This window comes from Mustela putorius, unplaced genomic scaffold, assembly GCF_011764305.1.
Source record: "Mustela putorius furo isolate JIRA1106 unplaced genomic scaffold, ASM1176430v1.1 tig00000695_pilon_pilon_pilon, whole genome shotgun sequence".
Classification (NCBI taxonomy): domain Eukaryota; kingdom Metazoa; phylum Chordata; class Mammalia; order Carnivora; family Mustelidae; genus Mustela; species Mustela putorius.
The window spans coordinates 3,468,478-3,612,656 of NW_025421447.1; the positions used below are offsets into that span (position 1 = coordinate 3,468,478).

General features: G+C 40.4%; 2 protein-coding genes, 1 long non-coding RNA gene and 1 pseudogene across 4 annotated transcripts; 2 read left to right on the forward strand and 2 right to left on the reverse strand.

The window, feature by feature from the left end:
- Positions 1-4,371: 4,371 nt before the first annotated feature.
- Positions 4,372-13,038, reverse strand: PLEKHO1 (pleckstrin homology domain containing O1). The gene is made up of 6 exons (XM_045083138.1): positions 12,882-13,038; positions 12,162-12,308; positions 7,545-7,685; positions 6,761-6,865; positions 6,287-6,388; positions 4,372-5,193 (listed from the first exon to the last, which is right to left on the reverse strand). The coding sequence occupies exons 1-6, from the start codon at positions 12,909-12,911 to the stop codon at positions 4,492-4,494; spliced, it is 1,227 nt and encodes a 408-aa protein (XP_044939073.1). The 5' UTR covers positions 12,912-13,038; the 3' UTR covers positions 4,372-4,491.
- Positions 13,039-13,131: 93 nt separating this feature from the next.
- On the forward strand, positions 13,132-22,514 carry LOC106004117. 2 transcript variants are annotated; one of them, XR_006607610.1, is made up of 3 exons: positions 13,132-13,599; positions 13,707-13,826; positions 16,050-16,483. It is a non-coding gene; the product is annotated as an uncharacterized LOC106004117 (long non-coding RNA). The 2 variants fall into 2 exon arrangements; XR_006607609.1 differs by adding an exon at positions 22,010-22,514 and having other exon boundaries at positions 13,148-13,826; positions 16,050-16,186.
- On the reverse strand, positions 19,401-89,312 carry VPS45 (vacuolar protein sorting 45 homolog). Its single transcript, XM_004776822.3, has 15 exons — positions 89,085-89,312; positions 88,311-88,445; positions 85,127-85,187; positions 81,252-81,331; positions 80,085-80,153; positions 79,826-79,963; positions 78,412-78,522; positions 74,988-75,122; positions 74,428-74,541; positions 73,857-74,024; positions 65,068-65,226; positions 64,568-64,675; positions 63,633-63,754; positions 50,153-50,284; positions 19,401-20,039 (listed from the first exon to the last, which is right to left on the reverse strand). The coding sequence occupies exons 1-15, from the start codon at positions 89,175-89,177 to the stop codon at positions 19,952-19,954; spliced, it is 1,713 nt and encodes a 570-aa protein (XP_004776879.1). The 5' UTR covers positions 89,178-89,312; the 3' UTR covers positions 19,401-19,951.
- Positions 77,441-77,829, forward strand: LOC106004114 (annotated as a pseudogene).
- Positions 89,313-144,179: the final 54,867 nt, after the last annotated feature.

Sequence of the window (144,179 nt, forward strand, 5' to 3'; positions counted from 1 at the left end):
CCCAGCCTGTTCACCGTTATGTTACACTTTTCTGTGTGTCTCTGGAAGAAAGGGCTCTTCGCTCTCATTGTTTTAATATCTGGAAGAAGGAAAAGCAAGGGCGAGGCTGAATCTAGCATTTCTGAAAGAAGGAGGTGATTTCAGAGTTATTCCAAACCAGCAGGAAAGACAGGGGAGACCACTCCAACTTGTCCAAAGCGGGAAGCAAAGAGGAAGAGGGATTAAGAGTTGGAGATGGGGGTGCAGATTCCAGTGCTACCCTCTCTTCTAGGAGTTACTCTTCTCCAAATTGTCCTTGAGAAAAAGAAAACTGGGGGCACCTGTGTGGCTCAGTGGATTAAGCTGCTGCCTTGGGCTCAGGTCACGACCTCAGGGTCCTGGGATAGAGCCCTGCATCCCCTGCATTGGGCTCTGTGCTCAGCAGGGAGCCTACTTCCCCCTCTCTCTCTGCCTGACTCTCTGGCTACTTGTGATCTCTCTCTCTGTCAAATAAATAAAATCTTAAAAAAAAAAAAAAGAAAAAAAGAAAAAGTGATGACTCTACCCTACTGATGACTTCGGAGGAACTGGGAATCTGTATTCTTTCCAACCTTAACGCAGTTTTCCGCACATTTGTTAACTCTCCAAGATCCTATTTTTAAACTGGTTCGGCTTATTTTTGCGTTCTCGCCCAGCCTGCTTCCAAGGCCGGGGTTGGGCTGGGGCTGGGGTGAGGCACTGGCTCTATCTCTCATTTCCTGAGCTGAGCTGGGTTGTACTAATTGACCTCAAGGGTCTCAGCTGTGCTAAGTTGGGTGTTTGTTAGATCTCGTTAGGCTTGTAATTAGTGCAGAAAATCTAGGTCAGAGGCAACTGGTTGGAGTGATGGTCTCAGGGGGGCGTGAATAAAGACGGGGAATAGCAAACAGGTTCCTGGTTCTGTGGGTGGGGTGAGCCAGGGACAGGGACCTGTGAGACGAGTGTCATACCCACAGACAGGCAGACACAGGGTCACGTGCAGAAAGGCGCTTAAACTCTTGGGTGCGTGAGTGTGCTGGCGTGTGTGTGTGTGTGTGTGTGTGTGTGTGTTGTGTTTGCTCCCGCCTTTACCCGGGTTTCTTTCCAACCTCTCCTTATATGGTGTGGCTTCAGAGCAGGCTGGGGATTGGCTGCTGTAGCTGGGAGATTGGGTGCTTGGAAGAAAGGAGGAAGAGAAACGAACGGGCAGGGGCTGGGAGTGAGAAGGGGAGGGGGCTGGAGCCGAGCTTCGAGGGAGGTGGAATAGGGCTGGGTCGGCATGCCTATGAGGTGTAGAAAAGGGAGAGATTCGGCGGGGACTGGTTTTGGGGAGAATAAGGTAGAATATACTGTTGACAGAAGGGCTGGGAGCAGGGGTCAGCGTTCCAGGCTCAGCACCGCATGCTTTCCAAAGGTGGGAGCAGGAGTTTGTGAAACTTGTGGGGTTCTTGCCTTTTCTTCTCACCCTAAACAGCCTACAGCTCTGTGAGACAGCATGCACAGGAACCCATCAGTTCTTCAGGTCAGCACCTGAGACATTATCATCCTGTTCCCCAAACCCCTACTTCACAAGTGAGTGCGGAAGAACAGATCAAGTGGAGGAAAAGGTCCCTGAACTAGGAAATGGCACTGAGTTCTTCACCTGTCTCCACTCCCTACCCTGCTTCAACTCTGTGTCCTGGATTTCCTCATCTCCCCATCCTAGAGCCTCCCAAAAGATTCTCCTTTTTCCAGTTCCTTTGTGTAAGAAAAGAATATAGCACAATTGATGGAAGAGGGCAGGGGAGGAGGGAAAACTACACATCCCGAAGCAGGTCTCCCAGTAACTGTGTGATGAGCAAGTTGGCTCACAGCCCCCTGCTCGATCTACCCGTTTACTCCAGAACCCTGCAACTGGGAGGGAGTGGAGGCAATATAGGAGGTGAAGGATGGGGCTGATAGAATGCGGAGAGAGAGGTCTGGGAGAGGGGAAGCTGGGCTCCCGGTGCTCTTGTCCTCCCTGGTCCTCCCGTCGGCCCAGCTTCAGGGTCCCAATGGGAAGGCTGGCTTGGTGCTCATCTCCCAGCTCTGGAAGACAGGAGAGTTGGGGCTCCCCCTCTCTATCTCCAACCTTAGAACTGTGCCTGGTCCTGTCTCTCCTTGAAGAAGGGGCATGGCTGCTGCCTGGAGGGTGGACTCAGCTGGCTCCCAGACTAGGACAAAGTGGCAGTGATCAACCCCAGGCCCTAGGTCTCCTAGTCCTTGCTGTCCCCAGGCTACCGCGTCGTTTCCCTGAGCACAGCTACCACGGGGGCCCGTGGGCATGTGGCCCATGTGGCCCGTGTTTAGTGCTAGCGGTTACTTACCGGCCAGATGGCCGGCACTTTCCTATGTCCTCTTTGCTTGCTGGTCAAGAACTCTCCATTTTGCAGATGAGAAAACTGACACTCAGACAGCTGGTGCCTTGCCTGGGACCTCATGGCAAAAAAAGCCAGACTCTGAACCCAAATCTGCTTGGTTCCAAAGCTGGGCTCGTTTTGGTCCCCTGTGACTTGGTTCTGGTGCCTGGATCTTAGTCTCTGGGAGGCCTGATCTTTCTTTTCTGCTCCCCTCCCTCACCTGTCATTCTCCTCCCAGCGCCTCCCTGTGTCCTCTACCTCCTCTGGCAGCCACAGGGAATTGACTCATGGGGCTGCACATGTCCTTCTCACTTTGGTCTTTTTCATTATGTGGGAGCAACCAGGAAGAAAAAGAAGAGGGAGGGTGCTGGTAAAATACAATTTATACAAAGATAGGGACTTCTCCAGGGAAATATTTTAACCTTGATTTTCATGATTTGTCGACAGGTGGGTCTCCTGACCGTGTGAGTTTAGGAGAGAGAGGCCTGTCTGGAGGATGGCAAATCTGCAGACCCAGACTTCCTGCAACCTCAGGAGACCCTGGGGATGACATTTAGGTGGCTTTCACTCAAATTGGATACATATTCATTGGGGAAGAGGAATATGTCTAAATTTGTTTAAAGAGCCACAGCTAGATCTAGGGAAAAATCTTCAGGATTGCATGGTGCAAGAATCTCTCTTCCATAGAGACCGTTGAACTTGGGAGACCTCTCTCATCTTGCTTACTTGGGATGTGGAAGCAACATTAGAGCAGAAGAATGGGAATTGAAGGGTCTGCACTTCACCCAGAGGATTTTCCTTTTCTCCCTCCTACTGTGTCTTCCTGAACGTCACATCAGGGCCGTCTCAGTGCCAGTGCCAACAGGCAGTCTGTCCCAAAGTTGTCCCCTACGTCCCCTCTTACCACAAGAGAAGAGCTAGGTCCTGGCTCTTGGAGGCAAGAGAAGATCTAGGGGAGAGGGCCAGGGGCTAGCAAGGGCTGCGTACACTTCCAAGTGGTTTCTAACCCCTTTTGCTGATTCGTGAGCCTGTTCCCTTCTTGTCAAACCCCACTCAGCTCTTGCCTTCACAACTCTTCTCTGGCCCCTGTCACTGTTGTTAACCTGATCTAAGGAACTGCAGAGGGAAGCAGCAAACTAAACAGAATGAGCGTGTGAGCTCTCATGTTGACAAGAATGCAAGGGAGCCTGGCCAGGAGGGTGGTGGCGTGAGTGCAGAGCTGTTTTGCTGAAGTCGGGGCCTGATGAGTGTTGGGAAAGAGGTTTGAGGAAGGAGAGGGAGAGGCTACAGGAAACCCTAGCTTGGCCAAAAGAGGAACCTGGGCACACGTTTGGTTTTCCCCTCAATCCTGCCCAGCTTGCATTGCAAATCAGTTTCGTTCTTAGTGTCCTTCTTCTGTGGGGTCAGTTGCCCCTAGTTCCCCTGCACTGGGCACCCCCTCATGGAAGGACCACACCATTCCAACTGTCCAACACTGGATCTTTGAGTTGGTGTTGGGAAATGACGACACCAGGCAGACAAGATAGCCAAGCTGCTTGGTCTCAGATGATATGAACAAGAAGCTGGTGTGTCTGGTGGGGGGGGTGGGGTCCCACAAATCCTACTCAGGGGCTGGGACAGGTGTCACTTCTGTGTGTGCAGTTGGCAATGGCTTCCACATCCCCAGGGCTAGAGCTGGAGAGCTGAAATTTCACCCTCGGATTGACAACCTGGAATGAGACACAAGAGAAAAAGCCTCCCCTGCCGAACTCAGCTTATACATGTCCTTGGGAGCAGCAGAACGTTCCCTGCTGTGTCTCAGAGGGGTGGTGTGTGTAAATGGCCAGACTATGCCTTTATTCCACCCGCTCCCTCTTCATCCAGGTAAAAGCTTCTTAATACTAATGCAGGGGTCACCTCCTCAAATCTGAGGCAACTGAGGTGTCAGAGAAAACAGCCGTGGGTAAGGAAGGAAACGAGGGTGGCGGGAAGGTTGGGCAGCAGCAAGAGCAACGAGTTTTGTGTGTTTTTTTCCCTTTTTTTGACTGAGGTAAATAAAAAAGTTTTATCCTGCAACACTTGGAGATAAGAGTCTGTGTACCCCACGCCCCCAAGTCCCAGCCGCTGACCCCTTCCTTCACATCAGGCTCTTCCGGTACTGACTGTGCTGAGGGGCGGGTCTGAGGTGGGAGTCGGGGGTCTGCAGGTCCATCTGTCTGTACAGGTCCCTCAGCTCCCTGACTTCCTGTAGCACCCGCTTCGCCTGGCTCCAGTTCGACGATGCCTCTCCCAGCAGCCGCTCTGTCTCCAGCAGCAGCTGCTCCGACTCGGAATCCGGAGACCGAGGGGGGTCCTTGGCCTTTCGCTTCCCGTCGCCCAGTCCCTGAACCTCTGCCAGCAGCTCCTGAGTCTTCTCCAGTTTCCTCGCTACCAGGTCCTGGATCCGGGACAGCTGGCCCGGGTGTGGGGGAAGGAGAGATGGGGGGTCTTCGGGCCGCAACTGGAGAGTGCGGGCTGGGGCAGGGTCCCGCTGGGACAGGATCTCCTCCAGGGAGGCACAGCGGCCTTTCTCTGTGGTGGTCAACTTCTTTGGGGCCTGTGGGGTGTATGTGGCCCCTTTGTCTGGCTTTTCCCAAGATCGGGGAAGGCCGCTGGCTCGGTCCGAGGAAGGCTGGATACGGTCTGAGTCTGCTCTCCGCCGGCCGCCTGCCAGCTGGGCCACGGACTTGTCCAGGTCCACCCGGAAGCTCTCGGCACAAGAGTTTGGCTCCTCAGGGGAGGGGTCTTCCTCCTGGATCAGGTCCAAGGTCAGCATCCCGTCTGAGGTAGAGGTGGAAGCCTAGAGAGAGAGGGAGAAGGGAGGCATGAAGGGGGGGGGGGACAGCCATCAGGAGGCAGTTCAGGAGGGACTGTCTGAAAGACAGAGGCAAACTGGTCCTTTTCCTCCTCAAGGTGCCTTCCCTAAATGAGAAGCACCCCATCCTGATGGAGCCCTTGGACTTTCTTACTGTTTCTTATTCCTTTGATAGTGATCGGAACTTCTCATTTTCCTGTGATTTACAGGAACTTCTGCCCGTTTCCCATATTCTTCGTTTTACTATAAACTTCCCAGAGAGCACCATTTCCCCTCTGTCTTGCGGACTCTACACATCAAACTGGGTTAGACACACAAAGGAGGGTCCGCACACATACACTGTCCTTTTCCATCTGTGTCCTCGAACCGCCTCTGCCCTTTAAAGCTCAGCACCCCCTGCCTTCAAGTCCAACTTGTTCTAGTTCCAGAATACTATAGTAAAAAATAATGCAGGCATTATTCAGCACCTCATGTATACTGATATATGTGTTGTTTTAATCATTCATTCCTCCTAGCAGCTCCTCGGGGTAGGCACAGTGACTGCCCCCCTATCCTGCTGAAGACTGGTGGCTTCAGGGAGTCACACAGAGAGAGTAAATCACAAACCTAGGTTCCCACCTGGTTCTTTCTAGTACCCCCGACTGCCTCTCTCCCTAGAGACTGAGAGCTAGGATAGTGACAGGAAGCAGCACTCTGCAAGTTCCAGGCATTCACGGTGAGCCTCGAGGTGACTACATGACCCAGTGCCGCTCCCTGTCAGGCAGGCTGCCACGGTCTCATAGCTTCTCCTCCATGGTACAGCGTTCACCTCTTCTGTGTTCACTTTCCTTGAGGTAGATCCCATTTTCCACAAAGAACGATCAGTTTATTGAGGGCAAGGGCTTTAGAACTCATAGTAGATGCTAACTAAGTATTTTTGATTTGGAGGAATCAGGCAGGGGGACGGGGTGAAGGGACTCCCCTGGTCTTTGACCTTGGTACCATGGATGCCTCCGGTGGGCTGGACAGTCTTGTCTGAGACGGACCGACACGGAGTCGGCCCTTCAACGAGTTTTTATTTTCTTACAGTCTTACGTACCACGGCCATCAGGTGTCCCCGAGTCGGGGGGCGGCGGGAGTGTTGGATTTTTGCCCTGTCTCGAGTGGGGTGGGCGAGATAGCTGTCCTCCTCAACGGTGACCTGAGGAAATGCATTGTGAGTCATGGGTGCTCTTCAGAGACTGTCCTACCCCTGCAGCCCCTGTGGCCTGAACATGCCTGGACCAGGAAATGAACCCATCCCATTAACTGCTTCTGAGAAAATCCAAGGGCAAGGTCTCTACTGTATGTGTGGGGGCTCCAGGGCTGGCCCCTGGCCTCAAAAAGCACGGAAAGAGGAGTTGGCAGAGAGACTCAGAAGGTGGGAGAATGGGGTTTGCAGAGGGAGCTAAAGAAGTCTAGCCCTGGGGGCTAGCAAGTTAAGAGTGGTCCACCCCAAAAGCAGACCCTTTAAGTGAGTCACGGTCATTGCCTCTGCCCTGGTGTTCCTCCCCTCCAGATGAGGCCCCCTGACCTCATCCAAGATGCGGTTCTTGGCTCGCGTGATGGCTGAGTTGAGGGCACTGATCCAGGATTCTTTCTCTTCTGGACTCACGGCCAGGAAGATCAGGTTGGGAGCCTGTGAGGAGAAGATTCTTGGTTCAGCCAGCGTTTTAGGGTTGGTGCCTCACTATGACAGTGAAGAAATCAGGAAATAGACCCAGTTCCTAGGAGAGAGATTCTGCTTCCGTTGTCATCCCTAACCTAAGGAAACCAGCCTCTATTCCTAAAATAACCCACAGCTTAGAGGTTGTTTTAGAAATGACCAAGAGCTAGGAAGGATAATGGATATTAACATGTCATTAGAGATAATTATAAGACGTTTGATAAATAATAAAGGACAGATCTTTAGTTTAGTAAAGATCCTTTACTAAACTAAAGATCTTTAAATGCTTGAGTAAATAGAAAGTTACAGGAACTTCCGTGAGTCCCCTCAGACAAAGTCAATTCAGAACTTCATCTATCAGGGTACAGGGAAAACTGATTTTCTTCCAAGGGATGTCTGATGTTCATGTGCATGTTGTGTGTGAGAGAGAGACAGAGAGACAAAGAGAGAGAGAGAGATGATTTCTTTGGTTGGACAATTCAAAGGCTGGCTTGCCTGGAGAATGTGAAACGGCCATGATATTCTCGGGTTAAGTAACAAAATCTGGCAGGAGGGCAAGCCCAGGGCCTCTGAGCCGAGAGTGGCGGGAGAGAACCTGAAGGGCTGAGGTGTTCTGCGTTCCCTCAGGGCCCAGGAGGCAGGTGCGACATACCGTATTGCCGGGCTGTTTGGAGTGGGCAAGAGTAAACTTGCTATGGTTTTTCTTGCTCCTGCTCTTGGATTTCCGGAGCTCTTCACACTTCTCGTAGTCGCTCAGATCAAACACCTCTTGAATATTTTTCTCATCTTTTACCTGGGGGAGAGTCAGAGGGGAGGTGTTGAGGATACAACGACCTCATGCCTTTCCTCGGACTGTTCATTTAGACCAGTCCTGGGAAGCAGGATAACCTAATTGGGGGGGCGGGGCAGGGTAGGAGAGCTGTCTGACCCAAGGCCCATACAGGTCCAACAGTGGTCACGGTCCTGGCGGAGCCCTCAAGCCCTGACTCTTCAGGTGGGTTTCCATGCAAACCCCTTAGCTCCACTTTCTTCAGCTAAGCTGTTTCCAGAGCCCCAGGATGTCTCTCTTCACTCTGTCTCCCATTATGTCCTTCAAAAGACATGGCTTACGTAGAGGCTAACAGGTTAATCCTACCATCCTGAAGAAACCAAGACCGGGATGGCTGTTGATCGCTCCAAGGGAGAAGATAAAAGCAGGGTCAGCATCACGGGGTGTCTCGAGGCAAAGGCTACATCTGGTCTCCCCCATCTTATTAAACGTTTACATTGTCGCTTTTTTTTTTTTTTTTAAGATTTTATTATTTTTTAAAGTAATCTCTATACCCAACCTGGGGCTCAAACTCAGAACCCCAAGATCATAAGGCGCACACTCCCCTGACTAAGTCAGCCAGGTTTTCTTCCCTGACCTGACTCCTTCCTCAAATACATACTATTCTAAAGAGTCATCAACCTCCTTCATTTCAGAAGCTTCAGAGCCATAGAAGCAACAGACCCCTGTGTTATTTGTTCACACAAGCCAAAAAATACACCTGCAGTTTGCCCTCCGAGCTACTGAGAAAACTTGCAGGCATCAAGAGCCGTTTAAGTCATCCACCTCTCTCTGGACAAAGATGCACTCAGGTTGTCCCCGGAGGAGGAAATTTCAGACTTGTATTCTGCCCCTTCTTTCCATGGTTCCAGTTTGAGAGCCTAAGCATCTTCCTGCCAGGAAGTTCTCTATGTCTACACGGAGCCCTCCCTGCTTATGGCGCCTCTCTGGCACCCTTCCCACCTTTAGCCAGCATTTGCCCTTTACTCTCTCGCCCAATGTCTTCAACAGAGACCACACTTCTCTCTACATCCTCTGACCCCACCAGCCTCTGCAGAGAACCACAAAGCAAATGCCAACGTCTGTCTGAAATCTCTCTGTCGTTTCTCCTCTCTGCTAAGGTGTTCCCCGAAGTCCTGTGTCTCTGAAGCTGTGGCTTATGGACTATTCTGGCTTGCAAGAGGAGAGGGACTTAGTCACCGTCTCAGACCAGCAGACTGGGATTGGAAAGTGCTTTCACCCTCTGCCTTTTGAGCCTGGGAATGAGCTGTTTTTGATTTCCTGGGATGAGAGATGAAAAGCACCAGTGCTTGTCCCGCTAAGCAAACTGGGGCGCCTGGGTGGCTCACTGGGTTAAGCCTTTGCCTTCGGCTCAGGTCATGATCTCAGGGTCCTGGGATCGAGCCCTGCATAGGGCTCTCTGCTCAGCAGGGAGCCTGCTCCCCCCTCTCTCTCTGCCTGCCTCTCTGCCTACTTGCCATCTCTGTCAAATAAGTAAACTAAATCCTTAAAAAAAAAATAAGACTAAACAAACAGATAAAAGCAGTTTCATACCTCTCCTGGAAGAGACCTACCGCCCCCCACCAGCTGCGTGCAGGCAGAGGAATTTCATCTACTCTCCTAGTTCTCAGCAGCCTTGAAGGCGGGGGGGGGGGGGGGGGGGGGGGGGGGGGGGGGGGGGGGGGGGGGGGGGGGGGGGGGGGGGGGGGGGAGTGATTCTCTCTTCCACTCCCCAGCCAGTCTCTGGTCTTGCCCCTGCCTGTCCTTGGGACTTGGACTTGCCATTGGGGCCAGGGGGCTGACACAGAGGAGGAGGGCTCATCCTATAGCCTCTCTGGGGTCAATGACAGCTATACCTCGGCCTGGCGAGCTTCCTCCACGGCTTTCCCCTTTCCAGGGCTCCCCAGCTTTGGGCTGGTAAATGACCCAGAGGCCCAGGAGGGTTGTGGATGGCAGTGGAGAAGATGTCAACAAGGGGTGCCGGAGAACAATTCCCAGAAACGTGGGGCAGGGAGGGAGGGTGATGCCTCAGACGTGAGATTATCAGCAGCAGCCAGAACTCTTAGAGAGGAAAGTGCTGGGTGTGTGTATGGAGCCACGGGACAGAGTTACTTGTTTTGTTTTCCTTACAGGAAGGGAAGGGAGAAGGGAAGGGAAATATTCTGCCCTGGACACAGCTGACGAGGAACCCCAGGAAGGAGACAGTGACAGAGTTAGGCCCTGATAGGGCAGCAGTAGGAGAAGGGACAAGACAAACAGCAGGACAAGGAGATTACTGCTCCCACCGAAGACGGACAACTCTGAGACCCTTGTCCTTTCCTCTACCAAACTCCCTAAGTCTCATTTACTGATCTTCCAAAGTTAACCCTTCCTTTCCCCTGGGCCCACAGAAAGGGATTTTCCCTTGCCAAAAAAGATACCCTGAACCCAGTTTCCTCTAGCAGGAGATCTCCCCAAGATCTAGTTTCTGTTCCTATACATCAACCCCATGATCATAAGATGCCCTTTGACTGAGGAAAGTGATTCATAACAACCATACAGAAGGATTTCTTTGATGGGGGTGGTAGTGGGAGACCCTGCCTTTATGAGAAGTAACAAATAAGACTGTTGAAATTTCGAGGGGACAGAGTTAGGAATATTCTTGTGTTAACACCTAAATTGCAATCATTACACTTCGCATTTAAAAAGAAATCTTGAATCTTAATAGATTCTGCTCTGGAGCTTGTGGGAAGTGGACAGAATAGAGCCTAGAGTCCTCTGTCTGCTTCACCCTAAGTTCAGGCCCACCGTGGTATGGAAATGGGCTGCCAAGAAGAGGAGTAATGGTAGGTGTGTTCCCACTTCTTCTTCTTCCTCGGCAGGGGGCAATGGGCCCCATGATGGATCAGATGTTCCTGACTCACAGGACACCAAGCCTCGGAGGCTGAGGTCATTCCCTCCTTCCCCCGTCTCTGCACTCCTTCCTCCACAAACAGGGAGCAAGCATGCTCTTTTGCTTCTAGACTCTGTTCTTCAGACAAACACAAACAAGAAAAGAGGTCTTGTTCCTTCTCCCCTTTCACTGTTCTCATGGTTCCCCTTTGACGTGTGGGAAGTTCTCCCTGATTGCTCACCAGAGTTTCCTGCCATTATGAAGTTCGGGGAAGACAGGAGATACACTTTGACACTTGCTCGTTATTATTTTTTAAACTGGAAAGCCAGCAAATTGTGGAAAGACCTTCTATAGGATTTGGGATGGGGTGGAAGTGGCCATTAAAAAGAAATCCTACTATCAAAGCCTTCTCTCACCACCCTCCATCAGCAAGTTCCCAGCCTAGCCTAAACTGTCAGGTCGAAACACCCAGAAGAGGGATCGCTTGGGCCTGGGCACAGCTCGGCTTTCCCCTACTCGGCTAGGTACACGTTGTGTTCAGATGAATACTTTTTCTCTAGGAGTGCGCATGTGTCTGTTTCAATACCATAAAAGGACTTATTTACCTAAATATAGTCTACTGCAGAAAGCAGAAGAGGTTAGAAATCAGGGTGGACTTCCCAGTAAGGCCCAGGGCCGGGTGGAGTGGGTTGGGTGGGACACAGGATTGGGGGAGGAAGGGCCACCCAACCAGGGGAGCACAGCACAGTCTCCTAGTCTAATGCAGGCAGTCTCAGAAGTAGGGATGGGAATGACTTCCAACTCCTGGAGGGCAATGTCAGTTTCTCAGGTGTTACTGATCTCAAGAAATAGAGATAAAAGGGACAAGAGTGTGGATTCAGTGATCTGGGCTCAGGTTCTGAATGTGGACTATGGTTTTCATTTTAACTACCCAGGGACAGACAGGGGTTCCTGACTCCATTTGTCTGCTTTCTGATACAAATGGGAGGAACTTAGGAAGAGCATGGAGAATGAGTTTCCTGATGCTTTTTTTTTTTTTTTTAATGGAGTGGGAAGCACACTGGTTAGGAATGTTGGCTTCAACAGAAATAACTACCCCTCACAGATACTCTGCCTGAGGTCATATGAGACTGACCCAGGATTGAGCACGTGTTCTCTGTGACTGGGGCAGCTGCCCTTGTGATGTGACCTGCATATGCCTTTTCAGCAGACAGGGCAAAGGAAAAAAAAAAAACAATCCCACCTTCAGCTAGCTGCTAGGAAAGGGTAGGGGGCAGCAGGGGACACTTAGAACTTTTGGGACACCTTGGGAGGGAGGTTATCGTCCTTGTCCGAAAGGTGTTTGCAAAGCAAAATCATTAAGTTAAGATGCACGCTCAACTTTCAAATTCTTACTCAGGGCTTCTGGAGAAGGGGTAACCTTTTTATGCAGATCTGTCAGGGGTAGAGACCAACCGAACTGCTGAACTTGTTTCTGGAACAAAATAGGGGGCGACGCAAGGAGGAGACAGAGGTAGGGGAGTCCCCTGTCGGGGGACAAAACGGGGGAATATGAGGAAACGGGGACAGAGGAGGCAAAGGGCACCTACCTCCTTGTCAGAGACGTACAGCTGGTCCCCCTTCAGCACCACATAACGGTTTTTCCAGATCTCCCTGAAAATCCCTTTCCCGCAGAATTTCCGGACCCAGCCGACCTTCTCAGGCGGTGCGGACGGATGGTTGCCATCCTGAAGCCCCTGGCCCAGGGCAAGAGCAGAACCTTCCGGTTAGGTGGCTGTCGCCTTCTCCCCGTCTCACTCTGGCCCTCACGACACCCCTCGCTCCCCTGTCCCCGGCTTTCCCGTGACCGTCCCCCCAAGCCCCCTGAGGCTGGACTCAGGGCGCCCCGCGTTCGCTCCCCACTTCTCGGAAGGTTTTCACTCTGGGCAACTCTCCCTCCCCCCCAACACGCCCCGCCGCCCTCCCGCTTCCCCCACATAAACAACTCCAAGTGCGAGAGGAGGGGGCGCCGGGGCCCGGCCTGGGCGGAGGGTGGCCTCCGGCTGGCCGCCAGGTCCCCCGCCCCCTCCCGCAGCCTCGGTCCCCGCGGCGCCGGGAAGAACGGCATTTTATTTTATTTCTCATTGTCTCGGGGCCGCAGCCGCGCGTACGCAGGCAGCGGCCGGGCCCAGGGAAGGGGGTGCGGGGGGCGGGCGCAAAGTGAGCCAAGTCCAAGCCCCCGACCCAAGTCCGCACACAAAAGCCCCCCGGCGCGGCGCCGGAGCCGCGGGGCCGGGGTCCTGGGAGCGGCGGTCGGCGGGCGCACTCACCCTCTTGGCGGAATTGTTCTTCTTCATCATTCCGGGTGGGCGCGGGCGCCGGGGGAAGGGGCCGGCTGGCGGAGCTGCCCCCCGCCGCCGCCGCCGCCGCCGCTCCTCCCTCCCTCTCCCGGACTCTCCCCTTCTTTGTAGCTCCGGTTACACTAAAGGCCGGCCTCCCTCGCACTCGCACACACGCACGCCCGCTCCCCGCCCCTCGGCGCCCTCCATCCCGGCGCCCACGCGGCCCGGGCCCCCGCGCGCCCCCGCCGCCAGCTCCCCGGCCCGCGCCCCGCGGTTCCATCCGCGGGCCCGCTGACGTTGCGAGTTCAGAATAAAGGGCGAATCGCGGAGCCGGAGATGGTGCGCTCCCCCACCCCCCTCCTTTGTTTCTGACTCGCCCAGGGTGAAGAAGACAGACCTAAACCCAGCCGAAGAGAGCGGCTCCCGGGGCGGGGATGGGGGGTGGGGAGGGCGCGGGACCCACGCTCGCACCTGCGGCCGGAGCCCGGGGTGGAGCCCGAGACAGCTACCCGCCTGACCTGCCCGGACGGCCCGCGGAGGCGGCGGGAACGGATAATGGAGAGAGATCTAGCAAAACCGAGAGAACCTAGATCGTGAAGGTCTCCCTCCCAAACAAAAACAAGAGCGGGAGGTGGGAGGGCGCTCGACTGAGGGAGAACTGGCATCTGGAATTCACACTCCCTGGGTGGTGGAGATAGTGGCCTGGGTAGGTCAGGTGTTGGGGAAAAGTTTTCTGTGCCCCGAGGAGGGGGGTATGGATGGGTAGGGGCGCGCGGGGGGAGTGGAGTTCGTATTAATCCACATTGCTACCAGTTTGCAAAGCCTCAGGCCTTCTTTGAGCCTCCTAAGTACGAAGTGGACATACGTGTGATCTCCATTGCATATGGAGAAGAGTGAGACTCGGGATGGCCCAGGGATACGCAGACACACACGGTAAGTACTGGCGGGAGTACATTTCTCCGTCTCCAAAGCCATTGTCTAGAGTACCATGTGGCTTTAAATATAAGCTCCAGGTGAGGCTAAAACTTCCTCGCTATCTCTTCCTGCTGCCCTCACCTGGAAGCACCCCATCCTAGTCCAGTGGAGGAAAGGGCTCTGTGCCCAGAGGATGCCCTGACTGGAGAGACCTCTGCTGATGCCTCCTACACCAGATCTGCCTCGGAGCTGACAGACCAACATCTTAGCTTCATTTTTTTCCAGTACATATTTAAGGGCAGGTGGGGAGTCAGGAAACCCAGGTTTGGGTACCAGTTTCATCTTCACTACTTTGTGGCCTTTGGTCAAGTCACTGAATATTTTTTTTAATTTAAATTTTAAATTTTATTTATTTGAGAGAGAGAGAGGAGCAGAGGAGAGGGACAAGCAGACTACACACTGGCAGGGCCCCATGCGGGGCGCCATCATGCACCCCGAGATCATGACCCGAGCCGAAACCCAGAGTCGGGCATTTAACCCACTGAGCCACCCAGGCACCCCAAGTCACTGAATTTCATCAGGACTCTCTTCCTCAACATATTAAATGGTGAGGGATGAACTGCCAATTCTATCAACAAGGAAAGTTAGTGGAATATAGGAGATGACCTGTGGAAGTCCTATGAAAATCTGCAAGTATTGCCCTCTAGGGCTAATTATTGAATGATAATAAGCTAACAGAAACATTGCCTGGCATATGGTAGACATGCAATAACCACAAAATGAATACAAATCCCTGGCACACAAGAGCAGGGAAAATGAAGAACTTTTTCTTCTGGAGGCGTCTCAAGATAAAAGAAAATATTGACCAATTTTGTGGTTTCAGGAATGGGGCGGTCTTGCCTTTTTCTGGCATCTGTCAAATGAAGGAGGGGCTTTTCTCTTTCCCGGCACCCCCTTTCCTCCTAATCCCAATGATATTCCTCTTAACCTCTTTTCATTTACCAGAGTAATTAATTCCTCTATTTTAGACTGATACAGACATTTAGCCTTTCAAAATGCTCTTATATATCATTTCTTTAAATCTTTAGTGCCACCTTGTGAGGTATACAGAATAAATATTATTCCCACTTGGAAAATGAGGAATTGGCATGGCAGATCAATCCACTTGCCCAAGTTTATGCAGCAAGTTACTAGCTAAATGGATTAGAATCCAGGTGTTCTGACTCCAGTCCACTGTTTAGGCTTTGTATACACACACACACACACACACACACACACTCTCCTCTCCCCTTTCACCATCTCTGTTTCTCGCTCCCTGTTGAAAAAGTGCTTTAAAGGGAATCAGAAAATCCAGGGTATCTTCATAAATGAGGAAGCAAAATGTCCCAGTGTACTGGGGAGGAAAAAGTAGGAGGCATGCTCTTTTGAGGGCTTGCTGGCCAGGCGGATGAGAGCGGTTTGGATTTATAAGTTAAATAGATTCTGGCTTATGGGAGACAAGTGATTCATGATTTGCCCCATCTTCCTCCTTTCTCCTCCTTTGAAAAGTCAACGAATATTTGAGTGTCTGCTGTATGCAAGGTACTGGGGTCCTTGTGCTAGAGTTTTGTGGAACATTAGGCAGAGGGACTGGTAAAATATCAGAACCCTCCCAAGTAATTTTCAGATCAGAACAGATGCATGGGGGTGGAGAACCTTTCCTGCCTATTTGCTCCTGATGATGTTACATAAATCTCTGGATTTTTCTCTCACTAACCTGTACTGCTTCTCTGTCTCCTCTTACTGTCCTGCCCCTACCTCCCTTCGCTTTGCCTCCCGTGGTCCTGTTACTCATACCCTCTCCCTGGGCCACACTCATCCCAGGCCTGTTCTTCAGCTGACTTCTCTCTCATCAGGTGAACCTCGTGGCACCTGAATTGGGATCTTTGACTTGGGGCTGTTTCCAAGGATCAATTCTTTTTTTTTTTTTTTTAAAGATTTTATTTATTTATTTGACAGAGAGAGATCACAAGTAGGCAGAGAGGCAGGCAGAGAGAGAGAGGAGGAAGCAGGCTCCCCGCTGAGCAGAGAGCCTGATGTGGGACTCGATCCCAGGACCCTGAGATCATGACCTGAGCTGAAGGCAGCGGCTTAACCCACTGAGCCACCCAGGCGCCCCTCCAAGGATCAATTCTTAAGTGAGAAATCTCAGAGTGAGAATTTACCGGTGCTTTTTTTTTTTTTTTTAACACATTGTCACAGCACTGTCTCCTCAGTGAGCTGGATACCCTGATACACACAAGCCACAAAGACGACTCAAGCCTATTTCTGTCTTTTGGTGGAGCGAAGATACCAGGAGGATTCGTGATGGGGTGACCTCCCTAATGGTATCATCGTGGGTAAGACGCAAGTCCAGCAACTTTATTCTTCACTTGACTGTTTTATAAGCCACTCCCCGTAAGGGAGGAAGAAAGGAGCTATCAGCGATAGGACTGTTGAGTTGCTGCTTGCAAGTTTACTGGGCAAAAACTTGCTGTCCAAAGGGTTAGCTAAAAACAGTGCCTTGGCTTTGTAGAGTAAATGGGACATTTGACGAGGGCCTTTCAATCTACGGAAGAGAGTCATTAGAAGCACATGAGACGTCAAGGAAAATGCTATTTTTAAAGGGTAAAAATAAAGCGCCACTAGTAATGTAATCGGCTCTGTAAATCTTGAAAACGAAGTCTTTGGGGCATCTGGGTGACTCAGTTGGCTAAGCACTGGACTCTTGACTGTGGCTCAGGTGATGATCTCAGGGTCAAGGAATCGTGCCCTGAGTTGGGCTCTGTGCACTGGGTATGGAGTCTGCTTGGGATGCTCTCCCCAACCCCCACAACTCACATGTGAGCATGCCAGGTTGTCTCTAAAAAGAATATTTTAAAAATATTTTAAAAATGTATGTAAGGGGTGCCTAGGTAGCTCAGTCGTTAGGTGTCTGCCTTTGGCTCAGGTCATGATCCTAGGGTCCTGGATTCAAGTCCTGTATTGGGCTCCCTGCTCAGCGGGAAGCGGGCTTCTCCCTCTCCCACTCTCCCTGCTTGTCCTCTCTCTCCTGCTGTGTCTCTGTCAAATAAATAAATAAAATATTTTAAAAAATGTATGTAAGTCTTTGATCCTTAATAAAGAAATGCCAACTTAAAAAAAGGGGGGGTATTTATTTATTTGACAGAGAGAGAGCACAAGTAGGGGATCAGCAGGCAGAGGGAGAGGGAGAATCAGGTTCTCCACCAAGCAGGGGGCCCAACGTGGGGCTTGATCCCAGGACCGTGGGATCATGACCTGAGCTAAAGGCAGCTGCTTAACTGACTGAGTCACCCATGTGTCCCAGAAATGCCACCTTCTGGCATCAGACATCCTGAGGGTAAGGCTCACTTTTTACACTTCTTGGTATCCTTAGTTGGGTAGGCACAATGGAAGCAGGCAAATAATAGGAGGAATGGTTTAAGAAAACTCTCTGTTCTTTTTTTTTTTTTTTTTTTTGGTTAAGATTTATTTGAGAGAGTGTGAGTGAGAGAGGGCGTGTGTGGGGGCAGGGGCAGATTGAGAGGCAGAGAACCTTAAGCAGACTCCCCGCCTGGGGAGCACAAGGCGGGGCTTGATGCCTTGACCCTGAGATCATGACCTGAGCTGAAATCAAGAGTTGGTTGCTTAGGGGCCCCTGGGTGGCTCAGTGGGTTAAGGCCTCTCCCTTCTGCTCAGGTCATGATCCCAGGGTCCTGGGATCGAGCCCCGAATTGGGCTCTCTGCTCAGCAGGGAGCCTGCTTCCTCCTTTCTCTCTGCCTGCCTCTCTGCCTACTTGTGATCTCTGTCAAATAAATAAATAAAATCTAAAAAAAAAAAAAAGAGTTGGTTGCTTAACTGACTGAGCGACCTGGGCACCCCAGAAGTCTGTTTTTTTTTTTTTTTTTTTTAAAGATCATGACCTGCGCTGAAGACAGAGGCTTTAACCCACTGAGCCACCCAGGCACCCCGAGAAGTCCATTCTTTTTCTCTCTCTTTTTTTTTAAGATTTTATTTATTTGTCAGAGAGAGAGGATAAGCAGAGAGAGCAGCAGGCAGAGCAGGCAGAGGGAGGAGCAGGCTCCTCGCTGAGCAAGGAGCCTAATGTGGGACTCATCCCAGGACCCCGGGATCATGACCTGAGCCCACGGCAGCCACCTAACCAACTGAGCCACCCAGGTGTCCTCCCAGAGAAGTGTCTGTTCTTGTTCTTCTTATTCCAAAGAGTTATCTTGCCAAGAGGAAGGGAGGCACACATAATCCTGCTTGGAAGGAAGTTTCTGTTTATTTGAAAAAACTATGTAACTCATAAAATGCTGCAATTAAAATAATAACCCCAAATGAAGGCAGTTTCATTTTAATATAAAAAAGGGAAAAAATTTTTTTAAAGGTACCTAAAGTGACCCACAAAGGAAAAAAAAAAGCAAAGGAATTTAGATCTTAGCTCTTAGCTATAATATGACAAAGTCTTAGGGCTTAACATGAGTGTGAGTTAAACCATGGAGAAAAGGGAGAGGGAATGGGGAAAAGGGAGATGGCTAGAAAGGCCTTTATTTTTTCCCTTATTTCTTGAGCTGCTGATTAGTGCAGTGGGAGAGTTGACGGGAATCTGATCTTTCTGTATACTGATTTTGTAGCCCCAGGCTGGAGACAGGAATCAATCTTATTGTCTATTATTAGTGTTTGCAATGTTCTTAGTGCTTTATATATATTATCTAATCCTTATAGTCCTATGAGGAAGGTACTTTATTACCCTCATTTTTAAAAAGATTTATTTATTTATTTGACAGACAGAGATCACAAGCAGGCAGAGAGGCAGGCAGAGAGAAAGGAGGAAGCAGGCTCCCTGCTGAGGGGAGAGCCCGATGCAGGGCTTGATCCCAGGACGCTGGGACCATGACCCAAGCTGAAGGCAGAGGCCTTAACCCACTTAGCCACCCAGGCATCCCTATTACTCTCATTTTTTAAAAAGATTTTTTGAGAGAGAGAGAGAGAGTGGACAAGCAGGGAGAGGCAAAGGGAGAGGGAGAGAGAGAAACAGACTCCCCAGTGAGCACGGAGCCCAACATGGGGTTCAGTTTCAAGACCCTGAGATCATGACCTGTGCTGAAATCAAGAGTCGGGTGCTTAACTGACAGCCCCTTCCAGGTCTATTACCCTTATCTTACAGATGAGGACACTGAGCCACAGGGAGACTAAACAGCATTCTCAAAGCCTGACAACTTTGACAGATTTGAACTCAGGCTGTCTGTGGCTACCGAATATTTTATGTTCAACATCAAAAGAAAGTAACAAAATATATACAGGGCTTACAGAAGACCAGTGAGGGATTGTGCTATGCTGTTTTTGCTATGATTTGAGGATGCCATAACTTCCTGGCATTAGTGACATCCCCACAACCACTGCTTTCAAGAGAATTGAAATTGACACCAGAATCTATCATTTGCTTTGACATACTTTAAATATCCTTTGGATGGAAGCAGTGCCTTCTCTATCTCTGGTGTAAAGCCAACGCATCCCTCATCTCATGAATTCCCATAAATAGATATTAACCCCAAAGAAATAAAAACTTGTATCTTTCCACAAAATGGATTTTTATTGTAGTCATACATGGTTTCTCAGTGCCACAGAAAACTGCAATGTAGGAACAATTTTTGGATGGTTCTTTACAGAAACATGATGAGTTTTCAAAAAAATGAAGTGTGTAGGAATGTGGTTAATGAAAAGTAAAAGGGGTCAAGAGAAGACAGGATGCATAGCGTGAACATCAAATGATTATTTTTTAAACCCCTCTGAGCTCTGATAACCCATTTCTCAAGTAAGATCCCAACAAAATTCATCAGAAACTGAAGTGATTGTGCTGTCAAATACAAGGAATACCTTTGTTTATCTGATAAGAAAACCACAAGAAAAGTGGGCTGGGGCACAGACTTATTCTCAGCTCATCACTGGGAGTCTTGGTGTCTGTGTCAACTGTCCACGAATTAGCAGACTACTTGGAGTTGGGTTAGAACGACAAGCACAAAACCCAAGGCTCTTCTTCAACACCTGTGGTCAGCGGGGAAAACCTGCGGCGACGCCAGGGGGGGAGTCACGCCATTCTCTTCACCTCGCTGTCACCATCTTATCTTCTGCTTGCTGACCTCGATGTCACTTGAGAGCTCTCCCTGCTTCGGCTGTGCAGTCCAGAAGCCAGAACTTCCTCTAGGAAACTGAGCAGAAGATTGGAGGTTACTCAGAGAAGGAAAAAAAGCATCTCCAAAAATAGATTATCTCGCGCATGACATAGAGGTGAATGAAGGATATCACAATTAGTATTCAAGAGGTACTGGTCTGATCTGTGCGTGCAGAAGCATCAGTTGAACACTCAAACTTGTGGACTAGAAGGAATGCCCCTCAGTGCTCTTCCCCAAGATTCTCCCTGTTTTTTAGCACTAAACCTGTAAGATCTGTTAAGACTGAGATTTCCAGTTTGAAATTTCTAGTTAGGACCCCAATTTTTGAAAAATCTAAATCTATCCATCTATCTATCTATTTTAGAGAGAGAGAGAGAGAGCACAAGTGGGGAGAAGAATAGAAGGGAAGAAGAGGGAGGGGGAAAAATCTCAAGCAGACTCCACGCTAAACACAGAGCCTGATGCAGGGCTGAATCTCACAACCCTGAGACCATGGCCTGAGCTGAAATCGAAAGTCGGATGCTTTGGACGCCTGGGTGGCTCAGTCGTTAATCGTCTGCTTTCGGCTCAGGTCATGATCCCAGGGTCTTGGGATCAAGTCCCGCATCAGGCTCACTGCTCCGTGGGAAGCCTGCTTCTCCCTCTCCCACTCCCCCTGCTTGTATTCCCTCTTTCATTGTCTCTGTCAAATAAATAAAATCTTGAAGAAAAAAATAAAAGTCATACGCTTCACCAACTGAGCCCCCCAGGCACCCAGGACCCAGAATTTTTAAGGGCAAGGTTGCCGTATTAACTGAGAACCGTGTTACATCAACACCTCTTGTTTGACTCTTAAAATGGCCTCAGAACGTGGACTGTGCCTCTAGTCTCCTCCTCAGCTGGGGGACTCTGCAAAGTGGCACCAGAGTTGATTTTCTAAAACACAGATGGTATCCTATTGTGTACTTTCACCTCGTCAGCTTGAAAACCTTAATTTTGCTTATGGAATACTGTACAGATTAAAATTCAAGGCCCTTCATAATGTATCCTCATAATTAACTAAGACTTGTATTCATTTTGTTCCTGATAACTGTATTAAGCCACATGTGTATGTGTATATGTATGTGTGAACAAGATGCTATTATCCTCATTTGAAAGATGATGGAACCAAGCTATAGGGGTGAAGGGACTTGCCAAGCTCAATGTAGCCAGGAAGTGGCTCAGCTGGGCTTCAAGCTCAGGCTCTGGAACCTGTACCCCGGGTACCACGCACACTGCTGCTCGCTTGTCTGGCTCCACTTCCCACCAGGCCACCCAGCAGCGCCCAGCCACTTGCTCTCCCCCAAACACCTCCTGAGCTTTCCCCGCTGTATGTTGTGCTCTTAAGTCCTGTGTCTGAAACGACAGATGGCCCTTTTCTGTCTGACGAAATCCTTTTTATCTTTTAAGGCGAGGACTGAAAGTTCCCAGACTCCGTCAGGCTGGTCGGATCCCTCTCATCCCTGCAACTCTCTTTGTTGTCCCAGTATTTTAGCTCTGTGTTCTTGCTCCTCAGGTCCTCTCCCTGTTCCTGTCTACTGCACTAGACTTTGAGCTGCTTATGGTGGGTCTAGGGCTTCAGCTTGGATCTCCAGGGCTTAGCACATAGGCTGATATCTAGTAGGGCCCCAATAGTGGCATCCTAAATAAATGAACTCATTAAAATAGCTACCATTAAGCATCCAACTCTTGGTTTCAGCTCAGGTTGTGACCTCGTGGTCGTGGGACTGAGCCGAGTTGGGCTCTGTGCTCAGCTTGGAGTCTGCTTCAGATTCTCTCTCCCTCCTGCTCACTCACTCTCTCTCTCTCTCTCTCAAATAAATAAATAAAATCTTAAATAGCTACGTGTTGGCCAGAGAGCCTTCGCTTTGATACTGGAGTCTGGGGGCAGTGTAGTAAGTGTCACTCTGGGGAGACAGGTCTGTAGCAGAGGGCTGGAGGGATGACCAGGTAGGTACCTAATCATTACCATTGTTTCCCACTTTTAGATCTGGCAGATTCTGGACTTGGAGGACTTAAATTCCAAACTCCTTTGCAAAAGAAAAAAAAGATGATAAAGTAGAGGGAAAGGAGTAGAAGTGAAATTTATTTATTTCACTAATGAAATCCAGGTACTTCTGTGTGGCCTGGTTTTTGGCCAGTTGGACTGGAGACACTTCAAGGGCAGAAAACAAGTATCAGGGAATGAGGGAGCATTGCTTTCTTGAGAGAGAACACAAGAAGTCTCTGACTGGTGACTTACAGTAAGAACGGAACAAATGGGCTGGGAAGCCCTATGGGAATTTACCAGGTGATTTCTGCTTCACTTCAGACTCTGCAACCATTGCAAAGAAAAGAAGTAACTTCACTGAAATTATACTTCAAGATCCTCCTCTGTGTATCAACAAGACCCCACATTCTTGACGGCAAAGAGAAAATACTATTTATATTTGCCAAGTCTAATTTTGTTTCCGAGGGCCATTGTGACTTTTTAAAAAGTATCTATTTGAGGACTTTGATGAGTCACTGCAGAATGCTTTAAAAATTATGGGCGAGGAACATATTGGTATCTATACCCCAAATTTAGACTATGTTTAAAAACATAACAACAGAAGAATGATTTTTGTTTTTTAGCTTTTTGGGGGGGGGCACATTGAGATTTATTTATTTAATTTAAATTCAATTAGCCAACATATAGTACATCACTAGTTTTTGATGCAGTGCTCACTGATTCATTAATTGCATGTAACACCCAGTGCTCATCACATCGCATGCCCCTTCACGCCCATTATTCAGTTATCCATTCCCCCCTTCCTCCTTGCCTTCCACAACCCTCAGTTTGTTTCCCAGAGTCTAGAGTCTCTCACAGTTTGTCTCCCTCTCTGATTTCTTCCCACTCAGTTTTCCCTCCCTTCCCTGATTCCTACCTTTAAAGGACTCTTTGAGATAGATGCACAATCACAACTCAATGTGAGACAGCATATAAACGAAGATGGTACCAGGCGCTAACAGAGGGGGTTAAGCTTCTGCTTGTCTTGGTTGTGGTGTCATTGTTTCCAACTTTATGGAGAGAAGCAAGGTGGGCAGAAAAAAGCCCTGATTTTATTTTATTTTATTTATTTAGAGGTGGGGAGAAGCAGAAGGATGGGGAGAGAATCTTAAGTAGGTGCCCACCCTGGAGCCTGAGGTGGGACTCGATCTCACAACCCTGAGATCACGACCAGAGCCAAAATCAAGAGTCTGTCACTTCACCAACTGAGCCACCCAGGTGCCCCCAAAGCCCTGATTTTAAAAAGTCAACATTAAGGGGCATCTGGGTGGCTCAGTAGGTGAAGCGACTGACTTATGATTTTGGCTCAGGTGATGCTCTCATGGGTCACAAGACTGATCTCAGTCTGCCCTGCGCTCAGTGGGGTAGTCTGTTTGAGACTCTCTCTCCTTCCCTAGCCCCGACCCCCAACTTGCACCCATGTCCCTATACACTCTCTCAAATATATAAAAAAATCTTAAAAAAAAAAAGTCAATCTCAAAAACTCTTGCATCATGTATTGGAAAAAGAGGTTTTTCACTTTTCAGTCTTCGGTAAGGAACTAGGGATTAACACTTAAAGGACTTTAGATTTTAATTATTAAAGTAATTGAGTTGAACAACTGTGCTCCTAAACAAAGCTATATAACAAGACAATCGATCTATCATCTATATCTTCCTCTTTTTTCACTATATTCCACAGATAGAAGTTATATCTGGGTTTCTTTTCTTTTTTCTTTTTTTAAGATTTTATTTATTTGAGAGAGTGAATGAGAGAGAGAGAGAGAGAGAGAGCATGAGAAGGGAGAGGGTCAGAGGGAGAAACAGACTCCCTGCTGAGCAGGGAGCCCGATATAGGACTCAAACCCAGGACCCGAGGATCATGACCTGAGCTGAAGGCAGTCGCTTACCCAAATGAGCCACCCAGGCGCCCTATATGTGAGTTTCTTAATAATAAAAAACCAAGGACACCAAAGGAAGCTAGAGTCAAATGTTAAGTGGTATAATGAAACAAAATTAATGGAATTTATAGGAAGCAGGAACCCAGAAAAAGACCTTCTGGAAAAGCATGAGAAAAAAAAACACCCCCAAATATTTGCCATAATGGAGTAATAATTTTCTAATTACAGCCAAACACTTAGCTGGAGATGCTGGAAGATAGGAGTGGGTGAGAGAGAAGGATACAATGGAACCTTTAATAGCCCAGAACACTGACAAATCCTCTCAATTTCCACTGCTTCCAGCCGTCAGAGCTACTACTGTGTCTCATACCTCTTTGCTTTTGCACATACTATTCCCTCCCCGGGAAGGCGGCCCCACCCCTTGGTACTTTATCTGAACTGTACATCTGTTACAACTCAACTCTCATATTAGCAATCCTCTAGGAATTCCTTTGTCTACATGTCTTTTTTTCACATAAGCCTACAAGCTTTTTGAGGATGCAAGTAATACAGGAATACATTGTTCTGGCAAAAGTTTTAAATAGTACACATAAAGCTCAAGTCTCCTGGATCTTTCTTCTCCCCATTGCTCTTTCCAGAGGTAACAATTTGATTAACACATATTTATTAACTGCCTACTATGTACCAGGCCCTGTTCTAGAAGCTGTGAATACAGCAATAAGCAAAGCATAAAAAAAAAAAAAAATTCTTCCCTCACGGGATTTATATTCCAATGGAAGAAGGGAGAAGATAAATGAAATTAATAAGTAAAATGCAATAATATCACACCAGCAATAATAATGGTGAGCTCATATCACTGTACGTGAGGTTCTCATGAGATAAAAACTATCCCACTTTATAAAGGAAGTGAAGCTCAGAGAAGCCAAGGTCTTGTATCTTGGAAGTGACAGAGTCAAGATACAAACCGAGGTTATCTGGCTTCAGAGTTTGTTTTTCTAAGCATGACGTGGCACTGCCTCTCTATAGCACATGAGATGAAGAAAGTGCTATGCAGAAAAATACAGCTGGTTGAAAGAGAGTTGGAGGTGGTGTTGGTGGTGTGAGATTTTAAATCCTGGGGTCAAGGAAGGCCTCACTGAGAAACTGACATTTGAGCCAAGACCTGAATGGGGCAAGGGAAGCTATCTGGGGGAAGGTCAAGTGCAAAGGGACTGAGGCCTGGTGTGTTCAGGGAACAGAGAGGAGGCTAGTGTGGCTGGAGTGAAGGTATTGGGTAGTAAGAGATAAGACCGGGATGTTAAGGAAGGGGATGGGGGACGGGGGGAGCATGAAGATGAGATCACATGAGGCCTGGCAGCTTACTGTAAGGATTCTGATTTTTACTTCTGAGTAAGACGGGTAACCCCTGGAGGCTTCGGTGCAGAGATAAGACTGTAGAGTCAAGGGTGAGGCAGTTGTAACAATCCAGGTGGGAAATGGTAGTGTCCTGGACCAGGACAGCAGTGGTGAGAGGGTTTCAGCTTCTAGACATATTTTGAAGGAAAGGATCTAAAGATTTTCTGATGAATCATGATGTAGGTGTGAGAGAAAGAGGGGAGTCAAGAAAACACCAAGGTTTTTGGCCTAAGCAGCTAGAAGGATGGATACGCAATGAACTAAGATGCAAAGTCTGAGGAAGGATTGTATTTAGAAAGATGTATCAGAAGCCTGGTCTTGATCATGTTAAATATGGATAATTAGACATTCAAACAGAAGTGTCAAGTAGACAGCTGAATATACAAATCTGGAGTTTGGGGGAGAAGTTCAGACTAGAAACCGTGGTTCTTAATGGGGAGAGGTGCGAGAGAGATGTGATTTTATCCCCAGGGGACATCTGGCAAGGCCTGGATATATTTCTGTAGCTGTAACTGGTGGAATGCCACTGGCACCACTGCCTAGACACCAGGGACGTTGCTGAACGTCCCACAAAGCACAGCACAGTTCATTACAACAAAGACATATCTGGTCCCGAACACGAACAGTGCTGAGGCTGAAAAGCTCTGGATGAGAGAGATAAATTTAGGAGTCAGTAGCGGACAGATTTGAAAGCCATGAGCCTGGAAGAGATTGCCAAGGAAGTGGGTATAGATAGAGAAGAGAGGTGGTCTAAGGACAGAGTTCCAGGGATTCCAAAGATAGGCGAAATGAACCAAAGTGACAGAGAAGGAAGAGCCAGTGAGGCAGGAAGACCAGGAGACTACTGTTTCTGGAAACTAAGAGATAAAGGTGTTTCCAAGGGAAGAGATTGATCAAATGTTATTGACAGGTCAAGTAAAATGGGAGCTAAAAGTTGACTCTCAGTTTAGCCATGCGGAGGTCCCTGGGGGCCACAGTAAGAATATTCTGGAGAGTGATGGGGGTGAGAGCCTGAGCAGATTGAGGCTTAAAAGAATATGTGGATTCAAGAGAATATGTAAGGAGAGGAATTAGAGACAATGATTAGAAACTGTTCTTCAAGACTTTTGGCTACAAAAGAGAACACGGAAATGATACAGAACCTGGAAAGAGAAAGGAGGCTAGTAGAGGGTTTTTAAAGGCGGAGGCGGGGGCGGGGAGTGGGGGGAAGTCAGTATGTTTCTATGCTTCTATGAATGATCCACTAGCGTGGGAAAAACTGAGGAAAGAGGAGTCAGTGTAGAGTGATTATCTTAGAGTAGGTGAGGGATGAGACCTGGTGCCTATGTGGGGGGGCTGAGCTAGGCTAGGAACACTGGGCCCAGTGGATGGGACAGATGGCAGAGGGGGTGGTGGAAGTGAGAGCCTGGGGAGTTCTTTTCTAATGTCTTCACTTACCAGTTAATGTACTTTTTTTTTTTTTTAAGATTTTATTTATTTATTTGACAGAGAGAGAGATCACAAGTAGGCGGAGAGGCAGGCAGAGAGAGAGAGAGAGAGACAATGAAGCAGGTTCCCCAGTGATCAGAGAGCCCAATATGGGGCTCGATCCCAGGACCCTGGGATCATGACCCGAGCCGAAGGCAGAGGCTTTAATCCACTGAGCCACCCAGGTGCCCCAAGTTAATGTACATCTTGAGTAATATCTTTCTGATCTGTGATTCCGTAATAAAAAATAGAAGCTAAATTTAGAGTTTGCTGAGTGAACACCTGAATCAGATTCATATTTCCATTTTATTTTATTTTATTTTATATATTTGAGAGAGAGAGCACATGAATGAGAGAACACAAGCAGGGGGAGCAGCAGAGGGAGAGGGAGAAGCAGGCTTCTCACTGAGCAGGGAGCCGGAGGCGGGACATGATCCTGGGACTTCAGGATCATGACCTGAGCTAAATGCTTAAATGACTGAGCCACCCAGGTACCCCCAGGTTCCTATTTTTTAAAAAAAGTTAAGACCTCTTCTTAAATGTCACCTGTCATGCTAAATATTTCCTAAATATCCAACAGCAATTTTATCAGGAGCAAGGAAAACCATTGGCATTCAGCACTGATGTCTGAAAGCAGGAATCTTATACACAGCTCTTCACTGTATATATGATTTACCCACAAAGAAATCCTCCTTATTCTGCAAATGTGCTGCTCCTCTTTATTATTATTATCTTTTAAGTTCCTGTCCTCAATTTTGCTGTTCCTTAGCCCTGACTTCTCTTTCTATGAAAATCCAACTTATTCTTTAAGCTCCAGCTCAAATGCTGTCTCCTCTGTGAAGTATCTCCTAATTAATTTGCCTGAATTATCTTATTTAGGACATATTTTATTTAAGTTACATGCATTAACACTTCTCAAAATAAAAAAAATTATTTAAATTCAATTAATTAACATATAATATATTATTAGTTTCAGAGGTAGAGGTCAGTGATTCATCAGTTGTATATAACACCCAGGGCTCATTACATCACGTGTCTTACTTAATGCCTACCACCCAGTTACCCTAGCTCTCCATCCTCCCTCCCCTCCAGCAACCCTGTTGGTTTCCTAGAGTTGAGAGTCTCTTATGGTCTGTCTCTGATTTCATCTTGCTTTATTCTTCCCTCTCTTCCCCTATGATATCTGCTTTGTTTTTTAAATTCCACATATGAGTGAGATCTTAATTGTCTTTCTCTGACTTACTTTCCTTAGCATAAGCACCCTTAGCACCCTCTAGTTCTAACCACATCATTGTAAATGGCAAGATTTCCTTTTTTTGATGGCTGAGCAATATTCCACCGTGTGTATACCACATCTTCACATCTTCTTTTTTCTTTTTTTTTTTTTTAAAGATTTTATTAATTTATTTGACAGAGGGAGAGAGATCACAAGTAGGCAGAGCAGCACGCAGAGAGAGAGGGGGAAGCAGGCTTCCTGCTGAGCAGAGAGCCCGATGTGGGGCTCGATCCCTAGACCCTGAGATCATGACCTGGGTTGAAGGCAGAGGCTTAACCCACTGAGCCACCCAGGCATCCAATACCACATCTTCTTTATCCATTCATCTGTTGATGGACATCTAGACTCTTTCCATAGTTTGGCTATTGTGGACATTGCTGCTATAAACACTGGGGTGCAGGTGCCCCTTCGGATCACTGCATTTCTATCTTTGGGGTAAATACCCAGTAGCACTTCTCAAATTTTTGTGCCTGAAAACCCCTAACAACAGAAGAGAATGCATTTATTATTATTATTTTAAAGATTTTATTTATTTGTCAGACAGAGGGAAAGAGAGCGAGCACAGGCAGACAGAATGGCAGGCAGAGGCAGAGGGAGAAAGAAGCAGGCTCCCTGCTGAGCAAGGAGCCTGATGCGGGACTCGATCCCAGGACGCTGGGATCATGACCCAAGCTGAAGGCAGCTGCTTAACCAACTGAGCCACCCAGGCATCCCTATTATTTTTTAATTAGGCTCCACGCCCAATGTGAGGCTTGAACTCATGATCCTGAGATCAAGAGCCACATGTTCTGCCAGCTGAGCCAGCCAGGTGCCCCTGAATTTATTAGCCTCAAGGGTACAGTCCAGGGGCGCCTGGGTGGCTCAGTGGGTCATGATCGGCTCGGGTCATGATCTCAGGGTCCTGGGATCGAGCCCGGCATCGGGCTCTTCACTCAGCGGGGAGCCTGCTTCTCTCTCTCTGCCTGCTTGTGATCTCTGTCTGTCAAATAAATAAATAAATAAATAATCTTAAAAAAAAAAAAAATGGGGGGTTCAGTCCAAATTGGTTTATGACCTTAACCCTTTCTTTGAGGTCTGGTATTCTGTTAAAACTCCATTCAAATTTTGTTATTTTTCATAAAAGGACCTTTTAAATTTTGATGTAAGCATATTTTAAGGTACTAATCAGTTTAATTATTTAATTCTACCTCTGACCATCTCCCCAGATTATAAGAAAATGGACTCTCCAAAAGATGCGTCATGTTTATTTTGTGCCTTTTTGTGTCCTTGAGATTAATTATGTCCTGATTTGAGAAATAAAAAATTTTTGATTGCCCTCCGCTGGACCACACAATCAAAGATAAGGACATCTTATTTTCTTTGTATTTTAGACCCTGACTTGAATAATGTCTTGTATAAAGCAGTTATTCAATAAATAATTCTCCTCTTGCTCCTAAACAATATAATCATACCTAATCTGTCAATATCCTTGGCTCACATTTCTTCTTGCTGCTCTTTGATAGAAACAGTAATAGTAAATAAGACAAGGCTAAACTAAACAAAAAGCCAACAACTCAAATGTAGATGGACAGGTGAACGGAGAAGTAAATGGTGGTATGTTTGCACAGTAAAATGTTCCAGAGCACTGAAAAATGAGTGAACAAAGGTTACATGGTACAATACAGATGAATCTTAGAAGCAATGTTGAGTAAAAAGAAATATGAAACCATTTTTTTAAGTTCAAAAATAAGCAAAGCTAAATAAGGCATTGTTTAGAAATATATAGAAATAATATATTATTTCTATATTTTTTCTATAGAAAAAAATTTTATCACTTATTTCTATAAGTGATAAAAATCTCCCACCAAAGCAAGGGAACTAAATACAAAATGTAGCATGGTGCTTGCCTGCTGTAGGGAGGTAAGGGGTATCATTGGAGAGGAATACAAGCAGATCCATGTTATTGGCAATTTCCTAGTTCTTGGGTTTGGTGAAGGATTCCAGGGTGTTCATTATATTATTATGCTTTCTAACTTGTATGTTACATATATTTATTTATAAATATAAAAAAACTATTATTAAAATACAATAAAGGGAAAAAAACGCTGAATGGGTTTCTTTACTCTGGAGTGTCTCAGAATCTTTAACATACTAATGTGAACTGTGACTTTCCAAGAAAAGGATGCAGTATTTTCTAAATTTAGTTGGCTATAGAACATTTTTTTAAGGTAATACCTATGAATACCCAATAAATATTGAACAGTTTCTCTAGGAGAGACCCTAGGAAACCCTGAATTAAGACAGAAAATATTTCCTTGATTATAACCAATTCCATGGAGGTTACTTTATTCGATGACACTGTCTTACAAACAATATTAACTGCCTGTTAAACAGTGTAGCTACTCCTTCCCAGTTCCCACCTTAGTACTGGACACCTGACTTATAAAAACAAAACACAACAAAACGCAAAACAAAAGAATTCTTCCACTGAGAAGAAATAGGACAAAAAAGCAACCAATGGGATTCTGCTGATGTATCTGGCTTGGTATGTGTATCACTCACTGGGGTGTCGTGTGAGGAGAAAGGATTACCCTCTTAGTCCACAGGGAAAAGATGGACTCCTCAAGGACAGGACTGCCTGTAATATTACTTACAGAGAGGTCTTGAAAGGGGGTTATCATCTGAAAACAAAAAGAGCGAGAGATGTATTTTCCCACCATGTGGAACACTCAAGACCACATCAATCCATCAGAGCCACCACAGCGATAGTAGAATGGTGGCCACCATAAAAAAACACAAGAAATGAAGCCCCATAGAACCTACTGGTAGCAAGCATGGCTGCCAAAGACTCTGCGCGCCTATGAATTACAGAGGTGCTGACTCCGACAGCCTCAAAGGTAACACTGGAAGTGAGCACAAATGGAACTTGAGCTACTAAAAAATATTTGTCCTCATCGACCACAAAGGTCATCCGGCAATGGGGCTACCTTCCTAGTAAATGTCATCACCACCCCAGTATATTCCTACTTGGGATAATAATGTAATTCTGCCTTTGAATAATGTTGAAGTCAAGGTTTTCAAAACAAGTGATTTGGAGATAAAGGTCATGACAGAGGGGGTGATGATGAATCATATTTGAAGTCCCTTTTGCTTTGTGTCCCCCAAATAGAAGAATTGTAACAGTAGCAGCGTCAGCCAGTAACAGAGTGCTTACCCTGTGCCAGATTCTCTTCCAAGCATTTCCTTTTTAAAAAGATTTTATTTATTTATTTGACAGAGATGACAAGCAGGCAGAGAGGCAGGCAGAGAGAGGGGGGGAAGCAGGCTCCCTCTTGAGCAGAGAGCCCAATGTGGTGCTCGATCCCAGGATCCTGGGATCATGACCTGAGCCGAAGGCAGAGGCTTTAACCCACTGAGCCACCCAGGCGCCCCACTTCTAAGCATTTTCTATATATTCTATTATACAGTTGTCACAACAATGATATGAGAGAGCTATTATGACCTCTCTTTTATAAGTGAGTAACTGAGGTGTGAAAAAGGTGAAGTAGTTTGGGTAAAATCGTGTAAGTGGACACATGGCAAAAGTGATTTAAAAAAGGTAATCTGGTACTGGAACTCATGCTCTTGACTTCTATGCTATACTGCCTTTTAAAAGACCAAAGTGGGGGTGCCTGGGTGGCTCAGTGGGTTAAAGCCTCTGCCTTCGGCTCAGGTCATGATCCCAGGGTCTTGGGATCGAGCCCCGCATCTGAGCTCTCTGCTCAGCAGGGAACCTGCTTCCTCTCTGCTTCCTCTCTCTGCCTGCTTCTCTGCCTACTTGTGATATCTGTCTGTCAAATAAATAAATAAAATCTTTAAAAAAAAATAATAAAAAAATAAAAGACCAAACTGGGCAACGCCTGGGTGGCGCAGTCCTTAAGCACCTACTTTCAGCTCAGGTCATAGTCCCAGGGTCCTGGGATCGAGCCCCACATTGGGGGGGCTCCTCTCTGAGTGGGGAGCTGCTTCTCCCTCTCCCTCTGCCTGCTGCTGCCCCTAGTTGTGCATGCTTTCTCTCTCTGTCAAACAAGTAAATGAAATCTTTAAAAAACAAAACAAAACAAGACCAAAGGGTATCATGTCATCGGCAAGTGTGAAAGTTTGACTTCTTTGCCAATACAGCAGCAATGTCCACAACAGCCAAAATACAGAAAGAGCCCAGCTGTCCTTTGACAGATGAATGGATAAAGAAGATGTAGTATAGATGCATGATGGAATATCACTCAGCCATCAAAAATGAAATCTTGCCATTTACAACAATGTGGATGGAACTAGAGGGTATTATGCTAAGTGAATTCAGTCAGTCAGAGAAAGGCAATTATCTATGATTTCACTCATATATGAAAGTTAAGAAACAAGACAGAGGATCATAGGGGAAGAAAGGAAAGAATAAAACAAGAGGAAATAAGAGAAGAAGAGAAACTATGAGACTCTTAATCATAAGAAACACACAGGATTGCTGGAGGGGCGGTGGGTGGGGTAACTGGGTGATGGACATGAAGGAGGCACGTGATATAATGAGCACTGGGTGTTACATGCAACTGATGAATCACTGAACTCTACCTCTGAAACTAATAATATATGTTAATTAATTAAATTTAAATTTAAAAAAGATATTAAATAAATGAAAGACCCAACGGTACCAAAAGGTGATCTGTAAATCACAGGTGCTATTCAGCCCAGAGACTCTAACAATAATCCCAGTGAAAGAACAGATATCCTGACAGATGTGTCTTTCTGCTGTAGAAGGTAATACGGCTTTGGTGGGGGAATGACAACTTGGGGCTGTGCCGAGGATAACCAACTACTTTAGTACGTAATAATCCCAATGACATCGAATTGTTGACTTTAAAAAATCTGCTGAACAATTTCGTATTTTTTATTATAAAAAACGTAGAAATGTAGATAATATAGGAAGAAAACAACTCACTTCTGTGTCACTCCATAGAGTTAGCAATGTTGAACTTTCCTTCCATTTCCAACTTTTTATTGTTTCACCCAACAAAGCCCGAAACAAATAAGCAAGTATGTACTGGGTCTTACATACTACACAAAAAGGCATATCCTATAAACTTGTAAGAGATAAGAACATCTTCCTAAGATGCAACATTCTGACTACAAGAGACAAACTGTTCAACCAAGTTTACGCAAAGGAGAAAGGTGTACCAGATGGCAAGGGGCTAGGGGTGAGATGGAGGGATGTGGGAAGGGGATGAGGGGTGCTCTGTGACCAGACAGTATCTACCTCTGATTCTCTTGCCTCTGTGTCTTTCTCATTTACTGGTCTCTCAGCTTCACGCTGTTTATCTGCTTCTTTCTTCTTTCCCTGTATTTGAGTTGAAATAAACTCTTTCCTTTCCTTTTTTTTTTTTTTTTTAACCCAACCTTCTCCATACACATTAATGATTTTTTTAAAAAGACTGTATTTATTTGAGAGAAAGAGAGAGCGAGCATGAGGCAGAGGGAGAGGGAGAAGCAGACTCCCTGCTGAGCAGGGAGCCCCATGCATCATGACCTGAGCAGAAGGCAGCCCTTTCACGGACTGAGCCACCCAGGCACCCCCACATTGTTGATTTTTAAGTTTAACTTAATTTTTAAGAATCAGGAGCAGCTGACCTCAGTGTTGCAAGGGTATGGAGTAAAGGTTCAAACTGGTAAAACCTTTCTGGCTGGCAAATTAGTAATTTAGTATCTTAAAATGTTTATGCTCTGCGACTCTTGATCTTGGGGTGGTGAGTTCAAGCTCCATGTTGGGTGAAAAGCCTACTTAAAAAAATGTTTATGCTCTCTGAGGCAGTAATTTCATCTTAACATTGCTAGCGGTGCACAAATCTAGGATCACACAAGCTTGAACTCGAATTCCAGCTTTGCACTTCCTTGCTGTGTGACCTAAGATCAATTACTTCATTTCTCCATGTTCTGGTTTCTTCATTTGAAAAATAGAATCACAATATTAATTCTTGGATCATGATTAAAAGAGAAAATATATGTAATGAAGTCACCAGAGTGTCCGGCATATATAGTATATATTCAACTATTACTATCCCAAGTGAACAACTGGGCAGGTATGTAAGGATGTACATAAAATAATGCTTATTACAGCATTATTTATAAGCATGAAAAATTATAAACAATTAATACTAAATAATTTTGTTCACCTCTGTAAATCCAGTCTTACAATAGCTCCTGGAATATAGTAGGTACTCAATAAGTGTTGAATGAACAAAAACCAGAACTAGTTGAATAAACTGGGGCACAATCTGACAACAGAATGTTATGCAGTCACTATAAAAAATGATATATTTGAGTATTTTTATTGAAAGTATATGTATAGCATATTCCCTTTTAAAAATATATGTGTACACATTGATAAAGAAGATTTCAAAGGCTATATATGTACTTCAAAATGTTGACACTGCCCATGGTGGGATGGTGGCAGTGTGGATATCTCTATTACCTGCTTTTTGCTCAGCTGTATTAAAATTTTTTTCCTACAAGTATTATGTATTGATTTTGCAATGAAAAGTGATTTTTAATTTTACACAATTATGCACAAATAAACTGGATTTGAGAAAGGCCTAGATTTGACTCTTGGGTTAAATCCATTTTTTTTTTAAAGATTTTATTTATTTGACAGAGACAGAGAGAGCAACAGAGAGAGAGAGAGAGAGAGAGAGATAGCACAAGCAACGGGAGTGACAGGCAGAGGAAGTAGGCTCTTCGAGGAGCAGAGAGACTGACTTGGGGGCTTGATCCCAGGACCCTGGGATCGTGACCTGAGCTGAAGGCAGACACTTAACGACTGAGCCACCCAGGTGTCCCAAATCCAGCTTTTTTTAAAAAAAAGTGTCTTATTAGAGTTATTCATTTATATATCTATTTTCCCATTAGACACTGAAATACTTAGAAATATAGAACATGCCTTCATCTTTCTAGCATCTTGCACAAAACTTTGCATATAACTGGCACTCAATAAATGCTTGTCAGTGACCTGTGATTCACTCCATCATGACTCTTGCAATGGTGGCTAACACTCTAGTCCCCGAAGGAAAGTATCCCCCCTCCCCCAGCATCTCTACAGAGACAGTGAGGATTCCAACAGTTTCAAAACTGATCCTGAAATGTCCGTAAGTGAACAAGAAATGTCCTCTGGATTCCTCTTCCTTTGAAATGCAAATTCTGTTACAGGATCCTAATTTTTCTGTAAATAATTCAGAGATCGAACCAACTCCTGGTTACAGGAGAAGGTCCAAGTTTCTAGTGTTACTTGTTTAGGTAGAAATCTATAAAGTACCTGTTGATGATATGAAGCAGCTTCCTCCTACCTTGTAATTTATTTACAGAAATTCAAAATGCCAGCTGTTTTCTAAGCCCTAAACTATACTCTCTACAAAAAAACCCTGTACACTCTATATTGTTACTGACTTACTCTGTTAGGGGTATATTATTACCAACCCTCAGGCATCATCTTAGGTAGTGGTGAACTAACAGCTGTAGCTGGTTAATCATCAAGTTAACCATTTTTATTCAAAGAGCAAGGCTGTCTTAAATCTCATTCTTAATTACATGTGGATGACAAAAATCTTAAAAAACACTAGATGATTCTTCACTTTACTATTTTCCCACCTTTGGTTTACAGTATTTCTTAGCAGGCAGAAAGCTTCACATATTGTCCATTTGGTAAAAACAAACTTTGCCTACCTTAATAAGTGACATTTATAAGTAAGAGATTAAAATAATCATAGCTAGATAAATCTTCTTAAAATATCATTTCAACTGAGTGCTTACTTAGGTGCCTATCCTGGAAACAAACAGTTCAAGTTCAGCTTTGTCACTTATTTAGCTCCATGGCTTTGGACAAGGTTTTCACTTCCTTAAAACCTCAATCTCATCTGAAAAATGAAGTTGGTGACAGTAATAAAAATTTTTACTTTGTTAGGTCATCAGGAGACTGAAACAAAACTGAATGGGTAAGGCAATACAATCCAATAGAAATGTAAAGCAAGTTACAAATGTGAGCTTCTGTGTAATTCTAAATGTTCTAACTGTATTAGAAAGGTAAAAAACAAAGGTAAAATTAATTTTAATAGCATATTTGACTTAACCCAAAAATCCCAAACATTATTAACTTCTAAAATTTATTAATGAGCTATTTTACACTTCTTTTTTTGGTACTAAGTCTTTGCAATTTGATATATATTTTATACCTGTAGCACACCTCAAATTAGACTAGCCACATTTCAGGTGCTCAACAGCTACACATGACTTGTGGAGAGCATATTGGAGAGCACAGGTATAACATTGTCTAGCACATAGTATGTACTAAATAAATTTTAGTTCTTGGTATCATCATGACTGCCTTTTTAGGAATTGCTATGATCAGGGTTTCTCCAAGTACATGACTCATAATACTAGCTAATATCTTCTAGATATTAGTTCTAGAGCAATGGCATTAAAAAACACTGAATTACATAGTAAGAAAACTATTCCTTTTTAATTTTTTTAAATCTTTCTGATTATATCAAGAAAAAAGTGTCAGTTTGATACTACAGTACTTTGTTTTTTAAAATTTTAATTTCTTGTTGATATAAAATTTACCAATTTTAGGGCATTGTTTAATGACTTTGACAAATTTATACAGTTGTGTAACCATTTCCTTAATCAAGATATAGAACATTTCCACTGCCTGACCCGGAGATTCTAAAAAATCAGGAAACTAGCACTGCCTCAACAAGAAGAGCCTTGCAGTTAACCTTATCTTTGAATATATAAAGTCAAATTGCTTTCCAGAAAAGTTATACCAATTTATACTTCTAGTAGTAATATTTGAGATGGCCTCACTGTACTTTTGTCTTATGGAAATAATCAGAGATGGGACAAGGGTTTATCAATATACAACATATTTGTCAACATTAGATCAAACAAAAATTATAAACAATCTAAATGTCTAACAATAATGGCTATAGACATTTTTTTTCTTTTTCTTTCTTTCTTTTTTTTTTTTGAGAGAGAGAGAGAGAGAGAGAGCCCACACAAGAGTGTGAGCAAGTGTTGGGGGAGGCAGGAGAGAGAGAGAGAATCCAAAGCAGGGTCCATGCCCAGAGTGGAGCCCGATCTGGGGCTCAATCTCATGATCCTGAGATCGTGACCTGAGCTGAAATTAAGAGTTGAATGCTTAACCTACTGAGCCCCCCTAGGTGACCCTAAAGCTACATTCTTTTTTTTTTTTTTTTTAAAGATTTTATTTATTTGAAAGAGAGAAACACAGTGAGAGAGGGAACACAAGAAGAGGGAATGGGAGAAGGAGAAGCAGGCCGCCCGCCAAGCGGGCAGCCCGATGCGGGGCTCGAACCCAGGACCCTGGGATCATGACCTGAGCTGAAGGCAGATGCATAATAACTGAGCCACCCAGGTGCCCCTAAAGATACATTCTTAAAAGTGAAATAGCTATATAAGCTATTAAGATTATTTTAAATAATTTTTAATAACATTGAAAAGTGTTCTCAATATAATTACAATATAAAGTGTTCTCAATATAATTACAAGTAAGAAAACAAGGAGAAAATGATATAGGCAATATGATCCTAATTATGTCACAAACCAAACAGAACTTGGAGCACCTAGGTGGCTCAGCTGATTAAGCGTCCAACTCTTGATCTCAGTTCAGATCTTGATCTCACGGTCATGAGTTTAAGCCCTGTGCTGGGCTCCACACTCAGCAAAAAAACATAAAAACCAAACCAAACCAAACCAAACACAGAAGAAAAAATTCAAAAAACTTTAGGTAAAGAAAAAACAGGAAGGAACATGCCAAAATATTGATAGTGGCTAACTTTAGTTGTACTGTTTTGAAAGATTCTTACTTTAATATTTAAAATTTTTTATTATAATGACAATGAATTACGTGGGAGGGGAAGAAAGTTCATTTTCCTTCATCTGTATTTGCTTTCAGAAAATAACTGAGGGGCACCTGGGTGGCTCAGTGGGTTGAGCCTCTGCCTTCGCTCAGGTCGTGATCTCAGGGTCCTGGGATCAAGTCCCTCGTCGGGCTCTCTGCTCAGCAGGGAGCCTGCTTCCCCCCTCTCTCTCTGCCTGCCTCTCTGCTTACTTGTGATCTCTCTGTGTCAAATAAGTAAATAAAATATTAAAAGGAAAAAAAAAACTGACAAATAGGACCATTAAGTATTCTGCAGGCATATAGAGAGTTTAACTGAACCCAGGAGTATTACAGAGAACCTACTATGTATAATTATTATTACTGTTTCCAAAGAGAATCTGGCAGTAAGAGGATTGTTAATCTAGGGTCACCTTCTAGTAGGTGACCTTCCTCCCTGTCAAAATTCTTAATTAAACTGGTAGCACTGGAGACTGAAGTGCTCTCTTCACCCAAGCTTAGGCAGGGTTTAGGCAATGGCAGCACTGTTGGCTAATACATTTACCAAGCTTCCCCCCCCCACACACAACTTCTATCCTGAATTCTGAGAAGACAGAGGGATTTCTTCTGGGAGAACAATTCCATCCATATGGATCTGGTTCTTGGCCTCTCAGATCACAGAGCTAACTTAAAGTGTCAACTGCAGCCAGCAGGGACTAGAACTCTTTAATATTGATTGACTTGTGAAGTGATAAGGCAAGCCAGCTCAAATCCCTAACCGAGATGCTCTTTTATTTGCAAGGTAGGATCATGTGCATCACAAACACAACTAGAATAACAGACCAGTCTATTGTAGATGAATAAATAATTGGTACTGTTCATTTAAATACAAATTAGAATGTTCATTTTTATAGTAACACATGTTTATTTTGAACTTTAAGAGAAATAATACTTCTCTTAAGCATATTAGGTTTGATAGCCAGTGTGATCCTGATTAAAATAGGTCAGATTTCAAGATTCTGCTAAAAAATCTACAATACACACAAAAACTTATACATAAATGCTTATAGCACTATTATTATGACAGCCAAGAGGTGGAAACAGCTCAAATGTCCATCACTGACAAATGGATAAACAAAATACGATAAATGCATACAATGAAATGTATTCAGCATTAAAAAGGAATGAAGTATACAGGTTACAGCATGGATGAACCTGGAGAACATTATACTAAGTAAAAGAAACCACTCACAAAAGACTGTGTTATTATATGGTTCCACTTAAATGAAAAGTTCAGAACAGGGAAATCTATAGAAACAGAAAGATTAGAGGTTGCTTAGGGCTGGCATGAGGGAAATTCTTTCTGAGGTGTTGAAAAGATTCTAAAATGGACCGTGGTAATGGTTGCACACATCTGTGAACATACCCAAACCAATGACTAGTACATTTTAAAGGGATGAATTGTATATAATGTAACAGAAATTACATTTTGATAAAACTTAAAAACCCCACACCCGCCAATGCTCTCTAACTCATAGTGTAACCCAGCCCTCGCAACAGTCGACAGGGCCCTCTATTGTGAGGCCCCAGATACCTCTCTGACTGCATTTCCCTCTCCTTTTCCTAGCCTCTCCAGTCTCTTTAGACACACTGCATGATTGTGCCTTAGGACATAGCTCTACTGAGCCTGGGATGTTCTTCCCTCCATCTGTTCAGTTTGCTTCCTCACCTCCTTCAAGTCTTTCCTCAAATCTCTTAACGAGGTCTTTCCTGACACCATATGGAGTAGTGTAACTTATCCCTACAGCCCTCATGCAATACTAATTTCCCTCTACCTTGCTCTGATATTTTCTTCCACAGTATTTATCACCTTCTGAATTACTATAAAGTTTACTTATTAAGTTTATTGTTTATTTTTGTCCTCTCTGCATTAAAATGTAAGCTTCATGAGGGTTAGGATCTTTGCTTTATTCATGGAGGTATTCCATGCTCAGTAAATATCTGCTGAACTGTTATCTTTATGCTGTTCTTGTGTGTTCAATATATTCTTCTTTATGTATTCTAGAACTTGTAACTCAGGCAAAATGACTTCTGACTGTTCCTCATAGATACTGGTGAAAATATCTGTTGTGCTACAGAACAACTCATGTCATATATATTATTCCTAGTTGAAATTTGATGTATTCCTCCCCTTTCCCCTGCAATTGAGGGGCAGTATGACTAACAAGACAAATGAAGAAGGAAGCTGGGGGTGGGTAATTCCATAAGAAGGGCAAGCACAGAGACAGGAGGCCATGGTGTGCACACTGCAAACCTGCATGGACCCACTTAGGGCAGGCACCTGCTGCATGTGTTCAAAGCCCTGCGAAATCCACTACCCAGACCCCTTTTAGGGGCAGGTTCTCTGCCTTCAAAAAAGCATGAAAATTACGCCTTTAAAGAGGTCCCTGTGATTGGTTATTATCTTTTTTTGTGTGTTTCATTACATACAAAAGGAGAGGGGAAAGCAAGGCAAAATTCATATTAAACTTCATATGGCTATAGAAAGAAGAAAATATTGACTGTCTCTTTATCCAGAAGGCAATTTTATTAAGAATGTTGCTAAGGAGGTAATTAGCTTCTGCAAAATTCGCTGGTGTCTTGGCAGCATATACACGCCTTCTATTTTAAATGGTGTTTAAATCCAAACAAAGATAATCATAGTTACACCTAATCAGAGCAGACCCTATAAAAACAAATCATATAGCTACAGAAGGCCTGTAGAACTTTGATTCTTTGTAACGAGCCTGAATTACTGAAAAATACTGTCACAAAAAACGGTTTTAAAGAAAGAAGATACTTATATGCCACATTAACAAAATGAATGGTAAAAATCCTATGACCAAATTGTCTCATGAGATGCAGAAAAAATATCTGACAGATTTCAACAACCATTTGGATAAAAATTCTCAATAACATGAGTACAGAGGGAATGTACTTCAACATAATAAAGGTCACTATGACAAGCCCACACCCAGCATCATCCTCAATGGTGAAAAACTAAAAGCTTTTCCTCTAAGCGCAGGAACAAGACAAGTATGTCCATTTCCACCACTTTTATTCAGCATAGTATTGGAAGTCCCATTCAGAACAATTACACAAGAAAAAAGAAAAAGCAGTCAAGTAGGAAAGTCAAAAGGAAAACTATTTGCAGATGACATGATATTATATAGAGAAAACCATAAAGTCTCCACCAAAAAAATTAGAATTTAGTAAAGCTGCAGGATACAAAATCAATATACAGATATCCACTGCATATCTATACACCAACAATGAACTATCAGAGAGAGAAATTGAGAAACAGTCCCAGTTACCATTGCATCAAAAAGAATAAAATACCTTGGAATCAATTTAATGAAGGAGGTGAAAAGACCTATACACTGAAAACTGTAAGACAAGGATGAGAGAAAATGAAGACACAAATAGATGGAAAGATATTTCATGCTCATGGATTAGGAGAATTAGTATTGTTAAAATATCTCTACTACCCAAAGCAATCTATAGATTCAATGCAATCCCTATCAAAACTCCAATGGCGGGATGCCTGTGCGGCTCAATGGTTAAGCGTCTGTCTTTGGCTCAGGTCACGATCTCAGAGTCCTGGGATTGAGCCCTGCATTGTGTGTGGGGGGGGTCCCTGCTCAGCAGGGAGTCTTGCTTCTCCCTCTCCTTCTGCCCCTTCCCCCAGTCATGCTCATGCTCTTTCTCAAAAAAACAAAACCAAAACCCAAACCAAAAAACCTCCAATGGATTTTTTCATAGAAATAGAACAAACAATCCTAAAATTTGTAAATGGAATTGCAAAAGACCCTAATAACCAAAGCAACCTTAAGAAAGAAAAGAAAGGAGACATCATGCTTCCTGATTTCAAACTATATTACAAAGCTATAGTAACTGAAACAGTACAGTATTAGCACAAAGACAGATCAGTGGAACAGAATAGAGATCCTGGAGATAAACTCGTGCATGTAAGGCCAATTAATTTATGACAAAGGAGGCAATAATATACAATGGGAAAGGCCAGTCTCTTCAGTAAACAGTATTAAGAAAACTGGACAGCCACAGGCGAAAGGATAAAACTAGACCATTATCTTATACACAGAAATAAACTCAAAATGGATTAAGGACTTGAATGTAACATCGGAAGCCATACAACTCCTAGAAGAAAACATAAGCAGTAAGCTTCCTGACACTGGTCTTAGTGATCATTTTTGGATTTAATACCAAAAGGAAAGGCAACAAAAGCAAGAATAAACAAGTAGGACTACATCAAGCTAAAAAAGCTTCTGCAAAGCAAAGGAAATAATCAACAAAATGAAAAACCTACTAAATGGGAGAAAATACTTGCAAATTATGTACCCAATAAGGAGTTAATATCCAAAATACCTAAGGAACTCATACAACTTGGGATGCCTGGGTGGCTCAGTTGGTTAAGCCGCTGCCTTCGGCTCAGGTCATGATCCCAGCATCCTGGAATCGAGTTCCATATCGGGCTCCTTGCTCGGCAGGGTGCCTGCTTCTCCTTTTGCCTGGTACTCTGTCTGCCTATGCTCTCTCTCTGACAAATAAATAAATAAAATCTTAAAAAAAAAAAAAGAACTCATACAACTCAATAGCAAAAAACAAACAAACAAACAAACAAAACAAAACAAACCCAAACAATTTGATTAAAAAATGGGCAGAGGATTTGGATAGACATATTTCTAAAGAAGACATACAGGAAGCCAACAGGTAGATGAAAAGATGTTCAACATCAGTAGTCATCAGGGAAATGCAAATCAAGACCAGGATGAACTATCACCTCATACCTATTAGAATGGCTATTACCAAAAAGACAAAAAATAAGTGTTGTTAAGGATGTGGAGAAAAGGGAATTTTGTATACTGTTGAGGGAAGGTAAATTGGTATAGCCACTATAAAAAAGAGTATGGAGGCTCCTCAAAAAAATTCAAAATAGAACTACCATATGATCCAGCAACTTGACTTCTGGGTATTTATCCAAAGAAAGCAAAAAACTAGTTCAAAAAGATACAGGGACTCCCATGTTCATTGAAGAATTTTTTTTTTTTTAGGTTTTATTTATTTATTTGTCAGTGAGAGACAGAGAGAGCACAAGTAGGGGGAGCAGCAGGCAGAGGGAGCAGCAGATGTGGGGCTCCATCCCAGGACCCTGGGATCATGACCTAACCCAAAGGCAGATGTTTAACTGACTGAGCCACCCAGGTGTCCTGAAGAATTATTTTCAACAGCCAAGATAGGGAAACAACCTAAGGGTCCATCAACAGATGGATGGATAAAGAAAATGTGGATAAACACACACACACACACACACACACACACACACGAAATGAAATAATATCCAGTCATGAAAAAGGATGGAATCTTGCCATTTGTAAAAACACAGATGGACCTTGAGGGCATTATGTTAAGTGAAATAAATCAGACAGAGAAAGACAAACATTGTATGATCCAACTTATAAGTGGACTTTAAAACACAGCACAACAAAATAAAACAAAACCAAACTTACAGATACAGAGAACAGATTGATGCAGCTGAGGCAGCTGATGAAGGGGTGGGTGAAATGGGTGAAGGGAGTCAAAAGGTGCAAACTTTCACTTATAAAATAAGTCATGGAGACAAGCCTGGCAACTATAGTTAATAATACTGCATTGTATAATTCGAAAGTTGCTAAGAGAGTAAACGTTAAATGTTCTCACTAGAAGCAAAAAAAAAAAAATTATTTATTTATTTATTTGACAGAGAGAGAGATCACAAGTAGGCAGAGAGGCAGGCAGAGAGAAAGAAGGAAGCAGGCTCCCTGCTGAGCAGAGAGCCCGATGTGGGGCTCGATCCCAGGACCCCTGAGATCATGACCGAGCTGAAGGCAGAGGTTTAACCCACCAAGCCACCCAGGTGCTCACCAAAATTCTTTTTTAAAAAAAAGATTGTATTTATTTATTTATTTGCCAGAGAGAAAGAGAGAGTGAAAGAGCGAGAGCGAGCACGAGCAGGCAGAGTGGCAGGCAGAGGCAGAGAGAGAAGCAGGCTCCCCACTGAACAAGGAGCTCAATGTGGACTCAATCCCAGCATCCTGGGATCATGACCTGAGCCAAAGGCAGCGGCTTAACCAACTGAGCCACCAGGTGTCCCAAGAAAATAATTTTTTTTAACTATGTGGTGATGGATGTTAACCAGACTTAGTATGGGGATCATTTTGCAATATATATAAATATCAAATTATTATGCTGCACACCTGAAACTAATATACCTCAGTTTAAAAAAAAGAAGGTACTTAGGAAAGAGCAGCTTGAATTTAAATAACTTTCAATGGCAAGTTGAATTTCAGATTCAACTAATGTATATCTTCTTTTGAAACTGAAGTGATACCTTCATATACCTTATGGCTTAAGATGAAGCCGACTTATATAAAGACCCCTATCTCACCAAAAATTACATTAATTTCTGGAAATATACAAGGGAGAGAAGAAAGAATTGCTTTCTGGTCTTTATTTTTTGTCTACAACTGAGATTTTGTTTCAATACACAGTCATCTTAATGTATTTTATTTAGTAAAAAAAATTTTTTTTAAATAAACTCTTTGTCTAATGAGGGGCTCAAATATATGACCCCAAGATCAAGAATTGCATGCTTTACCAATTAAGCCAACCGATCTTGAGGTATTTTAGAAACAAAAGGTATCATAGGATGAAGGTTACTTAAATTACAACATGAGAGGTTAGGGTACATGTAAGTTTCTAGGATGCAAGAGACCAATTTTGACCTATCTGCCATTACATTAAGTACCTTGTTCCAAATCATAAACTAGTAAGTGGTGGTGCTAGGATCTGATATGCAGAATCAAGATATGCAGAATAGACCTGCAGTGATCTCAACTTTTACTTAAGAAAAAATCAGGGAAATCAAGTATCCCAGAAATATCCTGCAACAGGCATTTCCCACTCCAGAAGGACAGTTTCTATATCAGCACATCACATTCCCAGCTATAAGACATGATTTTTACCCCGTTTAGTGGGAAATCCAATATCCCCACTAATCCATACCCTTGTGGGACAGCCTATATCACATTTAACATGATCCCAAGGAGGACACTCATCACTCACATCACACTGTTTCCTGATCACCAGTCTTTAGTCTCTCTCTCTTTTTTAAACCTTTTTTTTTTTTTAAAGATTTTATTTACTTGACAGACAGAGATCAGAAGTAGGCAGAGCAGCAGGCAGAGAGAGAGGATGAAGCAGGCTCCCTGCTGAGCAGAGCAGGGCTCAATCCCAGAACCCTGGGATCATGACCTGAGCCGAAGGCAAAGGCTCCAACCCACTGAGCCACCCAGGCGCCCCAGACCATCAGTCTCTTAAAATAATACTTCTGTGCTGTAGAGCTCTTGGCGTCAATACTGTATGTCACTTACTCCTTTGTAGACTTTTCCTTAAAAAATAACCTAATATTACCTAATAACCCAATAATCTAATAACAATATTACAATGAGCCCCCTGCACAAAAATGAAACCCTAACAATTCACAGAAACAAATTATTAAACTTTTTCTCCCCCAAATCAAGGATCTTTGTTAGCTCACACTAGCCCCATTATATCCAGTTATAAAACTGATTAAAAAAAATACTAACCTTTCCGCTTACCAAGAGTCCAAGATTTCTAAATATATTAAGAATTGTGATCTTACTCAATATGCTAGTAATACCCAAGACAGACGATATTCGTCATGAAAATGGAGCCTTCCCCTTAAAAGCTGAAGCTAAGTTGCTTTTGATTACTTAAGCCTTTACAATAAATGATCTCCAAAATACAAATCCCATTATTTTTTTTTTTAATTTTAATTTTTAAGAGAGAAAGAGCGAGAGAGTGCAAGCAGTGGGAGCAGCACAGGGAGAAGGAGAAGCAGGCTCCCTGTGAGCAAGGAGCCTGACACAGGGCTCTATCCCAGGACCCTGAGAGCATGTTCTGAGCCGAAGGCAAATGCTTAACACACTGAGTCATCCAAGTGACCCTATTTTTTTCTTTTACTGATAGTGATAAATTTCATTGTTAACCTGTTAGCTATAGGTTGTATCTTTATAAATATAAATGGTAAACACATGATTTTGGATCATTTATGTACTGCAAACATTAACTAAATTTTTTCCAGGTTGGCAATTACCACAGTAACTCCCTCCTTCTTAAAAAGTTTTATTGGAGGGCGCCTGGGTGGCTCAGTGGGTTAAGCTGCTGCCTTCGGCTCAGGTCATGATCTCAGGGTCCTGGGATCGAGTCCCTCTGCTCAGCAGGGAGCCTGCTTCCTCCTCTCTCTCTCTCTCTCTGCCTGCCTCTCTGCCTACTTGTGATCTCTCTCTGTCAGATAAATAATAAAATCTTAAAAAAAAAGAAAGTTTTATTGGATAGAGCCAGTGAACAATCCCGTTCAAGATTTTATCAAGCCTTCTATTGCTAAGGCTATTGGCTCAAACATAATTCAGTGTACTGCTTAGCATACTGTTATGTCAGACAAAGAAATACCAAAGCTGGCTAGTTGGAAGAATCTAGTCTAAAGCTTTTGCAAAGCTGTCTCACTTTCTTACCTTTACATAAAAGATTATTTAATTGTTCAAGAACTGGAAAGTATTTGGGGTTATAGAATTAATGTGATTAAAGAAAAATGAAGGATTTGAAAACATGAGGAAAGAAGAAATTAACAAAAACATCAGGCAAACTTGAAAAAGAGGCAAAATGAACTTATAGGCATAGAAATATAATCTTTGAAGTTAAAAAAAAACAAATGGACAAATTAAACCCAAATGAAGACATAATTATTGAACTGGAATACTGATCTAAAAAATTACACAGAAGGCAGCACAAAAGATATGGATGTATACACGAGAGGTTAAGAGACATGAAGAACAGATGAAGGCCTAACATATATCTCACAGGAGTTCCAAAAGAGAACAGAGGAAACAGAAAAGCAGCAATGTTCAAAGAAATAATGACTAGAAAATTTCCAGTAATCATGGTAAACATGGATTTTCATACCAAGTAGCATAAATAAGAAAAAAATCCACATTTAGGTACATAATACTGGAACAAGAACACCAAAGACAAAAAGATAATCTTAAAGAGAATCCGAGTAGAATACATTTCCTATAACGCAAAAACAATTTTATTGAGAGTAGACTTTTTTTTTTTAAGATTTTATTTGTGAGAGAGAGAGAGAGAGAGAGCAGAGGGAGAAGCAGAATCCCTGCCGAGCAGGGAGACCAATGTGGGGCTCAATCCCAGGACTCCTGAGATCATGACCGAGCTAAAGGCAGAGGCTTAACTGACTGAGCCACCCAGGCGCCCCTGAAAGTAGACTTCTTAACAGCAACAATTAAAAATAATATTCCATTGTCTTCTAACTTTTAAGTGCTGAGAATAAATTATCACTCTGGATTTATAAACTTAAAACACTAAGGTATTTTTAGGGAAAAAAAAATCAAGTTGACCAGGAGCTGAAAGAGCTACTAAAGGATGTTTTTAGTGAGAAGACTGGATTAGAAAGGACCAGGGTGAAAAAGTGGGGGAAGGGGAAATGGGCAAACACATGGGTAAATCTAGACAAATAACAGGTGAAAATAATGATGATGATTAATTTGGGGATTATAAAAACAAGATGGAACCAAAATGCTGGACAATGAAATCTTGTCAGTTGGGAGGAAGGTGATTAGAGATCCTTCATAGGATCCTGCCAAGATCCTTGTATTTTTTGTGAGAAAGGCAAAAATAGATTACTTTTACTCTGTTTCTTCATTCATCCAACAAGCATTCTTTAAGGGCAAGTAAAACTAATCTACGGTGATAGAAATCATAACAGGGACCATTTTGTGGGAGTTGTGACAAGGAGGGGACGTGAGGCATAAGGGAGACTTCTGGAAGTGCAGGTAACATTCTACTACTTGGTTTGGGTGGTGGTTACATAGTTATACTCACTTTGTCATATTTTATTGAGTGGTCTACTTATCATTTGTATGCTTCTCTGTATGTAATGAAGTATGTAAGTATATGTAATATTTCTATAAATTAAAAAAGGAAACTACTACATAGTTTATTACAAAATAAAATTTTGACAGATTACAAAGCTATAACTTTAAATGCAAGTCCTAAAAATGATGTAAAAAATAGAGGTTAGTGTTTATATAATTTTCACTGGGAAAGAACTATGTATGAAACCAAAGGCAGAAATCACTGGTAGTTCTGACTACATAAAGTAAAAAATAAAACATAATAAAATAAAACTTTTATAAAACAAAATACTGTGAATAATATAAAAAAATCAAACAAGGAAAATGATAGGTAAAATAATGTAACAAATGGTCAATATGTGTAATTATATAATTAATAAATTATATTATATATAATTACATGTAATGCACACACACACACACATATGTATATATATAATATAACTAATAAGAATTACTGGGGAAAAAAGAATACCCCAATTGCAAAATGGGCAAAGAATATGAACTGGCAATTCAAAAAAGAAACACATAAATGACGAGTAAGCTTTGGAAACTGACGAACAGTTTAGGTAATTTGCCTAAATTCACAAACAGTAAGAGGGAAAGTCAAGATTCAAACTCAGGTTGTCTTACTTTTCAATTAATAATTTGTTTAATGAATGAATGATTATATATTTAACACCAGAAGATGTTTGTATTTACATCACACACTACAAAATTCAGGTCATAAAACAGAATGGAAGAGATCCCTTTTCTGCTGATACACTCACATAAATGTTTAAACAGGCTTAGAAAAAAAAGGTCTGAAAAGATCAAAGTGTAACAGTAGAGAGATTATGGGAGCTGTTTTCTTTCTCTTTACATTTTCTGAACTAAGAGAATTTCAGAATAAGTGTATATTACTTCCATAATAAAGAGGAACAGTTATGTTAAAAAGCCAAATAATAACACAAAAAGGAAAAAGTACACAAAACCTCTAATGACTCCCAATATATCCATGTGTATGTGCATGGCTCAGCATGGATCTCTCAAGGTCTCTAATCATTTAAATTCAACTGTCATGCCACGCTTCTCTAGTCACTTCCTCCTGTCTTTCCTGCCCTTAATTTCCAAATTAATCTTCTTAAAATACTGTGACCCACTTGTAATTTTACTCCTTAAATAACTTTCAATGATTCTTCATTTTCTACACAAGAAAGTAAAAATTCCTCAGCCTGGAATTCAAGGCCTTTCACAATTACAGCATTCAGCCAACCTTCTCACTTACTATGCACATTCCAGTTGGTTGACTATTTGCTGTTCCTTTTCTATGCTTGTTGCCTACAGCTTCCGTAACTTGTTCATGTGGTGAACTCTGCCTAGTATCTTCTCTTCCTCATGTCCATTTGCTACCCAAGGTTCAGTTTATGCACTACCTTCTCCATGAAACAGTTGCTAATTTTTCTTAGTCATTCTGATAATGCATGGCTCTTTGGTCTGTCTCTCTAGACACTTATTTTGTTATGTTTTATGTTCTATCTTTCCTAATAGACAATGATTTCCTTGAGGATCTTTATCTTATTCATCTTTGTATTCTTCTTACTAAATATTGGGTGAGTGTAATTAACCAACAAAAAGAAAAACACTCACAGAATTCAACACCATTATGTTTCAGTATTTTCAAAGTGCCAGTCCGTGGTTATAAGATTTCTCCTTTGAGGGGTGCCTGGGTGGCTCAGTGGGTTAAGCCTCTGCCTTCGGCTCAGGTCATGATCCTAGGGTCCTGGGATCAAGCCCCGCATCAATCCCCACATCAGGCTCTCTGCTCGGCAGGGAGCCAGCTTGCCCCCTCTCTCTCTCTGCCTGCCTCTCTGCCTACTTGTGATCTCTGTCTGTTAAATAAATAAATAAAATCTTAAAAAAAAAAAAAGATTTCTCCTTTGAATACAGGAAATATAAATTGTTAATGGTACAGGCTGGTCCTTACTCTTTAGGTCCTTGACCTAACTGGGTGATTTATGAAGCTAATGGAGTTAGATCTTTCATCTCTATTACACTATGAACTGATGCATTTTGGTCTACCAGCAATTTATTCAGTTTTATAAATTTAAGCTTTACTCTCTAGGAAAGGGAACAGAGCTGTAGGACTGAATGTTTTCCCTTACCTTTTCGTGTTATGCACTGTGGTTCCTCCCAGAACAATCCTTACTCCAGGAGTGGTACGGTTCAGGTTATAAACTGTTAGAGCCTCTTCATAGGTGGCTCCTCCAATTATAAACACAATGATATCCTGAGGTCTGCAATAATAAAGAAAGTTAACATCACAGGATAAGAGGGGAAAAAGGCAGATTTGGTGTTACTATTATATGCACAATTTTAATTTCTAAATCTTTCATTTTTGGTGGAGGAAGCAGAATTAAAGCAGAATAGAATAAAAGGCTTAAAAAAGTTTTAATGATCTGAAATTGGCAGGAAACAGAGCAGGAAATGCTGAATAGTGATTTGCTTTCTGTTCATGAACGGATGTCTTATAATTTCTGTGCTGTAGATTTCAGAATAGCACAATAGTGTTTGCTAGAACCAAATGTAGAAATATTCTTTTATATTCAAGAGGCTGCAGAGTACTTCACTGTGCTATGATATCAATATAGCAGTAAATTGTACTTGTACTACACAGCTCCTTTCGTATATAAGCCTCTGTCAAATACTTAGTACAGTGTCATCACAATGGCCTCTGTCCAAGGACTTCAAAGTATTTTGGAAAGTACCACTATATTAGGATGTTCCCACAAGATGCAAACTAGAAATGTTTAGTATTTTGAGTGTAAAAAGAGAATGGGACACATAACTGAATAGCACTTCTGGGGACTTCACCTCTTCTTAAAATCTTTGTTCTCAAATCCTTCGATAAACCAAAAACAAAAACAAAAACAAAAACAAAAACAAAAACAAAAACAACCCAAAACAAACAAACAAAAACAACCCTGTGAAACAAACAAACAAAAAACTCTTGAGTTTTGATACTGGACATACTGATACATCAGCTCAGCCACTTGCTTCATTTGGGTAGCACTGTGTAGTTTTACTGTGTTCTAATCTTTATCAAAATAGCTTCATAACAACAAAAGTAAGGGCCTCCTATTGGCCCTTCTGTAGATATCAACCAGAAGGAGACCATATCATTTCTTTTTTTTTTTTTTTTTTTTTTAAAGATTTTATTTATTTATTTGACAGAGAGAGATCACAAGTAGGCAGAGAGGCAGGCAGAGAGAGAGAGAGAGGAGGAAGCAGGCTCCCTGCTGAGCAGAGAGCCCGATGCGGGGCTCGATCCCAGGACCCCGAGATCATGACCTGAGCCGAAGGCAGCGGCCCAACCCACTGAGCCACCCAGGCGCCCCGACCATATCATTTCAAAACTGTTGCAGTTTGCCTTGTTTTTCTTTTCTCATGCCATCAAAAGAAGATAAAATTACTTAATCTTAGCAAGCCAGTAATTTTGTTAAATGACTTACTGGACGTTATTTAAAACTACAAGTAGAAGCATTCATTTTGGAGGTCATAGCACAAAGTTAAACAGAAACCTCTTTAATCGTACAGGTTTATGTATAAATCATGGAAAACCCCTCTACATTTCCTTTCTGTTTGTCTCTTTTTAAAACACCATGAAGGGATTAACTGAGAGTATTTTATTCTTATGGCACTTCACAGAAACAGAATCAGATATTATGGCCGAAATTAAAAATGTGAAATTAGAGATACCCAATAAAAGTCTCCCAATGATGAAGAGGTGGTTATTTTGCAAGTAATTAGGTAGAGAATCAACCATGACATTTCTGTGTGAAATGCCTGGAACTTAAAATCATGCCTTTAAACACTAAATTTACTTTTTTTTGAGAGAGAGAAAAAGAGAGAGAGTGTGAGCGCATGAGCAGGGCCAGGGGAGTGGGGGCGGAAGGGAGAGAGAGAATCCCAAGCAGGCTCCATCCAACATTGAGCACAATCCCACAACACTGAGATCATGACCTGAGCTGAAATCAAAAGTTGGATGCCCAACTGACCAAGCCACCAGGGACCCCACAAATTTACCTTTTTAAGAAAAAACAAACATTTAAGACTACTTACTTGAAACAATGTATTTAGTACTACAATGCTTAGGAATTACCTACTGTTATATATTCTATAATCATTTTTACTATTTTATTTTTTGAAAAATATTTTATTTATTTAAGAGTGAGTGAGTGAGAGAGAGAACACAAGCAGTGGTAGTGGAAGAGACAGAGGGAGAAGCAGGGTCCCCACTGAGTAGGGAGTCTGATGTGGGGTTTGATCCCAGGACCCCAGGATCATGTCTGGAGCTGAAAGGCGGAAGCTTAACGGACTAAAACACCCAGGCACCCTAATTATTTTAAAATATACTATTTTTGACTAGATAAATGTTTGCATATAATATAAAATACAAAAGGGTATATACTATAAAAAAAAAGTGAGTTTCCCTCCCACCATGGTGCTCCTGCACTTCAATTTCAATGTAGAGGCAAACACTACCACTTGCCTCTTATGTGTCCTTTCAGAGATATTATATATGTGTATATGTAAGTAAATATATGTATAAATACATATTCACAAACACATATACACACCACACATATGTACATGTACATATAGTGTGCACGCACACACACAGATAAAAGCATTTTATGTGCATTGTTCTGCTCCTTGCCCTTATCTTGGATCTAGTATGCATTTTAAATTTTGGTGGATATCACCAAATTGCTCCACAGTTATCATTCCATCAGCAACTCAGGAAAATGCCTGTTTCTCCACATCCTTTCAGCACCATGTATTATCAAGGCTTTTGGTCCTTCTAAGCTGATTAAGTTGATCACTTTTTCTTCCTCAATATTCCTTCTTCACTTGGTTTCCAAGATGTCACATTCTTGGATTTCTCACTTCATTAGTTGCTCTTTTTCAGTGTCCCTTGATGGCTTCATCTTATCTCCCTGATATCTTAATGGTGGAGTCACTGGTCTTCCTTTCTTCTTCATCTACACTTACTCTCTAGATCTACTTTGCCCAATGTAGTTACCATTAGCCACATATGGCTATTTAAAATTTAAATTAATTAAAATAAAATAAAATAATCAGTTCCTCAGTAGAACTAGCCACATTTCAAGTACTCAACAGTCACATGTGGCTAATGACTACCTTATAATATAGCACAGATAGAGCACATTTCCATCACTGTAGAAAGTTCTATTAAACTTAACTGATTATTCCTAGATGATCACACCCAAGTTGTATGGTTTTAAATACATTTCTCTGCTGGTGACACCCAAATCTCTATCTCTGTCTCTCTTGGCTAGAGCACTGCCTCCTAAATGCCAGGCTTAAATATCTATCTACTAGACATTTCTACTTGGATGTTTAAGAAATTTCTCAGTTCAAATGTTCAAATTCCTTATCTCCCCCAAGCTTGTTTCACCTATAGCTTTTCCCATTTTAGTTGATGGCCAATCTATCTTTTCAGTTGCTTAGGATAAAAACTTTGAAGTCTCTTAACTCCTGTGGAATGAAGCAGATAAATCAGAGACATAGTGAGAGAAAGAGAGGGAGAAATAAGCAGTGGCCAGACCGTGGAAGGCCTTGAGTCTTATATGTCATGGGGAGTCACTGAAGGGTTTTAACAGGTTACTGTGATCAAATTTTTTTTTTTTTTGGAGATCCACAAAGCAAAGTTTAGTGAGTGACAGTACAAAGCTCCTGAAGAGGGAAGGGGATCCAAGAGGGTTGCCTCAAATTTGCTTTTTTGAAGGACAATTTTGGCAACTGTGTGAAAATGAATTGGGGGAAACAGGTGGGAAAAGCTAGAGAACAAAAGGCCACTGTAATACTTCCAGAAAGAAATACCAGGAGTGGAGAGGAGGGACTAGATATAGGAGACCAAAAAAAGGGGGGGGGGCAGGGGACTCTTCAATATTTGGTCAGTGAATAAATGTGGAAGATGAGAATAAAGGAACAGTCTATGATAACTTTAAGTTTTCTGGTTTTGGTGGCTAGGTGTAGTGGTTAAGGTTTGAAGGGAAAAAAAGCAAGATTGATTTCCTGAAAGTAAGAAAAAACATGTGTTGGAGATAACTGTGGAACATCTCAGCAGAGATGTCCACTAAACATGTATCTGGACATTGAGGCCCAATGATTTCCCTGAATATAGGTGACAGCTGAAGCCATGGAAATAGATGAGTTTGACCTAGGGAGATCACGTACAGTGAGAAGAGAATCAAAAGACAGAGCTTTGGAGAGTGTTTAACAGCTATAGGACAAACACAATGAAGAGCCAGCAAAGGTAACTGAGAAGGAAATTGTCAGAAAGATAGGAGGAGAACCAGAAGGGAGAGGCCAAGGGACAAGTGACTTTCAAGAAGAACTGAATGGTTAACTGTGTTTGGTATCTGGGAAGGCCCAAGTGAGTTTAGAAACAATGAATTTGTAGTGGCACTATTCTGTAATTGTGTGATTTCCTCTAGTATCACAGAGAAGTAGGTACCAACCTTAAAGCTAAATTATTAATCCAATAGTAATCTAGTGCTTTAGGCTGGGGTAATAAATAAGGTGAGGACTGAAAGAGACACTGCACATGCTGTTGTATATGAATTTGTAAGAGAAGTCTTGATGTATTATAGTGGAGTAAGAAGCCAGGATGCGTGGATTGACGAAGACAGTGACTTTGTCCAGGAAGCCTGACTATGAAAGAAAGGAGAAAGGTTAGAGGAATATCCAGGTTCAAGGGTCTTATACTTACTGTTTGTTTAACAGTAAGAGAAACCCAAGTACGCTTGTAGTCTGTGGGAAAGTAGTTAGATGAGAAGTTGAAAATATAGGAGGCAGGGAGAGAGAGGGAGCAAGCAAATAATCAATATAGGAAGGCTTCAGAAGAGATGGTAGGAGTCTAAAACTAGAGCACTGACAGAATGATTAGGTCTAAATAGGAAAAAAAGGATGTATTTTCTTTAGAATGGAGGAAGAACATAAAGGAAGATATATGTAAGTAAGTTTATAAATATGGGGGCTAGACACTGAGGGAGTTAATGTCTGGCAGATTCATTTTTTTTCTCTAGGAAACACTGCTATGGGCTGGGGTGGGTTAGGTGATTTGGAGAAAATGGCAAACATTCAAAACTGATGTGGAGAAAGAGACAAAGAGAAAGAATTAAGGATGCATAGAAGTTTGGTATCTGGGAAGGCCCAAGTGAGTTTAGAAACAATGAATTTGTAGTGGCACTATTCTGTAATTGTGTGATTTCCTCTAGTATCATAGAGAAGTAGGTACCAACCTTAAAGCTAAATTATTAATCCAATAGTAATCTAGTGCTTTAGGCTGCAGGGAGAGAGGCTCTTTGTAGCTTACAGGAAAGCATTACCTGAATCACTGAAATATACTCTACACCATCAAGGTTTTTTTTCCTTCAAGTCCTTGCCTCCAGTCACTGGCCAGCTTTCTCTTGCTGAGAAAGGTCATTTGCTTAGGAAATGTTGCATGATTATGATAGTAGTATTTTTCCACTGAGTATGATGAACTCTAAATTACTCAGGTACTGAATGCTCAGGCAAAATACAGGTTCTCTTTTTTTTCTCCAACTGATGGTGTTCTTTCAGTTCTGACTAATCTTTCTATGGAAGGGGAAAGGGAGTAACAGCTAAAATCCAAATTCAGCTCTTGTCAGACTCTTCAGGGATAGACTTTGTAAGGGGATCAACGAAGCCACATTTGGCTATAATTTTAAATATTGACAACAATCTCTGCAACCTTTATCATAGTATTACCCTCATGGATAGATACAATTTCTTCTCAACACCAAATTTCAAAGAATGTCAATTTTTAATTCTTCCCATTATATTGGTTCTAGAGGTACCAATGAGCTGAGAAAATATTGACATCTCAAATATAGACATAATTGGTTTAATATTCATTAAAGATGTGGAGAATGGAGAAAAAAATCCAATGTTGCAAGAATGTGCTACCAAAAAGACCGAAGACATTCTATCAATTGTTTGGTCTGTGTTGTAACTATCTGGGTGTCAGCCTAGGTGGAGACAGAAAAAAAAAAGGCAGTGGCATTCAGGAGTAATAAAATCCTCAAAGCTGAAATGAAATTCTATTCTCAGAAAGTGAGTATTTTTTTACTGTGAGATTCCATATGCAATACTCTTTATGTTGAGGGGCAACCCTAGGCTGACACTCATTATGCAGTTTACCTTGAGTACATACTCATGAATTGCATAGATTATTTCATTTAAGAAGAAGGGAAGGAAGTTTCTCCCTTGCAGGCACGGATGAGAGGAAGCAGACAATAACATTTTTGGGTTCCTGATCTGGGAAGTCAACGAACTTGGGAAGTCACACGAACAAGGATCATCCTGGAAAAGAGATGGGCCTTCTCTACAGCTGCCCTCTCCCCACAGTCTGTTGGAAGAGTACGTCTGTCTCTTGAGGAAAAGAAAGGCAAGCACTGGGAAGGAAGAAACTCAAGCAGGCTCCTGGAAGACCGCGAGAACTCTATCCTTTAGTCTGATAATTCAGGGTGCCAGAGTGTTTTCATATTACTGGAGAGGGAAGAAAAATGTTGCAGATGGTAACTGTGGGTGTAGGTTATATTAATGTAAGGACAAAACTTAGACACTGGGATAGACTTACAGCTTGGCTTAATTGTGTACCTAACAAAGATGACTGTGTCACGTTTGGTCATGAAAACATTAATAAATGTTTTCCTTAACCTCCTACTACTTATTCAAGCTCGCTTAAGGAGGAACATTGATGGGGAAATTAAAAAAAAAAAAACAAAGACAACCAACCCTAACGTTTTTCCTTTTCTTTCCTTTCCCTGGTGAATTTTAAAAGTAGATGTTCTGATGAGGCCAATGGCAAAATACACAAATCATTTTTACACAATGACTGAAACTACGTGGAATACACAAGTTCAATTCTTTGTACACATGTTCCTGTGCTCTGCAATTCATTATTGCAACCAAAAGCATTAATTAACACAGGCAGCATACATTAGATAGAAAACAGCAGCCAATTCATGCTGCATATAGATATACAAGGACACCTTGAGAACTCAACCAATTTATATCTTGTTTTATTAAATAATTTTTTTTCACATATAAAAGTTTTGGAAATCATTACTTCTATAAATGAATAAACTAAGTAGAAAATATTACACTTTTAAGAGGCAATATTTTATCTACTTTGTGGACTATTACACTTATGGCTAAAATTAAAATTTTTGAGTTCTTAGAGATAATAAAGATCTAATGAGCATTTACTGTAGGAGAACAGGCTGATGGAAAAGGACTGCTGTCTTTATAGAAACAAAATGAACTGCTGCAACAAGATTCCACTACATTTGTGTAAATGTAAAAAAGTACTTCCTTTTTGAATTGACTGTGGAATGCCTGACCAGAGAGCTTCCATTTTCTCGCCAAATGTTTGAGTTGCTTGTTTTTATGACGGACAAGGAACAATTCTGGAGTAAGAAAGAAAAATGAGCCTGCTAATAAATAGGATAGGTGGGAGTCCCATCTGCAGAATAAAGATCAAAACTCAATTTGTAGATATGGTTATACTGCCAAACAGGTTAACCACATATTTAATAGCTAAGGGCTAAAACAATTCTATAGGCGTTCCTATTTTCAAAGTTGTATTCTTGCCACATGTCCTTTGATACTTCCTCATAACAACATAAACAAGGAATTCTATTGTGATGAGACTTAATTTATTACAAAGATGACTAAAATCAATGACTATCCTCAAAGTGATGATCCAAGACAATGGCTAGAACTGAGAGTGAGGCCAAGGGGATGTAGAGCCAAAATACTATGGAGCATCACTGGCAAACTGTAAAAATCCAAATTTTCTGGTAACATCAGCCAAATTTATTCTCTTGTTTAAATTTTCCAACTGTAAACCTTGTCATAGCAATGGTTACAGATGCCACATGAGAAACTTGACACCTATCAAACACCTGTGTTAAATATTGTGAAAAACCCAAATACTATAAAACCTAGTTCTTACTTCAAGATTATGATACTTAATATAATTATCAGTATCTAATGGGCAAAATAGGTATGTATACAACTAACGACTGCCTTAATATCCAGAGGTAGCCATTATTAACACTTCTTTGTTCTTTCCAAAATATTCACAGTATACATGAACATGTGTGTGCTTATATATATATATATATATAAAACATACAATGTATATATGTACAGTTGAGCAGACTTGCTTATATACACATGTGTATTTAATAGCTTTTATGCTTAGACTGGGTTTTTTTTTTTTTACACAGAAGGGATATTATAGCATTCTGCTTTTCTATCCAATGTATCTTAGAAAGTTTTTAGATCACCCCATGAAGAGTTCTGCATTTTTTAAGAATGCATAGCACTGTACTATAATTTAAGTTACCAGTCCTCTATTGATGGATATTTAGCTCGTTTTGGGCTTTTTTTTTTTTTTAACTGTTACAAATAATGTTTTGGTAACTATCCTTATTTATATGTCTTTGTGTACTTGCACAATATATCTAAACAGCAAACTTATAGAAGCAGAATCATTCAGTAGGTCTCTTCCAGGCCTCTGCGGTCTACCTGCTGTTAAGCAGGGCCAGAAGGTGGCACAGGTACCTTCTGTGTTCCCTCCTGTTGTTTCGCAACCAACTTTGCTGCCTTCTTCAATGTCTCCGTTATGTTAGCAGCTCATGATGCAGTTGCACTCTTTTCTCCTGACCTCCTTTCCTGGTCACTCTCTTATTCCCTGAAGACTTTAGCTCTGGTTTACTGTCCTCCTTGTCACTGCTGTTCCTTTCAGAATTTTCAGTGACTTTCACATTGATGTGGATTACTCATCTCACAGCCTGGTCTTCTCACCCAAGATGATCTGTTCTTCCATCCCACATAACCAACACCCGTGATTATAACATAAACTCTTTTACTATAAGCATTTGCACTGTGACATCTTGAATTCAAGATCTCTTTCTTCAATAACCACCTCCTCAACTTCTAATTCACCTAAACTAATACTTCTACTATAATATTCCTTGACCTCATCAAGACCACTAATTCACTCAACAATACTTTATCTACCATCCAATACCCTCCCCTCCTTCTGTTTTCAATTCCCCAAATCCAGCTACAAGCCTTATCCTCATTTAATCCAGTATAGCCAAAAGTTACTGGAGAAAACCACACAACTAGGTTCATGGGCTCTATTTTAAAGATTTTTGTTTACTTTTTTATTGATTTGGGGAGGGAGGGGCGGAGGGAGAGGGACAAGCAGACTCTGTACCAAGCGTGGAGCCCACTTTGGACTAGATCTCAAGACCCTGAGATCATGCCTTGAGCTGAAATAAACAGTCTCTCACTTAACTGACTAAGCCATCCAGGCACCCCACTATTTTAAATTTATGACCATAAAACTCAAATGGGCACTCAATTTGGCTAGAAGTCCTAACTACATTTCCTTAGTAAATTGAATTCCTGGTCTGCAAGATGACAGTTTCGCAATGTTTCCTCTCTTTTTACCCACTACCTTGCCGGTAAGTAGACAGCGTATTTTACTGAGAAAATAGAAGCAATCAGCTTAGATGGTCCCATATTCTCACCATCAAAATTGTTAAAAAGAAGAAAGTACTTCTGTTTCTATCAAAGGCTCCTCTGCTTATGCTCTGGATCCCCTACAGACTTCACTTGTGCAGTTCCTATTTCTCTTCTGCATTTTCAATTTTGCTTTCTTTAGGGTAATTCTTATTACAGTCTCATCAGATATGCTCTAGAATCTCTTTCCCTTGAGCACACACTCTCTCCTAGCTACCACCCATCTCTCTGACACCTTCATGCAAAATTCTTTAAAAGTGTTACCTACATTTGTTATCTCTATTTTTTTTTAAGAGGGGCAGGCAGAGAGAGGAGGAAGCAGACTCCCTGCTGAGCAGAGAGCCCGATGTGGGGCTCGATCACAGGACCCTGGGATCATGACCTGAGCCGAAAGCAGGGGCTTTAACCCACTGAGCCACCCAGGTGGCCCTGTTATCTCTATTTTATCTTATATCCTGTAACTGTAATCTGTATTATAATTATTTCCAGTCTCGTGGAAACTAGGGAATAGGTCACCAGAGACCTTCATGTTGCCATATCTGATGGATTCCTCACTGTTTGCAGCTTTACCTCAGAAGACCAGACTCAGGTTACCACTTGCTTCTTGGTCTTTATGACACTATGCTCTCCTGGTTTTCCGTTTACCTTTCTGTCTCCTCCTCAGTCTCCATTTCTGGCTCCATGTCTTCCACTCAATGCTCAGTCCTGGGCTTTCTTTTCTCTTTCTATGCTCTCTCCCTCAGTGATCTTATATATCTTATATCCCATAGCTTTAAATATCACCAAAATCTTGTTGACTCCCAATTTATTATCTAACATTTCTACTTGTTACCTACAAGTTGTATATCTACATCTACAACTTAACAACTTGATTCCTGCCCTACTCCTCCCAAATCTAAGAGTTATTCTTGACTTTTCTCTTACTCTATGGTAAGAGGGTAAAAGTATATAGTTTCTTTAGTGGAGTAGATGACTCTATTAAATAAGTCTATTGATTCTTTCTCTCCTAGCCTCCTTATCCAAACCTCTTTCATTCCTTACCTGGACTATTACAACTGCTTCCTAAGTAGTCTCCCTACTTCTATTTTTGCCTTCAAAAATCCATTCTAGGGGCACCTGGGTGGCTCAGTGGGTTGGGCCGCTGCCTTTGGCTCAGGTCGTGATCTCAGGGTCCTGGGATCGAGTCCCACATCGGGCTCTCCGCTCGGCGGGGAGCCTGCTTCCCTCTCTCTCTCTCTCTCTGCCTACTTGTGATCTTTCTCTGTCAAATAAATAAATAAAATCTTAAAAAAAAAAATCCATTCTAAAACCAAAACCCAAAAACCAAAACCCCCCAAAAAACCCAACTCTCTCTAGAAGGTGATCTTTAATAAGTAATTCAGTTCATGTCACCTATATGCTAAGCTCTTCAGTGGTTTACTCTGACATTTAAAATTTAAAACTCTTTTTAAGACCCTATGTAATCCAGCCCCTACTTATTTTTTCAACTTATTTCCTCCTTACTCACTATGCCCCAACCACACTGGGTTTCTTTCTATTCCATGAACTTGCCAAGTTCTATCTTCAAGGCCTTTGCTCAGATGTTCCCTCTGCTTCGGATGCTTTTTCTCTTAATTGTTCTGTGATTGGCTCTGTCTTTTAATTCAAAACTCATCTTTTTTTTTTTCCCCCCAAGATCTTATTTATTATTTGACAGAGAGAGACACAGTGAGAGAGGGAACACAAGCAGGGGGAGTGGGAGAGGGAGAAGCAGGCTTCCTGCTGAGTAGGAAGCCTGATGGGGGCCTCAATTCCAGGACCCTCCCTGGGATCATGATCTGAGCTAAAGGCAGATGCCCAATGACTAAGTCACCCAGGCGCCCCTCAAAGCTCATCTTAAATAGCATTTCCTCAGAGAGCTTCTCTCCATTAAAAGCAGCCCCCTGACCTCTATAAAGTTACTTTGTAGCTTATTTCTTCAATAGTACTTATTTCATTCAAATTATATTCTTTGTTTGTTTACTAGCTTATTGTCTCCTTCATGTAAGTCCCTTTAAGGGCAGGTAACCTGTCTCTCCTGTTCTATTTCCCCAGCATCTACAACAGTTGTTGACATACTGAAGACACTCAATAAATATTTGTTACATAAAAGGATGGAGAAAAAAAAAAAAAAAAGGATGGAGCAATTAAATTATTAACTATATTTTATTTAGGTAATAGTGACAAATGCTAACAGATGCTGACAACTGATAAATGTGCATTTTGTTGGAAAAGCATCATTTTGAGCTTTATTTGGAAACGAATCACCCAAATTAGAAAGGTTTGCTGTTATAAACTAACATACACAATATACTTTTTTGGTGGGCTATGGTGTCTCTTTAGCAATACATAACTAATTTCCTGTTTGATAATTCCTAAATGAAATTCATAAAAAAGTACTATTTTTACTTTTGTCATACATTAATTAGAAGGTCAGTTAAAAGAATGATACTGTTTTTTGAAAAGCCTCTATGATAGGTAAATAGCTTTAGGCTAGTTTGTGTACTTTTCACTTAGCTGGTATTTCTGAATCTTGACATCAAGGTCCTTAAACATTTTATCTGAATGAATGTACTGTCTGAATTTAACTCCAGATATTCTGTCTCTCAACCTTGGATTTTTAAAAATGTTTTTAAGATTTTATTCATTTATTTGACAGACAGAGATCACAAGCAGGCAGAGAGAGAGGAGGAAGCAGGCTCCCTGCTGAGCAGAGAGCCTGATGTGGGGCTCGATCCCAGGACCCTGGGATCAAGACCTAAGCCGAAGGCAGAGGCTTTAACCCACTGAGCCACCCAGGCGCCCCTCAACCTTGGATTTTTTAAAAGATCTTTCTTTTCTGTTCTGCTACCAAATTTGTTTTGTTTTTTGTAAAAGAACAAATTGGAAAAAAAAAAAATTTTATCCATCGTATGAAAGAGTCATCCTTTCCTTTCAGAAGTTTATTATATATATAAAACACTATTCTTCCAAGACTCTTAGGTTATGATTAGCTGAAATAGTAGAAGAATTCTACCAATAGTAATAATTCACACATCAATCTATCCAATAGGATTCTATTACATATATTAGGCTTTTTGTAATATGTGGTCCCAGTTTAAAAAAAAATACATAATATAATTTGTAACAAAGTAGACTTTGAAAAAAAAAAGTAGACTTTGTGCATATTTAAAATTTCAGGTTGGTCTAAGTAAGTTGATCTGGAGTTTTCTTTTATTAAAATTGACAGACAGGGGGGCCTGGGTGGCTCAAGTGTCTCTCTTCAGCTCAGGTTATGATCCCAGGGTCCTGAGACCGAGCCCCACATCAGGATCCCTGCTTCGCGAGAAGCCTGCTTCTCCCTCTCCCACTCCCCCTGCTTGTGTTCCCTCTCTCACTGTGTCTCTCTCTGTCAAATAAATAAATACTATCTTTAAAACAAAACAAAACAAAACAAAACCTGGCAGACCACTGAATTAAAATGACAATTAATTGCTTCCTTCAGTTAATACCCCCAAAGCAAGCCATCCTTTGATTCTGTGTAACAAATGGCTTCTGTTAATTAGGTCTCAGTTGTATGCTGGCCACATTTGGCAAAGTCCAGTCCTCACCAAAAATAGTAACAACCTGCTCTGGAAGGCAACCAAGCAGCAGATCTATATTTGGCTGTTATGTTTGAAACTCCAAATATTGAATGCCATGGAACTCAACCTTAAATGGCATAAATAAACTCATCTGATACCAAAGGACAGAATACAAGTATTTGGGATACTTCAAAACACCTGTTTCTTTATTCCAAAAGAAAATCCTGCGGGCTTAGCAGGTGAATTTATATCTAACCCTGACACACGTAAAACCAGAAGATTCTCAAAACTGAAACAACAGTGGAAGGAGGAGTAGAGCAGCAACATCTTAGTTGTTTCTTACCATACTCCACATTTCCTATATTATTAGTATTTCTGGCTTTCATTATTGATATCTTGGTTATCTTACCTGTCTCTGAGTGTGCTGGGGCCTAGATAAGGGTACACGTTTTCCTTAAGCTTGCCTTTGATGAGATGGTCCAGGGTCTCATGTAGGAACGGCTGATGTTGAGTATACACATTTTCTACTCCCTAAGACAGGGGAAGATGATTCTTATATCATTTTCAGGAAACTTGGAATATAACAGTTAGTGATACTCATGAGAGAAGGACAGGCACTCAATAGGGATTTGGGCACTCAGGGACAGGCACTCAGGATGGATTCAAATGGGAATTTTATGGTTAAATAATTTAAAATTTTCTTTTCATCAATTAGAAATGTTCTAATCTCATAAAAATACTTTGTAATTTAAGCCTAGCTATTATAAAAGAATCTCAAAAACGGAATTGCTTAAATTCTTTATCATTTTTTCAGTGATTCTTACCCTTTTGTGAAAATGTTATCTGATAGGTAGAGCAAGTAGGAGGAAAAGACCACATAGAAAAGGAATCTGGAAACACTCAAGAAAATGGAAACATTTCTGGAAATGAAGGAAAGGCTTGCAGATTAAAACTATTTTTTTTTTTTTTGCCATTTTAAGAAAATAGTAATTTTAAAAGATCTACAGTTGTTTGCTTCATCTTTAATATCCTTCCAAGACGACTACCAAACAAATCTTAAATGATAAACAAATGGAGTAAAACAGCTATAACTAACAGAACTGTTTTCTACTCTGGGATATTTCCTGGAAATATTCTATTATTCCCTGTTCAGCTGTTTGGTCCAATGCTGATACTGTTCCAATATAGAAAGCGTTTGGGAGGACGTCTGCTTTAATTTCATTTAACTGACATAGTACTAAATCAGCAGCAATCCTGAAGTTACTCTGAAGATCTTATTTATTCACCCTCAGATGCAGGGGCCTCCACTGATTCACATTTAGGAGTACAGAGAACATGCCGTACCTTCAATCCTTTGAGGAACTGCTTGGTAATAGCCACAGCATCTTTGGGGCTGAAGAGGTCACTTCCTCTGACCCGTTTACCACCATATTCAACTACTGCAGACACAAGCTATTAGGAAAAAAAGGGAAATCACCTCTTACTGCTTGGGGATCAGGAAACTCACTTCATAAGAAAATGCCTTTATTAAGGAAATGAAGATATGAGAGGACAAAGTTATATATTTCTGGAAGTAAAAGCATTATGGGGGGGGGCGCCTGGGTCGCTCAGTGCATTAAAGCCTCTGCCTTTGGCACAGGTCATGATCCCAGGGTCATCAGGGAGCCTGCTTCCCTTCCTTTCTCTCTGTCTGCCTCTCTGCCTACTTGTGATCTCTGTCAAGTAAATAGATAAAGTCTTAAAAAAAAAAAAAAAAACCCAGTATGAGTTCTCATTTGTCAGAGCTAAGAATATAATATTCAAGTTGCTAGCTATTTGGTGGGGATTAATATAGAAATGGTTACCTTTCGATACTTCTCAGAAACACCTTTATTCCTGAGGTCCATCATTAGTCCTGGTAGGCTATTGCTGCTGTGTCGCTCATAATGTAGAGCATAAAGCATCACCAGACGGGCAGCATCAAACTCTGTCACTTTGGGGTTCTGCAGGAGCCTCTTTACATTCTGAAAAAAGAAAGAGCTGATATTTATCCCCCTTCACCTAAGTGATGTATAAGATCTTAGGTCTAATAATTATTGAATGGCAGTGATGCACTGGAGTTCATGACTAAGATAACTACTACGGCAATGTACAGGTTATAGGTTTAGCGTTAGTTTCAACTACAAAAAATTGAATGCCTTTGCCTAAGGTAAGAATTAAACAAGGAAAAAAATTCCCATTGCAATTGCTTTAGGACAAAAATGAACTTAACTGTGGATAGTTCTTTCTTTCTTTCCTTTGATGAGACAGTCTATGGTCTCAGGTGGGAAAGTCTGCAGCTTCCTTGCTGAAACAAGGAACATATACCATTTCCACCATTTCAATCAACAAAGCACATAAAAGAACTGACCCACTGCCTTGCAAAACTACTGCTTAGCATTAGTGACTGACCAGTGAAATGGGAGACAAGTTGGTAGAGTTTTGATGGGGCTTAATCTCCAAGAACCATCAGATGTAACAATATGTCTCCTTATGGCCTTCAGAGATATGAGTATGTAGCATGTAATCTCTAAACTGAACACCTGTGATCCTAACAGGGCAGGTATTGACAGCAAAGGAAGCCAGACAAAATCATTTAGGTTTTGCCAATCCTCACATTAAGGAACTTCCCCATAGTATAATATTTATGTTTATTATGCAGCAGAACAAATTAATTCAAGCCAAGAACTACTTTGTTATTCCCTTCCAAGGATAAGGCACTATGCCAGGCACTGGAGGGGATAGAGAGGTGTTAAGACAGTTTCTGTCCTTAGTGAGTTCACAGACAAGGAGGTATGAAACAAGATGAATGAAACAATTACAGCCTATTCTGCTACACTTCTTGAATGCACTTTAACTGTACAAGATCATTAAATATGGGAACGGTGTCAGTTTAACACAGAAGGTATAATGGTTTATATGCAGTTTTTCCAGCATATTAGTATTAAGAAGGGAATAGGGTCAAACTTCCTCTTTAAGAGGAAGCTCTAACTCTATGTTAAGAAAAAAGGACGTAAATCCTACACAAGCGTTTTCTGCAAGAAGTAGCTGGTTTTGTAGCTTGAAGTACTGTTGTATTTTCCACTGTATTAAGCTATCTTGGGAAAGGGCAAGTGCAAATAAAATGGACGCAAAGGTATTTCTCTGAGTTAAAAAGCAACAAAATGACAGTGAAAAACTGACTGATATTCCCATACTGTATTTTTAATTTTGGTGAAACTAGTTTGTATGAGAAGCAGAAGTTTTTCTGTCCTTACATCTTGAAGAATAAAATGTAAATCCCAGGAATAAGGAAGGCTACAAAGGATGGACAGAGTATATTTCTAGGTGCAATGCCTGTGGAGATTTAACTGCACTAAATTTTTGTTAGGATTGTCACTACTTTTATTAGGGCTTTGATTACAAAGTTATATAGATTTATTTTTTTTAGTTACATAGATTTTAAGTAACCTGCTTATAAACCTATTTTCCCATAACACTTGTTTATTTTTAGTACATAATTTTACAGAATGGGAGGAGGTTTTACAGGAAAACATATGTGGTATTATAACAGAAATATATATATGCAGGGGGAAAAAAACCCCAAGAAACAGAAAGAATCAGCACAATGAGGGGAAGGGGACACAGAGTGAAGAAAAGTACATCTGGTTCCTAAGGAGCCAAGAAAGACTTCATGAAGAAGGTGACATTTGCAAAAGACCCTAAAGAATCAGTTAAGTGTTAGAATTAGTCTGGGAGACTAAAAGAGGAGATGCTCTTAACAGGAATATGGAAATCAGAGAAAGGAATGGGTTGGGTTGAAAGACTGGCAAGAGCCTTGGAGGGCACTAGAGTCTGAGGACATACATCCAAATGGAACTTTACAACTTATGAGCTTTCACATACCTGATCTTTTTAATACTCCACAACAACCAGGCCTAGTGTTTAAGAACTCTTCTGTTCACACTAAAGAGGACTATGATGACATGAGGGAACCTCCCAGGTGGCTCTCAAGTAGGAAGGTCTCTGGGTAGGATTTCTATTGTTGCTTTTCTGAGTGACTATTTCCCTAGCATTGTCTTTAAGGAATCAAAAGAGAAGACATTTCTCTTTTTTAGATTTAAACCCTACAGTCAAAAGAATTTCCTTACTTCTTTTTTCTTTTGCAGTACCCTTTCCAGAGCAATCACAGAATACAGACTATTTAGAATATCTGCTCAAATTTGCCACTTTGTGTTTCTATCATAATATGAAGAAATTTCAGAATACAAATTATTATCAAGTAAGAATACCCTATTTCTTATGTCTCTCAATAAACTTAGCCTAAGTTTAAAACATCTTTTTTTTTTTTAATTAAACAGATTTTAACTTATTTGACAGATCACAAGTAGGCAGAACAGCAGGCAGAGTGGCAGGCAGAACGGCAGGCAGAGAGAGAGGAGGAAGCAGGCTCCCTGAGGAGCAGAGAGCCTGATGCGGGACTCGATCCCAGGACCCTGAGATCATGACCTGAACTGAAGGCAGAGGCTTAACCCACTGAGCCACAGGCACCCAGTTTAAAACATCTTTAAACTGGGATCTCTTTCGCCACTTTTTAAATAGCACAATGTTTTAATTCCTGCCCTTGGGATCACTCTCTTTTTACCTTATATCTACTCAGTTTCTCAGATTTGCTGAAACCACACAACTGGTATAGGGACAAAGACTGCCCCAATCAGCCTGCACCCTTCTTGTTCGCTTTCTAACTACTTTCACTCGCATCTTGACTCTTGGTGTTTCCCAGTAAAGAATACATTTGTCTTCCTTGAGATCTGGTGCTTGTATTTAGAGTCCCTGGCTTGACTCTTCACTCTTTCTAGAGGACGTTGCGGGGTATGATCCAAGATTATTTTGAGTAGATTACTTTGCTTACTTTTGATCCCATAGGACCCAATCCATGACTCAGGTCAGTGTTCCAGCTAGGTTTATCTATTTACTCATGAAAGGAAACATGTAGGTACAAGCTAAGTTCTTTCTTCTCGTTCGGTTATATACGTCCTTGAAGAAGGGCATTTTTGTTTGACTGGATCCCTGACTTAATTTTAAACATTTCACTCATGGCTACTTGACTCATCAACTTGACTGCCAGTGGCATACGTTATATTGACATTCCAGGGTACTAACCGGACAAGAGGAGAAAACAATCCGAGACTTCTAATTACACAGCAGGTATTTATATGTTGGAAATATGAGTGAATTACATAATGAACTATTGGTTTCTCTTTTCTTATTAAATTTTCCATAAGCCTTGAAACTTTCAAGAGAGAAAAGTTCATTTCACAATACAGTGGCCGAGTAAAGAGTGAAAGAAAACTATTGTCCTCTTAAGAAGATAGGATTCAAACACAGAATTCACTGAGTTCTAACATTCATATATGCCTAAACAATGAAGAGAAAAATAAAAGCAAGAACTCATTCTCTGAAGGTCAAGTTTCAAAAAGGAGCTAATGCTCACTCAAAAAATATTAATTAAAAAACAATTCTTTTCTGTTATTTAAAGATCTTTCCATTGTTTTGGGCTACTCTTCTGTTTTCTTCTGCCAAAACTATGATGAAGCAGCACAAGAACAAATTTTTATAAATTACAGATGAAGTCACAAGAAAAAATAGTCTTTATTATTTTTTGTTTTAATTTGACCTCCAGAACAGGAACTCTATCTTGTTGTTATCTAATAGCACATAAATGTAGTAAAATCATCAATGAATAACATTATAAGCCAGCAGATTAGAATAGCAAGACAAAACTGGCAGAAGCCTTTAACATGCTGATATGATAAAAAAATGAGTCTAACAGTTTGAGAGAACAGTGTTAATGGAGAGCTTATCTAGGAAAAATGATAGAAATGACAGAAAGTAGGCAAGACCCAATTCTACTGCCTGGTAAATACATCTGAGTCGTATTCTTTTCCTTAATGACTAGTCAACATAAAATTTAGCTTTATTGTAGGTCTTCTGCTGGTCAACACTGTCTGAAACACTGCAAAATGTTAGTTTAGAGAGAAAATGATCGTTTTTATCCTTAACTGGTCAAAGTAAAATTGTCATCTCAATATGTCCCAAATAATTTTCTCATGATTTTATTTTTTAAAATTTATTTATTTATTTTAAGATTTTATTTATTTATTTGACAGAGAGAACACAAGTAAGCAGAGAGACAGGCAGAGAGGGCAAGCAGGCTCGCTGCTGAGCAGAGAGCCCAATGCGGGGCTCGATCCCAGGATCCCAAGATCATGACATGAGCCGAAGGCAGAGGCTTAACCCACTGAGCCACCCAGGCGACCCTCTCATGATTTTAATGAGAAGCAGAAAACCCTTCTGAAATCAGGGAGAAAGAGATCTGAGGTGATGCGCAGATTAGAAAACAATGTCCTGGATGTCATAAAGAAAACAGAATGTATCATCAAATAATAATACAGATAATGTGACAGTTATTACTTATTGAATGTTGTAAGAATCAGGTGCCATATTAAGTGCTTTACACATACTAGCTCACTGCACCCTCACAGAAATCTTTAAGTACTGTAATTTTTCCCCATTTTACAGACAAAAAGACTAATAAAATTTTCAAACCCAAGCCATCAAAGTCCCAAGCTCTTAGCCACTGCTCTATACTGTTTCAAATATTAACTCTTCCTCTTCATTTTTCTAACAAGTATTTATTGAGTCTTTACTATGTATCTTTAATAAGATGATTTGAGGTCTTTTACCCAAGGTCAGGAAAGAAGGATATAAAAATAGTTCTTCCTTCTAAATGAAAAGCCATGATATGACGCACAATGGGGGAAAACTGCTTAGTTTCTTAAGATGTATCTCTTCAGGGCATGAAAAAAAAATCTTCCTCACTGATCAAATGAGTCTTTTCCAAGGCTATAGATATGTTTTAATGATAGAATGTTGCAGTTTGGTGTTAGTGAAAGTTCTAAATCAAAATTTAGTTAGCCTGCAGGATAACTGGTTAGAAGTGGCAGCAATTTATAAGTTACTTTTTAGCAATATGTGTATTTTTTCCCTTCATCATGATATAGTTATTATTCAGTAAAGCAAACGTCATCTCTCCTCAAAAACCTCAATTCATTACTTCATGACGTATTATCATCTAAGGTCAAGCCAAGGAATGCTATAACCCATCTAGGGTCAGGACCCTGGCATGTACTCATTATCAAACAAAAGCTCCCTTTATAGACTATTTAAGTCATGTTGCCAAAGAAATCCTTTATGGTGGGGGAGTCCAAATCAACTGCTCACTGTAAAACCCTAGTAACATGGGCAAGAAAACCTTCAAAGGATAACTTTTTAAAATATAAAGTGGATTACAAATGGAATTCATATTTTAAAAGTATTTTTTTTCTTTTAAAGTGAATAAGAAATATTCATATTTCTTATGAGTTAGAGTTCAAGTACCCAGGCAAGGAATTATAGTAACCTTGTCTAACTGCTTTTTGTATGGTAGAGAGACACAAATAAAGATACTAAAACTGGCAGGTGGTTAAGTTTGGTTCTATTGTTTGAAAGGGAAAAATAAAAGATGATGAAACAGAAGGAAATTTATATTTAATTGTAATTATATTTAATATGTATAACATATATTATATATAATTATAGGACAACATTTTGCTTTATTTAATAAATTAGAAAAAAAATTTTTTTTCTTGGAAAAAATAAATAAGTTTTCATAGGGGGCACCTGGGTGGCTCAGTGGGTTAAAGCCTCTGCATTCGGCTCAGGTCATGATCCCAGCATCCTGGGGTTCAGCCCCACATCAGGCTCTCTGCTTGGCAGGGAGCCTGCTTCCCCTCTCTCTCTACCTGCCTCTCTGCCTACTTGTGAACTCTCTCTCTGTCAAATAAATAAATAAAATCTTAAAAATTAAAAAAAAGTTTTCATAGGAATACTTCTATGAGGCCCACAAAACTACAAACTGTTATTAGTAAGTACTGTTTCAAGTAAGTTGGTCAAGTTAAGCAGACTGCCATCTTTATAAAGGAATACTACTTTAGTGATTAAAAAGAATGAATGTTTGCGTTCTGATCTGGAACAGTCTCTGAGATACATGGTTAAGTGAAAAAGCAAAATACAGAACTATGTGTAAAGTATGCTGTTATTTGAATTTAAAAGAGAGGAAGATCCACTCCCCCAGATTTGCGCATATACAGAATAACTGTAAGGATGCAGGTGAGACCACTAACAGACTGAGGTTTTTTGTTTTTTTTTAACAGACTGAGTTTTTACTACATACTCTTTCACCAAGTACTTATATCATCTATCTAAGAATTAGAACTCAATACAATTTAAAAAATAATAAAATCGGCCTAAAAGTTCTTTGAAAGGATTTAAGAACACAGGGATAATATTCAAAGTGTTGACAAAAGTACTTTTCATAAAGATAAGCAAGTAGAATCTTTAAAATTTTCAAACTGATGGTGTTTTCAGAGGAAATCTTAATAAACATAAAAAAGTAACGAATTCTAAATCCCAGTAAAGACCTCACTATAACTAAAGCAACCACAGGTGGGTAGATTTCTTTATTTTAGCTACACGATATATTTAAAGCATTATGCTTAGAGGAAGGGAATCAACATTTACCAAGCACCTACAGCATGTGAAGCATTTTACAGATCTCACTGAATCCTGGTAAGAGTCTATTAGTTTGAAATCTTTATCTTTGAGGCTTGGGCAAAATAAGTAAATTTTTTTTCCCAAAAACTTTGGTATGTAGAGACAGGATAAAAGCCAGGACAGTTTGGCTCCAAAGCCTGTGTTGTTTCCATTATATCAGGCTGGTTTTATTTTATAAAGTCAAATCGAATTGCAGGAGGGAAAGAAAAAGACTAAGTTGTAGAATACTGGGTCCTATTAATAAGAAAATGCACTTCTTATGGTCTTAACGGTGAGTGCTTTAGAAATGGCTACCTCCCAAGGGAATCTCATTCCCAAGTGACTTATTGCGAGTGATACCACAATGTCATTTCTCAGGAACCTTGGAATTATTAGATTTGTTCTGTCTAGTTACCCTTGTATCCAATCTGTTGCTAAATTGTTTTCTCCCTTTGAACTGTCTCTCAGATTTGCCCTTATGGAACATTTTTAGTACTATCACTGTGAGTCTACTACCCTAACTTCAGTTTTTTCACCTCCAAAGCATCCTTATTAAATTTCCTTACATACTGCTTTCATCATATCGACTTTCTACATATGGCCCTACAATGGATCTCTCTGCTTATCTCAGCAAGTGCAAATTCCTTTTACAAGCCTCTTCATAAACTGGTTCCTGTTTACCGATTCAATTTATCTCCTATTTCTCTTCCACACCCACTCTCCAACAGGTCACAGTTTATTATTTTCTGCATACTTCAGCCTCTTTGCTTTTGCTCTTATCCCTGAATGAAATCCTCCCCCAGATTCTATTCATTCTTGATGGTCCATCTTAATATATTACCTCTCTACGGAATTGTCCCTGATAACCTCAAATCTAATTATAGTCAGCATCACAATTTTGACTTAACTATTACCTGGAAACACCTCATAAATGTTTCTCGTGTTTGTTTTTTTCCTTCAACAATGCTGTAAATTTCTTGCGGCAAGGTTCTGATTATGTTCCTTTTCTTCTAAAATGCTCTGATAGCTCTCAACACTTTAAGATTAAAGCCCAAAGTCCTTTCAATGGCCATAATCAGGCCCCAGGCTATCTTTCTGGCTTATCTAAGACCATTCCTCATCTTGTACCCTGCACTAGCTACACTGCACTGTTCTCTGTTCCCTTACTTTTCTCCCCTCACATATCCATGCTTGCATTCTCTCTGCCAAGAATTTCCCGTCTTCTCTCTGGCTGGTGCACTTTTACTCGGTTTGGTACCCTCCTCCTTATTTGTCCAGACCCAAATCTACTGTCATTTTCTTCAAGAAGCATCATCCTTAGGGGAAACAGTTTTCCTTCCTCTGTATTTCCATATCCCTTTGTAAATACCTCTAGTATCATAGCACTTACAGCATGGTAATTCCTGGTTTAAATTTCTTTCTTCCCTACTATATAGTGTGAGCTCTTTGAGGAAAAGGATGGTATCTTTTTCTTCTTCATACTTCTGGATCCTTATAGCACAATGTACATGTAGCAGGCATTTACATGTTCATGGAATGAAGAGCAGGTGCACAATAATAAAAGACTTAGTGCATTTTAACATATATTGTATCTTTAAAATCCTCCTTAAAACACTGTGAGATAAGTATCATTACACCTACTTTACAGATGAAGAAACTGGCTCAGAAATTAAGCCAACAGCTCCAGGTCACAAAGCCAGAAGGTGGCAAGTGGCTAAAATCCAGATCTTCTGATTTTAGTCTAGTATTCTTCCTAATAGATTAGGATGCCCTCCTAAATACCCAGTTAACTGCCTGAAACCTTTGCTATTGCACATTATTCTTCTCCTGTGGTTCCTGTATCTATCTTAAATAAAACTAATCTGTGTTCTTGGCTCAACTCCTTGTTAGATTATAAATTCCATGTTGGTGAAGAAGGATTACTTGCCTTTGTATCTCTTGCTCTGCCTGGCACAGTGCCTTACACATAGTAGGTGCTCATCAAATTGGACTGAATAGATACCTGGAGAGCACTAGAATGGTCATTTTGACAGGCCAGTTCTTGCTCAACTTCTGAAACCTCCAGCAGATTCCGCTCACTGACCAACCGGGACAGCTCTCCAACCACTGTCACATGCTTTGACACAGTCCCAGACATCTTCTTAAACTGTGGGTAATTTTCAACAAAGGCCTGCCATGGGAAAAAGAGCAATTGGGGGTTCTGTTATTTCTTGACTGAGGACAGACTTACATGAAGGGAAAAAATAAGCAGGAATTGTTCTGCCGAGACTAAGGCATCTACGACTTTCAATCCCATGGCATTTTGTTTCTGCTTTAAGAGAGAAGAACTGGTACATGTCAGTAGACTGACCCTTTAAGTAGTCCAAATGCTAATGAAGAATGGAAAGAAGTACATGGCTTATGATGAAGTTTCCATTATACTGTTTCCTAAAGAGAAATAGTATAGAAAATTGTCTCAAACCAAACAAAATGAATCAAGTCAGAAATCAGACTGAGAATATTCCAGAAATGTTGCTTACATGAATAGTTCCAAAGTCTTGCATGTTAGTCATCCATGAACATGTTCAATTTACCTTCATGTCTGCTATTGATTCTAGTTTTTGCTGTTCTTTTGGTTTCTTCTTCTGAAAGTCTTCCATGAGATTCTTTATATTGCTACCAATCTCAGCGAAGTTCAGGTACATATTCTGTGAAAAAAGAAGTTGGAAACACAATTCTATCAATGAGTCTGATTTTCAGGCCATTTAAAAGAAGAAGAGAAAAAGAATCCCGAAGGCAGAATCAAAGGGCAAGAAAATTCCATTATAATGACCAAATCTGGATATTGGCCAGGACACTGGTGATGAATACCATTACTATTCTCACAAAGGGCTATAGAAGGGAAGGAATTAAATAAATTGGGTTCTAATTTTTAAAAAAACAAAGCTAAATATGTGATTTCTATGAAGAAAAAAAATACTGTTAAAGGGTCGGAATCCAAGTCTTCCGGCTTCTCTTGAGATAGTTTATCTACAGGATGCGCCTATCATCCTTCCACATAAAATCCCTTATCTGTTCTCATTCGAACAAGTCAATACTGGCCTTCTTACATAAAAACAACTAAAAACAATTTAAAAAATTTTTAACCACCTACGTTAGCATAGAATTCATCGTTTTCAGCAGATAGGACCACCTCTCTTAAGTCTTTACTGATCCCCGGCACTCTGGAAAGATCAATCCGATTGTTGTTTATGCCCAGTAGTTCATGGACCATGGCCTGATATGTCCACTAAATGAAGAATTATGACAAAAAAATTGGTAACTGACAAAACATGCAAATAGTAAATGTTCAGGAAAACAAAAATGGATAACATTCTTAGCAACTAGTCTTCCTTACACAGAGTTTCTTTATTTAGTTCAACTTTTATTAATATTTTGTGTTCTACTAAGCATTAAGACTCATAATTTAGTTAAACTAAAAGTCAAAATACTTGTAGATTTTACACTTTCGGAAGAAGGGCAACAAGATTAATATTCCCCATAGAAAGAAAACAAATTAGATCTATCATTAGCTTCAGTTTTTGCCTGTGAATTAAGAGTATATTTTTGGCTTCACAGATAGGGCTATATTGGTACTGCAGTTACAAGCTGTACCATTTCCTGTACGCTTCTGTGGTTTTCTGCAGCATGAGAAGTGTGTTCTTGCAGATCTGAGTGGTGCTATATTTATCCTGGGAACACTAATATTATCAGAAACCAACCTTGTGAGTTGATCAAAACACACATATTCGGAAGCTTCGCCTCTGAATCCATTTTATTTCATATTTTTACTTAATATGAATTGTGAAGAAAGATTGGTTTCCTTTATACAAAATGTGAACATATTTGGTGAAAATGGAATGGGGAAACCCCAAATTTTGCCTTCTCACCATTTATGGAGAATGGGTTCTTTTTAGTCATAGGTCCATTATACAAAACTAAGTATTCTCCAGCAAATTAGCTTCTAAATCTAGAATCTAAATGCTAGAAATATTTATATACTTTTACTTCATTTTAAGCAAACTAGATTTATTAAGAAAGAACTTAAGCTTATAAGAGAAGGTGCTTCATTTCCTAAAATACTTGCCAAATGAATCCTTTAAAAGGCAAGTTTCAGGGGCGCCTGGGTGGCTCATTAGTTAAGTGTCTGACTCTTGGTTTTCGCTCAGTTCATGATCTCATGGGTTGTGAGATCAAGCCCAGAGTAGGGCCCTGGTGCTCAGCGATGTGTCTGCTTGAGATTCTCTGTCTTGACCAATCTCCCTGCTGTGCACGTGTGCACATGCACTCTCTCTTTTTCTCTCAAATAGTAAATAATATCTTCAGAAAAAAGCAATTTTGTGGGAGCACACAAAATGTATGTATAACAAAATATGCTTCCACACAGCATCCTGTTCATGCTTCTACCATTAGTACTTATTCTATTATTAAAATGATCAGTTACTTCTCTCCCCATCATGAGCTCTTTGAGAATAGAGACTGCATCTTTTAATCTTTTACCTCCAATACTTTTTTTTTTTTTTAAGTAGGCTGCACACCCAGCATGAAGCCCAGCACAGGGCTTGAGCTCATGACCCTGAGGTCAAGATCTGAGCAGAGATCATGAATCATTGAATTGACTGAGCCTCCAGGTACCCCATTACCTCCAATACTTAACACAATATCTGGCACATAATAGGTCTTCAGTGAAATTGGTTGAATAAATGGTTGTTTTTCTTTAGAAAATAGATTTATAGGCATTTGTTTAACTTTCCACTTTTTTATATTTTCAAAACTTCTTGAGTGAACATTTATTACTTTGTATTTTAGGACTATAAGGCTGTCCTATTGTAGAGAAGCTGCACTCCACAGCTACAGAGTTCTCCTAGCATTAAAATGAAGATAAGCTGGGAAGAAACTGAAATATTAACTATGTCTTTCCCTACAAATTCAAAGTCACTATTAATAAAGCCTCTACTTTGTATGAAGTACTATTCTTATACTTGCAGAAGAACAAACACAGTAAGACAGAGTCTGCTGTGAAGGACTGTGTGAAAACAACCAAAGGTACAACATGGTAAATAAAGCAAAGGACATAAGAAAGATAAAGTTCTGCAGTAATTTTATGGAAAAAGAACATGTCTGACTAAAAGAATAAAAGGCTTTAAGGAGATGTTTTGAGTGGTTTTAAAGAAGAATACTGATAGGTGAAGATAGGGAGAGAAGGTATTTGAAACATTCCAGCTAATAGGCATAAGTCACAACATGAATAAAATGATGACCAGAAACCACACAACATATCTGCACAGTAGTGAGCTGTAGGTTAAGGCTGGGCTCATATTGTAAAGGCTCCTGGATGCCAAGTTCAGGAATCTGTATTTAAGCTAGTAGGCAAATGGGAACCAATGAAGATTTTTAAGCCAGGAGTAGTAAGATCAGAACTGTTCTTTAGGAAAAATGATTTAACAGCATTGTGTCTATGAAATCTATTAGAATAGAAAGAAATTAAAAGAGGGGAATCAAGGCCTGTTTCAGCCATCTTGGGGCCTGTAGAGGTCTGCTGGGAACAGGACTCCTAAAATAATAAATATGCCTGGACGGCTATGGTATAAGGCCATTTTTGCTGGGTATAAGCAGGATCTCCAGAACCACAGGGAGCATACAACTTTTAAAATTGAAGGTGTTCATGCTCAAGATGAAACTAAGTTCTATCTAGGCAAGAGATGTGCTTATGTGTACAAAGCAAAGAATAACACAGTGACTCCTGGTGGCAAACTGAGCAAAACCAGAGTAATATGGAGAAGGTGACTCATAATCATGGGAACAGTGGCATGACTCACGTCAAATTCTTAAGCAACCTTCATGCTAAGGCCACTGGACATAGAATCCATACAATGCTATACCCTCAAGGATTTAAACTTATTGAAAAGTCAATAAATAAAAGTGTAGATTTGATCTTGTATAAAAAAATAAAATAAGGGGTGCCTGGGTGGCTCAGTTGGTTAAGTGTCTGCTTTCGGCTCGGGTCATTATCCCAGGGTACTGGAATCAAACCCTGCATCAGGCTTTTTGCTCGGTGGGGAGCCTGCTTCTCCCTCTCCCTCTGCTTGCTGCTCCCCCTGCTTGTGCTCTGTCAAACAAACAAACAAACAAAACTTTAAAAATAAAATAAAATAAAAATTAAAAGTGAGGAATGGGTAAATGACTATTTCAGTATTCTTTTAAGAGATTAGGGTCTATACAAAGGTACTGGCAGTAAGAATGGAAAACTACAGATAAACACTGTAAAAGGAGAAGCTACAGAATCTAGAAGTTGTCTTGATTGGGGTGAAGGTGGTGGCAGAAGGAGACAGGAAAGATGAGGCAGAAGAAAGAACCAAAGATGACTGTGGCTGGAAGAATAGGGATACCAAACGACCAGGAAACACAAGGCAAAAAAACCCCACAAAACTGAAAATAAAGAGGCAAGTACATGGACCATTCTGTTTACTTCCACATCTGCATTTTGATGAATACCACTTGAAATCATGCTTCTATTATGCTAATAAAGGGTTCTGCACCTGGTTTAGCAACGGGGTGATGGCATCATCACAACGATCTAAAATAAGCAGCAATGGAGGAACCTCCGTCCGCCGGAATTCAAACAGTTCATATTCTTTAGTTATCACTTGCTGTGGATGAGAGAAAGATGGTTTTGTCAACCAATTAGTTGGTAATATAAACAGAAATCTTTTTTTTTAAATTAACATATAATGTATTATTTGCCCCAGAGGTACAGGTCTGTGATTCATCAGTCTTACACAATTCACAACACTCATCATAGCACATACTCTCCCCAATGTCCATCACCCAGCCACCCCCTCCCACCCCCCTCCACTCCAGCAACCCTCAGTGTGCCTGAGATTAAGAGTCTTTTATGGTTTACCTCCCTCTCTGGTTTCATTTTGTTTCATTTTTAACTCTTTTCCCCTATGATCCTCTGCCTTATTTCTCAAATTCTACATATCAGTGACATCATATGATAACTGTCTTTCTCTGACTAATTTCACTTAACATAATACCTTCTAGTGCCATCCATGTTATTGCAAATGGCAAGATTTCATTTTGATGGCTGCATAATACTCCATTATGTGTATGTATGTATCTTTTTCTTTTTTAAGATTTTATTTATTTATTTGACAGACAAGAGATCACAAATAGGCAGAGAGGCAGGCAGAGAGGGAGGGAGGAAGCAGGCTCCCCGCTGAGCAGAGAGCCTGATGTGGGGCTTGATCCCAGAACCTGGGGTCATGACCCAAGCCGAAGGCAGAGGCTTTAACCCACTGAGCCACCTAGGCGCCCCTGTATGTATTTTATATATATATATATATATAAAATATACAAATAATATACATATACCACATCTTCTTTATCCATTCATCTGTTTATGGGCAACTGGGCTCTTTCCATAGTTTGGCTTTTGTGGGCATTGCTGTTATAAACATTGGGGTGCATGTGCCCCTTTAGATCACTACATTTGTACCTTTGGGGTAAATACCCAGTAGTGCAATTGCTGGATCATAGAGTAGCTCTATTTTCAACTTTTTGAGAAAACTCCATACTGATAGACAGAAAATTAATACATAAAAAACACATTTAACAATAGTTCTTTACACCTTCCGAAAAGGATTCAAAGGCTTAAAAAAGTTTGGCATCATGTTGTTTAAGAGGTTAGGATTTAAAACTCTACTTTACAAATGGCTTAACTGGATCAAAGTAACTATTTAGCTTATTTAGCTTGCAAATGTTTCTTGAGTTAAGTCCAAAAATTTTAGCCCTAGTCTGTTGCTTTTTTTTATTACAAAGATCTACCTCTTTGCCAGTAAACTTAACACATCACCTCCTTGGTTGTAGAAAAAATATTGCTGTAGTTTCTGAAATATAAGGAAGTGAATGGTCTTGATGCTTTGGAACTGGGGATAGGGAAAGCCATACCTTAACACATTCTGCAAGTCTCTTTGCTGCCTCTGATGAAAGTTGGTAACGAATCATGGGACATTTCTTCAGAGATAAAAGGAGAGCTGTCAGTCCTTGAGTTGTTCTGGATAGCTGGGCTGGATCCCAATTTCGACCCTTTTTGTTAAAAATGCATATTCAGAGAAAATATTTGAATTTTTTCTTACAAGTCCAATTACTTGCTGAATTAACTCCCACCTGATAAGTAAACTTATTTTTTTATCCTTTTCTTCCATACCTGGCAGCAACCCAAGATATTGAGGGAAAACAAATGTGGATTCACAGCAATATAATCACCATAAAATTCCTGCAAACAAAGCACCAAGATTAGTCAGTTATTTCATATATTCCAACTGTATCATACAGCAATATTTTCATATGTGATATGATACTATGTGGTATAATCAAATTTGAGGAAATGCAGGTATAAAAGAGATAAAAAAAACTGATCAATTAGTAACTGTCTAGCAATAGTCAATGTGGGGGAATAAAATAATTATAAAAGGGCAGCAATAATAATAATAATAATAAATCTTCTAAAAAAAAAGTTGTAGAAGTGTGTACACTACATTTCTGGAGACCTCTGTGTACACTTACCAATTAGTAAAAATAAGACACTGCTATAGGATATACAATGTTACACATAGATGAAAAAGAACTTCATTGTTCAGTCTATTCTTTTTTTTGTACAGTGTATTAACATGAGGGAAAATATGTTTTAAAATAGGTCATTCCTTTTATTATTATTATTATTCATTTATGACTTAGTACATCCTTTTGAAAATCCAAAACTTGTTTATTTGCTGTCCTATTCTATTCTTCTATCATTTATGAGGTGATAAATGTATTCAAGAACATTAAAGCATTAAAGTAAAAGGTAACATGACATGTTCTGATGTGATATATTATATAGCATGCAGAATATTTAGGAGTTACCAAGTTTTAACCTAACAACAAAAGTCTACTTTTTACTTCCCAGAGCAAGATAATCACAAACAGAACTTTAACAAACCTCATTCACATCCTTTACTTCCTGTTCTTTTCCAATCAGACATAGCCCTGAAGATGAACATTCTTATAATGTGGTTCAAAAACTCGCATGGGGGGGAAAAAAAAGCTAGCACAGAATATATCTGACTCTGTTTCCAACCCTGTGAAACTCTCTCTACCCATTCAGTAGGATCCAGTACCAGTCCAATCACCTTACTCCCACTGACTCCTTTAATTTTGTTCCCCCTTAATTTGATACCTCTTACAAACTTTCTGAGTATAGTTCGGTGCAATGCACATTTATAATGTCTGATCAATAATCTCCCTTCTTTTGAGACAGCACCTTTCTTATGTTAGAGTCAAATCTTTAAAAATGGCCAATATAAGAGATGTGTTAGAGGATCAATACATTTACCTGAACCTCAGCCACAACTTCCTGTTCATCAGCTTCAGCTAATGACTTCACATCACTCTTGCTGATCACATTACTGAAATCTGAAGCAGACATATGAGTTATGTCTGACTCAAAGGAGATCACTTTTGCTCCAATTAGACATAAAAGAGCCTAATGATTAAGTGAAGTTTAGTATACATTGTGGTATATGTCACAGTCGAACACCTTTGAACTGAAATGAGTAGCACAAATATATTCAAATCCATAAATTCATAATACTTCAAAAGAAGACCACCATGGAGGCATTGGAGGATGCCAGGAAGCCAAGTAATTTTACTGAAAATAGCAAATAAAGGGAAAAGAAGTGAGTTTTTATTCTTTTAAATACAAACTATACCACAGGTAACCAAATAGTAGATGAGGAGAAATTTCTCCTTATGGAAATATTCCAGCTAAAAAACAAAGAAGGAATGATCATGACAGAATTAAAACATCTTCATTTTTATCAACCACTAATGGATCAATGGATGGACCTAGGTATTGAGCATCAACTGATACTAATATCACAATAAGAGACAATCAGTGAAAGCACACAGCACTGACTATGAAATATTCTTGCCAAGAACTAAAATCTAAATCTAATTAAGCTTCTATATCCAAGTACCAATCTACAGAACTAAAGTGCAGAGGAATATTTTATTTATTTATTTGTGTATTTATTTATAAGATTTATTTATTTAGGGAGAGAGGGAGGATGCACAGGTGGGAGGGACAGAGGGAGAAGGATAGAGAATCTGAAGCAGACTTCATACTGAGCACAAAGCCCGATATGGGGCCTGGTCCCATGACCCTGAGACTGTGACCTAAGCTGAAACCAAGAGTCAATGCTTAACTAATTGCACCAACCAGGTGACCCAGGAATATTTTAAAATGCAAAGAATACGTTTAAGTACCCTATCAGGATGCAATTAGCAAAACCCAGACTGTGAGGTACTATAACAGTACAATGTAGCTTCTTCAATAAATAAATTGCACTGGAGAGAGAGAGAGAGAAAGAGAGAGAGAAAACACCTATAGACGATTAAAGAAACTTAAACAACGTATCAATTAACAGCAATGTGTGGATCTTATGATCATAATTCGAATACAAAAACAGTGGGAAAAAAAACTGTAAGAGAATCTGAAATTTGAACACTGAGTATTTGAAAATAGGAATTATTTTTCATTATTTTGATAAGTATAATAATGGATTTTATTTTTTATTAATAATGGTATTTTGTAAAATAAGTCCTTATCTTTTAGAGATGCATACTGAAATATTTAGGGATGAACTCATATGATGCCTTAGATGTCCTTCAAAATAACACTGGTAGGGGAATAGGCAGTAGTATAACAAGACAGACCATGGGCAAAGCAACTTTTCAAACTGGGTGGTGGGTACACTGGGATTTATTACACCATTTGTATATATTTGAAGACTTCCATAAGAGAGGTTTTTTTGTTTTGTTTTGTTTTTTAAATAAAGGAAGGGAGGAACCGATTAAACAACATATTTAGTAGACACAGAAATATAAAAATGAAATTATAAAAAAGTTAGGTGAGAAGGCCAATTCAGTGTTGATATAAATTGTGTTGAAAGTTTGTAATGAATGTAATCACTACATAAAAACTCATTTAGTTTATTTTAATCAAATAAAATTGTGAAATTGATTGCTTTACCCAAGTCCCAAGAGCCTGTTTTTCCTAGGCTTTAGTGCTACTTTATTTCTTCTACTTCACAGATTCACAGTGCAAATCAAACAACCTTTAGAACCAGAAGAAAAGACATCATGTTATTGGTTACTAATTTTAACTGCTGCCTCAAAGAAGGAGACTTTCATTTCATGACCTACTCAATTTTAAACTGAGAGACTCAGTACAAGAAGTGATTCCATTGTATGTCTACTTAAATTTGACAGTACAGGGAATCTCTCATATATTTATATGTGTGTGTACATACACATACACACACATCTCTAAGTAGAAGTTTCTACACTTTCCTAAGTATCTAGCTTGTGACCAACTAAAAATACTGTAATGACTACACACTTAATAGAAAGGCTAAAATAAAAAATAAGTGCAACACCAAGTGATCATAAGGATACAAAGAAACTGGATCACCTGTACATTGCTAGTGGAAAGTAAAATGATATGGTCACTCTGGAAAACATTTAGCAGCTTCTTAAAACACTAAACATGGAACTACCATATGACCCAGCAACTGCTCTCTTGCTCTCCTGGACATTATGTACTACAAAGAAATGAAGACTCATGTTCACACAAAAACCTATACACAAATGTTTATAGAAGCTTTATCTGTAGTAACCAAACCTGAAAACAACTCAGATATCCTCCAATGGGTAGCTAAACAAATTTTGGTATAACCACATATAACCACGGAATACCGCTCTGTTATAAAAAGTAATGAACTATTGATATATGTCACAACCTCGATGAAACTCAAGAATGCTAAGTGAAAAAAGCCAATCCCAACAGGTTATATACTATATAATTCCATTTATGTAATATTCTTGAAATGACAAAATTATAGAAATAGAGAACAGAGTAGTGGTTGCTAGGGGCTCATAATGAGGTTGGGAGGGAGGGAAGTGCATCTGGTATAAAAGGGCAATGTGAGAGATCTTTATGGAGATGGAAATGTTTTGTATCCTAACTGTATCAATGTCAATATCCTGGATGTGGTATTGTACTATAGTTATGTGAGATGCTACAGTGGGGGAAATGGGTTTAAGAATAAATGGGATCTCTGTATTATTTCTTGCAACTATATATGAATCTACAAATTGCCTCAAAATAAAAAGTTAAATTATAAAACTAAGCCTGTGACTATTAGCCAAAAGAAAAACAATAACACCACCACCAGGGTGGCAGAAAATAATTAAATTGCCAATTTTTACCTCTTGAGGTTGTTGTAAGGGCTGAATGAAATAATTATATGAGAAAGTTCTTTATAAAATACTGTCTTATCACAAAGGTTAATTTTTGGAACTATTATTTAATTGTAGCATATAGTGTAGAAAGTAAGTACATTTTAGAGTATAATCTAAACCCTAAAACTCCAAAGCCTTCAAGTAAGCTTTAAAATTTTACAATGTCCTACATACTGAGAGTTAAGGTTTATCCTTGGTTTTGGAAATGGCACCAAATAAACTAGACTTACTCATCCATGAAGATCAATAATGACATCTAGAGGAGAATGGATGTAACTTCCAAAGCAGAATGTGTTACATCGAAAAAAAAATCATATAAAATGTACAGTAACCACAAACCTAATTTATTTCCAGGACTCTGTCCCCCCCCCCAACCAAAAGTTATGTACATAAGAGATACCTACTGGATGACTTGTACTTTTAAGTATTACATAAAGTAGCAAAGAGAAGTGGTATGTTTTCATCTGGTATGATGTAAAGTAAATCTCTGCTTTTCCAACAAACTCAAGCATATCCTCCTCCACATAAAGAAATCAGCTTCTATGCCTCAGTTCATAAAAGTATAAAACAGGAATAAGTATACACTTTTTGCTTTGTTTTGTATTTGCAGAGGTGGGATGTGAAATTTGGCTACTTGTAATTTTGACTCATAAAGAATACTGATAGGCAAAGTAAAACTTAAGAAGTAATTTTTACCTAATCAGTCAATGATGAAAAAAATCCCACTTAGCTCTCTAAAACAGCATATTGGTTGGTTACAGGACTTTTAGTACTTGGAAAGGATATAAAAAAATCAGACTCATATAGTGACTGATTCAGTTACTTTATTAACGATATGAAGTGTCCAACAGAACAAATTAGCTAGGATACAGTTACATGATGGAATAAGTGAAATAATATACTTACAAATAAAATATATACTGTATTTTGGTCTCCGGAGCTCTTGAATCAGATAACCCACATTCTCCTAGAAAGGAAACAACAAATAAACAAATAATATGTGAGAACTGTTTAACTGAAAAAATAATAAATATTGTTCATTGATTAATTTAAGTATTTACTGAGAATCTACTGAGTGTGAAGTCTAGATTTCAGTGTATGTTGCAGGGATAAGGGCTGGAAGTGAAACAGAGTTATGTTAAATAATGATCTGGAATCATCTGTAATATTAATGAACTGCATCATCGTGGCCAAATTAAGATTTCAAAGTATTAAAAATACAAATGTTGAAGTACAACATAAAACTAATAATAATTCTGTATATTTGCCTCAGGCTGCTTATAATAAATTATAAATTATAAATTATGTCTATAAATTATTCATCTAATCAAAATTCTTAGATAGAATATCAAAACGTATCTAGTTCTTTAAAAACCAGCATTCAAGAGAAATACACTTGGGGCGCCTGGGTGGCTCAGTGGGTTAAAGCCTCTGCCTTCAGCTCAGGTTATGATCTCAGGGTCCTGGGATTGAGCCCCACGTTGGGCTCTCTGCTCAGCAGGGAGCCTTCCTCCTCCTCTCTCTTTCTGCCTGCCTCTCTGCCTACTTGTGATCTCTGTCTGTCAAATAAATAAAAAAAAATATTAAAAAAAAGAGAGGGAGAAAATACACTTAATTGCATTCACTTTGACTTTTAACTTACTGGGACCTAAGACTGCACAACTGTAATGTTTGTGAAGTATTTTCAACAGTAGGCTAAGATTTAAAAACAAAATGTGGGGGCACCTGGGTGGCTCATTCAGTTAAACAACTGACTTGTGATTTTGGCTCAGGTCAATCTCATGGGTCATGAGATCAAGCCTGGTGTCAGGCTCTACACTCAGCGAGGAGTCTGCCTGGGATTCTTTTTCTCCCTCTCCCTTTGCCCCTTCCCCCCAGAAAGAGTTTTTCTCTCTCTCTTGCAAATAAAATGAATATATCTTAAAAAAAAGGTAAAATATGAAATTTAGAAGTAAAAAGTTGATTTTTATATGGCCAAAACATAAGAATTCCAATTACACAAGATCATAATGCAGGTTTTATCTATTTTTGATACTATTAACACAGTTAAATTTCAACATGAATTTGGTCCCTAGTCTAAACATGATATGCAATACAGTTTTGAATATTTAAAAAATCATACATTTCCTTAAAGAACTAAAAGTAATATAAGAAATGCACATTGCCTATTAATGCCTATTAAATGGGAAAAGGTTTTGAAAACTCATTCACATTTAAAAATACATTAAAATGAACTTTACAACATAATATTAAAGAAAAGTCATTTTTATTTCTTTAGTATTTATTTATTTGACACAGAGAAAGAGAACACAAACAGGGGGGCCTGCTCCTTGCTGAGCAGGGAGCCTAATGCAGGACGTGATCCCAGGACCCTGGGATCAGGACCTGAGCTAAAGGCAGCTGCTTAACCAACTGAGCCACTCAGGCACCCCAAAGAAAAGTCATTTTTAAGAACACAGTTTTAGTAGGGCACCTGGGTGGCTCAGCTGGTTAAGTGTCTACCTTTGGCTCAGGTTAGGATCCCAGGGGCCAGCGGCCTGGGATCAAGCCCTGCATTGGACTCCCTGCTCAGCAGGGAGCCTTCTCCCTCTCTCTCTGCGCCTTACCCTGCTTCTGCTTGTGTTCTCTCTCAAATAAACAAATAAAATCTTTAAAAACAAACCTGACATTTTTATTTTCAGAGAGTGTTATCTATCTATATATGTATAAAGAGGTTCTCTAATTAAAAATCTTAGGAAATGATGGACCAGATGATCTCTAAGATCCCTCTCAGCACCAAAATTTCATGAGCTACAAATATGAAACAACTGGAAATGACTATAACACAGTATTAACATATTCATTAATTTAGGAACTATTTATCAAGGTCCACCATGTAGCAGGCACTGGAGACATAATAGTGTGGAAAAAAACCCCAAACCAACCAGGTACCATTTCTATTCTCATGGAGCTTACTGCTGGTAAGTGAGACCAATATTGATCAAACCATATACAATTTCAACTATGACAAGCAAAAGGGAGAAGAAGATGGTGCTGTAAAGTGCTACCAATAGGAGGGTTTGACTTGGTCAGCAAAACCAGGGAAGATCTGCTAGAGGAAGTAAAGAAGTTCCAAGCAGAGGGAAAAGCCTGTGCAAAGGTCCTGTGGCATGATGGAATCAAGTGAACTGAAAGATTAATGTGGCCAAGAGCAAAAGGGGCAGTGGTTTGAAATGAGGCTGTAGGAATGACAGGAACCAGACCACACAGAACCATAATTAAAGAGTTTTGCCTTTAGCATAAATACAAGTCATTCAAGGATTTCAAGTGGGGTTGACATGACAGGACATGGCATTTATATTTCAGAAAGTACATAATATACAAGCATGGTAAAAGAGTGCACTGGAGTTAAAGATCATGTATATAAAGGTAATATACAAAATAAGGTTGAAATACTATAGGAGTTTTATAGGAGGACTCAATCTAGATTTAGAAGATGATGGATGAAAATGGACAGAAGGCTAAAGAACCTTTAATTAGGGGAAGAGAACAAATAGAGAAGAGGAATGAGCATATAGAAGGATGATAAAAAGGCCTAGTTGGCAAGAGTGGAGGAGCAGAGATTGGACACAGGAGGCTGGATACATAAGGGCAGGCCAAACCAGCTAAAGGAGGGATCTGAGGGCTGGGCTACTAAATATTGATTTAATCATGGAAGTAAAATTGAGCCATTATATATATCTTCCTGTGCATAGACATGAATAAAATGATACAGACTCGAGATATTGGTGTAGGTACATAAGTATATAAGATTAAGTGGCAATGGTGTTCTGTGTGATGGGTATGGAGGTTAATCCAGAAATAAGTGAAGTGGGTCTCTGCTAGGCTAGTTAGTGGTCTAGGAAGTAGCTGGGAACCCAAAAGGCATCTTGGAGGAAAAACTGATTTTAAGGAGTAAACTGAGATGTGGAAAGCAGGAGAGTCAAGATTATAACTCTGATGAACCAGGTTAATTACGATGCCACAAACGATAATACAAATTTATTTTGCTTTCTTAATGCTATCATATCAGGGTGCTCTGTGTTTGCCTGGGCAAATGACAGCTCAGTACCTTCGTAGGGCGAAGAAAACAAATTGCTTTCAGGTGTTTCATGACCTCTCGATTTTGAGAATCAATGCGTTCAAAAAGGTACACTTCCTTCTGAAGAATCTCTGATTGTGTGTATACCATACTCACTATGCCAGTCTGTAAAGAAGAAGAATTAACTAATCATTATGCTAGTCAAAATAATATAAACAAGCAGCAACACCTAAGACTTAATTTTTTTCCCATTAATAATTGGCTGGATAAGGCAAATACTAACATGTAGTAACATTTACTGAACACCCAAAACATGTAGGTAATGTACCAGAATGAAAAACATGTTCTCTCTCAACACAGACAATCCATAAATTAAAAAAAAATTTTTTTCCCATCACCTTAGAGTGTGATTTAAAAAAAAAAAATAATTCTGTGACCAACAAATAATAACCTGTCATCTCGGCTTGAGCATTAACAGCTTTATTTTAAAAACAGAACGCTGACTGGAAATAAAATTCTTCCAAGTGTCCTGTCTCACATATTATTCCTTGGCAGAGACATTTAGGAAAGGACTTCTGATTCCAATAAATTGTTTCGGGTAGATGAAGAAATCTCTGGTGGTAGTTACAGCTATTTACACTTCAAACCACCAGACAAGCTTTATTACCACCTTTTAGTTCCACACAGAACTGACCCTCGCTTCAAAACCTTTAAACACTAAATCCTACAGCGGAGTGGGAGTAGCTGTTAGAAGAGAGCGAGCGAGCTCCCTCACAAACAAATACTGAGCAAAAGCAAACTCACCGTTTCTTTATCCATGAGAAGTACTTTCATACCCGGTCCGCTGTCCTCTATCATTTTGGAAACGTACTGCTTCACAGCAAAAACCACGTTCATGGCCGCGAACTGACAGGCTAACCCCTATAGCCCTTCCCGCCCCCTTTTTTCGTGCTAAATTAACACCCGGCCCCTTTGGCCGGGTCTCGGCTGCTTCCTCCCCGCCGGGCCTTGGCTTCCGGAAGTCCGGGCAGCTACTACGATGCTGGGAGTTGTAGTTCCGCTGCGCTAGGCGGTAGACGGAGCCTCCCGCCTGAATGGAAAAATCCCGCTGAGAACCCCTGGGTCTCCGCTCTCGGAAGTGATTCTCTCCCCACCTCCAGCCTGGAGCTGTTTGAGGCCTGGATCCAGACCACGGCGGGCCGTGAGTCCGGGGTGCCCCGGCTGCCCCCGGAAGTCTCTCCTGCTGGCTTGGAGAGAGGGTAACCGCTTGCGTCGTGGAGGAATTTGGCGTAAGGCCGACTTGGAGGCAAAAACCGCAGAGTGCAGCGGTGGTCACTGTTTGCTATTAAGTGAAGGATTAAGGGAGAAGAGCTGGCGCAATGCTCCCGGCCGCTTGGGAAGGTATTTGCTAAGTAATGGCCGAGATTCGTCCTCCCCGGCTTCATCGTGTCGTTAACAAGGCGAAGACGGTACTCCTGCAAACCGAGGCCCGAATTGGTTTTTTGAAGACTGAGGGGCAGGCGAATCCGAGTATTTGTTGAATGAACGAACAAAGGGAATGCCCTTAAGGATGTTTTGGGAGCGGCCTCTGATCCACCCCTACCTCCCACCCCGAGGGCCGGGAGCAGAGTCCGCTGCGGGTACTCGCGGGGCGCGCGAGGGACCCCGGGTTTGGCGCTCTGGGCTACTGGACTCTGCGGGGTCCTGCTGAGCTGGTGCGAGGGACCCGGGGCCCTGAAACTGGGGGCAGGAGCCCAGTTAAGTCGGAAATGGGTAGGGGGCACGTATCCGGTGGGGCTAAAGCAATGTAGCGCGAGGATTTTAAGGGAAAACTCACAAATTTTAAGAAACAAAAACCTGACCACAAAATGAATCTTAAAGCCATCAATGTTTAAATGTCTGCATTTGTGTTTCGTACCCCGAGGGTCTTCTCTCCATTATGCCATTTCTCGAAAAGGGGGGAAAATATTAGGGAATTGAAAAATCAGAGAAAGAGACAACTGCAGGGCATTAGCAACTGTTAATTGCTTGTAAATGTTTCCACTAAATAATGACCAGTGTTTCTTGGGGTCACTTATATCAATAGATTCAACATTACCAATCAGTCGTTCTATTATGTTTTAAGAAGTATACAGTTAAAACTAAACCGAGAGCACGTTAACATTAGTCTGGCTATCAAGATTATAAAATGTTTTATGCAGGTATCAAATCCTTTAAGGGAGCTCAGAAGCCAAATAAAATATTGTCATTTCATCACCTCTGAAATTGTGAAAAATGTTTTCAATTTTTCTACCGTGTAAATAAAACTTCCCATTGGGCTTTTAAAAAGATTTTTGAAGAGACAGTGAGAAAGGGATGCACTGGTCTTTTTTATCAATTTTTGAATTATATTTTGAAAAAGAAGTCTTATTTTGGCTTCCCAACCACACAAAAGAATGAGGCACGAACAAGTCAGCTACAAGAGAAAGGGAGCAGGGGTCCACCACCTGAACTCCTCTGCAGTCCTGTATTTATTCTATAGAAGATAAACAGCAAAGGAGCTGAAGGTTATACATTAACCTTGTCTTGTAGATAAACAAGGAATGTGTTATGTTGATTTGTCTTATAGATAAGCAAGAAAAGCAAGCTATGCCTGGTCAAACAGTATAGAAGAGAGTTGAGCAAGCACATTTAAAGGGATTATCCTGATTAACTGCAAGCTACTTCTGAGGCAGAGGAGACCACGAGCACAGGAAGCAGCAGGCGGCCTTCCACCCTGAGGGGGCCAGGGTTCCCCAGGGCTGCTTGGCTTCCAAGCCATAAATCATCCTCTCCCCCAGAGGCCTGTTGCTAGTGCGTGTTTTTCTTAAGGTTATACTTAAGCATGCTTGCGTGACTGGCACAATTTCTGATATTTTAAGTTATACACTGTCCTGAGGGATAGTTACATTTCTCCCTTTTAGCTTGTGCAGAAGCTGAAGAGTCGGTTTTTCAACCTCCCGATCCATTGGTCGTTGGAAGGATTTTTGTGCACTTCTGAGGACTAAACATAAAAAGATTAAAGCAATAAACAGAATAATCATTCCACCTATAAGGCCAAGACCACAGTTGGTCTGATCCAAAGGGTTTAGATGAGACAGATTATCATCAATACTTTGTGCAAAACTCATGCCTGGAACTGATTGTAAAGATGAGTGAGTAATGCCTTGAATAGTATCTTGAAGCTGTTTTAAATCTAAAGTTAAATTACTGGCATAATGATGGATAATATGACAGCAGATCTTGTTCCCCGATATTTCTGATTCGTTTTAGGCATAGGGAGTAACACAGAAGGAAGAAATAAATACTCCAGTCACAGGAAAGGTGGAGCCTAAGTGTTTTGTTTTGTTTTTTTTTTTAAGATTTTATTTATTTATTTGACAGACGGAGATGAGAAGCAAGCAGAGAGAGAGGAAGGGAAGCAGGCTCCCTATTGAGCAGAGAGCCTGATGCTGGGCTGGATCCCAGGACTCTGGGATCATGACCTGAGCCGAAAGCAGAGGCTTTAACCCACTGAGCCACCCAGGTGCCCTTAAGCTTTGTATTTTGAAAACCATCCCCCCATATACATTATGGCTGATTCTAAATCAGAGATTCTTACATCTAATCCTTGATCAATGATTGTTGATTCCAAGCTTTGCTAGCATTCTCATGCCACTTTTGTACAAACTGTGTGGTTTGTACAGTCTGATGCAAGGCCATTCCTGCAGTGGTAGCCATAGCAGTAATGACTCTAATTCCTAAAATAGCTGCTATAAACAGCCCGAGATACGTTTTTGTTCTACACACCCAGGCCTTCAAAACTGTTAAAAGTACATGCCTACCTGGAGAGCTTTCCCAAACACAGGGGTTTCACTGGTAACTGGATGCTTATTCTTCTACCTTAGAGAATAATGGAATTGTCTGTGTAAACATTCTTATTCACACAGGTGAACATTTTACATTTGGGACAGTTTATTTCTCTTTTGTTATGCTCGAAAGTAATTTTTCAATGACAAAAAACATAGGGATCTCTAACACATGCTCTTACCCATTCTTCTCACCAGAAAAAAGATGAATGCATAGCTACTGGACTGATGCATCCCCCCAAGTTAAGGTTTGTGGTAAGATGAGGTGTTCAAAAACTTGTCATTTTAAATTCTGTTGAGAGAAATAGGGTCTGCATTTGGTGACTGCCATCCCTTAAGGGGACCAGTCCCATACAATTCCGCAGGTTATTAATAAGGACCCTGGGGTAAGAAGCTCGACAATCCTCTGGTAAAGATTCCCTCATCAGACCACATCTGTGTCAGTCTGCATTGGGTCCGGGGGAGGGGGTGGTTGCTGCTATGCTATAGCTAGGACCTTAGAATCCTTTAATGAAGAGTAAATGTAATTGGACCACTGTTAGTAGGAGAGGTCACAACCATCTTTGATCATCAAGGATAAGGCAACTGGAATGATTGCCATACATATTGGTCTGCTCCAGTATCCCAAGGTAAGTTTAATGTTTGTGCTCTCCTCTTGGGGCAATAATGGCAATCTAGGATCCAAAATTCCAGGTACCCATTTTGAGGCATTCAAATAAATTGGTATTATATCGTCTCCCCATTTTACTGGACAGAGCAGGAGAGGATTAGGGATATGAGCCCAGTAAGTGAAGTTATTTGTGCGTAACATCCCCGAAGACTTACAGCTACTGTGATGAGCCATCATAGTACATCAGATGTAGAAACAGTAGCAGTTTCTATATGCTATAAAACATACACTGTGTATAAAGCATCAGGTAACAGATTAAATGCAGAAGAAACATGAAATAATGCAGTAACTGTCATTAATTCTGACTTCTGTGCTGAAAGACCTGTAGTAAATATGATTTTTGAGGTAGGATCATAGTTAACAGGCTTTGCCTTTGACAGAGCCATCAGAAAAATAAGTAGGGGCATCAGTTATTGGATTTTTAGAAGCAGTTTTAGGAAGGAGAAAAGCATTACGTTTTAAAAAAGAAACAATAAGTAAAGAGCGATAATGAGAAGAAGTGTTTCCAGTAAAGCCACTGAGGGCAATTTGCCAATTTAAATTATTCTGGAATTCTGTTTCAATTTGTGTCTTATTTAAAGGTGGAACAATAACCTTTGGATCGTATATCCCTGTATTTGGCAAGTTCTTTTTCTTCCTAATTGAATAATGCTACCAATATGGTCTATGTAAATAGTGAATGTGTTAACAGTATTATTTAGAAGAAAAATCCATTCTATGGTTAGTTCTTCCTGTATAATTAATCTGGTGGGTATATGTGGGGTATGAAAAGTAAGATATAAGGGTATTTTAGGTTGGACTTTATCCGTCTGCATTGACTGAATTTGGGTTTCGACAAACCGTAATTCTTTTAAGGCCTCTTTTCATAGGGTCCTAAGGCTGTTTAAATTAGGATCTCCCTTCAGAGAGGCAAACAGATGCTGCAAAGCGTTAAGTGGGAATTCCAATTTTAGGTCTTATCCAATCTCCCAATAATTTTTGCAGATCATTTCAGGTTGTAATTTTATCTCTACACATTTGAACTTTTTGTGGTTAATTGAGGTCCTGTTCATAATGAACCCCAAATATGAGAAAGGTGAGGTGGTTTGTATTTCTTTCTGGAGCTATAATTAGTTTTTATTTTTCCAGTTGTAATTGAAGCATATTAAATGTGTCCTGCAATTGTACGTTATCAGAGGCTTCACATAATATATCATCCATGTAATGGGTAAGATAAAATTTGTGGAAACTGACCTCTGACCAGCGGTGTAACTTTGGCCACAGATTCCTGCTATTTAACATTCTCTGTGGTAAAATTTTCCATTGGTATCATTTGGCTGGTTCTTTTAAATTTACACTGGGAATTGTGAAAGCAAAATGGGTACAATCTTCCCTAGCAAGTGGTATAGTATAAACGCAACCCTGTAAATCTATGAGAATCACTGTCTATTTGAGTGGAACTGTATTAGGCAAAGGCAATACAGGTTTGGAGAGACCCCATGGGTTTGTAACAACATTAACCATATGCTTGTCTGTTAGAAGTCTCCATTTTCCTGGGTTCTTTTGTTTGTTTGTTTTGTTTTGTTTTAAATAACAAAGACAGGCGAATTCCAAGGACTATGAGATACTTCAGTATGCCCCTTTCATATCACTTCCTCAACTAGGGCTTGTAAAGCAGGTAATTTCTCTTGTGTTAAGGGCCACTGCTCCACCCAAATAGGTTTGTCACTCTTAACTTAATGGGTTCAGCATCAGTGGCCCTTCGTGAAAAATCTGGGAATCCTCCTTAGGGGAAGGTCAAACCAGAGAGACTCCACAATGACTTAGTAAATCTCACCCCCAAAGGTTAATGGGCAAGTCTGCAATATATGGCTGCACATAGCCCTTTTGACCCTCTGGTCCTTCACAGAAAAGAATATTGAAGCTGTGACATACATTGCTAGCCTGTCCTAATCCCATGATATTTACAGCAGACGAGTTGTGTTAGATGGCCATTTTTTAGGCCAATGTTAGGCCAATGTAACAAGCTTGTAATAGAGACATCAGCTCTGGTATCAATTAGACCTGAAAGTTCATTTCCTTGTATTTTAAAAGACAAATTGTATTTAAAAAGACAAATCAGTGTATCTAGATAGATTTTCTCAGTTAAATATGCCCCAGTTTTTCTAGTGCTCCCAAACCTGTTGGAGTTTCTTTGCTTTTTTAAAGATTTTTTTTTTTTTGACAGGCAGAGATCACAAGTAGGCAGAAAGGCAGGCAGAGAGAGAGAGAGAGAGAGAGAGAGAGGTGGAAGCAGACTCCCTGCTGAGCAGAGAACCCCATGTGGGGGCTCGATGTGGGGCAGAGCCACCAGGCGCCCTGCTTTGCTTGTTTTTTAAAATTGACCCTGGAAATAGGGTAAAGTAGCAACTGAGCAGTGCAATCTCCTTTTTTTGAAAACTGTGTGGAGCCACAGTAGTTAACATCACTGAAATTTCACCTGTATAATCTGAATCAGTAACGCCAGTGTGAACTAGTACTCCCTTTGAAGTAAGGCTAGATTTCCCCAAAAGTAACCCAGTGGTTCCCTTTAGTAAAGGGCCAAAAATATTGGTTGGAATTTTAGTGGGAAGCTTGGCAGGCATTAAGAGATGATCTTTGGGAATAGGAATACCTAATCCAGCACTACCAGGCATAGCATGTAATAAATTTAAAATGGTACATTTATCTGGAAGCTGGGTGTTAAGGGAGAATTGGCCCCCTTTTCTTTTGAGGCTGAGGGGTTGCCCCAAAGGAAGTTTCCCGAAAGAGGGGAGCCATCCTTTTATGAAATTTGGAATGACACTGATTTGTCCAGTGGTTTTCTTTTTTACATTTAGGACAGAGACCTGGTGGTTTGTTTCTTACATTTTGTGGAGGGAATTTTCCTTTTTGTCTACACTGAGCTTTAGTATGCCTTGTCTGCCTACAGTTGAAACATTGTCCTTTAAATTTTCCTGTGGTCAGAGCAGCCATTGGCTGAGCTAACCAATCAGCTTTATAGGTCTCTGTTCCCAACTGGCACAGCTTAATATAATCTGTCAATGTTCCCTTGCCTTTAAAGGGTGCTATCAATTTCTTACAATCAGCGTTGGCATTTTCCTATGACAGCAGCTGAAGAATAGTATCAGCAGCTTTGAAATTATTTACTTGTCTTTTAACAGCTTCTTGTAATCTCACAATAAAATCAGTATAGGGTTCTTTTGGACCCGGTACCACTTTTTTTTTTTTAAATATTTTATTTATTTATTTGACAGAGAGAGATCACAGGTAGGCAGAGAGGCTGCAGAGAGAGAGAGAGAGGGAAGCAGGCTCCCCGCGGAGCAGAGAGCCCGATGTGGGACTCGATCCCAGGACCCTGAGATCACGACCCGAGCCGAAGGCAGCAGCTTAACCCACTGAGCCACCCAGGCGCCCCCCGGTACCACTTTTTGAAAAGAAGAGCAGTGCTCTCCCTGGGCTTCTGTTCTCTCACAGGCTCTCAAACAACAATGCTGGAGCTGCTCAACAAGTTGATCATTCATTTGTACCTGATCTTGCACCTGGGCCCATGGCCCAACACCCATGAGCTATTCAATGGAAACGGGAACATTATTAGCTGTTAGGGGCAGCCACTGTTTCTGCATGGTCTTGCCACCATGTTTTAAATTTTATTTTATTTTTTATTTTTATTTTTTTTATCTGACAGAGATCACAAGTAGGCAGAGAGGCAAGCAGAGAGAGAGGAAGGGAACCAGGCTCCCTGCTGAGCAGAGAGCCTGATGTGGGCTCTATGCGGGGCTTGATTCGGGGCTCGATCCCAGGACCCTGGGATCATGACCTGAGCTGAAGGCAGAGGCTTAACCCACTGAGCCACCCAGGTGCTCATGTTTTAAATTTTAAAAACTCACTTGAGGATAAGACTGTTTTTACTAGTAATGACCAATCAATCGGAATAAACTGATTGCCTTCTGTGATGTCTTGGATGATTCCCGTTTTAAATGAGGAATTAATTCCATAGTTTTGCATAACCTGTTTTAGTTCTTTCAGTAATTTGAAGGGAAATGACTCATGTACGGCCTCATAAGATACCTTTAGGGTTGTTAGGATCATGTTCTGGAGCGACATGTTCTCTAATAGCAACTGGGACATTAATATGTAAGGCATCCAGGTCTCCTGCTCGCTTTACTTCAAGGAGGCCTTTCTGAATGGCTGATAGCATGGATTTTTTTCATTCTTTTTACTAAATGGCACCTTCTGGCAGGATGGCAGAGCCCATGGTGGTAGCACAGCAACAACTGGTCCCTCCTTTTTTTCTGTTATTGGAAGAGGAGGGGGAAGAAATTCCTCCTTCATGATGATGTTAGTAATTTCTTTTCCCTCCAGGATGGCATGTTCAGGTTCCTTTTTCTTAGTTTCTCCTGAACATTCATTGTTGCTCTCCGAATCAGAGGATTGTAAAGGATCCAGAACGGAGCGAATGAGGGTCCAAATAGGCCATACAGTAATCAGAACTGGCTTTCCTTTTAGCATGCAGAAGTTTTAACTCATGACCTACTTTCTCCCAAGTCTATAAGCCTAAAGTCCCTAATGTCAGGAACCAGGAGCAATGTTCTTTGATTACTTTTAAAAGCTCCAAAAGTTGGCCCTTGCTGACTTTTGCTCCTCCCGCCTTTAGGAGCTGTCTCAGCAAGCGTACTTCAGGGTGATATTGGTCTGTGCTCTCTAGATTACCCGTTCCCTACCACCAAGTACTCACCCACTGGTGAGTACCCCTACTCACCAGCAGGGAAAAAGGCACCGCCTGTGCAGACATCACGTTGGGGCTGCTTCTCCTGTTCGGTTTCTGGTCCCTGGTCAGGTGCCGCTTGCTGCTTCCTCACAGCACAGAGGAGAATAACTAAAATAGTTATATATTTATATATTTATATATTTATAGAATGCTGTGATAGGGGCACCTGGGTGGCTCAGTGGGTGAAGCCTCTGTCTTCGGCTCAGGTCATGATCTCAGGGTCCTGGGATCGAGTCCCGCATCGGGCTCTCTGCTCAGCAGGGAGCTTGCCCCCCTGCACCCCGCACCTGCCTCTCTGCCTACTTGTGATCTTGCTCTGTGTGTGAAATAAATAAATAAAATCTTAAAAAAAAAAAAAAGTTGTGATAGTCCTAAAGTTTGTGAGCCTATTATGAGAATTAAATGAAATAATATGCAGAAAAATTGTGCCTGGAACATGCTAAATGCTCAGTAAATAGCAACTTTAGGGACGCCTGGGTTGCTCAGTTTGTTAAGCTGCTGCCTTTGTCTAAAGTCATGATCCCAGAATTCTGGGTGGGGTTCCTTGCTCAGTGGGGAGCCTGCTTCTCCCTCTGCCTGCTCTGCCTGCCGCTCCCCCAGCTTGTGCTTTCTCTCTCTCTCTGACAAATAAATAAGTAAATGATTTTTTTAAAAATAGCAACTTTATTTATTTTTAGAGATTTTATTTATTTTAGAGAGAGCACAAATGGGAAGAGGAGCAGAGGGAGAGGAAGAAGCAGGCTCCCAGCTGAGCAGGGAGCCCAGGATGTAGGCCCCAGGATCCTGGGATCATGACCTTAGCCAAAGGCAGATCTTAACCAACTGAGCCACCCAGTGTCCCCAGCTTTGATTATTTAAAATTAAAAAGGTACGGAGGCCTCGGTGGCTCAGTCAGGTAAGAGTCCACCTTTGGTTTAGATCATGATCCTGGAGTCATGGGATCGAGTCCCATGTCCAGCTTGCTCAGCAGGGAACCTGCTTCTCCCTCTGCCTGCTGCTCCCCCTGCTTGTGCTTGCTTTCTCTCTCTGGCAGATAAATAAATAAAGTCTTTTTTTAAAAAAATCACAAGATATACCTTTGGCATATTTTTTACACAAGACATATTTTATTCCCCTTTGACAAGAAAATGTTAAAATATAATCAATTTCAGAATCTGTAAACTATGGTTTCTGAATATAATTTCCATAATCATTTTATCTTGCATTACTATACAATAACAGAAGTGTCAATGGGAAGAATTGGACTGCTTCATAATTTGTAAAGCATACAATTTACATGGAGATAAAACTGGGGAAAAATATACTTCAAGTTCCTTCAGAGGCTTAGTGATTGCCCATCCTCAAATCAAACAATTTGTTAAGCTTTCGTCACAGATGGTGGTCTAGTACTGAACTTTATAGTAGCAAAAACAATGAATCACTTTAAATCATTAAGTAAGGGGGCCTGGGTGGCTCAGTGGGTTAAGCTTCTGCCTTCGGCTCAGGGCATGATCCCAGGGTCCTGGGATCGAGCCCCGCATCAAGCCCCGCATAGAGCCCACATCAGGCTCTCTGCTCAGCAGGGAGCCTGGTTCCCTTCCTCTCTCTCTGCCTGCCTCTCTGCCTAATTGTGATCTCTGCCTGTCAAATAAATAAATAAAATCTTTTAAAAAAATAAAAATTTATTTGCATGAAGGGCTCGGTCTGCACATTCACTAGTTTGGGTGATTTCATCTTTCTGATGATGATATCAACTTCAATCACTTCGTTAGGTGGTGTCTGCTGGGTTTCTCCACTAAAACTATCTTTCTCCTTGTAATTAATATATGAAAATAGATAAAGGGGATTAAGAGGTAAAAACTTCCAGTTATAAAATAAACAAGTCATGGAGATGAAAAGTACAGCATAAAGAATATAGTCAACTATATTGTAATAATGTTGTATGGTGACAGATGGTGACTCCTGCCATTATGAGCGCTGAGGAATGTATAGACTTGAATCAATATGTTGTACATCTGGAACTAATGTAATGTGGTATGTTAATTATACTTCAATTAAAAAATATATACCTAAAGAAAAAATCAATAAAAATGTACGGAGAGGTTCCAGAGGACAGGAATGAAAATGGTGGCCTCCCAGTCTCCGGCCCGAGGAGCCGAGGGCTCGGGGCCCCACTCCTCAGTGTGCCCTCAGAGAATAGCGCCCAATCACTCCCGTCTCCCTGGCCTCCGGCCAAGCTCCGAGCTTACCCAGCCTGCAACCTAGGAGGATGCCACTGTCCTACATGGACCACACAGTTCTCCTCTTACCTGGCTGCAGAGATGCTGGAAAATCTAGCATGCTGAAAGGCACTGCCAGGCTTCCCACCTGAGTCAAACATTTATTACACAAAGGGGGACTCTTTGAAGATTTGCTATTAAATTTGCTACTAAATACTTCAAATTAAAAAAAAAAATGTACGGAGAGATTCCTTGACGTGTTGCGGATATCCTATTCATCATAATTTTAACTGGAATTCATTAATGGTTCTTGCCTGCAACCATTGATATTTACCTGATGGTAATTATTTTCTTCATTTCTTCTGCAGTTATTGTTTGGAATTCCTCTGTAAAAAAGAGCTATACTCTCCCCCCCTCAATGATTTATTTGTTAGACTCAGGGATATTTAAGAAAACGACTTTTAACTAATCAGAAAGATATGTAGAGGTTAAGAGTGCAGGCTCTGGAATCAGGCAGACTGGACTGGATTCTACTGAATCCCAGCTATGGGACTTTGGCAAGTTACATAACCACTCCTTGCCTCAGTTTTCTCATTTGTAGATGGAGAAAATAACACCTACCTCAGGCTGAGGAGGAGCATTAAGTGAGATAATACATGCAGTTGTTAGCCTAGATTTAGTTACTTTTTCTTCGCAAGTATTTTTTTTTTTAAGATTTTATTTATTTATTTGACAGACAGATCACAAGTAGGCAGAGAGGCAGGCAGAGAGAGAGGAAGAGAAGCAGGCTCCCCGCTGAGCAGAAAGCCCGATGCGGGGCTTGATCCCAGGACCCTGGAACTATGACCTGAGCTGAAAGCAGAGGATTTAACCCACCGAGCCACCCACACCCCTCTTCACAAGTATTTTGAATGGTGTTAAGTTTTACTGTTTACAACTTCCCCACCTACAAACTGAATATAAAAATACTTGACACATGAGAGCTGTGCTTGTGGTGATCATAGCATAAGGTATAGACATGTTAAGTCACTATGTTACACACCTGAAACCAATGGAACATGTGTCAGCGATACTTCAATTAAAAAAAGAAAAAAAGGGGGGGTGCCTGGGTGGCTCAGTTGGTTAAGCATCTGCCTTTGGCTCAGGTCATGACCTCAGGGGCCTGACATCAAGCCCCACATCAGGCTCCTTGCTCAACTGGGAGCCACCCTCTCCCTTACCCTCTCTCTGCCACTCCCCCTGCTTGTGCTCTCTCTCTGTCAAATAAATAAATAAAATCTTAAAAAAATAAAAAAATTTTTAAAAGGAAGAACATTAGAGAGGGAGGTAATGAAGGTAAAATAGCAATAAACAGACACATTTTCAGGAGCTTTTCTCCCTGAGAAATTATTAAAATTCACAAAGTGAGCTTAGAAGTGTAGTGTTACTGAGATGCATAGTAAAGTCTTATTTCAAAAAAAAAAAAAAAGATTGAACTAGAATTTTGCTAAGATCTCCTTTATGATCATAATTCTGTTCTTGAGTTTCTCTCTGTGTTAGAAACATAAATGACTGTGAAATGTGATGAAATTATTTTTTAAGATTTTAGATGTTTCAAGCCATGTGAAGTAAGTACCAGAAAATACATGTTCTTATAAATCATTAAATTTCATTAGTGGTAAAGGAATTTTAATTATATTTTTATATTGAAATAATTCCTTCAGCAATGGTTCATTATTGACTTGATCAAGCATTTGATCAGGATTACTTGTTTTTCTGCACTAGAAAGAATATTTAGTGTTGAAAAATAAGACACAAAATACTTTGTTTAAAAATCTGTTTGAGGCTGCCTCGGTGGCTCAGTGGGTTAAAGCCTCTGCCTTCGGCTCAAGTCATGATCCCAGGGTCGTGGGATAGAGCTCAGCATAGGGCTCTCTGCTCAGCAGGGAGCCTGCTTCCTCCTCTCTCTCTCTGCCTGCCTCTCTGCCTACTTGTAATCTCTGTCAAATAAATAAATAAAATCTTAAAAACAAAAATCTGTTTGAAACAAATTTAATGTAGAGGTTATTCAGGATTTCCCTTAATATATTTTTTAAAATTTTGTTTATTTATTTGACAGTGAGAGACTGAGAGAGACAGAGGGACAATCTGATTTCATGCTAAGCCCAGAGCCCAAATCGGGGCCCTGTCCTAGCACCCTGAGATCATGACCTGAGCCAAAATCAAGAGCCCAGTGCTCAACTGAGCCACCCAGGCACCCTATCTCATAATAATATTAATAAATAAAAGCATTCATCTTTTACTGAGCTTTTACTATGTGCTGAGGCCTTTACAAATATCTCAGCTCTTGCAACTTTCCTTTGAGGTATTGTCTCCATGTTGCAGAGAAACAGGTTCAGAGAAGTTGAGTTGAGTAACTTCTCTAAGGTGACATAGGAGCAAGTTGAAAGAAACTTACCTTTTTTTTTTCTTTTTTCTTTCTTTCTTCTTCTCTCTCTCTCTCTTTTTTAAAGATTTATTTATTTATTTGACAGAGAGAGAAATCGCAAGTAGGCAGATAACTCAGCCCAGTGCAGGGCTTGATCCAAGACCCTGAGATCATGCCTGAGCTGAAGGCAGAGGCTTAACCCACTGAACCACCCAGGTGCTCCCCCCCCTTTTTTCTTTTAAGTTTTTTAATTCCGGTAATCTCTACATCCCATGTGGGGCTCGAATGCAAGACCCTGAGATTAAGCGTCACATGCTATTCTGACTGAGCCAGTCTGAAACCTCTACAGAAGCATATCTTTTTCAGAGGGCATTTTACCACGTTTCTTTGTACATATCCTTTCTGTACACCCTGCTTTAGAAAATGGATTGTCATTTCTTTGAGGATAGATTTTTTTCTATCCTTTTTTATCCAGTACAGTTCTGTACACAGAAGATACCCACTGAATATTTAATGTTGGTGATACTCATTACTGGGCTAACTTCTACAGTGGCATGTTAAGTAAAGTGTAGAAAGTTTTACATGAACAGTACAAAGAGATCAAAATACAGATCCAGATAATGTACGCCAATAATTTTTATTGAATGATACGGGATAAATTCTGAGAAAAGTATCATGGGTTTTCTTTCCAAATTCCTAAGTAAATTACAGGGACGTCGACTTTACTGATCTGGTGCTTTCGTAACAAATGACATGACTTTTGTTTTTTTTTTACGCGCTAGCTGTGATTAGAGAGAATTAGAGTCGTAAAATTGTTGGTTAATTATTTACTGGAGGAAAGCATTAGCTTTCAAAAAGCATGTAATTTAGCTTTGAATGTCTTCAGTATCCGACAGAGGACGCCCTTGGACCACAATGAAGGTATCAATAACCACAGAGGCTTTTCAACATTTGATGCTGGCCCACTGAGTAATGGTTACCTGATTGAGGAAAAATGTATTGTTTTGGTCAGAATAGATTAGAAGATGCTGTAATGTTGAGTTTAATCTGGTTTTGGCTTTAAATCTTATTAAATTGTTGCATAAACTGACTGCTTTCCAGTTTTTTCATTTCTTAAGGCAAGACAAAAGCTGTAAGTTTCAAATCAAAAAGCATTCAGTTTGGGAGATTTGTTTGATAAATATATCACATTGAAAATTCAAAGGGTGGAATATGATTATAACTTCTATTCATGTCTGATTGCCATTGACAATAGGTCTGTCAATGTGAATATATATGTGTTAGGCTATGTACTGAGTACTTTCTGTGCCTTATTCCTACAAACAACTCAATGATGTAAGTAGTGCTGTTACCCTCTTTTTAAAAAAGGAGAAGATTGAAGTCTAGGGAGATTAAGAAGATTTCTACTAATAAGTGTTAAAACTGGGATTTGAATCTGGAGGTGTGAACACCAGAATCCATACTTCTAGCAGGAATACTAGACTACAAATGAGAGTTTCCTCTATTTATGGCACAAAATATACAATTAACGGTGAAATTGATTTTTTCCCCTCTTAAATTTCCAATTATCATTGAAGGAATACAGCAACATTCAGACTCACCATGGCTTAATTTAGGAGTAATTTTGGGAAATTAAGCTCTTTATTTCCTGGTAATGTAGTAATTTAAATTCAGATGCTATAGACTGCTTCAACTCCCAGTCAGAGGAGCACTCAAATTTGCCATGATAGAGTGAAAAGAACACTGAATTGAGAGCCAGATAATCTGATTTATAGTATATTTTACTACTAATATCTGAGTGAGCTTCAGAAATGATTTAAGCTCACGAGACCTCTGTCTTTCAAATGAAGGGAATGGACTAGAAAACTTAGTTGGTAAATCTGTGAGTTTTAGATTTTGCATATGGAAATCATTCTCTTCATTTTGTATCTGCATACTGTACATGTCTTGTTCAATTTCTGGGAGCAGTATATTCATATAAATCTAATAATGTCATACATCTACTTTAGCACTGGTATGAAGTCCCCCCACCCCACCTGCCATAGGTGCATCAGTGGAAGCACCTAGTTCTCAACACTCATTACTAGAGGATTTGTGGAGGATATTTGTTCTTTCAACCAGCATATACTGAACACCTACTATGTGCTAGCTGTGGAAATAGAGCAGTGAACAAAACGGACAAAAAAGCTCATGAAGTTTACAATTTAGGATAATCAGACAAAGAAAATAACTAAAATTTATGGTGGTTAGATGATGATACCTTCTACAGAGAAAAACAAAACAGGTTTTAAAAAGGGACATGGTGGGATAGGGATGAATAAGATTTGCAGTTATAAATAGGATGTCTAGGGAATTATTCACTGAACAGTAGTCATTGAGCAAAAACCTGAAGGAGATGAAAGGAATAACCTCAGTGCTCTCTAAGTAAAGAACCTCCCAATTAAAAGGAAGAACAATAGCAAAACCCGAGGTGGGAGTGGCCTGTTCCTGGAAGCAGAAAGTGGTCAGTATAGCTGGACTTGCGAGCGTGAGGGGCAAAGATAGATAATGGGGAACTGTGTGTAGACCCTGTTGTCAGTGCATTGACTTAAAAATTTTGAATGAGATGCAAGAGCTTTGAGGACAGGATCAATTTGGCCATTGGGTTGAGACTAAAGTGCAGAGGGCAAAGGTATAAAGCAGGGAGACTAGTTAGGAGCATTTACAATAATCCAGGTGAGCCATGGGAGGTCTTAGCCAGGGAGATGGAGGTAGTGAGGGAGGATGGATCCCGGGGACTGGGACTGTTTTTTAGCTGATGGTTTAGATAAAGGATATGTGAGAGAGGAGTCCCAGCAAGATGCCAGGTTTTTAGCCTGAATAGAAGGACGAAGCTGCCATGAACTGAGGAAAAGCAGCCTTTGCCCCTTCACTTCCTCTGCTACCACATCACACATGAGCCGCTAACCTAAAACACTGCAATAGCTTCTTTTAGCTTCTTTCTTTTCCAATGCATCCTGTGTGCTATAGGAATTAAGACCAAGCTGTTCAGGCTGGGGAAAAGTGAAGGCCAGATCAATATTCAAAAGGTAAACATACTTTACATTTATTGTTTTTCCATAATAGGGATTTGCCTTTGTATTGGATTGTTTTTGAAGTTGTTTTTAATGGTTCAATGAACTCAGAGTAGAACTACAAGCAATATAATTATTGCCTCTGCTTTATTAGAAATGCTTTTGTAATCATGTCAATTATACTACCTTATATCTCTTTGTAATTGATTTTTATACCTTCTGTAAGATAACTATAAAGCCTTTTTGTTCACATTTTTATATTCTTAAGGACTTGCTGTAGGATTGCAGGAAGTTTAAAAATTGGCACTGGAGTGGATTTATATTATTAGTCTGATCTTAATGTTGCAACATACTGATTATGCAAGATATATAATTAGTTTGCTTTTGTTATTGAACATATGGAGGGCTGTAACAACACAAACTGGAGATGATATAAGATACAAGAAGAAAGTACTTAAATTACTATCTGATTAAAACATTTAATTCTATGTCTTCAAAGGCAAAGGAAACAAAGGCAAAAATGAACTATTGGGACTTTATCAAGAGAAAGAGCTTTTGCACAGGAAAGGAAACAGTCCACAAAACCAAAAGACAACTGACAGAATGGGAGAAGATATTTGCAAATGTCTTATTAGATAGAGGGCTAGGATCCAAAAATCGATAAAGAACGTAATCAACTCAACCCCTAAAGAACAGATATTCCAATCAAGAAAAGGGCAGAAGACATGAACAGACATTTCTGCAAAGAAGACATACAAATGGCCAACAGACACATGAAAAAATGTTCAAAATCACTTGGCATCAGGAAATACAAATCAAAATCACTGTGAGATACCACCTTACACCAGTCAGAATGGCTAAAATGAACAAGTCGGGAAATGACAGAGGTTGGCGAAGATGTGGAGAAAAGGGAACCATCCTACACTGTTGATGGGGATGCAAGCTGGTGCAGTCATTCTGAAAAGCAGTATGGAGATTCCTCAAAAAGTTGAAAATAGAGCTACCCTATGACCCAGATGTTCATCAACAGATGAATGGATAAAGAAGATGTGGTATATATACACAATGGCATACTATTCAGCCATCAAAAAAAAAAAAAAAAAAAGAAAGAAAGAAAGAAAGAAATCTTGCCACTTGCAATGACGTGGATAGAACTAGAGAGTATTATGCTATGTGAAATAAGTCAATCAGAAAGACAGTTATATGATCTCACTCATAAATGGAATTTAAGAAACAAAACAGGATCATAGGGGAAGAGAGGAAAAAAATAAAGACAAAATCAGAGAGGGAGGGAAACCATAAGAGATTCTTAATCATAGGAAACAAACAGGGTTGCTGGAGGGGAGGGGGATGGGGAATGGGGTAACTGGGTGATGCATTAAGGAGGGCACATGATGTAAAGAGTACTGGGTATTATATAGGACTTACCTCTACTTCTGAAATCAGTAATACATTATATGTTAGTTAATTGAATAAAAAGTTTTAATTCTAATATTAGCAGAATTCTTTAGAAAATTACAATGCTTTTCTGTCTCCTTTTCCCAAAAATTTCTCTCAACTTTGGTATGTGTCTGTTGAATAATATTTCTAATTTTGAGAAGTTAGTTTAAAAAACAAGTAATAACTTTTTTTTTCAATGAGAATTTAAAATCTGAATCTAAAAATCCTTGATGTTATTACTGATCCCTCTTGGCAATGCTGGATAATTTTCAGTTTAGGAATCTTGACTACAACCACTACATATATATAGTGATATATAATTTATCTATGTTGATACTGAGTTTCTTTCTTTCTTTAAATCAGGTTAAAGGCACCCAATAGAAGAACCATTTTCACAGGTTAAAACATCTTGTCTTTGCTTCAGAATTTATTTATTTACTTATTTAAAATTTTATTTATGTGGGACATGTGAGTGGCTCAGTCATTAAGTGTCTGCCTTCTGCTCAGGTCATGATCCCAGGGTCCTAGGACCAACCCCCACACTGGGTTTCCTGCTCAGTGGGGAGCCTGCTTCTGTCCCTCCCATTCCCCCTGCTTGTGTTCCCTCTCTAACTGTCTCTCTATGTGTCAAATAAATAAGTAAATAAAATATTTTAAAAATAGATATAGATAAACTTTTATTTATGTAACCTCTACACCCAACATGGGGCTCAAACTTGCCACTCCGTTATTAAGAGTAGAAAGTTCTTCTGACTGAGTCAGTCAGGTGTCTGGTCTGCTTCAGATTTTTAAAAATCGCATTTTTTCACCTTTATGATGATGGATGGAGTAGATGAGTTATCTTGTAGACAGATTGTAATATTGGGTTGTTATAAGTAGTTTTCTTTGCCACATATCCTTGACTTTCAGGTAAGCAATGAATGAGTTTTATTTGGTCACTGCACACCTGATTTTGATAAGTTTTGTGTTTTTAACTCTTAGAATTAGCCATTGCATATAGGTGCAGAAATATGATCCAAATTAAACCTTTAACAACTCTCAAATTTGATAAAATATAATTGTGGGAAACTAATGTTTTTAGACCAAATTTTGTATATGTTGTATTAAATCACCAAGTACATCTGGATCCTTCCCTATGAAGAAACAGACCTCCTGTATTATCTGGAAATGTTATAATGATTGTAACTATTACTGAGATCATGAACCTAAAATTAGAGAATTTGATGAATCCTAAGAGGTGGAAGAGAATGTAGAAATCAGACTCTGGTCTGATGTAAGAGTCTCTCTTAATCTCTGGCACAAAGTCATTTATTATCTTAGATAATCAAATAGGAGTGAACTCACTAATCCATAAGAAGGCTATGCCATTTTTGAGGAGTTCAAATTGTTAAAAATCTATTCTTTATTTTATTTTAAGATTTTATTTATTTATTTGTCAGAGAGAGGAGCGAGAGTGAGCACAAGCCGACAGAGTGGTAGGCAGAGGCAGAGGGAGAAGCAGGCTCCCAGCTGAGCAAGGAGCCCGATGCGGGACTAGATGCCAGGACGCTGGGATCATGACCGGAGCTGAAGGCAGCCGCTTAACCAGCTTAGCCACCCAGGTGTCCCCTGTTCTTTATTTTAGAGCCAAGAACTGTTTCCATCTAATTTTTACCGTTGGACTTACCCTTTGAAAGCTATATGGAGGGGTGCCTCAGTCAGTTAAGTGGCCACTGGTGGATTCTTGATTTCAGCTTGGGTCATGATCTCAGGGGATAGAGCCCCTCGACGGGCTCTATGCTCAGTGTGGGGGAGCCTTCTTGAGGATTCTGTCTCTCCCACCCTCTCTGCCTCTTCCCCCTACTCTCTCTCTAAAATAAATAAATCTTTAAAAAAAAATAAAAGCTATATGAAATACATTTAAAGTATCTTTCATAGGAGTGGCATCTCTTGTGTTCTTCCCACCAGGTCTTTTTTCTAGCTTTAAACATCCTAGGTTTGTTCGATATTCTTTGTATGACATGGTTCTGAACTTACTGAACGTTGAGCGACATGCTCTGAACTTACTAAAGCTTACCAGGGTATCATGTAGACCAATCGTTGTTCAGCTTTACTGTGCTAGAATAGATGTACTTGAGATGCTTGTTAAAAATGGAGATTCTGACTTCATAGATCTGAGATGGGCTTTGGAAACTATACTTTTAATTAGTATCTCAAGGTAATTTTGATGCAAAAGGTCTCTGGACCTCCCGTTGAGAAATATTGTTTCAAAATGTAGTACTAACAGATCTCTGGATTCCTTCCCCACAGACCTTAGCTGGTGAGAAAGACAAATGTGTAAATTGACTCTTAGAAGACAGAGCAGGGTGAAAATGAATGTGAAGTCCACGGGCTGGAGAGGACATGCTGATCTTTAGGCCAACAGATGGGGCAGGTCTTAGGAGTAGTTTGCCCCAAAGTTGCGGGATGGTTCTCTGGGTGGAAATGAGTATGAGGGGTGGAAGGAGATATATATGTAGATATATATCTAGATATATAGAAGTAGCTAAAAAAACCTCACAATATTATCTGCTTGTAAGATAAACAGAACTCTTATGATAAATAACTTTTGGGTTAACTTTTGGGGTAAATAAAAATTGAAATTAAAGACAACACGCAGAATATTACATAGCAAAGCCTACAGCATACAGAAAGTAGTATTAAAAAGAAAACATACAGTTTTAGAAATGCACTTAGAAAACATGAAATATCAATGTTAATCAATGAACCAAATATTGAACTCAATAAGCAAAGAACATCAACAACAAACCTAAAAAAGCAGAGTGATGGAATGAAAAGAGATAGTGAAGTCGAAAGCAATTAAGCGTATACTTGATTTGAGTATCCAAACTGATTCTTGGAAAGACCAAGAGAATAGACAAACCTTGGGCAAGTCTGATGAAAAGAGAAAAACAGATGAAGAAGGAGAGAAAAATTAAAAAAAAAATAGCATTGGTGATGAAAAGGGGACATAGTCATGGAAATAGTAAAGACTTACACAATTGATGTGAATATACTTTATCGAACTGTATGCTTAAAGATGGTTTAAGATAGTAAATTTTATTTATGTATTTTTTACCACAAATGAAAAAAAAATTTTAAGGGAGAAGAAAAGACCCCAGGTCTCAGTGATTTTATGGGCAAGTTATAGAAAAGCTTTAAGAAAGAGGGTAATTCAGGGGGGCCTGGGTGGCTCAGAGGTTAAGCCTCTGCCTTCAGCTCAGGTCATGATCATGGTCATGGTCATGGTGTCAGGGTCCTGGGATCCATCCTACTTCCAGCCCTACTTCTGGCTCTGTGCTCAGCAGGGAGCCTGCTCCCCCCGCCCCCACTCTCTGCCTGCCTCTCTGCCTACTTGTACTCGCTCTCTCTGTGTCAAATAAATAAATAAAATCTTTAAAAAAAGAGAGAGTAATTCATTTGTTACTTATACATCCCTATAGCATAGAAAATAAGGAAACACTTGCAGTATATTTCTATAAGGTTAACTTAACCAAGACAAGGAAAGGAAAAAGCACAGCACAAAAAAGAAAAACTCACATCAGTCTCATTTATGAATATAAATATAAAAACATTAAATCAAATATTAGCAATTTAAATTCAGCAGTGGATTAAAAGGAAAATAGATCATAGACATCTGCTAGACCATAAGCTCAATGAGAAATCATTGCCGGTTCCCTAAAACATGCCAAGTGCTTGGGCATATATTAGGTACATAACATTTTTGTCGAATTGAATGAGTCGAATTAACCAAATAGGTTTAATTCCAGGGAGGCAATGTAGAATGTGTGGTTGACATTAGGGAATATGTTCATTATGTTGGAAGAATAAAGAATAAAAAGATGATTTTCTAAGATGCTCAAAATTTTTTTGATAAATTTCAACTTCCATTCCTGATAAAAGTTGTTCTAACCTAGGGAAAGAAAATTGCCTCAACTGAGAGCCATCTGTTAAAAAATTTAGTTAAGGGCCACCTTGGTGGCTCATTCGGTTAAGTGGCTTCCTTTGGCTTAGGTCATGATCGCAGAGTCCTGGGATCGAGTCCCGCATCGGGCTCTCCTTACTCCTTGGAGAGTCTGCTTCTCTCTCTCCTGCTCCCCCCAGCCAATGTAAACAAAAATAAATAAGTACTAGAACAGAGGAGACAAAAATCATTATATGCAGGCAACATGATTGTCTATTTAGATAATGTAAGGCAACAAATGAAACATTAACTAGAATTAACAAGAGAGTGTAACAAAATGGCTCTATATAAGGTAAACAAATCAACATCTTTCCAGCAATAACTAATGAAAAAATGTAGTGGGGAAAAATTCCATTGATAAGAATAACAAGAGTATAAACCCAACAAGAAATACATGACTTACATTAAAAATACTGTAAATATTTCATGAAAGACAATTTAAGACATTTTGAATAAATGAAGGGATGATATAATCTTGGATGGGAAAATTCAATATTATAACGATGTCAATCTCTCCTATTAATCTCTAAATTTGATGTGATCACAATCAAACTTGATGGGACCTTTTGGGAGGGTAAGGACTTGACATATGAAGAGAGAATGTAGACAAGAAGAGACAATAAAGAACGGGTTTTTGTTGTTGTTGAAGAGAACAGTGGGTAGCAGATAAAGCTGCAAGGACTTGCTGTCTCAAATATTAGACTTTGAAGGGTAATTAAGATACTTTCGTGATGACAAAGAAAGACAAATAGATTGGAACAGAGTAGAAGGTACAGAAAGAGACCCATGTATAAATGGAAATGTGCTCTATGATAAAAGTTATATTTTAAATCAATGGGGGAAAACGGACAGTATAAGAGGTGTTGAGACCATTAGCTATCCATTTGGAAAATAAAGGTAGAGTCCCTACTTGAAACCCTATATAGAAAGAACTATAGATGAATTAACAATCAAAATGTATAAAAATCATTAAAGTACTACAAGGAAATAAAGAATATTTTTATTCTTGTACTGGTAATAACCTCCCTAAGCAAAACTTAAAAATCAAAACCCATAAAGCATCATGATTTTAGACTTTGTCAGTTAAGTAAGCATGAGGAGGGGGCCCTGGGTGGTTCAGTGGGTTAAAGCCTCTGCCTTTGGCTCAGGTCATGATCCCAGGGTCCTGGGATCAAGCCCAGCATGGAGCCCCAAATCCAGCCCCACATCCAGCCCCATATGGGGCTCTCTGCTTAGCAGGGAGCCTGCCTCCCCCCCCACACCCTGCCTGCCTCTCTGTCTACTTATGATTTCTGTCTAATAAATAAATAAAATCATTTTTAAAAGTATGCATGAAAAATTAAGTATAACAACTTTCAAAAATGGAAATAGAATGTATAGTTTAGAAACTAAGCCAGGAGAAAGAAGAAATAAGGAAAACCCATTCAATACAATAGAGAATAGGAAGTGAGGGGAAAATGATATGGAAAAAAGTCTAAAGAGCAAAAATATAAGGTGGTGGAAAATAACCAAAATATATCAATGATCACAAAAATCAAAATAAATAAATTAAGCTCCTATGTTTAAAAACATATTATCTTCTTTTAAAAAAAAGATTTAATTTATTTATTTGTTAGAGAGAAAGAAAACACAAGAAGGGAGAGGGACAGAAGCAGAGGGAGAAGCAGCTTCCTCGCCAAGCAAGGAGCCCCATGCAGGACTCGATCCCAGGACCCTGGGATTGTGAACTGAACCAAGGGCAGACACTTAACAGGCATACCTAAGAACATATTATTTTCATATTATATTTATATTATAAAAAATGTTTAAAAATAATAACATTAGATTTTTTAAAAGAGCTATATGATATTTACAATACATGTAAAATATAAAGATTTTATTTTAAAAAATAACAAAGAATGTTTCAAACTAAAACTATAGGAAAAGCTAGAGCAGGCAAACACTAACCAAATTAAAAGCTATACAACACATGTTAAGGCAAAAAGAATTAAGACATCAATGTGAAAAATAAGAAGTAAAACTTAAAATTTTGAGTTCAAGACGAGGAAGCTCTGTTCTTAAACCAAAGATGTGTTCTTAAGCCAAACACCAAAAGCACAAACTTTAAAGAAAAAGAAAGATTAATTTTACTACATTAAGGTAAAACCCCATCTCCAACAAAAGCCTCATAAACAGAGGAAAAACGGCCACATACTAGAAGACACTTGCAAAGGGTGTGTTTGGGGGTTGTGTGTATGAGTTTACATCTGAAAGGGTTAGTATCCAGGATACCTAAAACACCTTGTAAAACAGGTAAAATTGAAAATGGATGAATGTGTAGAATCCTGTTTTGTTTATTTGGTTCAGGATGGGGAAATATCCGATTTAGAGCAATACTTAGGTAAAGACCGTGGGCTTAACTACGAGGCAATAATTTGATCTGGTTTATAAAAGAGAAGCAGATGCCAACTTCAATCATAGTGTGAGAAGAACATGGTCTAGAACTCTATTCTGTCCTGATTATACCCAGCATACTGAGTTTTTCATAATTAGGGAATAGTCATGTAATTTTTTAACTAAAAAAAATGAAAATGTTTGATGAGGTTTGAAACTGGTGTATTAAGGTGTCAAGTCTGCTAAAATAGATATTTATTATCCAACCTTCAAGTTTTAGTTGCTATTATCTTTTCTCCCATTCTATTTGTTCTTGTAGGTATATATCTTTATTGTTCCTTTAGTGGCATTTACACAAGGTTAACTCTTGTGTTCAATCCACAATCCATAAACGGTCCTTTTCTTCAGATTAAGAAATGAGCAATAAGATAAACAACTTTTATTAAAAAAAAAAAAAAAAACCAAGGGAATGACATTTTGCGCTACTTCTTGAATATTTTGAGATCAATCAGGGACAGCTAGCCTGCTTTCTTGGGAACTGATCGGCAGTATTATTTTCATTACATAAAATGTTGAGCTGAGGGTGCCTGGGTGGCTCAGTCAGTTAAGTGGCTGCCTTAGGCTCAGGTCATGATCCCAGGGTCCTGGGATCTAGTCCATATCGGGCTCCCTGCTCAATGGAGAGCCTGTTTCTCCCTCTCCCTCTGCCTGCTGCTCTGCCTACTTGCGCTCTCTCTCTGTCAAATAAATAAATAAAATCTATAAATAAATAAATAAATAAATAAACAAATAAAATGTTGAGCTGAATGGGCCGTATCTGATGTAATTTTTGCTAGCCCTTATTTTCTCATATGTGCTTGAAAATAGCCATAAGTAAAGAAAATCTTTTATTTAAAAATTACTGTAGGGCGCCTGGGTGGCTCAGTGGGTTAAGCCGATGCCTTTGGCTCAGGTCATGATCCCAGGGTCCTGGGATTGAGTCCCGAATCAGGCTCTCTGCTCAGCAGGGAGCCTGCTTCCCTCTCTCTCTCTCTGCCTGCCTTTCTGGCTACTTGTAATCTCTGTCTGTCAAATAAACAAATAAAAAATCTTAAAAAAAAATTACTGTATTTTGTGTCTATAGGATGTCTATGAACAATAGAAAAGTGGTTTGCTCTTATTTTTAAAGGCCCAGACAGCAGTGTTTATGTTTCTTCCATTAAAACCTGATGAATAATTCAACTCTAGGAAGGAATTAAAGACATCTGAGCTCAAATTCTTCAGTTTTGTGGGTATTGTTAAATTGTTGTGGGACAAATGTTTGTTAAGTTAGATGAGTTAATGACTTTAATCCATATGAAAATCACCAAAGCTTATCTTAATTTCATTACTTTTTCTTTCTGGATTCATTCCCTTGTGAATCATTCCATTAAAACAATTTTTCTCATATTCACCACAGCTTTATTTATGATCAACACAAAAGTGATTGATTACATAATGATGGCTTTATCCCTCTGAATATTGAACAGTCACAAAAGTTATAGTGATGAACATAGTTAAATGGTGAAGTCTCGAAAGAGAACAATGGATGAGCAATATCAGGCAAAGATATTTCATGAGGCAGGCAGTGTGATGTCACAGAAAGACACCAACGTTGAATCCAAAGCAGCTGAGGTCTCAATCTTGGGTTTACAACTACACCAATTGTGTCTCTTGACCCCCAAGACTTCAGTGACCCCATCTGTCCAATGGGTATATTGTTAGTTGCTCTGCAAGTTTGTTGTGAAGATGTGACTTGAACCCCTTGGCACACAGTGGTAATATTAATAGAGTACCTACCACAAACCAGACTTAAGCCTTAAAGGAAGACAGTAAAAATATACATATATATACAACAGCCCCAGTGCTAAGGGTATAGTTGGCATGCTGTTTTTTTTCACTTTTCTGGGAACTGCAGCCCTGGCAGCTGAGTGATCTGTGTTAGAGGATAATAGATATTCTAAATGTCACTGTATTTTGCAAGTGAGTGTGCCCCTCCCAAAAGAGGTCGCATTAGGATTTGAATCCTTAGAACCTGTGAATATGTCGTGTTCGAGATGAAGTTTGCAGGTGAAATTAAGGCTGTTAATCAGCTGACTCTCAATATAAAAGAGTACGTGAGGCTGTAGTTAATAATACCATATTATATATTTGAAAGTTCCTAAGAGAGTAGATCTTTAACGTTCTTATTACAAGAAAGAAAAATGTAACGATGTGAGGTGATGAATGTTAACTAAACTTATTAGTTGACTTATATTGTGTAATCATTTTACAATGTATATGTATATCTAATCATTGTTTTTTACACCTTAAAACTAATACATTGTTATATGTGAACCATATCTCAATAAAATAGGAAAAAGTAAAAATAAAATTTTTATAGTTAAAAAGAGATAGCAAGAATGCTATCTAGGGGGCACCTGGGTGGCTCAGTGGGTTAAGCCTCTGCCTTCGACTCAGGTCATGATTTCAGGGTCCTGGGATCAAGCCCCGCATAGGGCTCTCTGCTCATCAGGGAGCCTGCTTCCTCCTCTCTCTGTCTCTGCCTGCCTCTCTGCCTACTTGTGATCTCTGTCTGTCAAATAAATAAATAAATAAATAAATCTTAAAAAAAAAAGGAATACTATCTATCTAGGTGGGCCCAATGTAATTACAAGGGTCCTTAAAGGTAGATGAAGGAAGTAGAAGAGAGGATCAGAGAATGATAGGACAATGTAAGTAGCATCAGAGAGTTGCCGAAAACAATATTCTGGTATTTTTTAAAAAGTGGCTTTTTAAAGAAAAGTTTTCAGTAATTGGAAAAGATTGTAGGAATGATTCTGATGGAATATTTCTGATGAAATAACCAAATAGTTAGTATGTGCTGAGTTAGTGTGTAATTTCTTAAGCAAAACACTTTTGAACTAAGCAATAAATAGAGTGATGGTCCCTGAGACCCTTAAAGGGGAGTTACAAGGTGAAAAATTATTTTCAAAAAATTTTTAGACATGCTAGGTCTCCCCGGCAACTCCTGTTGATATTACTTGATGATGCAATAGCAATGGTAGGTAAAACTGCTAGTCCCTTAACACATATTAACAGTGGCCCCAAACTATACGACTCAGTGGTCATTGTACTCGTTAGTGCTAGTCACTTGTAGAAAGAAAGGGAAGGAGAAAGAAAGGAGGAAGGAGGGAAAGAAAGAAGAAAAGAGGAGAAAGGAGGAGAGAAAGAAAGAAGGGAAGAAGGAAGGAAGGAAGGAAGGAAGGGAAGAAAGGAAGAAGAATAAAAAACCGAAAGACAAGTTTCACTTGAGACTGATCTTGATGAAGCAGAAGAAATTATTTTATTAAATGTTGATCCCTGAGTAGGTTTATTTTTGATATTTTGGGGGATGAAATAAGAACACATAAACATTTCTGCTGTATACCAAAGTGCGATGGTTGTCTTGTGGAAAAACACTTGTGCAGTTGCTTGAATTGTGGGCTGAACTAGCTACTTTTTTGGCCATGGATGCCATTTTTACTTGAAAGAATGACTGATGAGTCTATGGTTGAGACAAGTATATGGTGGACAGTTTCTTGAAAATTAACAAACTGAGCCTGCCACTTCAAGGTAAACAACTGACCAAATCTGTTGTCAATGATAAAATCTGGGCTTTCGAACAAATGTAGCAATTTTAGAAAAATTATGCTGTCATTGTGAACTTAATAGGTTCCTAATACTTACAGATTTTCTAATCAGATCATTTTCACAAACATAATATCTTGATGTTGTACAATGAAATGTGTTAACATTTATTTGGAAGAGCTGCATAATTCAGTGACCCAATATTTTTGAAAAGATCAATGCATGATGTTACAAAATAAGCATGAGTAAAAGATCTATACAAAGAACAAAGTGGGCTAATTTTTTTTTTTTTAAGATTTGTTTATTTGAAAGAGAGAGAAATCAGGGGGAGGAACAGAGGGAAAGGGGGAGAATCCTTGATCTGACTTTCTGATAAGCAGGAAGCCCAAGACAGGGCTTGATCCCAGGACCCTGAGATCATCACTGGAGCTGAAATCAAGAGTTGTACGCTTAACTAACTGAGCGTCCAGGTGCCCCTGGACTAACAGGTTTTAATGTAACAGTATGAAAAGTTCACTGATATGCTTTCAGATTCCACATTGCAACTAACATTTTACTTTTTATTTATTTTTTATACCATAACTTTATTTTTTTTCTCTCTTTTATTATTATGTTCAATTAGCCAACATATAGTACATAATTAGTTTTTGATGTAGTGTTCAGCGATTCATTAGTTGCATATAACACCCAGTGCTCATCACAACACACACCCTCCTTAATGTCCATCAACTGGTCACCCCATATTCCCACCGCCCCGCCCTTCTGTAAACCTCAGTTTGTTTGCCGGAGTCCACTACCACTTGTTGGGACACCTGGGTGGCTCAGTTGGTTAAGTGTCTGCCTTCAAATCAGCTAATTATCCCAGAGTCCTGGGATCAGGCTCCCTACTCAGTGGAGAGCCTGCTTCTCCATAATCCCCCTTAAGCTTTCTCTCTCAAGTAAACAAACAAAATATTAAAAACAAAAACAAAAAAACCCCTACTACTTGTTAAGTTTTGGGGTAGTATCAAAGAAGAATATCCACAATTATTTGAAAAGGCCATTAAAATATTCCTCCTCTTTCTGACTACATATCTTTGTGAGACTAGATCTTCTTCAAATATTTCAGTCTTTTCAAACAACATATCGTATCATAACAAATTGATTGTAGAAGCAGATAGGAGAGAGAATCCAGATATCTTCTGTTAAGCCATATATTAAAGAGATTTGCAAAAATGTAAAATAATTAAAAATATATAAAATAATACCATCCTCTTATAAACTTTTTATTTTGTAAATATAATTATTTTTCTTAAAATGCTATCTATGTTAACATATAATGAATTTATTTTTAAATGAATTAATATATAGTTTTTAAAATATCTCAGTTTCGGGGTGCTCAGTGGGGAGTTTGCTTAAGAATTCTCTTTCTCGGGGCACCTGAGTGGCTCAGTGGGTTAAGCTACTGCCTTCAGCTCAGGTCATGATCTCAGTGTCCTGGGATCGAGCCCCACATCGGGCTCTCTGCTTAGCAGGGAACCTGCTTCCCCCTCTCTCTCTGCCTGCCTCTCTGCCTACTTGTGATCTCTCTGTCAAATAAATAAAATCTTTAAAAAAAAAAAAAAAAAAGAATTCTCTTTCTCTCCATTTGCTGCTCTGCCCGCTCACACTTGTGCTCTCTCTCGAGTAAATAAATTAATCTTTAAAAAAAAGTCCCAGTTTTAATTTTTAACATGGTAAATATCAATAGGTATAACCCCCATAATAAAAAACTCCTTGGGGTTTTCAATGTAAAGGGGTCCTGAGACCAAAAACATTGAGAGCTACCAGAACAGAGGCTTTTTTTGAAAAAAATTTTATTTTATTTTTTTAGAAGACTATTTGTCAGAGAGAGAGAGCAAGCGAGCGCACAAGCAGGGGTAACAGCAGGCAGAGGCTGAGGGAGCAGCAGGCTGAGCAGGGAGCCCCATGCGGGACTCGATCCCAGGATCCTGTGGTCATTACCTGAGTTGAGGGCAGACATTTAACTGACTGAGCCACTCAGGCATCCTAGAACAGAGGCTTTTACTGCAGTTGATCTTATGGTGAAAGTTGCTAAAATAAATTATGCTACGAATCTTACATGTACTTTAAATCAGGTTGACATTTTTAAAAGGTAGTTAAGTAAATATAAAACACTAAAACTGCAATATTTAATATATATTATTTCTGATAGGTCAAAGCCTACATTCATGCTTATATTTTTGGCCTGATCTAATGCCATAACAACCCCATAAAACTTACATACTGACTCAAGAACTTGCATTCAAGCATTAGAAAACAGATTTCTAGGGGTGCCTGGGTGGCTCAGTGGGTTAAAGCCTCTGCCTTCAGCTCAGGTCATGATCCCAGGGTCCTGGGATTGAGCCCCACATTCGGCTCTCTGCTCAGCAGGGAGCCTGCTTCCTCCTCACTCTGACTGCCTCTCTGCCTACTTGTAATCTCTGTCAAACAAATAAATAAAATCTTAAAAAAAAAAAAAGAAAACAGATTTCTAGAAGATTCTGACAGAGGCCAATTATGCTAAAAGCTAGAGGGATGAGCCACTTCAAATGTTTGCAGAAATGATTTCTTTTTTTAAAGTAGCTCTGTCAGCTGGAGAACACAAAAAGAACAAATTCGCTGAACAAGGATGGGTTGGAGTAGACCAGAACTCCCATCTTAATTCTGTAAGTGGCATTCCGGCTGCAGCTAGGAGAAGCCTAAGTGTGTGGGAGATCTATAGTGCTGTCATCTACATCAAACTAGAAGTGCTTACGTGAGTACTTTTTAAGTTCTAACTGCAGGTATGGTATGCGTTATGACTTTAATGGACAGCAAGGGACCTGGAAGATTTTGTGTTTATTATTATACTTCAATGCACTGTTTCAGTTACTTAATCAATGAATTTATCATGATTCCTCTTCATCAAATTCCACAGACACATCATCGTCAGCACCAAATTATGTATATGAAAGCCTTTTGAGAAAAGAAAAGTGTTAAATGAAGGATTTATTATTAATGATAATAATATGCTTAAAGACATTTTAGTATTATGGTTTTTGGACTTAAGACTAGTCAAACCTTAAATTCTGGCTTTGCTGCTGCTGATCGTGCAACTTGAAACAAGTTTCTTTAACCTATGTGACCCTCAGTTTTGTCCATTATAATACTTGTAATACTATTTATTTCATCCGTTACTGTGAGGATTAATGAAGTGTTTATTACGTAGTAATCGTGCCTAACTGTAATAAAGTGTGCAGCGATGATAGCTCCTGCAGTTATCATCACCTACAATAATAATTACACTAATGTTAGTGTTATGCCTTAGTCATAGCGGCTAGCAGAGGCTGAAGCTGTCTCGTATCTTAGCCTGTTATTTACAACGAGCAAGTTCTTTTGAGGCATAGAGTCACTTGGGTAATATTGGATATCATTTGAGGACATAGCTCAGATTCCTATCTTCCCCCAACTATTTCGCTTACTTGGCCAGACAGCAGGGAAAAGAATGAAGTTTGATGGCCAGAGGAAAAAATATTTCGTCCTCAAAAAGGCCATATTTGAAAGATGCATATTATTGATTAGTAGACCTTTTCTGGGCAAAAGGTATCCATAACTGGACAAGGAAATGAGCTGGTGGAAATGTAAAGTAGTACAATATTTTGTCAGACAACTCAATAATATGTATTGAATCTCTTAAACAGATTCAAACTTTGACCCAGCATGTCTATCTTTGGGAAATTTTTCTAAGAAAAAAAGACCAAGATGTATAAGAAAGATTTGTATTTGGGGATGTTCTTCACAGCATTATTTATGATAGTGAGAGAGAAACAAGAAGTCAGGGGCACCTGGGTGGCTCATTCATTAGTGGCTGCCTCCAACTCAGGTCATGATCCCAAGGTCCTGGGACTGAATCCCACACTGAGCTCCCAGCTCAGTGGGGAACCTGCTTCTCCCCCTGCATGTTGCTCCCTCTGCTTGTGCGTGCGCTCTCTCTCTCTCTCTCAGACAAATAAATAAATAAATAAATAAATAAAATCTTTAAAAACAACAACAAGTCAAATGTGTAATAATAGAGATTGCTTAAGTAAAGTGTAGCCTAGTCATAGAATGAAAGTCATCTTGGGGGGTAAAATCTCAAATGTCTTCTTCAAGTGCTTAGCCAGCAGACCAAATATGCGATGTACCTGATCGTAAAACGCTAGTGAATGGTCTGTGTTAAACTGGAGTGTTCGTGTTCCGCTTGAAGGCACTAACATTCAAATTATAAAATAATGCTATTCTGGTTGACAAAAGGCAAAGTCTGAATTCTGCCCACAGGTTTAAAAGCTTGAAACAGCTACTGACGGAGAATATTAAAATGTAGGAAAATAGGGGCGCCTGGGTGGCTCAGTGGGTTAAGCCGCTGCCTTCGGCTCAGGTCATGATCTCAGGGTCCTGGGATCGAGTCCCGCATCGGGCTCTCTGCTCAGCAGGGAGCCTGCTTCCCTTCCTCTCTCTCTACCTGCCTCTCCATCTACTTGTGATTTCTCTCTGTCAAATAAATAAATAAAATCTTTTTAAAAAAAAAAAGTAGGAAAATATACATGGCATCCTTTTTACCTTTAATCTATCTATCTATCTATTTTTTATTAAGTAGTCTCCATGCTCAGCATGGAGCCCAGTGCAGTGCTTGAACTCACAACCCTGAGATCAAGACCTGAGCTGAGATCAAAAGTAGGACACTTAACCAACTGAGCCACCCAGGTGCCCATACATGCTATCCTTTTAAGTGACAAAAACAAATAAGAAAAGTACAGGTAAAAGATGATTTCAGTATTTTTTTTTTTTAACATATGTGTGTTTATACAAATACCCCTTTCCTGTCTGTTGGTTGGTCTGTCTGATCTGTCTGGGAGTATATTTGTCAAAACAATAGTAGTAAGTGTTTACTATGTAAACACTATGTAAGTGTTTGCTTACATAGACTTTACTATGTGCCAGTGATTGTTTTAAGCACTTACACATGTTGACTCATTTATTTTTAAATTTTAAATTTTTATTTTTTAAAAAGATTTTATTTATCTGACAGAGAGAGACAGAGTGAGAGAAGGAACACAAGCAGGAGAGTGGGAGAGGGAGAAGCAGGCCTCCTGCTGAGTGCGGAGCCTGATTGGAGCTCCATCCCAGGACCCTGGGATCAAGCCAAAGGCAGACACTTAACCATCTGAGCCACCCAGGTGCCCCCACATGTTGACTCATTTAATCCTCAGAGCAATAATCGATACTATCACTACCCCCATTTTGCAGATGCTAAAGCTGAGGCACAGAGAGTGAAGTAATCTGTCTAAGGTTGCACAGCTCAAATGTAGCCGAAGTGGGATTCAAACTGAGGCAGTCGAGTCATGGTATATTAAAACCAAAAAGATTTGACTTGTATGAGGTTTTTGTGGTGTAATTTTTATTTTCTTTATTTTTTCGTGGTTAAAATTTTTCTATAAGGTGCATGTATTTTATAATCAGAAAAAGTACCATGTTTTATGAAAAGTGCACATTTATTGCCTAGGCTTGTGCTCCCTTTGGCTTCTCCAATTACTGTTCTCAATTAATGAAAATTAGTTTGTCTGATTTGTTACCTGATTCCTTAGGCCCTGAGGAAATAAAAAATAGGACAGATACATTTTATGAAGGTGGAAGGAAGAGTATGTCAATAACAGGCTCTGTGGGACAGCCAAGAGCATTGAGCCAGAAATGGTAAGACTAGGTTAATGAGTGCAATGCGGGTGGCTGTTACCACCGACAAGTATTATTTGGAACTGACCCTATACCTCATTTAAAATATGATAATATTATTTAATATATCACTTTCATGTCATGTAGATTTTTAAAAAATTTATTAACAAATATTCATTAGATTCCTCCTTGCTAGGCACAAATGTGCAATGAAAAGTCATATAAGGAACCTGTAACTTGGGGCACCTGGGTGGCTCAGTGGGTTAAGCCTCTGCCTTCGGTTCGGGTCATGGCCTCAGGGTCCTGGGATCGAGCCCCGCATAGGACTCTGCTCAGTGGATAGCCTGCTTCCCCGTCTCTCTCTGCCTGCCTCTCTGCCTGCATGTGATCTCTGTCAAATTAATTAATTAATTAATTAATTAAATCTTAAAAGAAAAAAAAGGAACCTGTAACTTAGTAACGGAGATATGGGACTACTAGAGTATGATCATTACCACTAAAAAGATTCTGTGTACCTTGAGAAGTCAAAGTGGGGAGAACTTAATCATTTTTTCCAGCTTTATTGAGCTATAATTGATATATAACATTGTGCAAGTTTAAGTGTATGAGGTGATGATTTGGTATATATTTATGTTGCAAAATGTTTACCACAATAAGGTTAGTTAACAGTTCCCTCATCTCACACAATCAACATTTGTGCATATGTTAAGAACATTGAATCCTGATGACTTTCAACTATATGATACAGTATTTTTTTTTTAAGATTTTATTTATTTATTTATTTGAGAAAGAGAGACACACACACAGAGCAGGGATTGGGGGAGTGGAGCAGTGGTCAGAGGGAGAAGCAGACTCCCTGCTGTGCAGGGAAGCCCAATTGTGGGGCTCCATCCTGGGACTCCAGCAGCATGACCTGAGTCAAAGGTAGATGCTTAACTTACTGAGCCAGCCAGGTGTCCCAATATAATACAGTATTATTGACTAGAGTCACCATGCTACACCTTAGATTCCCAGGGGGAGCTTCATTTATCCCAAAAGTCTTTGACCTTTTGCCACTATTCTAGGTACTGGGAAGAGAGGAAATGGTGAGATAAACATGGTCCCTGCCCTCAGAGCATTTACAATCCAACACTGAAGATAGAGAAGTAATTATAATGTAGCCTTAGTAAAGGCACAGAAAAAGAAAGAAAATGCCCCAGTTCACATTATACCCTGGCAAAGCCAGGATACAAAAAACCTTTTAGGGACTCCTGGGTGGCTCAGTCAATTGAGTGTCTGCCTTCACCTTAGGTCATGATTGCAGGGTCCCCCAGATCAAGTCCCACATCAGGGACTGTTCAGCAGGGAGCCTGCTTCTCCTTCTCCTTCTGCCTCTGCTTGTATGCGCTCTCCCTCTCTCATTCTGACAAATAAATAAATAAAATCTTAAAAACACCCATACTAATTAGCCCCATAAAAGAACATTATAGGTCATTCTTAACTTATGAACATATGTGTAAAATCGGAAATATTAGCAAATAAAATCAGTAGTTTTCAAAGGCTAATCCATCATGACCAATGAGATTTATTCTAGGTTTATAAAATGGTTCGATATTAGAAAGTCTATACTTAGAATTCAATAGATTAACATATTAAAGAGGGTAAGATCATTTTAAGAGATGGATAAAAAGGATTTGATAAAACACAATGTTGTTCTTGAATAAATAATAAAAATCCTTAGCAAAAAAAGGAACAGAGAGAAAATTTCTTAACTCGATAAAGAGTTCTTAATGTAGAAGCAGACATTATACTTAATGGTACATCTTTAGAAGAATTTCCAGACAGGGGAGTTCATCACCACTATTTAACATTTATTAGAAGTTAAACCGATGCAGTAATGTGAGAACTATAAGAGATATATTGACTAGAAAAAGAGAATTGTCTTTATCTGAAGATAACATGATGATCGACGCAGAAAAGAAAACAAGCAGGCAAACTATTGAAACCCATCAGAGCAGACTGACAAGATCAATGTACAAAAATAATGTTTCTCTACACCAGTAATAATCACTTTGAAAACAGAATAGTAAAAAAAATTCCTTTCCCACCAGACATAAAAAAGCATAATAGAATAATCTAACCTAGTAGTCTAAATCTATATAATCTAATAATTAAATAGCAGTAACGATGATGTTCAGTAAAAAAAAAAAAAGTTACATAAACTAACAATAGCAAGAATTACAAGGGTGATGGTTACAGATGCTGCAAATATTGGTGGCCTTTTGCTAGAGCAGTTCCCATGACTGGGTGGGAACAGAAGCCAAATTTAAGTGGGTTGCAGGATGAATGGAAGTTGAGGAAGTGGAGACAAGAGATGGGGTGTGCTCTTTGACAGTCTTGGCTGTGAAGGACAGGCAGGGTCCAATGAATATTTTGTGAGGCTGGTTTTGGTGGTGTTTGCTTTTAGATGAGGGTGAGATGGGCTGCATGGAAGGATCCGGGAAAGACAGAGAAATGAAAAGTATAGAAGACAGAAGTGAAACGGAATACTAATAGTGAAAGTTCCCTGAGGAGTCAGCAGGGGATGGAAATTTGTACAAAACAGGGCCAGGGATTAGGGGGATTAAGCTTGAATAGAAGGTGCATTTCCCCTAAACCCAGAGGGAAAGGCTTTTAACCAGAAACTTATGGAGGATGAAGATGGATGCATTCAGCTGTACGTAGGTTTGTAGTTTTGTAGGTTTGTAAGTACAGAGCCTGGGGGTTAGGGCTTCCACTCCCACCAAGGCCTCAGCTCTCTCTGTGAAGTGGGCTCTTCGGTCATCTGAGAAGGAACAAGGTGATGGTTTTAAAGGGAAGATGGTGATGAGTGTTGGGCATAGTGACTGAAGGAATCAGAGAAGCTTTATAACTTTAAGCTGATTATTAAATTTTTATGTTGGTGTTGATCCACAGGTGTAATTTTTACCCACTGTGCTTAGAATGTAGTAGCAGGGAAACTAACTTTTAGGGATTATGTACAAAGTAAGGGTAAGAAGGAGACAGTGCACCAATAGTTTCATTATGGGACCCAGGCTCCCTGGAAAGAAAGTGTTGCCAAGAAAGGTCAGATGGACTCAGAGGAAACAAAGACGTGTAGAACATGAGATGATTCTGATGGCCAAGGACATGTATGGAGAGTACAGGGGTGAGACAGCTGGAAGGGTAGGAGAATGCTACAGGGTGTGGATTACTAGACTTTAAGACTTCAGAGATGACCATGTAAAAGGAGCATTGGCTTTGGAGAACCCATTGTGGTGTCCTATATGATTGAGGTTAAGTTACTTAAATCTCTCTGATCCTCTGTTTCATTATATGAAAAATGGGAAGTCAGGAGAATGCTACCACCAAACTGTTTATCCCCAGAGACTATGGAGCCTGAAAGAATGAAAAGGTTCTGTTTCAGGCAGCTACAAATAAATACGTTCCTAGATTTGCTGTGGGTTCAACTACCGAAGCTTCTGGAATCTTCAATAAGTTCATTTTTTTAAAAAAGTATTTTATTTACTTATTTGACACACAGAGAGAAATCACAAGTAGGCAGAGAGGCAGGCAGAGAGATGGGGGGACGGAGGCTCTCTGTTGCGCAGAGAGCCCCATGTGGGACTTGATCCCAGGAACCTGAGATCATGACCTGAGCCGAAGGCAGATGCTTAACCCACTGAGCCACCCAGGCGCCCCCAGTAAGTTCATTTTTAAGCTATTGGTAGTACAAATCTAAAGTAACCTTGAGGGGGTGCCTGGGTGGCTCAGTCAGTTAAGCGTTTGCCTGTGGCTCAGGTCATGATCCCGGGGTCCTGGGATGAGGCCCATGTTGGGCTCCCTGCTCAGTGGAAAGTCTGTTTCTCCCTTGCCCTCTGCCCCACCCCCCCGAATGTGCATGTACATTCTCTTTCTCAAATAAATAAATCTTTATTGTTGCTTTATTTAAAATTTTTTTTATTTTTTATATAACTAAAACATTTTAGTTTGAACTCATCAAAATAGTTGAAGAATTTAAAAAAAAATTTTTTAAATAAAGCAACCTTGAGTTATAGGATTGTATCTGTAGTCATTTGTCGCATGACATATAGTCATTTGTTACTTATCTGCTGGAAATAAGTCTTGAGAATATTGAGAATAATCTCACTTGAGTCACAATGCAAATATAGATATAATCGTTAGCACTCCAGAGCCTGCCAGTGTCAACTCTGGGCAATGGGTTTAATCAGTCAACATTTTGTGAGTGGATGATCACCCACTCAGTATGCCCTAGAATTTGTTTTATCAAGGAAAACTTCTTGTTACAATTTTGATAAAAATGAATGATTTAATGATATGCGTGAACGGACACAGTCCTTCATATCTTTACGAGCCTGGGGAAGCAAGTTGAGTTTCCTTACTCATCCTTATTTATTCATTGAATAAAACTGATACTAAAGATTATTAATATATAATTTTAATTCACAAAACAGTACAGTCCTTAATTTTTCTTTTACCTGGTCTTTTCTCCTGATTTGGTTTTGCCCAGGTTCTCCTGGGAATCACAAGATCTTATATTAGACTAAATGATCTTGATAGAATTTAATCTGGTGGTTACTACAGTCTAAACAGAGCTCTATACAGCTTGGTTCCTGCTGTATGCCTGCTTGGTTCCACGTGCTTTGCTTTATGGTGTCTGTTGTATTAAGGATACCATTGACAACAGCATCCTAGAGCCTTCCCAAATCTGTTTGACTTAAAACAATTAACTCAGGGCACCTGGGTAGCTCAGTTGGTTAAACATTTGCCTTCGGCTCAGGTCATGATCCCAGGGTCCTAGGTCAAGTCCCACATAGGGCTTCCTGCTCAGCAGGGAGTCTGCTTCTCCCTCTGCCTGCCCTTGCCCCTGCTTGGGTGCTCTTTTTCTGCTGGATGAATAAGTAAAATATTTATTTATTTATTATTTATTTATTTATTTGACAGAGATCACAAGTAGGCAGAGAGGCAGGCAGGCAGGGTGGGGGGGGAAGCAGACTCCCTGCTGAGCAGAGAGCCTGATGCGGGACTCGATCCCAGGACCCTGGGATCATGACCTGAGCTGAAGACAAAGGCTTTAACCTGCTGAGCCACCCAGGCACCCCTAAATAAAATCTTAAAAAAAAAATTAACTCGTTGGGGCAAAATGGTTATATATAGCTGATTTAGTGAAAACATGAATATTATTGAATATTACCTGCTATCTAGTAAATTAATAGATTTTCCTATCTTAAGGAATTCAATATCAAGCTATGGTTTTGTGATTTGGGTATTGACTATCATTTTGGCTACTTCAGAAAGCGTTTCTTTCTTTCTTTTTTTTTTTAAAGATTTTATTTATTTGTCATAGAGAGAGAGCACAAACAGAAGGAGCAGCGGGCAGAGGGAGAAGCAGGTTCCCCACTGAGCTGGAAGCTCAGTGTGGGTCTCCATCCCAGGACCCTGGGATCATGACCTGAACTGAAGGCAGACGCTTAACCAACTGAGCCACCCAGACACCCTGCCTTTTTCTTTCCATACAGGAAATTGTATGGAAACATGTCTGAGAAATTCTTTTGGTTTTAGTTAATTAAACATTTTAGTTTGAACTCATCAAAATAGTTGAAGAAGTTTTTTTACTTTTACACTTGAAACTTCCTATGATAGAATAGAATAGCATAGAACTAACATATTTCATAAGGAAGTAATAAAGAAGGGAAGTATTTCCAATTAGGAATTTTTTTAAAAATATTTTATTTATTCTTTTTAGAGAGAGAGAGTGAGCACACAAGCAGGGGGAGAGGTAGAAGAAAAGGGAAAAACAGACTCCCCACTGAGCTGAGAGCCTGATGTGGGGCTCGATCGCAGGACCTGGAGATCATGACCTGAGCCAAAGGCAGACACTTAACCATCTAAGCCACCCAGGTGCTCCTCCAATTTGGAATTTTAAGAGAATGCACATTTTCTTGGCACTTATCATTTTAACACTAAAGGATATAGTAGAGTAGCCAATTAAATATTATAAGGAATCTTCTGTGGTAGTTGAGCTGATCACTTTACTTTCGTGTCATAGCTTACCTATTACATGTATCTATTGCAATTATTTATTTCCACTCTACCTACCCTTCAAAGGATGAGCACCTTAAAGTTAGAGATAATGACCTAATCTTGTTCCCCCAGAATCTAGCTAATGGGGTGCATGCAATACGATAGGCACTCAATACAAAGGCACTCAATACGATACAATACATTCAATTTACAACACAGTATATTTGGTTTGCTTATCTGAAGCCTGGAAGTTAAAGATTATTTAAAGCAGGAGAACATCACATGATTAAATGACATAAACTGGTTATGCACCTAGAGTAGCTTTGTCTAGAAATTTTAAAAAATTAATATCTTAACTTTAAATTTCAAATATTAATATACTTTTGATTACAAATTACATAAATCCCAATGGAATGAACTTAAGCAAAAAAGGGGGAGGTATTGGCTCTTAGTGTCAAACTCCAGAAAGGGTGGGAGTAGAGTGTTCTCATAGATGACCTGTTCCAAGAGCTTTGGTATCATCTGGAATCTCCTCGTTTCTTTCTTGTCACATCTCACCTCTGCTTCTCTCTCTGTGTTGGCTTTAATCTTTTAAGTTGCTGTCAACATATTTCAACCATAGTCTTCAGTAGCCCTGAGCTTATGCCCTCAGGACCTCATAACCTGAGAAAAATCCAGTTAAAAAATCCCAGGGAGGAGCTCTGATGGGTCAAATTTGGGTTATGTGTCATCTTTGCACTAATCACTGAGGTCAAGGTGGATGAGATGTTATGTTTGAAACCATCTGGGTCAGGAGCTCATCTCTGTGACCAGGGAAGTGGAATACTGTTAGTGGCATGTCCCTCCAAAATCACAGGGTTGCAGTAGGAAAGAGAAATGTCTCCAAAGAAAACAAGTACTGTGGTAGTCAGACAAAATGATAAATATTCATTGCATGGCCAATAATCCATATCACTCGTTTCTTTCTACTATTCCTTCTGCCCTCTTCCTTAGTAAAATAATCTCTCATTTTAATTTGTCAAATGGTCACCCAGAATAAATCATACATTTATAAGCTTTCTTTGCAGCTGGATGTGGTCATGCTACCAAATTCTGACCAATGATGAAAAACAGAAATGTTGGGGCGCCTGGGTGGCTCAGTGGTTTGGGCTGCTGCCTTCGGCTCGGGTCATGATCTCAGGGTCCTGGGATCGAGCCCCGCATCAGGCTCCCTGCTCCGCAGGAAGCCTGCTTCCCTCTCTCTCTCTCTCTCTCTGCCTGCCTCTCTGCCTACTTGTGATCTCTGTCTGTCAAATAAATAAATAAAATCTTTAAAACAAAACAAAAACAAAACAAAACAGAAATGTTGTGTGCAACTTCAAGGAGATGTTCTAAAAGGAGGGAACATGTACTTCTTCATTCCCTCCACCTCCCTTTGAAGAACACTGGAAGCAGTAGCTGTTCTCATTCAAAGCCACTCTTGCCTCAGAGGGTTCTCCAGATCCCTTTGCAACCCTATAAATAGACTCTCCCAGCTTTGCATCCCCTATACTGTTTTGCCCCAAATATGAACACAAGCTCTTGACCACATCTCCTTCTCCAACCATATAATTTTTTTTTTTTTTTGAGAGAGAGAGAGAGAAAGAGCATGAATGCTCAAGGGCAAGGGCACAAGTGGTGGGGGAGGGACAGAAGGAGAGAAGGAGAGAAGATCTTAAATTGGTATAGAGCCCAACTTGGGGCTCGATCTCAGGACACTGAGACCATGACCTGAGCCGAAATTAAGAGTTGAACACTTAACTGACTGATATCCAGGCGCCCTGTCCAACCACATAATTTTTACAGAGGCTTCCATGTTCTTGTATAACTCTATTTCTCTGACCACAGTTGTTGGTCTAGGGCTAGACCCCTGACCTAAACATAATAATTCTCTGTTCCCCATACTAGACATAATTCATTGGTCTGGCAATGGTCATTGACCCAGTATGGTCCAATCAGAGCCCTTCCTCCAGATTTTTAACTTGGACCTGGAAAGCTGGTCTCAGGTGCTCTCTGGTGAAGAGCACTGTGAGATGTGAGGCTCCGGAGTTGTTACTACTTCTTGTGTGAAAGAAGCCAGTTTGTATTGGGTGAGAATAAAGCTTAAATGTAGGAAGAAGTCATGATGAAGCCTGGAGAGAATTCTGGAAATATTTCAGTCCTTGGTTTCAGTCAGTTGCTTCTTCCTGAGGTCACTCATATGTAGAGATTTCCCACAATTACAGAAATTTGTTCTCAAATATCTATATTTATGTTTTTACAATTCTTGTCATATAATGTCATTCAGGCTAACTCCTAAAAAAGTCACGAATAATTTTTCTAGCTTTTGTGAAGAGCGTGGAAAATAGCCTATAGACCAATGTCTTAAATTTCTTTAGTGTTCTTCATCAAGCCATCTGTTCTTAGGCTTTATCACCTTGTACTCAAATCCCTTATCCTCTTTATTGTTCTCTTCCTATTTAAGCTAATGTCCCCTCATAAGCCTATGAGATCCCTTATTCCCCGAAGTGCAGAGGCAATAATCAGGGACAAACTCCTGCCAGAAAGACTGTTACCTCAGGCATTATAATTTGCCCCGCTCTCATCCTTAACAACAAAAGTTTAAATTACTCTATCTGAAGGGGCTCGGGTGCTTAGAAAAGTTAACCAGGGACTACATTTAACTTGTAGAATGGAATATTTATTCCATTGCTCTAAAAGTGCTTTTGTTAATATGCTACCTAATGGTGTTCCATTGAGAAATAATTGCCTTTCAAATCTCTGGCACTGAACCCTGATATGTCAAAACTAGGAAGGAATAGAAACTAATAAAACACTGTGTGTCAACTATACCTCAATTTAAAAAAATTAGGAAGGAATAGTATTGCTCTCAGCTAAAGAAGTTAAATTCTGTCTTCAATTACTAACACGTGTAAGAAAAAACAGAAAATGTTGATGTCACTCAGTCAGGTTACTATACCCTTTCCTGTTTAAAGACAACACTTCCTGATTCTGTTTTCAGAACAGAGACCAGGAAAGAGGAGTTTCTCTGTCTTTTCTAGTTCCCCACTGCCAGCTATCATTTGTGATAAAACTAGTGCCACAACAATGGTGAACGACAAAAACTTTTTAGGTGTTAATGTTCTAAGCTGTGGCTGCAGTTCCCACAGCTATTGCTACTGATGAGAAGGTTCTGGTCTTTCAGCGAAGAGACTCCTCAGACTTTTTAGTAATAGGCTCCTTGAGGTGTCTCTTTTTCCTTCTGGGTTCCTAAAAATATATACTACTGGACATAAGATGAGTCTAGTGAGATTTCAGAGAGCTGAATAAAAGTGAGGGTAAATGGAGAGTGACTTCTGACTGACCTGCCCAGAGGATGGACTCCCCCATCTGTCCTTAGTGGTTTGCAGCGTCTGTTTTAGAACCCTGGGTGATAAGACGTCATTATATGGCCTGTGGTATCTCTTTATGCCCATAAGTCTACTGTCTGCATTTCCAGTGAGCTTCAAGGTGATGGACTGTTGCTCGTCTGAGAACCATGTGATGTACATGGTCTGCTCACGGGAGCCCATGAGGATGCAGCTCTTCTAGACAGTCCTAGTTACCAAGGGCTGGAGTTGTACCCTCAGCTAGATCAGTCAGTTGCTTTTCAGACTCAGGCATACAATTTTATAGCATTTGTCCCAGGTGAAGACTGTGGACTAACCCTGACTCATTACTTCCATTCTGAGTTCCACTCAGGCTGGGAGGCAGAAAGAGTAATAAAAAGGCCGGGGAGTGGGGTGGAAGTAGGGGAGACAGAGAGAGAGACTAGATTTTTCTTTATTCCTGAATAAGAAACTGTTGTTGCTGCTAAATGACTGGGTTAGATGGTGTATTTGGTGGCAAGAGAAAGGTCTAGAGAAATGACTGTGTCTGTAATGTTGGTGAATTTTAAATGTCTACATTCATACCTTTCTCTCCCTTCTCCTTCTCATGAGAGAAGCTGAGGTTGCTGGCAATATGCCCATATTAATAAATCTTGCGTATTTTTCATAAATATTGTCGACAAATTAATAGATTGAGTTCATCATCTGAAAAGTATTCATTGAGCACCAGAGTCTGAATTCCATCGGGCTGGTGCCGTCATGTGCTCTTTCACTAAACCTGACCTGGGCTCAGCCCATGTTTGCTCATCCCATAAAAGGGAGCCCTGGAACTCAGTAAACTCAGTACAACGATTAAAGCAGGTATGAGGTGAAAGGGTCCAGTGCTACAGAATGAAGTAGACTGAGTTCCGGACCTCTGATATCATCTTCTATTTTTGACTCTGAATTTGACCCTGGGACTTGATGACAAGAGTTTACTTCTCTAGATTAATACTTAACCCCTGCCACACCTCCCAATATAGTTTTACACTCACCCTCTGGCTTCATTCCCTGCCAGCTGCCTGTGAGTAAATACTCGGGTCCCTGCCCCTAGACTCCTGCCCGAGCCTGGCATGCCTTCCTCCTTAACCCCCTGGGAAAAGAAAAATCAGACACTGAAAGCCTTCACAATACACTATTTAATATAGCAAAATGGAACATGTTTCCTATTAAAGTATATGACCCGAAGGGGGGAAAAGAATCTGAGTCACTTAAAAAAAAAATTGTTAGGGGGCTCCTGGGTGGCTCAGTGGGTTAAAGCCTCTGCCTTCGGCTCAGGTCATGATTGCAGGGTCCTGGGATCGAGTCCTGCATCGGGCTCTCTGCTCGGCGGGGAGCCTGCTTCCTCCTCTCTCTCTGCCTGCCTCTCTGCCTGTTTGTGATCTCTGTCTGTCAAATAAATAAATAAAATCTTAAAAAAAAAATTGTTAGGGTTTCTTTTTTTTTTTTTCTTTTGAGAGAAAGGAACATAAGAGTCATTTCTTTTGCCACTGAATAAAAAATCTTTTGAACTATGTACTTGGGGTGCCTGGGTAGCTCAGTCGGTTAAGCATCCGACTTTTTTTTTTTTTTTTTTAATAAACACATAATGTATTATTAGCCCTAGGGGTATAGGTCTGTGAATCGCCAGGTTTACACACTTCACAGCACTCACCATATCACATACCCTCCCAATGTCATAACCCCACAACCCTCTCCCTACTCCCCTCCCCCTGGCCACCCTCAGTTTGTTTTGTGACATTAAGAGTCTCTTATGGTTTGTCTCCCTCCCCATCCCATCTTGTTTCATTTATTCTTTTCCTACCCCCCAAACCCCCCACGTTGCATCTCCACTTCCTCATATCAGGGAGATCATATGATAGTTATCTTTCTCTGATTAACTTATTATGCTAAGCATAATACCCTCTAGTTTCATCCATGTCATCATAAATGGCAAGATTTCATTTCTTTTGATGGCTGCATAGTATTCCATAGTATATATATACCACCTCTTCTTTATCCATTCATCTGTTGATGGATATCTAGGTTCTTTTTTTTGTTTTTTTTAAGATTTTATTTATTTATTTATTTGCCAGACAGAGATCACAGTAGGCAGAGAGGCAGAGAGAGAGGAAGGAAGCAGGCTCCCTGCTGAGCAGAGAGCCTGACGTGGGGCTTGATCCCAGGACCCTGGAATCATGACCTGAGCTGAAGGCAGAGGCTTTAACCCACTGAGCCACTCAGGCGCCCCGACATCTAGGTTCTTTCCATAGTTTGGCTATTGTGGACATTGCTGCTATAAACATTCGGGTGCACGTGCCCCTACGGGTCACTACGTTTGTATCTTTAGGATAAATACCCAGTAGTGCAATTGCTGGGTCGTAGGGTAGCTCTATTTTCAACTTTTTGAGGAAGGTGCCCCTTTCTCTGCATCCTCACCAGCATCTGTCATTTCCTGACTTGTTAATTTTAGCCATTCTGACTGGTATGAGGTGGTATCTCATTGTGGTTTTGATTTGCATTTCCCCTGATGCTGGGTGAAGCATCCGACTCTTGATTGCAGCTCTAGTCATGATCTCTGGGCCCTGGGATTGAGACCCAGATAGGCTTGACAGAGCCTATCAGCAGCTCAGAGTCTGCTTGAGAGTCTCTTTCCTTCTGCTCCTCCCATTGTGCGCCTGGGCAAATGTTTTCTCTCTCTCAAGTAAATCAATCTTTAAAAAAATGAATTATGTACTTAAAAACTATATTAATTTTGATTTATTAGAAGGCTGGCTAATGGAAGTGGGATGAGGGAGACTGAGGCCAAGCTGGGGAGAAGAGGTGGGAGGAGCAGCCCCAGCAGACCCCAAAGCCTTGGGAGATAAGGCACCTAGAGGCCTGGATCCACACCGTTGCTTGGAATCTAGGAAACCAAGTGCCAATAATTATTTTGTTACACTAAGCATTTTTAGGAAAAGTGTAATCTTTAGATACAGATAATTATTGGATAGGGGTCTACTTGGTTTTAGAGAAAAATTTCCAGGTAAATCAGTAGCTGCAATAAAAATCTAGGTTTGTAGTCAAGGCTTTTAATCAATAGCAGAGAAGAATATTTTTCTTTTTTTTTTTTTAATTTGATGGTTGAATTGATTTTATTAAGTGATTCACAAGTCAGACAGCATCCCATAGAGCAAGTAGAGGGGAGCTCCCACATATTTTCTCTTAAATATATAGTTGTCTCCGGATGTCTGGTTGGCTTAGTCAGTTGAGCGGCTGACTTTGGCTCAGGTCATGATCCCAGTATCCTCAGATCGAGTCCCGCACCAGGCTCCTTGCTCCACAGGGAGCCTGCTTCTCCCTCTGCCTCTGCCTGCCACTCTGCCTGACTGCTCTCTCTCTCTCACTCTAACAAATAAATAAATTATATATATATATATATAAATTAAATTAATAAAATAAAATAAAATAATATATATATAGTTGTCTCATTCCAAGCACTTTTTATTTTAAAGAGGCCCACCGCTGACATTTGTGGGGCCTGAGCAAGAGTACAAATAGAGACCCTATATACTGTATGTCTAAATATTTAAAAGCTAGCAAGTTAGAGGTGCTTGGGTAGCTCAGTTGGTTAAGCAACTGCCTTTGGCTCAGGTCATGATCCTGGAGTCTCGGGATCGAATCCCACATTGGGCTCCCTGCTTGGCAGGAAGTCTGCTTCTCCCTCTGACCCTCCCCCTTCTTATGCTCTCTCTCTCTCAAATAAATAAATAAAATCTTTAAAAATAAAATCCTTAAAATCTTTAAAAATAAAAGCTAGCAAGTTGTTAAATAAAAACGTTTTATTCCCACCTTGACAAATTCATTTTCATAATAACTTGGAAGGCCAGGTTCAAATTTAGAATAACTGGACTCCTGGGGTTGTTTCCTGGAATATGGCAGAGCCTGGTGAGCTGGCCTATTGTTGATAGTGTTCACCCTAGGGAGTCCAGACCCAGGGAAGAGTCCTATGCAGGCTCTGGAAGCTGGCTCAGAATATTTGGACCGGGAATTCCAGACTTCCAGGTACCCAGAGGTACCTGGCTTCTGGATACGCCTGTCTCCAGATTCTATAGACTTTTCATTCTAGAGAGATATGGCCAGAAGAAGGTCAGAATGGTGCCTTTTCAAGTTCAGGTCTCAGAGTAGAGCAGCCCCTTGTACTAGCCTCAGGGTGGTATGATTTGTCACCTGGGAATCACTGTTTATAATTTCTACTACTAATTCCCTGTCCTTGTCTTTTCTAGTCTATTGTCTCCCCTCAGAACACACAGAAGCTTCCTATTGTTCTGCTCAGATACTAGTTTTACTAAATAGGACACAAAGATGGTGTCTTCCATTAGTTCTGTCTTTGATTCCAATTCCCTCTACTAATTATCTGGGACCTTTTTTATTAGCAAAGTTTACCCATGGGAGGCCTGTCACGGAAGAAAGAACGTGGGTGGCAGTAAGTATTTGGGAAGAGACTGTGTTTTCCTTTAACTGAGGTGAAGGCCTTTGGAACTGTTCCCAGGATTTGTGGCAGGTTCCACCCCTTGGGTCGCGGGTTGGGGGAGGGAAGGCTGTGGCCCCAGCAGCATTCCCACTGCTTGCTGGCCACAGCTGGGGAACCAGAAAATGGACGATGGACTGGGCCTCTGAGCAAACCATTTTAAATAAAAGGAAAAGGAAAAATGAACGTCAAGACCATCGTCACATGAGTATGTATTTGGTGGGCACAGAGCACCACAGAGGGCCCCTGTCAAACTCAGAGGGAGAGAGACTAAAAAGGGAATACACACCTCTCAGTAAACTGTAACCCATGACGGTGTGAAGGTTCCGGAGAGATTAAAAGGAAACTGCCCAAAGCCCGTCCTTCTGCAGGGTTAAGCTCCACCACCCCCCACCCCTATCCCCCACCCCATCCCCCACCAGGGATTCTGGGGCTGGGGGGCGGGCCTTGTGCTTTTCCTTGTTCCTGATTGGTTCAATGGGTCTATCGTTTCATGGTCCCTACCGTGCGATTGCTGTTTTGCATCACATGGCTCCAAGATGCAGAACAACTTCTTTTCATTTTCCCCAGAAAATACTCTTCACATAGGTTATTAGCTTATGTGTTCGGCTTGCTGAAGACTTGGAGGCAATGGGGAAGTTTTATAATTTCGTATTGCTTGGTCCTTTGTTTTCCGTTAGACCCCTCATTTTCCTGACCATGGTGCTTCCCTTTTATAATTTGATTTTCCTTATTTTATTACAGCCCAGAGTGCATTAATGTGTCCTTCTGAATTATGGATTATCTGTTTCAGTTCCCATCCTGAGACTCAGAAGAAATGACAGAGGCTTGCAATGGCCACCACTCCCTTTTTCCAGTTCTGTGAGGGAAAGGAGGCAGTGAGAGAAATGTTTTCTTTGTCCTATGAATTATATCATCTCCTTTAAAAGGCAGCATCTATAGTCAGTTTTGGTTTTAAATGACAATGTTTTCTTTCTCAGTTTACACAGTGGTCCCAAAGAAATCTATAATCTCTCTAAATTCTTTTAGTTCCTCAGTTATGTTTAGTACCAACTACATTTAAAATAATAATAATACTATTATAAGTGTATTATAATAAGTGTAATTTTAATTGCAATATTTTTTATATGATCAGATACTTAAAATAGGAATAATTATTACAATAATTATTACTATTGGCAGTAGATCAATTTCTCTTCGAGGACAATTGAAGGCTTTTGAGCAGGGGAATGATTGACTAGACCTTGGTTTTATTTATTTATTTATTATTTTTAAGATTTCCATTTATCTATTAGCAAGAGAGAGAGAGCACAAACACAGGAAGCAGGAGAGGGAGAGGGAGTAGCAGACTCCCCACTGAGCAGGGAGCTGGATCCCAGAACCCTGGGATCAAACCTGACCCGAAGGCAGACACCCAACCAACTGAGTCACCAGGCGTCCCTTATTTTGTTTTTTGTTTTTTGTTTTTTTGAGAAGGTTCTACACCCAACGTGGAGCCGAACTCACGATTCTGAGATCAAGACTTGAGTTTGACCAACTGAGCCTCCCAGGTGCCCCAGCTAGACCTTAGTTTTAGGCAAGGCATGAGGAGTGGTAAGAGAAGAGAGAGATTGTAGGCAAGAGAACAGCTGGGGAGTTATTTTACAGTAGTTGAGGTCAGAGGTAATGAGCTAAGATTGTGGTTGTGGAGAAAAGGTAATGACTCAGCGCAGAGGTATTGACAATGGATTCAGACGTTTAAAAAAACCCCAAACAACTAGCCTAGGTTTAGGGAGGGACATTAGTAACGAGCCGAATCTGCAGTATAATCTGAGTTTTGTGTTTGTCCAGTGGTGAAGATAACACCTGGAATAGGCCAGAGCAACACCAACTCCCTGGGTTGTGTTTCTGTGCTAAGTGACTGTCATCCACTCTTTCTCAGTGTTAGAAGCTGTTTGCTGCAGGAGGGCCTGTAAATACTTTTCATCTAGAGAAGGAGAGGAGGAGGAAACTAAAGATCAAAAGGAAAGCCTTGGAGGAAGCAGGAAATCAATGACAAAGTGTACTGTACGGGTAGCAATAATCAGCTCTTACAGCTTCTTTCAGGAATAAATGTCTGTAGTCAAAGGCCACATTGTCTTGTTGAGTCTGTATCACCTTCCATCTTCCTTCTTGGATAAGGTGAAGGACATGTGTCAGACACAGAAGGATTTGGATTACTAAAGCCTAGTCTTGCTCATGAAAGCTCCCTGAGGGCGATGATTATATCTTTGTATGCCTTGTGCATGGTGGGCACTTAAAAATAGGGACAGAATTCACTGAATTGTATTAATTCCCCTTTCACTGAGTTTTGTTGCTCCTGTAGAGGATCTAGACAAGGAGGCAAGTGGTCTGGTGCTATATTCAGTATCATTTACTGGCAAGTAAGAGCAGAGCTGCCAGCTGTGTGTGATCTCTGGCCTGAGGGAGGGGGAGAGGGGCACCACCTGTGGGGAGCTAGCCCACTTAGAATTTGTGACAGGTCCAACATTAACACTTGGCGACCTTCATCTAACTGGGTCTCATTAGTCAGCCCTTTAGTTTGCCTTCCTTTCTCTTCCCGTAGTCGATGCCTCCTTTTTAAATGTCCCTCAGGTTTTACACTTTTCTCTTAGGTACTCCTGTAGTACTTTACTCATCCATAGATCCCTCCCTAGTTCTTGGTCTTGTTCTACCCAATTCTTCTGACCTTAGGGTCTCATCTCTTCTTCAAATGGGAAGATTCCCTAACACACTAGGGCAAGTGTAACCTGAGGTAACCTAAGTAATGATGACATTTTTCTTCTCCTTTTTAAAGAAAATTTTATTTATTCATTTGAGAGAGAGAGACAGATAGTAACAAGAAATAGAGAGAGCACAAGCGGGTTGGACAGGGAGAAGCAGGCTCCTTCCTGCTAAGCAGGGAGCCTGACGTGGGGCGTGATACCAGGACCCTGAGATCATGACCTGAGCCAAAGGCAGATGCTTAACCATCTGAGCCACCCAGGTGCCCCAATGATGACATTTTTCAATTCCAGATTATTTTCCAGCTCAAAAAACTATCATCTGTTTACTTCTCTGTGAGGAGTTGCTATGATGCCCAGGCTTGTCCACAGACCATAAGTTATGTGGGAACTAATGCTCATCATTTCAGTAACCTGGAAAGCAATAGACAGAGGATATATTACTGAGAAAGATTCTGGTAGAAGCCAGTTTGATATAGTCACTCAATCCTGGAGCTCTCTGATACGGGGGAAAAGCATATATTTATAATTTAGAAAACATTCTTTGTGTGTAGTACCTATAGAGTTCAACATGCACCATTAGTCACACAAAAAAGGGCAGTTCAGTGCAGTTTCACATCTTCTATCTCCTGAATGTTCTGTCAGTTTCCAGGAGCCTGAATTTGGCCTGTCTGCCAGGTCTGACCTAGTCAGGGGACACAGCGACTTAGTCACTCCATTGCCTTGCCTCTTCTCATTGCCTCAGCCAATGTTGGCAGTCTAATTATTTGCATTTTCTCCAAAGCGGAGGGTGTGTTGCCTGTGAGATACAGAAGAGGCTGACCCACCTGGCGGGTGTTCCAATCAGGTTAAGGTTGCACTCGCTGTCTGCAAAGCCTCAGGAACAGGTTTTTCTTCCTCACCCACCTGTTGCTAGGCCTCTGATGGCCAAAGAAGCCCATTCTCACACCCTCAGGGGATTTGTCGGGACCAGAAAAGGAACACGCCCAACCTTGCCAAGAGCCCTTTAGATAAGGTCCTAACGTGGTTCTCCCGGGAACCAGCACTTGGAATAATTGAGAGCTGATAAGTCTTATTTACAACAAAGTACCTGCAATCTTTAGTGCTCATAAATCCTGGTGGCCGGGACTTTCTACCAGAGCTCCCCTAAAGCCTAGTGCTAGGAACCTCTTAGAAGCTGCAGGATCAAAAATGGTTCACTGAACTCTTCTCTCTTGCTGTTTTATTATTCCTAGGTTTTTTCAATTAGTTGATTAAATAGTTGGCTTATTAGAAAATACCTGTGAAAAACAATTCAAGGCAACTGTTAGATTCCAACTGGTAAATACATTCATAGTTTGGGATTTTACAGGAAGTCTTTAAAAGGAAATGATACAGGTTGGGCCTTGAATTCTGGGGAGAACATTTATGGCCAGAGGAGAGAAAGCTGGATGGTAGTATGGTGGTGTGGTCTCATTGGCTTGCTAGTGCTGATTGCCCATCTCTTTTCCAAGTTCATGTTCAGTGACGTAGTAGCATGAAATTGTAATGGATAGGCGTATTTACAGCATGGAAGTTGGTAAATGCTAAAAGTCGGAATTCTTTCCTCCTGGAAAGCTGCTTGTTAATATTTACCAGCATACCGCTGGTGGTGAAGAATGTAGAACACAAATTGGCAAGCCATATTCTGGAGTTAGGACTAGGCTGGGGTCAGATTATATAGGATCTTACAGGGCAGACTAAGGATTTCTGACTTTATTCTATAGATATTAAAGAGCTGTTGATGGGTTTTTATTAGTTGAGATGCTTTTGGTTACAGATAATAGAAAAACTGAATTCAAAATGGCTTAAGCAATAAGGAAGATGTATTATGTCATATAATAAGAATTCCAAGGAGGACCCCTCAGGGTTGGCTAATTCAGTAGTTCACCCAAGACCCAGGCTGTTTTCATCTTTTTGCTCGGCCATCCTTAGTATGTCGTCTTGTCCCCTGACCAGGACAACAGTTCCAGATCCAACAACAGTCAACAGCAGCAGAGAGTCTTTTTTAATTTCTCTCTATCTCTTTGTAAGAGCAAAGAAGTCAAGCACATTTCCCTGAACCTCACATTGGTCAGAACTTTATCATATGCCTAAACCAAGCACTGACAAGGGGATTGAAACCTCATAATTGGCTCAGATCTCTCAGTGTTTCACCCATCTCCTTTCCATGCAGCCTCTACCTCTGTACTGGAGCCAATCTCTTCGGTAGCCTGTGGTCATGTACAGAAGGGTGGCCACTTGAATGTAATCAGGGTTCTATAAGCAAGGAGGAAAAAGGGGCACAGACATTGGTTAAGTAAAGAACAGGATGCTGCAGCTTTTGAAAAGAGAGAAAATATCAATGGAGTATTTTAGGAAGCATAATTTCGCAATAGTACACAAAGACACAGAGGTCCTACGAATATAGAGACTCAGTTATACTATTATGAGTCTGGCTGTGACTCTTTTTTTTTTAAAACTAGGCTGCACACACAGTGTGGAGTCCAATGTGGGGCTTGAAGATATAGACCTGAGGTGAGATCCAGTTGGATCTGGCCAACCAGTTAAGCCCTGAGGCATCCCTGGATGTGTCTCTGTTAAGAGTCTGATATATGCTACCAAATCAGTGGTTCTCAACTGTCAATTCATTCATTCATTCAATATTTAATGAATGTGTAGCATGGGTCAAGCACTGTGTTAGGTACTATAAACAAAATGATGAACTTGTGGAGCTTCACAATCTAATGGATAAAGCAAATATCAGTAAAATAATCCACAAGTAAATGTGAATTTATAACTTGGTTAAGTGTTGCAAAGGAACCCAGGATATTTGTTTTCTCTTTTTAAAATTGAGGTAAAATTCACACAGTGAAATGCACAGAGCTTCAGTATACGATTTGAGGTACATGTTTACACATGTTTACAGCTACCCCATTAAGACAGAGAAGATTTCCATCATCCTAGAAAGTTTCTTCATGCCCTCCTACTTCCCCCAACCCTCTGCCATAGGCAACCATGGGTTTTTTTGTTTTTGTTTTTGTTTTTAAGAATTTATTTATTTATTTAAGAGAGAGAAAGAGAGCATGAGAGGTGAGAAGTGTAGGGGCCTACTTAGCCAGAGTGACTTTATCTCGGTTAAACAGCCATTTTGTTGTTTTGTGCAGTAAAACTTAAACTGACCCTGTCCCCCACCCCTTCCCTGAGGAACTTACTTAAAAGCAAATCTGGGAAACCAGTAAAATATGGTCGACCAGTCCTTGCGAACAGAGCCCAAATACAAGGATGGGTCAGGTCAGGTGGAGGTAACAGAGCCCAGAATACAAGGACGAGTTAGGCCAGGTGGAGACAATCTCATTGGCCAGGCTCAACCACATGGCCTTTGCTCTATAAAAGCTAGTCTGTGAAGCTGGGGGTGGTCGATCTCTCCGTAAGAGACATCACTGGTCAGTTGGTTTGATTCTCCGTGCTGGCGCAAAATAAAGTTTTGCTTGACCTTCGCTTTGTATCAGTCTCGCTCCTTTGATCACAGACCCCATCAAGAAGGTCAGAGGGAGAAGCAGACTCCCCACAGAGTTGGGAGCCCGATGTGGGACTTGATCCCGGAATTCCAGGATCTACCTGGGCCAAACGCAGTGGCTTAATTAAGCAACCAAGCCACCATGGTTTAATTTCTATTTTCAAGATTAACCTTTGTCTCTTCTCAAACCTCATATAAATGGCTTCTTTTGCTCAATGAGTGATTTTGAGATTTATCCATGTTGTGTTTAAAGGGAGTTCATTTTTAAGATATGTGTCCCATTGTTTGATCAATTTATTTGTCTATTTTTCTGCTGGTAGACATTTAGGATATTTTCAGTTTGAGTCAATTATGAATAAAGCAGTTTTTGAATATTCATGCTTTTGTGTACATATGTTTTCATTTCCATTGGGTAAATACCCAGGAATCGAATTGTTGGGTAATAGGGTAGAAATGTGTTTAGCTTTATAAGAACTAGGTATGTTAGAACTAATAAAGGAATTCAATAAAGTTGTAAGATACAAAATCAATATACAAAAACCTGTTGCATTTCTATACACTAACTTATGACGTATCAAAAAAGAAAGTAAGAAAATCCCATTTACAATTGCATCAGAAAGAATAAAATACTAGGAATAAATTTAGTCAAGGAGGTGAAAGACTTGTACACTGAAAACTATAAGACATCAATGAAAGAAACTGAAGAAGATATAGAAAAATAGTCCATGCTCAGGGAGTGGAAGAATTAATATTGTTAAAATGTCTATTCAAAGCAATCCGTAGATTCAGTGCAATCCCTATCAAAACTCCGATGACACTTTTCAACAATCCTAAAATGTGTATGGAACTACGAAAGACCCTGAGGTGTTAAAGTAAACTTGAGAAAGAAGATCCTAGAGGCATCATGCTCCTTGACTTTAAACTATATTACAAAACTATTATAATAAAAAAGTAAGATATTGACATAAAACCAGACACATAGATCAATGCAACACAATAGTGAGCTCAGAAAGACACCCACATATTCTATGACTTGCAGTGGGGCCAAGGACAGTCTCTTCAATAAATGTTGGGAAAGCTGTACAGCCACATGCAAAAGGATGAAGCTAAACTACAATACACAAAATATCTTACACTACACACACAAATAAACTCAAAATGGGGTAAGGACTTGAATTTAAGACCTGAAACCCTAAAACTCCTACAAGAAAACATAGGTGACATCTGTCTTGATTTTTTTTGGCTCTGAGTCCAAAAGCAAAAATAAACAAGAGGGACTACATCAAACTAAAAACTTATGCAAAGAGCAAAGAAAATCAAAATCATCTATCCAATAATGGGTTAATGTCCAAAATACATGATGAACTTACACAATTTAATAGCAAAAAACCAATCTGATTAATAAATGGGCAGAGGTGGGAGCCTGGGTGGCTCAGTGGGTTAAAGCCTCTGCCTTCGGCTCAGGTCATGATCCCAGAGTTCTGGGATTGAGCCCCACATCAGGCTCTCCACTCAGCAGGGAGCCTGCTTCCTCCTCTCTCTCTGCCTGCCTTTCAGCCTACTTGTGATCTCTGTCAAATAAATAAATAAAATCTTAAAAAAAAAAAAATGGG

Bases quoted from the DNA above. Each gene is read 5' to 3' on its own strand.
- PLEKHO1 (XM_045083138.1), bottom strand. From the start codon at position 12,911: ATGATGAAGAAGAACAATTCCGCCAAGAGG. The intron at 7,686-12,161 runs GTAGGTGCCCTT...ACTCTCCCCCAG, and splicing joins TGTACGTCTCTGACAAGGAG to GTAAAAGATGAGAAAAATAT. The intron at 6,389-6,760 runs GTCAGGGGGCCT...GCATTTCCTCAG, and splicing joins AGAACCGCATCTTGGATGAG to GTCACCGTTGAGGAGGACAG.
- VPS45 (XM_004776822.3), bottom strand. From the start codon at position 89,177: ATGAACGTGGTTTTTGCTGTGAAGCAGTACGTTTCCAAAATGATAGAG. The intron at 80,154-81,251 runs GTAAATGTATTG...CTTTGTTTGCAG, and splicing joins AAGTTGTGGCTGAGGTTCAG to GAATTTTATGGTGATTATAT. The intron at 50,285-63,632 runs GTAAGATAACCA...TTATTATTGCAG, and splicing joins CCCAGCACACTCAGAGACAG to ACCTCAGGATATCATTGTGT.